Below are 144,179 nucleotides of genomic sequence, written 5' to 3'. Positions count from 1 at the left end.
ATCTTCTTTTCTTTTACATTATTGTCTCTTTTCTTCTCATTTTTTTGTGTGGGACATGCGTTACGCGTAGGTGTGACATCGCATATGAATGCCAGTTGGAGATTCCCATCTAATTATATGTATTGATCTCGATTTAAGATTTTTACAAAATCTTTCTCATTAATTCTATTTCCGTTTTTCTAATACTTATACTAATCTCCATTAAAAAAAAAAATCGTCTACTTCCTCTCAAGACAACATTTTATAAAGGATTCATTAATGCAAGGCTATCTCGCGAGTCATCTCTTAATTTCAATTACTTCTTGCTTTCCTCATCTCTCAGTTTATCTTGCTTTAATATTTCTCATTACTTCCTTCCAATTGAGCTCCAACTTGATTTCTCCACATCTCCATATATTCTAGTTTATGCACTATATCTATTCTTTAACTACAGGTAGATGCAAATATTACTTAAAATCCATTATATAAATCACACTCAGGATACAGCCAATGGACGAGAATTGTTTCAATCTATACTTAACACGTATCATTAATAAATGGTTTTACAATGGCTATGGTGATGAGACGTCAAGGTAATATTTTGATGTGTTTGTTAAAATGTATTACCACGGTGCACCTTCTTGGTTATTTTTTTTTAATGTACTGTACATGTATTAACGTAAGTTCATGCCTTTACATACCACAGTAGAAATCAAATATTTTATATTTGATGCAGTATAGTATTAATATTTGAAGATTAGAAATACAAACAGATTCCATAACCATTCAAGTGTTTCAAGAAAAGGTTAAGCAAACTTTGTCCTCGATGTAAATTCACACTAGCGTATAGCACTAGCGAGCTCTATCCAGTGTAGACTATTCGCAAGCGGTTTCATATTCAAAGATTCATGCATGCTAAAGCAGACTATGACATAATGCTTGATAGCAATGACAATTCGGAGTACAATTATTCAGTGGCAAAGAGGGTTTTGACATGAATTCCCGGTCATCAAAACAAGTTCAGTCAACCACAATAAAACAGATGGACCAAAAACAACTGAATGCCATACAGATAATTATTGATAAAGAGTGAGGACTTCGTTCTTGACAATCCCAGTAATCAAGATCAAAGGTTAATAAAAATTTGTCTACAGCCCCCAGGCCAGTGGAGGGTAAGCTATACATTCCTGCATGATACAAAATGGAACTGCATGACCCCCGAAAGGTATATAATCATGACAATTTGGGATTAGTGACAATCGTACAATTTTTCAAGATTCAAATGCTTTACGCATTTGGACAATTGAATTTTCCATTACGATTTGGCATATTTTTTATTTTTATTATTATTATTTTTTTTTTTAAATGCAGTTTTGAAAAGAAAGTTGGGCCAGTCAAACAATGGACCCATCGTACCCATGCGTCGAGTATTTCTGAGATAGAGCACCACTGCAGACCAATATGAAGGTCGGTCAGCCGTGGTGCAGAGAAGCCACGCCCAAACGTTAGACACAATCATGTGAACGATAAGCCCATGTATTTGTTACAGCTTAAAGATAAACCTGAGTTCTGGTAAAAAAGAAAAGAAAATGAATTGTCACAGAATCTAACGAAACTTACACTGAATGTTCAAGATTACAAATAAATGTCATGTGCCAAACAATTTGGGAAGAAAATGTATACTGGCTGAGTAATGAGCATAGAAAGATAAGGAAATCAGGGTAGTAGCCCCGACACCATGTGTGTTGTCCCATATACATCTTTCTGTGTAAGTGATTGTTACTATACCAAGACTCTGCCAAATTTATGATGATTTTGATGACTCCAGAACCTTGCATTATACGCCATTACTTATATGATCAACTTTTCTGATCCATTCCACACCTTTTCTTTCACAATGCAATTGCATTACCACAACTCAAGTTTATCTTTAATAAGCCCATCATATACGAACGGTTTTGTAAAACAAAGAGATTCGTTGTGCAGGTGAGAAAGATTCATGCATGCTTAAGCAGACTATGACATAATGCTTGATAGCAATGATAATTCGGAGTACAATAGTGGCAAAGAGGGTTTCCCGGTCATCAAAACAAGTTCAGTCAACTACAATAAAACAGATTGACTCAAAACAAGTGAATGCTATACAGATAAGTGAATGCTATATAAAAGAGTGAGGAGTTCGGTCTTGGGGTTCCAGTTATCAAGTTAAAAGGTTAAATAAAAAATTGTCTCCAGCCCCAGGCCAGTGGAGGGTAAGCTAAACATTCATGCATGACCCCTGAGAGGTATACAGTCATCTGTCATGATAATTTAGCGTTAGGGACTGGCAACCGTACAATTCTTTCGAGATTCAAATGATTTACGCATTTGGACAATCGAATTCCCATTATAATTTGTCACAAAAAACAAAACAAAACAAAAACAGTTTTGAAAAGAAAGTTAGGCTGCTCAGAGTATTTCTGAGATAGAGCACCACCGCGGACCTATTAGGGACTTTTAGAATTGCACGTTGACAGCCTTGACTGCAACGTGTGACGTCATTTTAAGGCACTGCGCATGCGTCACGTCGTCTCAGTCGGCGATCGAGAATACGTCAACCTTGATTTTCCTAAATCTAGTACGGTACTAGTATATGCCACGTGCGCATAAAATATACAGTTCCTCAGGTAGACAAAGGAACATCCCTTCCCTGCTATTATGTAAAAATGTGTAAAACAGGTGTCACATGCATGTTCACCTGTTCTACACATTTTTACATTATAGCAGTGAAGGGATGTTCTACCACGTAGCATTAGGCCATTTTCGTAATGTAACCAAATTTAATGCACAGGCCTTTGTGAAGTGCCTCAATACAAACTATTTCATTCACCTGATAGGAATAATAGTATTTCAATAGACAGAATCCTAACTGCATACATTATAGTTGTTGTCAGCTAGGTTGGACAAACATTATGGCTTGACTTACCTAGCAACACTTAATATATGCAGTTGCATTCTGACTATTGAAATACTATTATTCCTATCAGGTGAATTAAATAATTTGTATTGAGGCACTTCACAAAGACCTATGCATTAAATTTGGTTACATTACGAAAATGGCCTATTGTTGAGAGTAGAATGAGGAACTGTACATTTTGTCCTCTTTCTTTGTCTGTCATGTTCATATAGTGTTACTTCCTACATGCATGTATATCGTTGAGTGCAATCTAAAAGATTTCTAATTGTAGTCAACATGGGCAGTTGAGTACGTTGACACGCATGGTCAGTTGGCGTCGTGTTCTCGTGACGTCCACTCATTCTAAAAGTCCCTAATATGTAGATCGGTCAGCTGTGGCGCGGAGAAGCCACGCCCTGTTCCTCCTTCAGACACACGTAAACGATTAGTCCATGTATTTGTTACAGTAAGTTTAATAAGCCTATCATACACAAATGGTGTGACTGACACAGGTATTTTGCAAAACAAAGAGATTTGTTGTGCATACGAGAAAGATTCATGCATGCTAAAGCAGACTACGACATAATGCTTGATAGCAATGACAATTCGGAGTACAATTATTCAGTGGCAAAGAGGATTTTGACATGAATTCCCGGTCATCAAAACAAATTCAGTTAACTACAATAAGACAGATGGACCCAAAACAATTGAATGCTATACAGATAATAATTTATTGACCAAGAGTTAGAAGTTCGTTCTTGACAATCCCAGTAATCAAGATCAAAGGTTGATAAAAACTTGTCTCCAGCTTCCAGCCCAGTGGAGGGTATGCAATAAATTCCTGTATGATAACAAAAAATGTTACTGCATGACCCCGTGAGAAAAAAGGCGGGCGGGGCAAAAAATATACAGGCATTTTAAGAAGTCCAGAGCTACATGAACATTCTTGGTTATAAATATATCCTGCTGTGGACTGCGAATTGAATGATGTTTATAATCCTGTTTTACCTTTGGAAATTGCAGTAATAATAGAATGTAATACCTCCAACATTTGGTAAAGAGTTTGGAGTTGGTATTTCGTATGATTATTCAGCGAATTTTAGAAAACAAGAGCAGTTCAAAAATATTTATCCATCTAGAAGCCACACAAGACCGGTCACATGATTCAACCCAGCCAAACTCAGAAAAGCTGCCCGCACATAAGTGTACTGTACGTGTCACGTTTTTAAATAATCTTGAATATTCAAACTATTGTTATATTATTCGTGTGCAATAATGAGGACGAGCATGCAAGCGCTACTCGAGTGCAAACCCAACCACCTCTAGTCTCTACTTAAGGTGTTTAAATCTTTATCTCAAAGTATGACAGAAAAGACGTCATAATCATATTTGTATCACCTCCCCCTCTCCCCCTTGGGGTGGGGAAGGCGAAATTTGAGAAAACAATAGAAATTAAACATTAATAATGTATGTATTAATAATGTTTATGCTCCATTTCATGCATTTCGTGTGAAACAACGAGTTAAAAATATGCATGCAGTAAATCCTTTCGTCTCCACTCTGGGTCAATCGTCAGGGGCAGATCCAGGATTCATTTGAAATGAAATCGAGGAGGGAGGGGGGGGGGGGAGATTTCCACTGATGCCTGGTGTGTAGCACTATGGCAATTTGACTGGGGGTAAGTGTCTCTAATACGCCCTATAGGCAAATATTGACAGGTCTACGTAATTTAGTATGGAAAAATAACCATTTTATCATACAGGTTGATCATCAATATATCATTATGCAGTGAACACCATGAATATTTCGAAATGGAGGGATAGTTGCATTTCTGGCGGAGATATCCGGGTCGGGAATCATCTACTTTTATTCCCCCTCCCCATTTTTTTCTTCTTCTCCTTGTTCTTCTTCTTTTTCGTTTCTTAATCATGGTATTAATCATTTGCAAATCAATTACATGCCTTTATATATATATAATAATCATGGTGCTACATGATTTTGAAATACTTTATGGAAACCTTTCGTTTTACCAGACCTTGACACAAAGTTGACAGTGTTACCTTTATCATTCACTTCCGTACTGTTTCAGCACATGAGCAACACTTTGTTTTTTGAGGGCAAACGTTTTGGGGGAGGGGAGGGCATCCCACGGCGCTTTAAAAACAAAAAGGATTTTTGCTTCCCTTCCATATCCCGTATAATTTATCCGACACGAGCCTAGTCATCACCATTCCTGATAGAAGCGTGTGCAAAACTAGAAAGGCCCACCTAGATCGAGCTCCTCAGGCAACGCTAACAGGTTGCCTAGCTCGTGCCTAAACGTGGTGTGTTTACCTATTTGTTTGCACACGGATATTGTAATGAAAACATATAAAACCCCGAATTTCACCAGTTTTTGTCACAAGCTGAAGCGTTTGAGTGTGATTTACATTACCTTCTGAAGAAACGTACAACTCGAGTTCAATTTCATCACCATGCCTGATGTCAAGTGTGTCTGCTGCAAGGGTAAGCAAAAAATCGGAATCAATGTTCTCATTAAAATACCCAGTTACAGAATACCGTGTACGTACGGTGTAGCGTTTCTAGAAACAAACCGCTCGATGTTACGTGCATACGATACGGCCATGGCCATGACCATGAGAGGCCCCCGATCACGACACACGCAGCTAGCTAGACCGAATTTTCCGTCTCTTTCGTTCGTTAAGCCTCTTATTTGGGTAGGGTCGGCTCTCTCTTTAGAGACGGAAGCCGACTAGACCTAGGGCGCGTTCATGCTTGATTTTGAAGGCAGAATGAGCGATTTGTAACGCTCATCGTAAACGCTCATCGTAATCGCAGTTCCACGGTGCACTGTTCATGCTAACTTCTCCAGGCAATTCTCCTTGGGTGGCCTTCAGCTGGATTCGCAAACCTGTGTGCGCATGCTACGTAGACCCACTATAGGTCAGTGCGTTGACCCCATTTAAACGCGTTTACAAATTGTAAACGCATCTTTTTGTGAGTTTACGATCGGCGATCATGATCGCCGTTTTTCGGTGATTCTACAAAAGTGAGCATGAACGCAATCGTGTTTTATACTAAACGCGTAACAGATGCCTGATTCTGGCCGTCAAAATCAAGCATGAACGCGCCCCTATACGCATTCCCTTGCTAACACCAAGGTGCATGTATTTTTATGCCCCGAAAATCCCCCCAAATGTCATTTTACCTCGTGCATGTTATATTGTAAATTAGGCCTAGGCTATAATAAATCGGTTCCACTTACCAACTTGACTGAAATAATTTAATGGTCCCTTTTTAGGAAATTATGGGTCGAAATCGAAATCCATGTTGAAAATCTTGCAAAACGTATTTTAACTCTCGCTGCGCAAGACGTAATCTAAATCTCATCCCTTCTAGTCTACGCCGAAGGCAAAATGATTATGAAGGAAAAACTGTGCGCGAGCTACACGTTCGTTATCACAGTTTTTCTTCATAATCATTTTCATGTTTTCTTGCCCGTTTCTTCATACTTGTTACATCAATAGTTATGTCAATAACTAAGTTTTTTTTACCAACAAGCACTGCTGGATTTGTGGTTTCAAATTCAAGATTGTTATTATTTTTTTTAAATTTTATATCATTATATATATATATATATTTTTTTTTAAATTCTGAACACAGAGGGCAAGGAGTGTGCCTGCTTTGGACAAGATTGCTGTAAAACTGGTGAATGCTGCAAGGATGGAACCTGCTGTGGAATATGCACAAGTGAGTCTTTCATCATTTTCAGTGAACCCTTAAAATTAAAGTGCCTCCTAATAATTAAGGCTTTTTTTATACTAAACTGTTTACACAAGGCTTTTAAAGGTATTTATATTCATAGAAACAAATTGTTCCAATTGCTCATGCATTTTTTTAATTTCTTTTTACTCTCACCTTTAAATGGGTGCAGGCTTAAATGTCAGACAAACTGGCAATGATTATTTGTGCTCAATATCAATATTCTGGTGTATCCATGGTTTTGTTATGGTCGGGGGGGGGGGGGGGCATCTGACAAAAAATATTGACAGCCAAGAATATAGGTCTATATGATTTGTCAGGGAGATATGAATTTCACATCTCCTAGGTTTTATTGTTGTTGTCACCAATCAAATCATTTTAAAAATCACTGACAAGCTTGGAAAAGGATTTTGAAAATAATTTAAAACATGTTTAAAACTCATTTTCCTGGTGAATTTTGGGTCTGCCACGGGAATTGGGCACAAAATTCGTCCCTATTTTCACGAAGTGACGGTAGTGAGGAAAATAGTAACGCAAAGTGAATGCAATTTTTTTTTCACTACCGTCACTTCGTGAAAACAGCGACGAAATGTGTGCACATATATATATATTTATATATCTTTTAATTTTTTTTGGAGGGGGGGGGTTGCTTTTTCCATGTATGCCTAAATGAGGGGCGCAGACCAATTGTGCCCATTATATATCCTGCTGTGTAGTCTGCATGAAAGAGAAAATGCAGTTATACCAACAATAGAATAGAGACATTTTAATTTGATGTTATTACTTGGTTTATTTTATTTGTCCTCAGACGCTGCATGCAAGTGTACTAATGACTGCAAGTGTGGAGGCGGCTGCTCATGCACTGAGGGGAACTGTGCATGCTAGACGAGCTAGGCCCTTTGCTTTAGGGATGGCAGGTGAGATTTTATCAATTTTTATGGCTACATAGTAAAAATTGTTTCCAGGCAAAAACGTTAGCTAGTCATAAGGGATATGACAGGGTCTGAAATGTAAGACTGTAGATTTGCACTGCATAGAGCTGTGCCATCATTTTTTTTTTAAATAGAATTTCTCAATTTGAACTTCATTTTCCGAGAGAGCATCAAAATTAATGTCCAAATGTCGAAAGCCAACTGAATATGTTAAATATTGGCTGAGATGTGACCATCTGAATAAATAGGTTCCCTATAGGAACTCAGTGTTATATTGCTGTGGTTCATAACATCACAAACCAGAGCAAAATAACACTGAGTTCCTTTACAAAATCTTTTTATTACATTACTGCATTGCGATATATAAAACAGGTCAATTTGAAAATCTTTGCAAGTTATGGCAATATGTATAGACCTTCCTGTCTTTCATGACTTTTGTATATTTTTTTCAACAACCGGAACAAATTCATTTCCCATTTCTGTGTTTTCATATTTTTTTGTAAAAATATTTTCAAGCATTTTGTTTTTCTCTCCGTGTCTGTTTCTCTTCTACAGATTGAGCATACAGCTGATGAAGTCACTCAGCGCATCTGCCAACATGCCCCAAGCAGACCTGACTTTGTATATACTTTCGACCCGATGTATTATATTTTTTGTTGTAAGATAGATGTATATTAAGTTAATTTAATCTTTATTTTTTCTGAAAATATGAGACTAATTGGCATTAATAGGACTACTTAAACAACAATTATTTATTAAGGCTGACTGTAATGCCTGATAGAATTTCACTTCATTTTTTGCTGCCCTGTTTTGTAAATTCTTCAGTCTGTTTCTAACTTCTATCAAGTTGTCAAATTTGGAATGAAAATAATAATAATAATACATGTGGAGAGTATTTGTAGTGCGCAAACTCCACATGACTAATGTGTTTAAGACTCGCTCATGATTAAATTGAAATAATGCTACAAAGTATATTCAGTATGCGTTGCTTATTTTTTCTCATGATTTATTTGGCATGGTATATAATGAGGAAATATGTAGATTATTGAGGTACTTTGAAGAAAAGAGAGATTTGTAATTCAGAGAATTGAGTGCTGAAGAGGAAATGTGAGGAGAAGGAGATTACAAAAAAAAATATCAAAGGGTGAAAGAACAACTTTGATAACAGTGCAGGCAAACGGCCTCAGAATTCCCTGGTAATTACAAACTAGCAAGAGAAGGAGTGAGGAGGCCAGAGAAAGATGGGGTGCAGGCCAGAGTTACACATGTACTCCGGGTTAGAGAGAGAGAAAGAAAAAGAGACGTGGACGAGAGAGTGAGAAAAGGGAGGGAAAGAGATAAAAGAAAACAAAAAGACGTGGACGAGAGAGAGAGAGAGTGAGTATGACCAGATGGGAGTGAAAAAAAGGAAAGAAAGAAAAGGGAAAAATGACGTAGAGAGAGAGTATGACCAGATAGGAGTGAGAAAAAGAAGAGAGAGAGAGAGTGTATGGCCAGATAGAAGTGAGAAAAGAGAGAGAGAGAAAGAAAACAAAAAGACATGGACGAGATATAATGACCAGATATGAAAAAATAGTGGCAAATGTAAAACTGATAAGTGCCCCCTTTTCCTCTCTCAATAACAAGTGCCCCTATTTACAGCAACTAAAAGTGACCTTTTCTTTAATTCCCACCCCAACTCGCTCGCTTGCATTTATAGTTGATATAATTATGTTTCTTTCATGATTATATTGTGCTAAACATCCCATCAGGACTATTTTTTCTTCTTTATTGTAATTTTTCGCACAGCGACTTCACAAATCGCATATTTTTTGGGTCGCTCGCTTCGCTCCCTCGCAAATTATATTTTAAAGCATCACACACAGCAGCAAAGTATGATGGTTAATCAGTTTCTTGGACCATAATTTAAAAAAAAAGAGAGGAACAAATCAGAAATTATCACCCTCCCCCCCCCCCCCCCCCTCCGTAATGTAGGGGTGTATACTAATGTCCATATAAAAGTATATTTTCGCTATGATGTTTCCCTTTGTATAGGTCTCCCTTTTTCTCAGAACTTGAAGTGCCTTCTTTTTGTTGATGCCCCCCCCCCCCCACACTTTTGAAGACACTCCGTCGCCCTATATAGGGGACATCCTCTCCCAGACCTTCCCCTCGAAAGGGTCAATCTCAATTTACCTCATAATTTCTGAACCCCCTTCCCCAACTACAATCTGCCTAGTCAAGAGCCTGATTACGAGCTTTTAAGAAATGTTTTAATTCATCCTGGGTCAACCCGTCAAACACATTTGTACCATTACGCTACTGCCCCATTTCACAAAACTTGTCATCAGTGACAAATGACAGTTTTTGTTATAAGCTATACTGAAATCCTTGCGTCTGATTGATTATCAGCAGATTTGTCACTGATTTGTTGCATTTGTCATTGAAAAAGGCTTTGTGAAATGGGGCCCAGGTCTTGCATACACTTTAGCATTCATAAACATTTACAAGTGAAATCTCCTATATCAAACTTTTACAATATTATATTATTATTTTTTCACATCAATTTAAGGAATGTTTTGAGGACAAATGACATTTTATTGCACTTGGTATATAGGCCTGTGTGGCATACGCAGGATTTTTTCAAGGGGGGGGGGGGGGGGGGGTAAGAGGACACTTTTTTTGGGGGGGTCTTGAAATTTGAAAATTTGAAATTTTCCTTCGTTGGGGGGGGGGAGGGGGTAAGAATTTTTTTTTTTTTTTTAAATATAATTAAAACCTCCCCCCCCCCCCCCAAAAAAAAAAAAACCAAGGGGGGGGGGGTTTAGGGGGGTTTTCTTAAAAATACACACATAAAAAATATCATAGGGGGGGGGGGTTTACCCCCTAAACAACCCCCTCCTGCGTACGCGCCTGATGGAAGTAAATGTAGAAAGACAGTAAAGCAGAATATGAAAACTGTGTTTTTAGAATATCTTATTTTATCACCTTGTAGAGTACATTTTGGCAAACAAAGGATGGGGGTGATGGCGGTATAATTAAAATAATTAGTGCCTAAAACCCCCTTAACATACACAGATTTTTCTTACGAGTCCTTACGGATCACACATATTTACGGATCTTTCTCGGATCCTTACGATTTGGCCACTTTTACGACCGGTTTAAGAGTTATTACAAGCTTTTTGCAGTTTATTACGAATTATTACGACTTATTACGATGTATTTACGGCAACAGTCCACGATTTGTTACGAGTTGTCACGGATAACTACGAGCAACTAACGTGTTAGTTACGACCTGTTTTACATGTTGTTACGAATAGTTACGAGTAAGTTACGAGTATTTATGAGTCATTAAGATTTTTAGCCAAAAAAACAACTGAAAAAGAAGTGTTTGCATTTGCAGCTTTTACACCTTCCCCATTTCGTAAACAATTCGTAAGCATACGTAAAGTATACGTATCTATTCGTGAATTACTCGTTACTATACCTAAAATGCTCGTCTTAACCTGTATCAATCCGTAAAGCCATCGTAAAATGACCCGAATAAAATCGGAAACAACACGTAAAGTACACATAACCATCCGTAAACTATTCGCAATAATCCGTAAGTAATCCGTAAACAAAAAGTAAACTAACCGTAACGAATCGTTACAAAAATCTGTTACGAGCCATTTACGGATTCTTGCGAGCAGTTTATACCCCCTTCACATACACGGATTTTTCTTACGAGTCCTTACGGATCGCCAACTCGTATCGTAGTCAATCGCAAGCATCCGTAAATAACTCGCTGGTATCCGTAAATAACTCGTCACAACACGCAAACAACTCGTAGACACTCTTAAGCATCCGTGAAAGGAGAGGCAATTTTTTTTGACATGTCAAAAATCTTCTTACGATTATCCACGGATTGATTTGTCCGTAAATAGCTCATAAATAGCTCGTAACAATCCGTAATCATCCGTAAACCGCTCGCAACAACACGTGACCCTCCGTAAACTGCTCGCAAGAATCCGTAAATGACTAGTAACAGATTTTTGTAACGATTCGTTACGGTTGGTTTACAATTTGTTTACGGATTATTTACGGATTATTGTGAGTAGTTTATGGATGGTTACGTGTGCTTACGTGTTGTTTACGATTTTATTCGTGTCATTTTACGATGGCTTTAAGGATTGATACGGGTCATTACGATCATTTTAGGTGTAGTTAAGATTACTTTACGAATAGATACGTATACTTTCCGTATGCTTACGAACTGTTTACGAATTGGGGGAAGGTATAAAAGCTGCAAATTCGAACACTTAATTTTCAGTTGTTATTTTTTGGCTAAAATCGTAAGGACTCATAAATACTCGTAACTTACCCGTAAACAGGTCGTAACTAACACGTTAGTTACTCGTACTTATCCGTGACAACTCGTAACAAATCGTGGGCTGTTGCCATAAATACATCGTAATAACTCGTAATATAACGTAATAAACCGCAAAAAGCTCGTAACAACTCTTAAATCGGTCGTAAAAGTGGCCAAATCGTAAAGATCCGTGATAGATTCGTGAATTTGTGCGATCCGTAAGGACTCGTAAGAAAAATCCGTGTATGTGAAGGGGGTACTACCGATGGTCACATGTTCTTGCGAGCGGTTTACGGATTGTTACGAGCTTTTTACGGACAAATCAATCCGTTGAAAATCGTAAGAAGATTTTTGACATGTCAAAAAAATTGCCTCTCCTTTCACGGATCCCTAAGAGTGTCTACGAGTTGTTGCGAGTTGTGACAAGTTATTACGGATACCAGCGAGTTATATTCGGATGCTTGCGATTGACTACGAGTTGGCGATCCATAAGGCCTCGTAAGAAAAATCTGTGTATGTGAAGGTGGTATATAAAACGCATGACTTTTCTTTCTAATAAAAATATATTAACGTTGCTTGAATTCGGCCAAGTGTTATTACACAAGGAAATACAATTCATTGCTTGCTTTGATTTGTGCATGTTCAGGAAGTTTTCTTCTTGTATAAGCTTGTTTTCTAATGAAAGATGACCACATATTCATGTAAGATTTTTTTCATGTGAAAGGTTTAGTTGTGATTATCTTTATCATAACAAAGAATTCTTATGTATAATTTGGACTGTTTTTCTAATCCACGTTGTTTATCTCTCTCATGTGTCAGTTTTCTTTCTAAATAAAAGTACACATCACTCCACGAGCAGCTCCTGACATTTCGTGTGTCACAAAGTACCCTCAACATGTGTTATATCGTATACCTCTCTAACACAAGACATCATAAACCTGATTGTATGATTGCTAACTTTATTACATCTCTCTCAAATGGCATCAGAGATTTGTATAATCACATAGCACACATGATCTTTAATATATACTCATTCGATTTGTTACATATATACAAGTCTAGTATAAAGACAAAACCTTTTGTATTTTGACAACAAACATGGCACACACATACACATCCACACCCACACACATAAGTTATATTGCACTACGATTCAAGCATCTGTCCTGGGAAAAAATACAGATTAAACATAGCATTATGATTCTGATGAGATGACTGAAAACTTATTTCTCTTCTTGAGTTCTTACTTCCATCTTTATAGAATAAAACAACAACAATGAAAAAACAAACATACCTTTCTTCTGTAGAGAGTCAGGAGGGACCCATTCCATTTGAGCATTCATATGAAAATAAACATTTATATATCTGCAATGCTTGATTGGAAACATCACCTAATCTCGAATGTCCGTCCAGTGCGATATAGTGAGTCAACACCTATTAGCCCATTCTCTTTTCGAAATTTAATGTTTTGACTGAAAATGAAAAGAAAGGAGTTGTACAAGATCAACAAATTGTATAAGTATTTGAATTTATAATCTCAAATTAAATCCTGTTTCTCAGAAAATGATTTTTGGCTTTGAGCTACAAGAAAATGAAAGATCAGGAACAAATGAAGAGAAATAATAAAAAAAGATATATGCTTCTTTAAATGGTTGAGTTGTTCAAAAACATGTTTAAAAAAATACAGGTTGTGTTAAAATCTGTATTATTTTCAGCTATCATCTCTCCATATGACGAGTATAGAGGCTATTTTCATCCTTACTTCTATACAGTTTACACTAATCCTTGGTTGTAAACTGGGCCATAAGGTCTTAACTACAAAGAGTTGTTGAATCTTGCAGTTGTTTGTTTGAAGCCAGAAGGGCATTAACCTCATATACTGTAACACAGAGTTAATGCCCTTCTGGATATGAACAGACAAGTCTTGACAATGAACGAAACAAATAAAAATTAAAAAACAGAATGACTATGTCGTTTTTACTCTACCCTGCAGAAGTTTTTTTATATTTTATAATTCCAATCAAATAAAAAATTCAAAAATAAATAAAATTGAACAATGATAACAAAAGAAGAAGCACGGACTGCCATCTCCCCGATGAATAGTATAACAAATCTGTCAATGTACATTAAAAATAATCCAAAATATATACACGTCATCTCTTTCTATATAAATATCCTGAACAACTTAAATGTAAGTACTCTGTGGTAATAAATACAAGTCCAAATATTGTGTATGATTTGTACATGGCTTTGTTTCAAGGAGTAATGGACAATTTGTTATTTACAGTTTAATCTTCCAAATCAGTATAAGAAGCATTTTGTTGCTGATTATTTTCTTTTATTTGATTATTTACACATTTTTTCAACATTACTTGTTATATACATACATATATGTACACCGTTTACACCATATATATTGTATTTACATGCACCTATGAACGAGATTCAAAATAATCTTTCAAAAAACACAGTACATAGTTTATACATATCTTAATATCTACATTACACAGGCACAAAACAGGGTGTTTATAAACACAACTAGCAAAGTATTTGACATGATTTTGCTTAGCAATTCACAGGAATAATGAAAAACCATCCATTCACGATAAACATGATTTTTTTGCTCCTGCTTTCACCCAAATTATGTAAACAATAATAATGCAACACGATCACAAAAACTTGGGAGAAATGATTAAGAGGGCAATTTCAACAAACCTACAGGTCAGTATTGTAAATCCCATAAAGTACCGAAGTGTGATGTCATACTGGCCAAGTTGTTAAAGTCGCTGTTTTAAAACAGTTTTTTGTTCAACAATTGTGTGGTGATCACACCACCCCAAAACATCTAATTCGCTCTGCTCCAACTCAGTGTCTGAATGATTTTGCGGTGAACCTCATGCCCAGGCTCTGTTATTTAGACAAGCAAATATGACGAGAGCAGTTCGGTACTCTCTACAAATCAAGTTGGGATTGCGTAATGCATCACTTAATTGTTTGCACATTTCAATAGATGGACAAGGCTACAGAAATTGCCCTAGAATAATATTTCAAAAGTCTTTGTATTCCCACAATTGCATATGCGTATGTTGAGAGCCAAAAAGGCTTTAACTCTGTGTCACAGTACGTGAGTTAACGCCCTATTAGCTCCAAACAACAGGAAAAAAGCAACAAAAAATGAAGAATAAAAAAAAATCGCACAAAAATAAAATTCCCCTGAATAACTTGATAAATATGTTTTGCACTCTAATGAAATAGCTACATTAAGCACACTTTCTTGCATAATGGTATCATATTTACTACAAAAATAGATACAATATACTACTTCTCAAAAGCCCAGAAGTTGGTTGGAGACTTTCATTACAAATCATTTCAAATGAGATTTTTGTACATGATTCGGATTCAAAATTGCTGTTAAAAAAATTGCTTTGTTTCCACGTTCTGGCACGTAGTACCGTACATTATTTATTTATCTCTCACTTATAATGACAACCAGTCAGGTCCGCTGGCAGGCTGTTCCTGTATTAGATTGAAGTACGATGGATTAGGCAAACGGGTTAATTTATTAACTGATCTGTATTTTTAAGTGGGTAAGTTTTGGCGGGGCACAATTATATTGTTTGTTTCCGGGGGCCTTAGTCTATAGACATGCTTCGAGATATGATGATTATTATGAAATCAAAATTGATTTGAAATATGTTAAAAGCTTTCTGCTTTTCCCTCATCCAACGTGGGACTGTCTGTCTGTCGAACCGAAGGTCATAGGTTCGAATCCAAGCCAGGCAGATGACTGACGCCCCCGCTGTATGTTAATGTGACCCCATACCCCACCCCGCCCCCAACTCAACTTCCATTTTTAGACGTAGGATAAGTTACAATGAAAAATTATGCGTCCCTAGAATAGGACGTTAAATGGACTCATTTTGAATTGGAGGGCTATGTCACCTATGCATACTTTGAATAGACCTTGGTGATGGATTGGTAACTCTACACGAGTCATCTAAATCAGTTATACCGGGTGACTACCAGTCACCAGACTGTCAATACTGCATCAAGTTACAATTACTGTATATATTACTGAAATCACCGCATTTGATTGGCTGTCAGCAGTTCGTGACAGAACTTCGGCACTTGTTATGAAACGTGGCCCTGGGCGTGCTGTATTTAATGTATACCTGCGGAAACGAACTAATATTTCCCCCAGGTGGACAGGTGATTATTCGCTGAACCGATATTAATAATTAACACAAAATGTCACCGTCATCGCGGAAAGGTTATCAGCTCAATATTGAATTTTGTTCCGTAGTATTTCATTATCATAAATGTCAATATTAGCAAATAAGGCACATGATCGCGAACAAATAAAGAGGCTACTTTGAATTAGAATATTAACCTCTGATATAAGATTGTATGATATACGTGCTTTATTTCACGAACTCAATTTTCAATTACTCGGAACGGCATATGCGTCTCTGTACTGACAACATTGCAGCTTGTTTTCCTTGATGTTTCTCATGATCAAGAACAAAATATATACTTTGAACTAAAAACTAGCCTCTAACAAATGATTTCATGGTAGGCTTTGTTTTAGGAAATCAATTTGCATTTCAATAACTCGGAACGGTTTATGCCTCTATCTACTGACGTACGTGGCAGCTGGTTTTCTTTGACGTTTCTCATTCTATATTTCCTCAACGTTTAGCCTCTGGCTCCATCTCTTAAAGACTGTGAGTATTACTGACTATAACAATTGTCATTATGCTACACTGCCTGGTGGATTTCATCCTATCTTGAGGTGTTAGGACATAGAATGGTGTGTTAGAACACGTGGATGTTGTAATCAATACAACAATGCAAAAACTTGTTAAACAATAAAATACAAGTTTTTTAAAGCTTTTGTCTAACATCTGATGGCCTCAGCAAAAATAACGCACTCATCTCCTTAATTACACAAAAAAAGAATCAACTTTGGGGGGGGGGGGGTTGGGGGCGCGCTAATTGCCACGTAACTTTTAAACAGTTTGAATCTGTGGCGTATCACGACCTTGGCATCTGTGGGAAAGGAGGAGAGCTTACGGCCATCTATATACTTTAGCATGGAGGGATGGGGGAGAGTCCCTCAAATTAAAACCAAAGCTGAATATCACTGTTGTATACTCTCTCGCAGTAATTTTTGAGAGTGTGTCTCATACAGAATATAGCGCGTTTCATCGCACCAATAATAACTAAAATGATTCCGTACGTTGTTAAATCTGACTTTTTTAATTCTCTGTCAAAAATCATTAAAAAGGGGCAATTGCCCCCTTGCTCTCCTTCAAATACGCTTGTGGATCCAATACCACTGTAAGAGCAACTGTCACTTAAAATTTAGAAAGCTACCACCTCATATTCAGGCAGCGAGGTGGTCTATTTGACTGTAATCAATTATAATTATGTCTTTGTAGTATGTTTCCTGTCGTATATTTACATGACAAAATTATATTTTCATTGTTAAAAAGTATTAAATACTTCTGCTTACCTGTGGAATATAGCAACAAGAAGTTGGTACTGCTTCGTGACAGTCACTTTACTGTTAACAAAAATGTTGCGAAGTAGAACCTTTAATGCTTCAAAACCCTTTTCCACATTAAGAACCCCTAGACGATGTTCCAGTGGAACCTTAGTTATAATGTTCTTAAGGGAATTCATCACCGCCTTCACTCAATGCCGGGACAGATTAACCAAAATAATTTACATTCATATTCGCTTTACTTTGAGAGAATCAATTAGAAACAACGGACTAAATTACGAATGAAGAGTATTTTACCCCATACCAGGGTATACAAAAATATTCTTCCATTATTTATTTGCACATGTTTATCAATTCCATTTTACGTAATAGGTAAAAAAAAAAAAAAAACTTTTCTCCATTATAACAGAGGCTCTTAAAAGAATCAGTGTGCAACTAAATAATGTTTGTATGCTTTAAAGTGAACCGGTAACACTGTTGAAGGTTGATGAAAAAACTGCGTAATTTGTGTATGAAATGTTACTTATTATATTCCTTCTACTGTGCTAACCCTCTAACATGCAAACAATCCTGAACAAATTCTCAAACCACAAAGATATTTATGGTTTTCTTAAAGACGTCAATGTTTAACCCCCTCTGACAGTAAATTCTCCAAACCAATTTTTTTAAATTTTCCCAACCTCCTTCCAAGAAAATTTGACATTAAACAGGCTTTTAAAAATCTTTCAGCAATTGAATGTTTCAGAATGCTATATAGAGCCAATATATTGCTTTTTGATGATTTACAATTTTACATTCAACTAAAATTTCATCAAATTATAATAATATATTTGTGAGAACTTAGGAATCGATTAGATCAGTTTTCGTATCATTAACAATGGTCTGTTTTCACTCAAACTTTCAGATTATCTTTAATTGTACATTTAGCATTGAATTCATCATTATGCTACAGTCACACGGCCATGTTACGGACCTGCGGATGCCTGCGTATATTTGGATAACGTATTTTACGTATGGATAACGTATATTCTGCGGATGCTTACGTATATTTCATCCGCAGCAAAATTTTGAGATTTTCAAAATTCCGCTGCGGATCTGCGTATGTCTGCAGATCCTGCGGATTGAATTACGGATGGATACGGATGCTTACGGATGATACGGATCCTTGCGGATGCTTACGGACTTTTATCCGTAAGCATCCGCAGCTACCGTAAGTGGCCGTGTGACTGTGCACCGTTATTTCTAATCTGAACAATGTTACCAAGTCCTTTTAATGAACTTTTCTTGATATATACTTACAGAACCTTAAGATGTTCCTAGAACGGGTATGGTTCTTTTTAGAACCACTATGAAATGTCAAAACCCATTTAGAAACATTTACCGTAAAAGTGTTGCAAAATTGTGGCCATTCATTTATAGGCCTAGGTAGACGCTGCATGTATTTTCGTAAGCATGGCATGTTATGTTATGTGTAACAGGTAACTGCGTGCTTAAATTCTTCATGTGTTGCGACGTAATAAAAGGAATTATTAAAGGTATACACCAGTTCTGGTCTTGCGATTGCATTGTGAAAGAAACGTTGTGGAATCGATCAGAAAAGGTTGATCATCTAGCCAGGCGCGTACACAAAGGGGGGGGGGGGGGGGGGGGGGGAGGGGGCGGTTTGGGGGAGGGGGGTTAAACCCCCCCTTTGGTAATTTTATGTGTGTAAACCCCCTCAAAACCCCCCTAAACCCCCCCCCTTTGGATTTTTTTTTTTAATTATTAAAAAAAAAAAAAAAAAAAAAAATATTCCCATGGCTGACCTAAAACTGGTGACCTTACATCCCCCCCCCCAACGGAGCAAAATGTCAAATTTTCAAATTTCGAGACCAAAAAAAAAGAAAAAAGTGTCCTCTTACCCCCCCCCCCCCCCCCCCCCCCCCCCCCCCCCCCCGCTTATTCAGCGGCTGGCTGAGTCGTTGCGAAATTTTCGGCCCGATTTATAAATGTTAACCCCCCCCCCCCCCCCCCCCCCTTGAAAAAAATCCTGCGTACGCGCCTGCATCAAGCATATAAGTATTGGTGTGTACTGCAAGGTTCTGGAATCATCAAAATGATAAGAAATTTGGTCCAGTCTTGGTAAAGTTACAAGCACTGAACACAGAAAGATGTATTATGGGACTATTTTCGACTACGCGATATCTTTACAGTCAGGATCGATATAATAATGTACCAAATATATCAATTAGTAGGCGGCAAAATTTGTATCATCACGTACAGTGTATTATTAGTCAAAACATATTCTTTCACATGATTGGTAATACTAATAAGAGCTTCCATTTCATTTTTTGAGAGGGGGGGGGGGGGGCGTTTCCAAATCTGGGGGGTGTTTCACAAAGATCCTAAGTCGAACTTATCTCTAAGTAGGACTTACAAATTATGGAGAGCCATTAGCATCATTGAAAATATTTTGTAAAAATTATTTTAAAAGGCATAAAATGTTGATTCAAATAATTCATATTTTCTATTATTTTGGGAGATTTCATGTTCTTGATGTGGAATTTATGAAAAGTCTAAAATACTTGAAATTTTGATTTTTAATATATTTCAAAATAAGGCTACAATCGGCTCTCCATAATATTTAAGTCCAACTTAGAGTTAAGTTCGACTTAGAATCTTTGTGAAACACCCCCCTGGTCTATAGGCCTACAATGCGGGCATCTTTACAATGAATGGTGTATGATTAATTATTATTGACTTTAGGGCCAATAACGTTTCTAAATCTTCCTTCAAGTCATGCAAATAAGATTGTTATCATACCTCGTTTTTATGAAATAAAAAAAGGATAATAAATAACACCCTCTTTCAAAGTTCAAGATTTTGTATTCTATTTGTATAGTGATTAAGATTCGATATGGAATACTTCTGATAAGTAAGTCAAAGTGTGTGCATTATTTATTGGGGTTTTACAGACGTGTATCAATCAGATTTGATTATTTACGTCTGGGGACCGATCTTTAACTTCACCATACGTGCGATACATGCATGTATCCCCCTTTTTTGTTTTTCTTTCTTTCTTTCTTCTTCTTTCTTCTCCTCGTTATATTTCCTCTACTTCTTCTTGTCCTTCTAATTTTTTTAAAGTAAACAAGTTTTCTTGGTTGAATTCTATCTACAGGTCAATACTCTGATCAGCATGGCTTCTGAATTCAGCTCTGCAGAGGGCGCCTGTGAGGGAGACGACTGTACGGCAAATACAGATCTGACTTTCTATGTGAAGGAGAAGAAGAAGCTCTGCCATGACTGCGCCTCTAAAAAGGAATGCATCGGAAAAGCAAGAAAGGGTGGGCCTAATCTGTATTGTGAGAAACATGGTAAAGATATTGATTTGTACTGCAAAACACATGGCGTAGCTTTATGTGTTTCTTCCGCTATGGTAGATCATCATGAAAAGCCTTGCGTGCGACAGCATATAGAGGATGCAATCATGGAAAATAAATCGAAGCTCAACATTCTGAAGGATAAGGCGACGGAGAAGTTAGAGTTATATCGAGTCCATGGAAAGCACATTATTCAATGTAGACAAGCCGCCGACGAACATCTGCAAAGTATCAAAGATGCGATTGATTCCATAATCGAAAAGGCGATTGCAAGAGACAAAGTCAGAGAACAGGAGGATGCTGCTAACATCGACCAGGAGATTGACGTGAAAAACCGAAAACTTCAAGAGGAGATTCAAAACATCCAGGTTGAAATTCGGAAGAACAATGAGGAGAGAGAGAAGCGACGTAAAGAAAACAAAGCAAATGCAGAGAAAAGACAAGAACCAATAAATAATAAACAATGCAATCTTCATGCTGACATTCAGAACATCGCTGAAGAGATCAAAAGAAAGATTAGCGAGTTGGAAAAATCATGGCAAGATGACACAAAAACTACAGAGAAAGCGAAAGAGACACTTGACTCGGTACTCGAAGACGATCAAAATATTGTCAAAAACGGGCATCGTGTAAACACATCAGTTAGTGATAAACTAAAAAAAACACTGAATGAGGGTGAGGTGAAAGAAATGAATCGTGTTGTATCAGGTGTGAGGTTTGTGAAGGGTACTGGGAGGGAGATGATGTATGATGGGAGGATTGATGGGTATGATGGGGAGTGGAAGCTCATTGATACAATTATTGTTAAAGATAAAATCACATACCCGTACATTGTAGGATGCATAGATGAATGCAATGTCACCATCACAGATAGACTAGAAGGTAGTTTGCATACATACATGTTAAATATAAACACTAAACATACTCAGAGAGTGGTAAAATGTAGTGATACCTCATTGATTCAATCCTGTGCAGTGCTGAATGATGACATGGTAGTATGCGGTAAAGTGAACAAAGGTAGTACAGAAGACAGTTTAACAGGATGTATCAGTGTGTATGACAGACAGTGGAAGCTCATCAATGACGTCACAATACCAAGAAACACGGCTTATGATGTCACACAGGTGAATGTTGCAGCTGACCAGGATGGGATGATCATCGCTGCTGAGGCAGGTCAGTCTAAGATATACGTCATCAACCCAGCTGATGGTAAGATTATCAATACCATCACGTGTAAAGAGAAGATAAGGATGTGTGATATGCTTTCATCAGGTCACATCATCGCTCGACCCGTTCCAGTAGATCGCAGAGCGCTCATCATTGACAGAGAGGGTGCTCAAAGGGAAATCCCCCACAATGGTGTCATCCTGAATGTCTGCGTTGATCCTAATACAGACGACCTCTACGTCGTGACATCAGATGATGAGTACAAGACGTGTGTGATTGATCTGGTAAAGATTGAGGGTGATATGAAGAAGAGAAGAGTAGCATCATTCGCTCTATCAACAAGACTGGTGAAGGCTAATAGCAGGAGGAGTTTCCTTATTCAGTCTAGAGTGATGATGACGTCATCAGGGAAGATGATTGCTTGCGATGGAAACAATATTCTCGTATTCAAAAAGCTATTCAGCCTCTAAACTAATCATAAAACAATCTTTACATATGATTTTGATCACTTCGTTGGTGGAAAAATACTACATGTATTTTATCATTAACCTGACCTTATACAATCCCAATAAAGTGAAGAAAAATGTTTGAAGAAAATGTTGATTCGTAAAAATAGACAATAATAATTATTCAATGTGTAAATTGCGTTGTAGATAAAAAAAAAAAAAAAAGGAGTTTTATAAGTTGGAGTAAATATCTCGTAGACGAATATGTTAAATATATATAACATTCTCGTTTTTTGAAGTTTTTTTTTACCTGACTACTCGGTAATTAATTGCTTAGTTGATTGGTTAATATAAGCAGATTAATTGACAAAGATCCATTCATGATCAAGGAGACGGCCTGAAACAACCACCCGTTCCAAATGAACGTTTTGTTATGGTGTGTCATAATATGTTCAGCCCAAACTACTATATGATGTAGAGTCTAACGCTGTCTCTAAAATCGATAATAATACATAAGGTAATGAAATACTCATTTGTTATCATTGAATGTTTGAATTTCAATGTAGATATAGGAATGACAATTTTACAAGTTGGAGTAAAATCGCGTGTATGAATGAGTATGGTTGTTTTCTTCATTTTGGTTAATTTGGTCCGATATGCCGTAGTAGTGTATCAATTGGGTATAAAATCATTATCAGAAATATTCGAATCTTATACTCCTTGTGGTAAAGTATGAATTCAATCTAGACTCTATGTTTTTTTATTTCGAGATTTTTGATTTTTTTTTTAATGCATACAAATACATATCCGTGTATTGTAAAATAGTTATCACTATATCGCTTTGAAGTGTAAGGTATTTGGTCTTTTGTAGCGTATCCGTAATAATTGCTTAGATTTGGGAAATATGTCTCATAACGCTTTTCCTCAAATGAGTTCACATGTTCTTCAATATTTTTTGTTTTATATATACACGTCATTGTATCAAAGATATTGTAGTGTTATCATTCAATATGTAAGCTGCATTGTAGATGAAAATGTACTTGTATAAGTTGGAGTAAAATCACGTAGATGAATATGTTTTATTTACATTGTTGGTTTGTTTGTTTTTGTTTAATACCCTGCCTCCTCGCTAATTCGTCACTTAGATGCTTGGTTAATATAGGCAGATTAATTGACAAATATCCACTCCATCATCAAATAAACAGCCTTAAACAACCACCTTTTCCAAATGAAGGTTTTGTTGTGGTATGTCAGATGTTCAGCCCAAACAATTATTTGTTGTAGAGTAAAATGTCTCTAAAATAAAGACAACATTATACAGCTATAAATGTAATGTACTTACTGCTACATGAAATATGTTAATACCCGTTTGATAGTTATAGCATAGCCTGTTCTTAGAAAGGGATTCGCGTATATTAGTATTTGATTTCAATTGTTTGATCTGATAATATAGAAAATGAATACAATAAAATGTATAAATGAAGAAACGAAAACACCTTACATTTCGACATTGTAAGATTAATGAAACTGTCCTGAAATGAGGACTTACATGAGCCATAATTATGTCAGGAGGCTAAGGACCGATTTTTTTCCTTTCTTTTCTTGTTTTTGCCTTCGGAGAAAATAAATCGGAATAAGTCTTCCTCAGAAAAGAAAATAGACAGGTGTGAATGTTTGTTCTACATAATGTATGCCAGTTCGAAATACCTGGAGACGAGTACATAAGAAGTGAATATTAATGCTGTGTATACACTGAATCGGTTTGTGCGGTTTTTTGTTCGTTTCCTGTTATAAATATGAACGAGATTTCGAGTACCTATGACTTGTGAGGCGGTAAACTTCAATCGAATCTTATAGGACGACTCAGCATTTAATGTCAAACAGACAAGCACCCACGGCACTGGAGAAAAGAATAATACATTGTCCTTATTTGAGAATACTATACAAAATGACTGTCAAGAATTTGAATTCTCTGGATTTTTATTTTTTTCATTTAAAAGTAAATACTGAATTGCTTGTTTGTCAGTGCTGAAAGAAATGACTTTATTCATTTAATGTATTGAATTGGTTCTTTCGTTAAAAAAAAAGCGATGTGTATCGATACAGCACTATTCTTTTTGTTAAGTGATAATATATATATATTTTGGAAAGATATGAGATCATATAAATTGATTTCTCTTTATGCTGTGAAGCACCAGTAATACTATAAAATTTCGAATAAGGTAGCAAGTATTGCAAATCTGAATGTGAGTGTTTAAATTTGATATATCTTTGACTTTCTAATGTAATCAATCAGGTTAAAGTAAAACAATCAGCAACTTCTGTGACATAGATCAAGATCATAAAAGAGTACCCATCATTTGCTCGTGTTATATATATAATATACAACTTATGTGTTTAGGACTTATTGGTGTTCCTATTGGATGGATGCCTAAAAACTGATGTTGAGTACTAGTATATGTCTATTACATAATCTGCTAAAGATTTACATGTAATAAGAATAGATATAAGAGCATTTGTAATGATCTTTTTCCTTGTTATTATGGATGCATATAAGAAAAATGACAAATCTTCTTGAACGAAGCTGAATGTTCTGTTCTCTTGTACCTCCGGAAAAAGGTACGAAGAGAAATTGATTCTTATTAAAAAAAAAAAATGCTGTCTCTTTCAAAGAGAAAACGTTATTTAATCAATAGTTTTAATCATATGAAAGGAACGTGTTCTACACAGATTAATTCTTTTTTGAAGATATCACAATATTGATGTGAGACTTATGAAAGGCAAGATAGCATACAGTTTTCTTGTTCTTTAATTCTCGGAAGCAGTTCCACTGTATAATTTTAAATACGTTGATAATCATTATAAATCCGAATATGGAGGTTAATATTTTAATTATCTTTGTTTTTATATCTTGTTATCCAAAGCCATGTTAAAGAAATATCATATAGCAATGTATATACATGTATGATACGAATTAAGACTATGATCAAGGGCTAGTCGTTTCCGCAAAAGTACTACGGTCAAGCTATCGATCGTTGTATTATATTTGACCTCTTCTGTGAAAGGGGAGTTTGTGTTTAGGTTAACCGTGTGAATCATAGGAGGTCGCACATTTGTAAATATGTAAAATAATTAAGTGTATACATTTCCCGGACATAACAAAAGTTATCATACAATAAGCAGGATTGTGTGTGATTATTTTAAGCCGGTGTGCCTTCTTTTCAAGGGAGAAACGTTTGATACATTTTCCCTCTTAGTTGGATTGGTGGGGTTTCGGGGATCCACAGCAAATATGTGGTCACCTGTGGCTTTCTTGGTATTGCGTCTTGTCTCGCTATCAGAGACATATGTGTTTTTGTTTTGTAGTTTCGTTTGTGCTAGACATCGCTGTAATTGTTATAGGTGTTGCAGTGTAAGCTGTTTCGGTGGACTAGTGCTTAGTGCTGTCAGTGTTATTTGTTTGATGTTACAAAAGAAAAACTCCACAGGATTTGATTTTCATAGTACCGAGGTAAAGTTAATATTCAATGGCTAGTTTCAATATAATTTCTTTGAACTGTCGAGGTTTGGGAAATAGCGAAAAAAGAAATGATGTTTTAGAATTTGTTAAGTTTAAAAAAGTTCCAAATATGTTGCTTGCAAGATACACATTTTGTAGCTGAGGAAGAATAATTGTTTTTTCAGCCATAAAGCGTCAAATGCCAGAGGTGTTGCTATTTTGTTTGGGGAAGGGGTGCAATTTAATGTAAATAAGATTGAGCGATCAAAAGAAGGGAATTTTGTTGCGTTAGACCTACAGATATATAGCTATGACATAACATTAATATCCTTGTATGGTCCTAATCACGATAGTGTTAGTTTTTATGCAGATATTGAAAGACTTGCTTTGGATTTTGATAATCCATTAACAATTTTATGCGGAGATTGGAACTTGGTTCAAGATTTTGATAAAGATACATATAATTATATTCGCCTTAATAATCCTAATGCCAAGAAAAAAGTCGATCAAATGAAGAATGATCTAGATTTGATAGACCCATGGAGAGAATTACATGTCCTGGAAAAAATGTTTACATGGCGGCAACCTACTCCCTTTAAGGCGGCTAGATTGGATTATTTTTTGGTCTCCACTGAACTACTGTCACTCGTTAATAAAATAGAAATTTTACCTGGGTACAGATCCGATCATTCCCTGGTCAAGCTATCTTTGAATTTAAATCATTGTATGGTAGGCCGAGGTTACTGGAAATTCAATAATTCGTTGTTAAGGGATGATAGTTATGTGGAAAAAATTAAAGATGTCATTCAACAAACGATTGAGACCTATTCTGTCCCATATAATAACAATGTAAATAGATTTGAGGTAGAAGGACAAGATACACAATATGAATTTACTGTAAATGATCAGTTATTTTTTGATACGTTGTTGACCATAATTAGAGGTGAAACAATTTTATACTCAGCCAGAAAGAAAAAAAGATTGGTAAATTTAGAATATGATTTAGAGAAAGAAATTATAGCTTTGGAGAAGGCATTGATATCAAAAACAGACAAAAATAGAGCTTTAGTCATATTAAATGAAAAGAAAGTTCAGTTAGAATCACTAAGAAAAGAAAAAATGGAAGGAATAAAGATGAGGTCTAAAATTAAATGGATGGAATATGGCGAGAAACCATCAAAATATTTTTTTGAATTTAGAAAAAAGGAATGCTGTGAATAAACGTATATGCAAATTGGTCACTACTGAAAACAAGGAGATAACATCGCATGATGATATTATATCAGAAGTTGTATTATTCTACTCTAAATAGTATAAAAATAATCCTGTTGTTGATGTAGACTTAAATAAAATATTAAATGATCCAGATATAAGTAAATTAACCGCGTCAATGTCACAGAAGCTCGAAGGAGAACTCTCTATTGATGAAGTTCATCAAGCACTTATAAATATGAAAAATAATAAATCACCTGGTCTAGATGGATACACCGTCGAATTTTTCAAACATTTTTGGAAAGAATTACACATATTTTTAGTGAGATATTTGAACTCTGCATATTCATCCGGAATGTCCTATACACAGAAGTTAGGAGTCATCACTTTAATTCCCAAAGGAAAAAAAGATAGACATTATTTGAAAAATTGGAGACCCATATCTTTATTGAACGTGGTGTATAAATTGGGTTCCTCTTGTATAGCAAACAGATTAAAGAACGTACTTCCTTTTCTTATACATGAAAACCAGAAAGGCTTTATGTCAGGGCGCTTCATTGGAGAGAATATCCGTTTGTTATATGATTTATTATTGTATACTGATATCAATGACATTCCTGGTTTATTGCTGCTTATAGATTTTGAAAAAGCATTTGATTCTATTTCTCATGATTTCATTAGAAAAGTATTGCACTTTTTAAAGTTTGGTCCCTCTATTGTAAAATGGGTTAATGTATTCTATGAAAATGCTCAATCCTGTGTATTAATCAATGGACACCTGTCTCCAAGATTTTCAATAGAGCGAGGTTGTCTTCAAGGAGATCCCATGTCAGCTCTTATCTTTCTATTATGCCCGGAATACTAGGTCTCTTGTTTAGAAATTCCGATTCCATTGTTGGTTTGAGCTTACCTGGTAGACAACTTAAAGGTGAAATTCAAAGAAAAATCACAAATATGTCAACTAATGTATCACTAGAAGTTGGTAAGCTAACAAATGGCCATCGTACAAGTTTTAGGTCAACTACATATAGGGTGATTTATAAAAATACAAATACAACCACCTCTATAGCAGATGGCATATACGAGAGATTCGCTGGAAAAATGTTAATGTTTTAATGACGTCACTATATGGACCACTACTGCCCAAGCAGACGACATCCCATAAAGAATGAACATAATTGCGAAGCTATTATTTGTCAAATTATAATGAGTTTAGGGTATATAAATGTAATGGAATGTCAAACCATTCAAAAGGGGATATGACCCGATTCCGATAACTAAAATCTTTTGCTTGTGAATACACAGTATAGGGGTTAACTAACAATCAAAGAAACCAGAGTTTCAAATTGAAAAAACCCCGGAATGATATTAAAGACGGTATTTGTTCCCTCTTGAAACGCCGAACATACCCCGGTGTGTGCAGCTGAATATTCAATGGCGTCTTATTTTGGTTACAAGCGACAGATTCCTTTATTTTTGTATCGCTGCATTTGTCATCAAAATAAAACCATGCGCGGGGTTTAGAGTGAGGCAATAGATTATACATTTAGCCTGACGGTAGTGAAGTAAGAGAAAGAACTCAAGAGAAGATGAAAACACAGGCACTGAAAATGTGTGAGATGTCATGGGACATCGTCTGCTTGTGCAAATCGTGTCCATACTGTGATCTCACACGTCTCAGCAGCGTTCGGAGAGCTCTTCAGGTGCTATGCCGGGGCTGTATTTAAGCGATTTATAATTTATAATAATCATTACTTCGAATATTTCCAAGCATTGAATTTTGATAACCTTGTCGAATAAAAGTTTCAACTTTGCAATAATGAAATTAAGTTAGTTTTTTAAAATCAATGAATATCTACTTTAAAATAATTCAATATGCAGATGATACTCTTCTAACATTGAACGGGTCAGTAATGGAATTAAACAGTGCATTAAACATTTTAGATAAATATAATGCAATGTCTGGTTTAAAAGTTAATATACAGAAGACACATGCGATTTGGATTGGAGGATTTAAAAACAAGAAAGATGGTGTTCTTTTGAATAGAAATCTAAATTGGGTGTTTGATGATTATTTCAGATATTTAGGTATAGACTTTTGTACGGATTTGCCCAAATTGATAATTCACAATTATAATGAAAAATTTAAAGAAATAAAAAGTCAAATGACATCGTGGTTGAGACGATACTTAACTGTTCTTGGAAGAATCACTGTCGTCAAGTCATTGTTGGTATCCAAATTAAACTACCTTTTTTTGTCCCTCCCTAATCCTGGTGAAAATCTTTTGAAAGATATAAATGCTCACTTTTATAGATTTATATGGGGGGAGAAACCTGATAAAATAAGTAGAAATCAAATGTCACAAAGTTACTCAGACGGAGGGGTTAAAATGATAGATATATACACACATTGCCAATCATTAAAAATTTCCTGGATTAAGAGATTAGTAATTGGCTCAATAGATAGCAATATCCTCTGTCTTTTGCAATCTTTCTTGCCTGAACGGCAAAATTTAAAATTATATATGGGAAACAATTATTTTCGGGAACTGGCAGGTAAAACAAAGAACCTTTTTTGGAAAGAAATGTTCATGGCTTATAGTACGCTCTTGTCCATGCATCATGATACAATTTCTTGCCAACCCTTATGGAATAATGATTACATTAAAATAGGCAATAGCTCAATATATAATAAAAAAATTGTGTCAAAAGGGAGTTCGTTTTGTTAACGATATTTTAGACACAAATGGTGATTTTTTCTCTCTGGAACATTTTCAAGAAAAGTATAATATTCAAATAAATTTTCTTTTTTATCGTGGATTATGCGATGCAATTAGACAAGGGTTTAACAATTGTACTATTTTTAACAAGGTGCCACAACCTCTTTTCCCAGATACAATGACATTTATTATGAAACGTATTAAAGGATGTTCACATATCTATGCAATATTATTAAAGAGAAGAAAAGTACTATGTAAAAGTTTTCTTAAATGGAAATGCATTTTTGACCTGAATGATAAGAGTTGGGAAACATATTGTTCTATTGGATTTAATTGTACTATTGATGTGGGCTTACGATGGTTTCAGTTTAAAGTCTTGCAACGCATATTATATACGAACGATCTACTGTTTAAAATGAATTTAGTCCCAAGAAAAGAATGTACCTTTTGTAATGAACAGATTGAAACAGTTATACATTTGCTATGTGATTGTACGCATGTTAAAATATTAGGGGTAGGTTAGAACACTGGATTAATACTGGAACCGGAAATAAATTAACATTTTCATTACAAGATAAATTATTTGGTTTAAAAGGTTCAAATAATTATGCATTGAATTGTATACTGATTGTTGTGCGACAGATGGTGTATACTTGCAAAATAAAGAAACAATTGCCCGACTTTGATAGTATTAGAGTTTCGATTATAAATTACTTCAAAAACGAAAAATATATTGCAAATTCGAATTGTAGAAATAATAAATTCACAAGAAAATGGTTTCAATTCAGGAATTTGTTTACTTAAAATGATATTTTTTCTGTATTTGTTTTTCTTTCCATGAGTGTTAGAAATGAATTATTGATTTGTTAGTTTTCTGTTAACTCAACAGCTCAACAATACTTGTATCTTGAAAAGCCAATTTTATTTTATTCATGTTATTATGTAAATTACCTTGAATATATATTTTTGTATGTGTTTCAAATGAAAATCAATAAAATCCCTGTGGAGGGAAAAATATGGAAAAAAAAAAATAAAAAAATGTATAAATGCATAATGAAGATTAAGTACATACATAACAGCATGTACGTGCTGCAATAAGCGTTATATAAATTTGACTATTATTATTATTGTTATTATTATTATTATTAAGATTATTATCGTTATCATTACAATCATTATCATTATTATTATTATTGATAATTATAACTCAGCATTTCCTTTCATTATATTATTATATTTATATATTATTGTTTGATCTAATATGATAATATTTCTGATACATGTATATACAAGATGTAAACGTGAAGTACTTTTATTTACGGGACTGGTTGAGGGTACAGTTATATTTTAGTTTGTCTTGTAACAAAGTAATGATATATCTATTCAGATTTCAAGGTGGTGTGTCCCTCTTGAGGCTGAAAATATAAAGTTAATTGTGAGAATTCTATGGTAAACAAGAGACAATACCAACAAAAAAACCCCTAAAAAGATTAGAACTGGTAATTGCCTTTATGTGGAATTATACCAACCGTTTATAGCGGGAACTCGTTTCGAAAATTTTGCGTAGAACATTCTAGAAAGTGAATGGGTTTCCTTGCATAATTTTAATACTTGGACACTGCAAACGTTTTAATTTCACAGATAGAACATACCTGATATACCGGTATTCATTATTCCCGCTCAAATTCTACAAAATTCGATGTTGGCTGCAAAAGGGATACACTACCTTTAACATCTAATGGAAGTACATGTAGAAAGACAGTACAACTTTGTAAGCAGAATATGAAAACTGTATTTGTAGAATATCTTATCTTATCAGCTGGTAGAGTTTAATTTGGAAAACAAAGAATAGGAGTGATGGTGGTATAAATAATTAGTGCCTGAACGCATGACTTTCTTTTCTGCTTAAAAACTATCAACGTTGCTTGAATTTGTTTAAGACACAAGGAAATAGTTATAATTCATTGCTTGCTTAAATTTATTAATTTTCGGGAATTGTTCTTCTTTTGTATGCTTGCTTTCTAATGAAAAATGACCACATATTCATGTAACAGTTTTGTTCATGCGAAAGGTTTAGATGTGATTATTATTTTCTTATCAAAACAAAGAATTCTTGTTTATGATTTGTACTGTTTCTCTAGTCCACGGTGTTTATCTCTCTTATGTGTCAGTTTTCGTTCTTAATAAAAGTACCCATCACTCCACGAGCAGCTCCTGACAGACTTGTTATTTCGTGTGTCACAATATTTCCTCAAATATTATAACGTTTACCTTTCCTTGTATGTAGAGTCTTACATGTCTGTCAATACACCTTTTCTAAAAATTGTACTTCATCTCTCCGTCTCTCTCTCTCTCTCTTTCTCTGTCTCTCTCTTTCTCCGTCTCTCTCTTTCTCTGTCTCTCTCTTTCTCCGTCTCTCTCTTTCTCCTTCTCTCTCTCCGTCTTTCTTTTTTTCTTCTCTCTCTCTCTCTCTCCTTCTCTCTCCCTCCATCCCTCCCTCCATCGTCACGTCATCGTCGTCACGGAAATGTTATCAGCCTATTAATAAACATTGGATTTTCTTGCTATATTTACATAATCGTGTATGTCAATATTAGCAAATAAGGCACATGACCGCGAACAAATAAATACTTTGAAATTGAATACACTATGAACATGACGGACAAAGAAAGGTGTCACATGCATATTCACCTGTTCTACACATTTTTACATAATAGCAGTGAAGGGATGTTTCTTTGTCTACCACAGCAATTGTTGAGGGTAGAATGAGGAACTGTATATTTTGTCCTTTTTCTTTGTCCGTGATTTTTAAAGAACACAACTGATTTACCGGTCATGTAATGAAATACTCAAAATTGTATTTTACAAGTACTTCTATAGTATAATCTACACAAATTTGGAAGGATATTGCATCTCCTGGTATTTTATTGCTTATTTATTTAAATAATTGCATTTTTCCTAATATTACTTTTTTAATAATTCGGTGGTATTGCGACTAAGGCTATGGCTATTTTTTACTCGCCGATAGTATCGATTTCACAATACTACCTAGTAAGCCCTTCGTGAAACAGTTTAGGAAGATCAGAGACATCTCCGTATTAAGTGGCGGATAAAGTTATGACTGTCATGTCGTTGGTTTCTAGGAACGGGCCCCAGCTTCCGACAGACTCGTTATTTCGTGTGTCACAAAAAACCTTCAACATTTTATAACGTATACTTCTCTCTTTTGATTTTTATTCCAATATACCAGTATGCCAGTACACATTTTCTAGAAATACTCTTTCTCGCCCTCTATATGTCCCTCTGACCCTCTCCCTCTTTCCCCCTACATTTGTACTCTCCTCTATATCTTGTTTCCTCCCCTTCTCTCTCTCCTCTATATCTGTTTCCTCCCCTTCTCTCTCTCCTCTATATCTTGTTTCCTCCCCTTCTCTCTCTCCTCTATATTTTGTTTCCTCCCCTTCTCTCTCTCCTCTATATCTTGTTTCCTCCCCTTCTCTCTCTCCTCTATATTTTGTTTCCTCCCCTTCTCTCTCTCCTCTATATCATGTTTCCTCCCCTTCTCTCTCTCCTCTATATTTTGTTTCCTCCCCTTCTCTCTCTCCTCTATATCTTGTTTCCTCCCCTTCTCTCTCTCCTCTATATCTTGTTTCCTCCCCTTCTCTCTCTCCTCTATATCTTGTTTCCTCCCCTTCTCTATATCTTGTTTCCCCCTTTCTCTCTCTCCTCTATATCTTGTTTCCTCCCCTTCTCTATATCTTGTTTCCCCCTTTCTCTCTCTCCTCTATATCTTGTTTCCTCCCCTTCTCTCTCTCTCCTCTATATCTGTTTCCTCCCCTTCTCTCTCTCCTCTATATCTGTTTCCTCCCCTTCTCTCTCTCCTCTATATCTGTTTCCTCCCCTTCTCTCTCTCCTCTATATCTGTTTCCTCCCCTTCTCTCTCTCCTCTATATCTTGTTTCCTCCCCTTCTCTCTCTCCTCTATATCTGTTTCCTCCCCCTTCTCTCTCTCCTCTATATCTGTTTCCTCCCCTTCTCTCTCTCCTCTATATCTGTTTCCTCCCCTTCTCTCTCTCCTCTATATCTGTTTCCTCCCCTTCTCTCTCCTCTATATCTGTTTCCTCCCCTTCTCTCTCTCCTCTATATCTGTTTCCTCCCCTTCTCTCTCTCCTCTATATCTTGTTTCCTCCCCTTCTCTCTCTCCTCTATATCTGTTTCCTCCCCTTCTCTCTCTCCTCTATATCTTGTTTCCTCCCCTTCTCTCTCTCCTCTATATCTTGTTTCCTCCCCTTCTCTCTCTCCTCTATATCTGTTTCCTCCCCTTCTCTCTCTCCTCTATATCTGTTTCCTCCCCTTCTCTCTCTCCTCTATATCTGTTTCCTCCCCTTCTCTCTCTCCTCTATATCTTGTTTCCTCCCCTTCTCTCTCTCCTCTATATCTTGTTTCCTCCCCTTCTCTCTCTCCTCTATATCTGTTTCCTCCCCTTCTCTCTCTCCTCTATATCTTGTTTCCTCCCCTTCTCTCTCTCCTCTATATCTTGTTTCCTCCCCTTCTCTCTCTCCTCTATATCTTGTTTCCTCCCCTTCTCTCTCTCTCCTCTATATCTGTTTCCTCCCCTTCTCTCTCTCCTCTATATCTGTTTCCTCCCCTTCTCTCTCTCCTCTATATCTTGTTTCCTCCCCTTCTCTCTCTCCTCTATATCTTGTTTCCTCCCCTTCTCTCTCTCCTCTATATCTGTTTCCCCCCCCCCCTTCTCTCTCTCTCCTCTATATCTGTTTCCTCCCCTTCTCTCTCTCCTCTATATCTGTTTCCTCCCCTTCTCTCTCTCCTCTTTATCTGTTTCCTCCCCTTCTCTTTCTCCTCTATATCTGTTTCCTCCCCTTCTCTCTCTCCTCTATATCTGTTTCCTCCGCTTCTCTCTCTCTCCTCTATATCTGTTTCCCCCCCCCCTTCTCTCTCTCTCCTCTATATCTGTTTCCTCCCCTTCTCTCTCTCCTCTATATCTGTTTCCCCCCCCCCTTCTCTCTCTCTCCTCTATATCTGTTTCCTCCCCTTCTCTCTCTCCTCTATATCTGTTTCCTCCCCTTCTCTCTCTCCTCTTTATCTGTTTCCTCCCCTTCTCTTTCTCCTCTATATCTGTTTCCTCCCCTTCTCTCTCTCCTCTATATCTGTTTCCTCCCCTTCTCTCTCTCCTCTATATCTGTTTCCTCCCTTTCTCTTTCTCCTCTATATCCGTTTCCTCCCCTTCTCTCTCTCCTCTATATCTGTTTCCTCCCCTTTTCTTTCTCCTCTATATCCGTTTCCTCCCCTTCTCTCTTTCTCCTCTATATCTGTTTCCTCCCCTTCTCTCTCTCCTCTATATCTGTTTCCTCCCCTTTTCTTTCTCCTTTATATCTGTTTCCTCCCCTTCTCTCTCTCTCTCTCTCTCTGCCTAATACCTTGAACTCTCTTTCCCTCTCTCTCTCCCTGTTATCTTGTTCTCTACCCCCCCCCCCCTCTCTTTCCATCTTTCTTAATTTCATGCTACCCATCCGCCTCTTTTAGGGTATGCACTGGCCTTAATTACCTTTAAATCAAATACACAAATCACATAGTTATGGTGTTCATCATAATTATCTAAATCAAACTTTATTACATACATGTATAATAATGATCAAAATAATGTCTCAAAAAAGTTATCATAGCACATCATGACGTTGATATTTACAAAATATGACCAAGACAGATAAATTAAGGTCTTTAGTACTATGATTATAACTGCACATGAGCTGACTATGCTTCTAAAAAAACAAGAAATAAAATGGGCTGGTGTAAAAAAAAAAGTCATATGGGCAAAAGAAAACTTCAATTTCATGAAGCTGCATTGGTCAACTGCCTCATAAAACTACTGCGGCAAAATAAAATAAAATATAAAAATAACACATTAGAGTTGTGCCCTTCACAACTCTGTATCTAACGACACACAGAAATATGTGTACACTTCAAGGTCATTCTTTCTTAATCCCCACTTGAATTTCATTTACATGTGATCAAGGGTTTATATTTTGAGGTGACAATTTGTAGAGGCAGTTTACCACATCATACCAGGATGACAACAAATACTTTGTGAGCTTTTACAGTCCTTTCATGTTTGTTTAGAAGAATATCATAGAAAAAGTGTTCCTGGAAAGGATGAGTCTTCAAGGGCCCCTATATTAACAAAAAATACAAGAAATAGCTGAAGTGTTCGGACATTTTTTTTCTCTAAATTTTTTTACTTAAAGGCTGTCTGTACTTATTCCGCCAGAAGGGATTAGACCATCCAGCAAGGTCACTGACAGGTGGCTTTCTCATCAACTCAGCTCTAAATTAACATAAAAACAAGGATCATGGGGGACCAACAGGCACCGATTGGGGAAGTTTTCTATATAGAGGGAGAAAGTAGCTACAAGTAGTACAGTGGGACTTTAACATCCTTTAAATTTCAGATGATTAAAAATGTGTGTCACCAAAGCAGTGGCTTGGACCATAAGCTAATAATATAGCCACAGAAAACAGAAATGATTCATCATAGAAGGTTACAGTGGTAGTAGATTGCTGTACAATAAGAAACATTTTGTATTTTTTCATATGCTTATCATGACTAAAATAAATATAAAAGTGTTTTTATTGCATTTTCATCAACATACACATCCTTAGAGCTATTTTGACATTAAATAATATTCAAAAGTAAGTGAGGATCTAAGCCCAAAGTCAATTAGCCATAATAAAAATGAAATCAGAGGTACAAATATTGGCCATTATGAATAGGCCAGTTTCGTAATGTAATCAAATTGAATGCATAAGTCTACAATAGTTGTTGTTAGGTAGGAAAAACATTATTGCTCTAAAATCCTCTGTAGAAACAAGTACTAAACATAACTCCTACAGCATAGAATGTATGTCACCTGTCTTCTCAAGAATGCCAATAATATACCTGCCAACATTTGATAATAAGAATTAGGAATTTTCAGCACGGTATGCCTTCAAAAATAAAAAGGAAAAAAAAGAAAAAAAAAAGGAAAAGAAAAAAGAAAAATTTGAACTTTTGAAAAAATTGGAATATTCTAAATTTTCAGGTCCTAAAAATACAGAAATCTAAATATTCCAGATTTTTCGGAAGGGTTGGCAGGTATGCAATAAGCCGCTAGAATTTGTGGTTGATCGTGCCACTGCTAGTTGTATGGCTTGGCTATTGGTGTTGCTGAGCCGTGTCAGTTTCACTTGTAGGAGCTGGCTTTGTGCTTCGCTAGGAATTGGAAGTCATCGGGTACAGGGCCAAGAAACATTTCACTGAAACAAAAAGCAGATTACATCCTTACTAAACTAAATAATAATACAAATTATACATGAGAACATTTACAATTACCGGTAGGCTTTAAAAAGCCAAGATCAGTACTACTAATATATGTTTCAAGTTTCAAGTTTTTATTGTTCCACATTTTACAAAAAATATAGATGTACTTACAAAATAGAAATTATACAATACATGTAGTATAAATGAGCATGTCTCAATGATTCTCAATTCATACAATAGATAAAGTAGAATGTGAGGAACCTATCAAAAAGCAGTGCTGGTATATTATAGGTTCCTGGAAAAATAAGTATTGTAGATGAAAAAAAACGTAGCAGTAGAGAAAGACGTTTGGCATGTAAAGCTCCTACAATCACTCTGTTGAAGTACTTTACAAGCACTCTGTTGAAGTATTTTACATTTCTTTTCTTCACAAACTGTTAACATTTCTCAAGTTATCATGAAAATTGTTTCTTTGACATACATGTAACAAAGCATGTCACTTATATATTAGGGGCTGGCATGACACAAATGTTTTTAATGATTAAGCTTTTCCTACAACATGTGCCTGCCAACCTACATGTACATTGGATAGGCACATAACCCTGATAACCCTGAGTTACATGTCCGCTGATTCTAACCCAGTTGGTAATGGCTATCAGGATCTCCAGATTGTCCTGGGGGGTGTTTCACAAAGATTCTAGGTCTAACTTAACTCTAAGTTGGACTTAAAGATTATGGAAAGCCATTAGCATCTATGAAAATATTTTGTAAAAGTTATTTTAAAAAGCATAAAATCATTCATATTTTCAATTATCAAGGACATTTCATGTTCTTGATGTGGAAATTATAAAAAGTCTAAAATACTTGAATTTAGAGTGTCGGGCTAACTCGGACCAAGGACAACTCGGCCCAGCTGCCAAAACGGACAGATTTTGTCATTTTACCCTTACCCTAACTCTAACCCTAACCCTAACCCTCAACCTAACCTTAACCCTAAACCTAGTTGTCTTTGGTCCGAGTTAGCCTGACTCTGTAATAACTGATCTTACCTAATTTTGACCCAGTCAGCACAATTGGCACTAGCCATCAGTGTTTCCAGATCGTCCCGACCCACATAGTATGGAGGCCTTTCGTTGATCTTCTGAGGCAGTGTCTCCAGGAGTCCAACCGGGATGTAACGATGGAGGAAAGACAGCCACTCCAGAAGGAATCTTCTGGTCTTCCGTACTCCCTGCATAACAAAAAACAACATTAAAAATCATTATAAGATGATGACGTGGAACCTAATCAAATGATTGGTTGAGAGCGTACACGTGACCAGGCATTTATTTTGCCTAACACGTAATTTTGATAATGACCGAGCATTATCAAATGCTAATGACCAGTCATTAGTAAAATCATTTTATAAAACAAATGAAATATAATCTTATAAAACAAATAATGCACATCATTTTGTTCCGGCATTAGTAAAATTACCCACACTTGTTACCTTCAAAACAGTCCAAACATCCTCAGCTATCGCCTTGGGCGTGTTAGACTGTTCCAAAGGTACCTTGTGTGGGTATTTCTTATTAATGCCCTCACTGCTGTGTATTATGTGTATATTTATATTAATCTACATTAGCCACTCCATTCCCCAGGGAGGGAAATGAGGACCTGGTAGGATTACAAAAACCTTTGTGACAGAAATTGCCATATGCCCTCATGGTGACCATAATGGTGGAAATAACTCCAAGAAACGGTGCATACTGTGTGCGTGAATGAATCACGGATTTGACTAGCATTTACAACAGAAGGGTAAATCAAGGGCAAGTATTGTAGACATTGTACTATTGTATCACTTTCTTCCATTTCCTAGGCAAGCAATCACATTGAACTTATCATGCTTATCTGATACATACTATTTCCATGTTCCCTATTTAGGTTTGAATTGCGAGGTGCCTGGATGTTGGACGTGGCTCGTATTGTTGGATGATATGACAGGACTTAGACACGACCTCACGTTTAAGTTGTGTCTAACTAAACAGTTGTTTAACTGTTGCCATTGATGAGATGTTGTTATTATGTTTTATAATTTGTATAATTGTGTACATTGTTAGTGAGTAGTGAATTTTCCATATGTATGGACAATAAATCAATTCAATTCAGAATGCCGTATTAAACACTATGTAAATCTAGATGTATTATTATCATGAAGAGACATACCTCACTGTCCGAGCCCCAATGCAATAGTCCTAAGTTGATGTAATCCTGCAGAATATCAAAACGCTCACTAGAAGAGATGTCCCAATGTCTGTAAGAGAGGCACACAATAATGAGAGAGAAGGAAAAAAAGTAGAAATAAATTAAGAGAATGTTAAAGAGATATCATTAAAATCTAAAAGCATATGTGAATGTCACTCATTTGCCAATTTCAAGCAAGATTGATTTTGTAATCATTTTTATGAATCTAAAACCCTTTGACACATATTTGTTCCTATTAACTGCGTTTCCAAACATTTCCAAGATCGTCGGGACAGTTTCTGTTATTATGCAATGAGATGATCAGCATTTAAACCAAGGCTGTGCACAACAGTGTAATGAGGTACCCGAGTACACTCCCAGGCTTACAAGCGAATACTCAAATATTTGGACGCCATGTTTTTTTATAATTTTTTTGATTTTTTTTTGTTGTTGTTGATTTTTTTAATTTTTAATTTTTAATTTTTGAATTTTTTATTTTTTATTTTTTGCCACCACCATACCACTGGAGCAGTATCCCAAGTCCATCGCAGAAAATGCATGCAATTTTACTTCGAGTTGCACTTGAAGGCGCCGATTTAATAATAATAATAACAGTAAACAATGCTGTTTTAAAAACCAAAGATGGGAGAATAATCCATTTTCCTTTGAGTCCAAACAGAAATCCGGACATTTGGTCTCAGTTTCTGAGTGGTGAGTTTGACAGTGCTTGAGTTGGGAAACATTTTTACCGACAGTACCATGCCAGCGGCCGCCGCTCTCCCTGGCACGGGTAAGCGTCGGCCTGGACAGTGATTTTTTTGTTGTTGTTATTTGCGGCCGAATATTCGAGTACGAAAAATCGTACTCGAGTAGTTGTCAACCGTGCGGGTACTCCAACATTCGATTACACGTCGCAGCCCTAATTTGAACATTATCTTTTATGCTAACCCAGCATTAGAAGCCCATGCTCTAGAAGAACATAAGCTTTTACTACTTTAGTGCATTGGTTGATGTTTTTTTTTTAACTGACTACTATGAAGGCATTAGGCATGTGTATGCTTGTAGGTAAGCAACCAGGTGACCAATGGCTTTAAGTCTTCTCCCATGGACTTGGTAATGAGGATTAATGCCTTAACCAAAGGGCTCTAGCACACTGACTAAATTTTGAACCTAGGACCTCCTGAGTAGAGACCACTCACCTACCACTGAGCCGTCACGCCTCATAGTCTTAGTTATATTTCCTTTCAGCTAGACTGAGCTTACTTTTGTCATTGCTTTTTGTCTTGTTTTGTCCTGTCATGTCTTGTTTTGTCTTTGTCTTGTCACAAATGAATAAGCAATGCTTTTCACCAGAATCTTCTTTGTAAAAACGACTTTTACAAATCTCAGCCATGCTATTCTGCCACTGTGCTGTAAAATCACTTTCAGATTAAGACAAGTGTATTCTTTAATGAGTATGTTAAATTGAATGGAACGTCAACTCAGTAAGCATGGCTGAGATTTGTAAAAAGTTGTTTTTACAAAGAAGATTCTGGTGAATAGCAGTGCTTATTCAAACAGATACTTGCATCAATTTAAATCACAATCATTATTCGTCGCTTAATCCCTAATCGCCTTAGAGCCTTAGGTGGAATCCAGGGACAGATCCCCCGGAAGCTCAGGGGTTTGAGGCATTTAATCACGGTGCGATGAACAAATTTCAATACTCACTATTTTGTGACACTGGCAGGTCACTATTTGTTCTTTTATTCTTTCTTTCATTCTATTTCTCTTTAAAATACTTTTTCGAAAAAGTGAGGGGGCTCGAGGCCCTTGAGCCCCGCAGTTCCGCGGGTATAGATGTTGCGCTATATGTTGCACTCAATTTTGCTCTCTCTTCGACAGGAAATTCATATTGACATATTTTATATGAATGTTTCTGCTTTATATCAGTTTGTTGCTACATTACTCAGGAATCTTCTAGACAAATTTGGAGTTGGAAATGTTCAAGATGAAGCAGCTAGTATGTAGGACAGTTTGTCATGAAAATACAGGCTTGGTCAACTTCTTGAACCTCCATTTTACAACATGCATGCATGAATGACCAGTCACCTATTGTTGGACAGATTAGAAACTTCCTTTGTTTTGGTCTTAAGCCTATTCAGAGTGCTAAACATGACCGCATCTACTCAATGGTAGAATACATGATTTTGGACACACCCCTGGTAGGCCTTGAGTAATACTCTATAGCACTGCCCATGTAGTAATATGGCGAACTTTGGACTGCATCTTTCATCTGTGATACTTTTGATTGTGATAGCCATGATTATACAAGAGCCTAGATCCTACAGTTCTTCTAACCTAAAGGACATAGGTACTCGGGTCAGGAAAGTGAGGCTTCAACGTGATATCTATCGTGCAGTGCAGGATCTTGGAATATGCCCTGTCAAACCAACGCGACGAGGGCGAAGATCTTTCTGCAAGTCCCGGAAGGCCATCCCTGTTTTAATCAGTGAGAGGTATGAAGGGAGATCCATGCAGCAATTTGGAGGTAGAGCTCCAATTACTTTGAGAAGGGTTTCATTAGCTGGACCCTGCAAAATTCCACTATCAACGAGAATCGGGGTTTGGAATGCACAATCGATGATGAACAAACCAACAGAAGTCTGTGACTTCGTTTTATCTGAAAAACTTGATATCCTTGCTATCACGGAAGCTTGGTTACGAGGCGATCATCGAGACGGTCCAACCATCGCAACAATTCAGAACACCCTTCAGGACTATCGCCTATTCAAATTACCGCGAAAAGGAAAGAAGGGAGGCGGAATATGTGTTCTCATGCGGGATATGTACACCTGCAAATCCAGACCGCATCTCTTTGAAACATTTGAGTGTTTGGAGATAACAGTCAAATCCACTGGCCAGGAAACCCTGTCAATGTTTATCATTTACAGGCCACCAGGCACACAGAAATGCCTTCCTCCAATAAGCTTTACATCAGAATTTTCAAAACTTCTGGAAACGGTAAACTTGTTGACAAGCCATGTTGTCATCTGTGGTGATTTTAACATCCATGTGGATGACCCTACAAAGACGGACACCAAGACTTTCCTCGACCTTCTTGACTCCGGTGGACTGAAACAGTTGATTTCTCAGCCTACCCACTCCCGAGGCCACACCCTTGATCTTGTGATAGTACAAGATGATGATGACTTCATTGGAGATGTTACCATCTGTGCATCAATGCCCTCTGATCACGCAGCTGTTATCTTCTCTGCAGCCCTATCCAAACCCTCTAAAAAGAAGAAAGCAGTGAAACTTCGCAAGCTCCGCAACATCAATCATGATCACTTTCGGAACGACATCCAGACCAGTTTTGCATCAGAGAGAAACCTGGAGAACCTGGCTGTCAATGACAAAGTAGACTTGTACAACAATACTCTTGGTGAAACTCTCAATCAGCACGCACCAGTCCTTCAGAAAGTTGTACAATTGCGCCCTCATGCTCCATGGTATGATCAGGCCCTGAAGGCTAAAAAGCAAAAGGTCCGCTCTAAGGAGAGAAAGTGGAAAAAGGGAAGTCCTAGATCAATTCTAGACAAGGAGGAAATGCAGAGAGCGGTAGCAGAGTATAACACATGTGTGAAAAATGCGAAAAAAGCATTTCATCAGAATTTGATCTCCAAAGCTAGCAGCAAGGAACTCTTTCAGATAGTTAACAAGTTGACAATTGAAAAACCAGGTCAACATTTGCCCTCCCATAGCACAAGTTTGGAGCTTGCACAAAGATTTTCGAACTTCTTTGTTGATAAAGTATGTCAACTAGAGATGGATACTGACTCTTCATCATCATCACTTCACTACAATGACTTGAGGAAGACATCTAAACCAAGCTGCTCTTTGGAAAAGTTTCTCCCAGTGACTCAGTCCGACGTCGCTCGCATCATAAAGTCATCCAAGATCAAAGCTTGTCCCCTTGACCCTCTACCGGCAATGGTATTCAAGAACTGTGTCGAGGTTCTGCTCCCGGCTATCACTGATATCATAAATCAGTCCTTGCAGACGGGCATCTTTCCAGCTTCCCTCAAGTCCTCGCTCGTCATTCCCACACTGAAAAAACCCAGTTTAGAACCAGAGAGCCTCAATCACTACCGCCCCATATCTAATCTACCATTTCTTGGAAAAGTGATTGAACGTGTCGTCTGTAAGCAACTAATGTCATACCTTGATGGAAACTCTCTTCTGGCGTCTAGGCAGTCTGCCTACAGGCAGTATCACAGTGTGGAAACAGCCCTAGTAAGAGTCCAAAATGATCTTCTCCAAACTTTGGATAGCAGAAATGAAGCAATCCTTGTCTTATTGGACCTTACCTCCGCATTTGATACGGTCGACCATCATATTCTTCTAACTGGGCTGAAAGAAAGATTTGGTATCACAGGCATTGCTGCTGACTGGTTAGCGTCATATCTTTCCAATCGGCAACAGCGAGTGTTGGTTGATCAAGCAACATCTGATCCAATTAGTCTTCGATGGGGCGTCCCCCAAGGATCAGTAATTGGCCCGTTGCTATTTGTATGCTATACAACTCCAGTTCAACAGATAATTCATGCACATGGCCTGTCCTGCATGATGTATGCAGATGACACACAGCTGTACATCTCTATGAACTCCGATGACAGAAATCGAGCAATCAGAAAGCTTGATGTGTGTCTTAAGGAGGTTCGAACGTGGATGGGAGGTAACCATCTCTTCTTAAATGACAACAAGACGGAAGTATTACATGTATCATCTCACATGAAGAGCAACCAGGAACTGCCACCTTTCTGCTTTGGAGAAATCAAGCCCGCTGAAGCTGTCCGGGACCTAGGGGTAGTCATCGACAAACATCTATCTCTTCGTCGCCACATAAATTTGGTGTGTCGCAGAGCTTCGTTCGCCTTAAGAAGAATTGGTGGTATTCGCCACCTCCTTAACCAGAAGACAACAGAAATACTGATCCATGCGTTTGTCACATCACTGCTGGACAACTGTAACAGTCTTCTCTTCGGCGTTCCGGACAAAGACATTTCCAAACTCCAACGAATTCAGAACTCTGCCGCCCGTCTTGTATCTATGTCAAGTAAATACAATCACATCACTCCCATCTTAAAGGAGCTCCATTGGTTACCTATTCCCGCACGCATCCACTACAAAGTTATCCTGCTCACATTTAAAACAATCCATGGCCTTGCTCCTACTTACCTATCCGAGTTGATAGCCCAATATCTACCAACCAGATCACTCAGATCTGCCTCGCAAAATCTGCTAGTAATAAATAGAAGCCGAACCAAAACTTTCGGTGACAGGTCATTTGAATGTGCTGCACCAACCCTTTGGAACTCTCTTCCTAGCACTCTACGTGCTCAATCAGACAAAGACATGTTTCAGAAAGAGCTCAAGACATATTTGTTTAACATTTCCTTTTAATTTTGTACTGGTTCCAAAGGGTTGGTGCAGCACATACCATCTTTGTAATCATATTTATATTGTTGTATAATTATAATCATTTTCAAATATTACATGTATCACCTTTAATAGAAGCTATTTTCGATTTGTCTAATGTATAACGTATGCCTACTTGTAAGTTTTGATTATAATTATATGTAATTATTGCGATATATGTCTTTATTTCTATTGTCTTCTACATTTGTAAAGCGCATTGGTATTACCTTCGGTAATTAAATGCGCTATATAAGAGCTAACTATTATTATTATTATTATTATCATGTCCTGTCTTATCTCATTATCTCTGTTTCCTGTCCTTTGTGTCTCGTTTTGTAATTCTGTTCTTTTTGTATATTTCAATTATTCAGACACTATGACCCTAATAAGGCCAAGGGGGGGGCATCATGGCCTCCCCCCCCCCTCCAGGATTTTTCTGATTGTTCGGGAACGCATATGGATGGCGCCCCGCCGCTCGCTGAATTTTTTCTATAGAGTCTTGCGCAACTTTTAACAGAATTTTTTTGAAAATCGGACCTACAGTTACAAGGTCACGGGCCATACTAAGACCTTAAATAGCCTGGCCTTTTTAGGGTTAAAAGGGTTTATGAAAATAATATTCATGTTATACTTATTCTTGGGAAACTACAAAAAAAAGCTATGCTTTCAAGTAGGTTCCTGTTTCATTTCATATTTTTGAACTTACTTTGTCAACTATGTTCTTTATTGTGCAAACAATTTATATATGAAATGGAATAAATTCGAATCAATCAATCAAGGTATAAAGACTTAATAAATCAGCAAACACTTTACAAACTTTAGAAATGCTAGTATGGTACCTTTGTTCTTTGATTTCAGTGAAGATCCAAGGTTTGATGAGGGCGCCCCGGGCAATCATCTGACCGGTCGCTCCACTCTGCTCACGGAAGAAGTTTGAATCCTCAAATGAAAGAATGTCTCCATTGCCTGCGTAAAACAGATATAGGACATCATTCAAAAATGTTTTTAATCATATACAACACAATTAATTATAAACCAGAGCTGCCAACCTTGTGCGACCAAAAAAAAGGAATCATGATGGCAAAAAAAAAGGAATTTAAAGCAAAAAAAAAGGAATTCAATAAAGCGAAACTTACAACCACACGCGACACACTTCCAATGCAGAAATGTCCATTCCTCATGCTGTTTTTTCCATGTTAGGACCTAAAATTTATTTAGAAGTTATTTTTTATCAAGTGCGTGCAAGCTTTAGGTTAAAGACAGGTTTTTGTGTATCTCTACATGGTTACAAACCTTACAACACAGTATTACTACATGTACATATACATCATAATAACATTATAAGAACATGTCATTACGCAATTTTACTCTAGGTACTCTAATGGGGTATTTCAAGAAAGTTGAAAATCTCCAAAATCAATCGTAAATCGTGCGATTAATTGAAAATTTGCAATTGATGCAACTCAACTTTCTTGCAACGCCCCATTAGTAAGAGAGAGAGAGATAGAGAGAGGGGGGGGATTAAAGCTAGATCTTGGTACCGGTAACTTAATTTTATTTAAAACTAGATGGAACTTCGGCTGCGCGCAGTCGAAAATGATGCCTCCTTCATAGAGCAATTTTAGAAACCAAAACAGAAGAAATTTTTTAAATTCCAGTTCAATTGTAATCCATTAACAGGTTCTCAGAATATCGTGATTACAAGCAATTTCTCATATACATATATGACCCTTTGATCTTTGACCTCATGACCCTAAAATCTACTCATTTCATTGGCTCTGCAAGATGTCCTGAGTTAAATAGTAATCCATCTGTCAGTACTAATGAGAATGCTTTCACAAGCTATTTTTGCATACATAATGAGCCAAAGACCTTTGACCTTTGACCTTATAAACCAAGAATCTACTCAGTTTATTGGCTCTGCAAGATACATAAATGAAGTTTGGCAGGAATCCATCAATCTGTTCTAATGATTGTACGATCACAAGCTATTTTTTGCATACATAATGTGCCCCGTGACCTTTGACCTTTGACCTCGTGACCCCAAAATCTAATCAGTTCATCGGCTCTGCAAGTAACATACATGACCTAAGTTTGGCAGGAATCCATCAATCGGTTCTTGAGATAACGTGATCACGAGCTGTTTTTGCACACATAATGAGCCCTGTGACCTTTGGCCTTTGACCTCGTGACCCCAAAATCTAATCAGTTCATTGGCTCTGCAAGATACATACATGACCAAAGTTTGGCAGGAATTCATCAATCGGTTCTTCAGATAACGCGATCACGAGCTGTTTTTGCATACATAATGAGCCCTATGACCTTTGACCTTTGACCTTGTGACCCCAAAATCTAATCAGTTCATTGGCTCTGCAAGATTCATACATGACCAAAGTTTGGCAGGAATCCATCAATCGGTTCTTCAGATAACGCGATCACAAGAACGGGACGTACGTACGTACGTACGGACGGACGGACAACCCGAAAACATAATGCCTCCGGCTACTTCGTAACGGAGGCATAAAAACTTGAATCCTAACAAAATCCTAGGAAATTTAGGAGACTAGTGGGGCATGGCAAGAAAGTTGAGTTGCAATCAACTGCAAATATCAGCTGCAAATTTTGCAAATTGCAATCAATCGCAACTTTCTTCCAATGCCCCATAAGACTGCACCATAGTTGACCTTTGACCTTAGGACTCACCAATGAATGGATGCGGATCTGCAGCCTGAACACAGTCTTTCAGATAATCCCAATCGGCTAGCTTGGAATACCGCTGCTCTCTGGTACGACCATGAACCTAGAAGGGGAAGAAACATTAAAAATCCTTGATTTTTCATGTCACGTGTATGTGTAGTCCCATTTACACATTTCTGTGTGTTTATTGCATGTAATTTTCAGTAAGATTGAGTCAGTTTCTATGATAGTGATGAGTAAAAAAACATCATAGTGCAAACCATTAGTAATGAATTTCATGAAACTTGTTTGTTTGATGTTTGATGTTGCTCGTTGCTAGGTCGGACAAACCTTGAGCTTGCTCGACCTGGCAACGGCAGACTGTTGTACGCTGAATGGGCCTTGGCGGGGGAGACCCGGGGATCTGGCGCGGGCGGGTGGGTTCGCGCGTCTCTGGTCTCTCTGGGAGCAGACATGTGCAGAATTTGATGCACGTTGTTGATGGTCCATTATTTAATTTATACTGGGAATCTCGCTCAACAAGCCTAGCTTTTCTGAGATTCCCTTTTTTCCCCTCTCAGTTAAATCAAGCAATTTAAAATATGTTGTCTAATTCTCAAACATAAATGTACTTTGTAGACTTATTTGATTACGAAGATACTTGTCAGTATTTCGTTACTTGTATAATTAATTTGTTCTATTATGTATTGTATTACTGAATGGTTTATTAATTTGTGGATATTTGAGTGGAAAATAAATCAAATCAAATCAAATCAATAACAAATGTTAAATTTCCATGACAAATTTGATCTCAGCCAATCAAATGCCATGATTTCAGTATTTTATAACAGTTCTTGTTACTTGTTATTGATGACAAGTTTTAAGAAACAGGGCCCAGAACTCAACTATTTCTTGAAAGCACATTTAACAGTAGTAATATATTCCTGAGGAGTGTTTTACAAAGACTAAAATTGACTTTAAGTTGGACTTAAATATGGCAGACCATTCATGCAACTGTTTTCTCTCATCATTATGATCTTTAGATACAAATTTTTCCTTCAATAATGAACTATCAAAAAGAGTTAATTTGGTAGATTTGTGGCCATGATTAATACGTCCCTTGGGAGACCAATGCCAGTAAATGGTGAGAGAAAACAGTGGCATGAACGGCGGCCCATAGTTAAGTCCAACTTAAAGTCAATTTTAATCTTTGTGAAACACTCCTCAGCTACAGTAATACGAAGTGCGATATTTACCGTGACAACAGATGCTCCCCAGTCGTAGATACGACGGACGATCTTATGTGCGACGGGATTGTCGTTATGGACACCGGTTCTCATCTTCACTGTCAGCGGAATATCAAGAACCTGAATGGAAAACAAATCAACAAAAATTCCTCATCAATGTAACCCCTTCTCTCCTGCTCAAATTATGAATGTTCTACATTTTGGTTAAAAAAATAACTGTTTTGTTTTACAGAAGAAACAGGGACATAAAAGTATGAAGGTTGGGAGCATTGGCATACTGTTGAAAACTCTTGACTCTCAAATGGGAAATACATAGTTTGGTCTATGCTCCGTGCTTACATCCTTGGACAAAGTCTTTTACCACAATCATATTATCATATTATTATATTATCCCCAATGATGGGGGTAATATAATAATTGAAGGGCCTGCAGGGAGAGCAGTATGATTTATCAACCAACTTCTACAAAGATTTAAGACCCCAAATACTGTTGAAAGCTCATTTAGGATGACTGTTTGCAATCCTCATGATAAAGAAGGGGTTTAAAAGGCCTATCCCTACACAAGGTATTAAAAAACTTAAAATTAATCAACACCTCCAAATTTAATTGAGATATTAGTACATTGTGCAAAAAATGTCTGTATCTGATAAACATACAGCAGTGAATATGCACTTGGGGCTTTGTTGCTTGCAGCTATGTTTTGCATACAAAAAATGATACCAATAATTAATCTTTATGAGAAAAAATGCATCTTGCTGTTAACATACACAAATTGTCATAGCATATGAGAGAAATATGTACAATCTAACAGTATGGCAAATGATGCATCTGAGAAACTAATATTCCCATCTGCATGTTAGATGTATGTGATACAAAAATGGGTGTGCATGTAAATGACTTACCGAGCTCATTCCTCTCACAATCTCCTGAAACTTTCCCATTCTATTCATCAAACCAGATCCAGCTCCCTGTAATAGTCAAAACAAGTTATGAACTACATGAAATTCATTACGTATCAAATTAAGGAAAAAAATCCTGTAAACTGTAAGATATTTTACATTTAACATATTTTAACATTTATGTCAATAATCAAACAATCATTAAGCTTTTGAATAGTTTTTGTGTTTGTGTCTGTAATTATCACTGTTAGGAGTTTTGTGTTCATCACAGTGCAGAAGAGTATAATTATATACTACTGTAGCTGCGCTATACAAATTGATCTTACTATAATTATTATTTACGAAAGTGCGATAAAACAAATACTGTCATTAGCAACGGATCAGATTTCTGGGATTCCATTGCTTTTACAGCACACTGTAATGTCCTCATTCGTTCTACATAGTCATCAAGACTTAAATATAGCAGGTTTCCCCCATGATATACATGTATATATTTTCTGAAGGAGGAAAAAAATAAAAAGGAAATATAATAAAATAATCTGGAAATATAATAAAAGGCAGCAAAGTTCTTCCACACACCAAACAACCATAACAATCAATGAACTATAAAGAGGTTTAGTACGCACCTTGTGATAAACCAGGTCAATTGGGCAGCCGACATTGATATCAATAAAATCAATATCTAATCTATCATTGAGCAGCTCTGCACACCTAGTCATCGTGTCTGGAAAACCACCACAGAGCTAGAGGAAAGAATTCATTAAAAGGGGAAAAAAAGTTTTTAAATCCTTAAAGTGGCAACACATTGAGGTGTTTAAAATCATTGTTGTTGGATTTCCCTTTTTTTCCCCAAACTTTTAGACAAAGCTTTTACTCACATGTACAGCATTTTCAAAGAAGTAAAATTTTATTAGAACAATGTAGAACAGAACAAATATAAAGGTTGCCAATTTGAAGAACATTTGATGACTCCACCCTTAAGAAAAAAACCTTGTCCTGAAGGGAAGTGAGAAGATAATTTACCTGGACACCGAAGACGTCTTCTGAAGGATGTCTCCTCAGCAGGGCCCATTCAGACGACTGTCCTTGGAGTAGATTAGTACACATGGCCATCTCACCGCATGTGATGTCCGCACCTAGCTTCTTACACACGGCACGGAACGGAAGATTACCAACCTGTAACAACAAGCACAGACGTACAACAGATTAAAAATCATCTTTGTGTTCAGGCAAGCACCTTTCAGAATTAAAAAAAACATTCTGATATGTAACTCTGGAATCCACCCCTCCCTGTCAGAGAGAAGACCACAATAACACAGCCTTTAAAGCTTATCTGCCGTAGTTTACAGGAGGGATTAGACTGCCCTGCAAGGTCACTGGACAGGTGGTTATCTCAGCAACTCAGCTCTCAGTTAACATAAGAAAAAGAGGATCATGGGGGACCAATGGTCACCGATTAGGCATTGTTTGTTACATAGAGGGCGCAAGTAGCTACAAGTAGTGCAGTGGGCCTTTAAAGGATATAAGATATAATTAATGCAAACATATAACATTTAAGTTTAGTCTCCAAAGTACATATTAAAAAGTTATCCAAGACTTCAATGTTACCAAGTTTTTCTAGATTTCCACTGCCATACATTGTAGGTTGTTCAAGTCACTTAAAGGTATTACAAAGTTTTGGTATGGGGTCATGAATTTGGTTCAAATTAACATATTGGAAGCGTATGCGTCCCTACAATATTCATTGATCGTTGTCGCGGTTGAAATTGAGTTTAAAGTTATGAAATTGTAAATAATAAACTTCTTATGTTGTATAGCTCCCTCTCAAGGTCAAGATATTAATTAAGCTATGAAACAATATTTCTTGACTAAAATCAACCGATTAGCTATTCCCATTTGGAAATTATATATCACAACTACGTATTCTGAGATTTTCATGGTCGCAGCTACCATTGTACGGCCATAGGCGCTATTTGAAATTTATCAAAATTTACCGGGAGCACCGGTAAATTTTTATATTCAATTTTTCTCGAAAACAGAAGTGTTTTAGGGGCTATTTTTTTTAGTGCTTATAATACATCCACAGGGGCATCCAAATATATCAAAATTGTAAAGATTCACTATCCACCCAATTTTCAAAAATTCCCAAAACTTGTATTACCTTTAAAGTTTGATAAAGTATTTACTGCTTCGGACAAATAAATGCTTACTGTTCTGTTTGTAATTCACAATGAGTTGATGAATTGTAATGTTAGACATGAAGGACCTGTAACTCACTAACAGTAGCACTGCCAAACTGACTCCAAAAGGCCTTGTTTTGGGCCATTAGGGGTACATTTATGTTGTTAGGTCTGCTGGAGGTCTGGTGTCAGTCTCATTCGTGTGCCTGAGGAATTAGTTAGAATCACCGTATCAAGATGAGAACAGTGCTATAAAAATACTGTCTCACAAGAACTAAATTCATGAGAACTACTTGTAAACTCGTAAGCGCTAATGATTCAGCAGCACTTACAGTTGTCAGTGGTGCAAGCAGGAGTTTGTCCTTCACATCAAGCTTCTTCTTCTCCTCTGGCCGTAGCTTGATAACATCAGCATCCGTCACAGTCCCTGCATGGTTGTGAGCATCACCACTAGTCGGCATGACAACAGTAGGACTTTCATTATGGTCTTTGCAACCTGGTCCTTCGGGTCTCTTAGAGTTAGACTCCTTTTTCCTAGTATCCAAAGTCCTCATGTACTGATCGGACTTCTTAAAATGGACGTTCCGTTTCCTCAACTGAATCTGCAAGTCTTTGCTCAGGAGATTCCTGACGACGCATTTGCCTCCCGTTTCCTTGACCTTCTCCTCATCGACGATGTTCTTCAGGTTATCGTCTATGTGGGCACCTCCAAAGCGGCAGAGCATGCCATAAGGACAGCTGCCAAATTTGTCAAAATTGATACATCGCGGATTGATATCTGGGGCTTTACCCGCCATCAGCTTTTGGATATCGTGGCTGAACTTGCACTTGTCACCGAATCTGCAACCGGCGCCCCTCAAGAAGTCCAAACAAGGACGCTCTTCAGACGGAACTGTTTTTTCCCTGTAACGTTTCTTATTCTGGCCTTTCCCTTTCTGCTTCTTTGTTTCATGCTGCTGGCCCTCGGGTTCGTTGCGCTGCTCCTGGCTCGCTTTGGTGGTGCTATCCTGGTAATTTCTTTTGCTGTGTCGTGTGAGGTCAATGTACCTACAGTAGGTACAAAATAACAGCAATACCAAAAAGAAGTGAGTTGTTTTAGGGCTTGTTGGAGCAAAGAGCAAAACAAGTAAATGTATATCAAAGTCAGGGCCTAGTAATCTAATATATTTTTTGTCTACCATCATATTTGTGTGTTGAAAATCAACACGGGTTGAATGGTCACATTGGGGAAATGAATGAGCCTTTGCCAAGTTATTTAGAATGAATTGTGATTTGACAAAGTGCAGGGTACTACCAATACACGCTTGCATTACTGACAAAAACCCTGTGGCTCATTTTCATTTACGGGAGCTCTCTAATGGGTTCAGCAAGCAAATTGTCCTCAGCTGCTCCCATCCCTTAACAGAAATGGGGGATGTTTCACAAAGATTCTAAGATGAACTTAACTCAAGTTGGACTTATAAATTATGGAGAGCCATTTGTAGCATTAAAATAAAATATATTTGAAAGCAAAAATTCCCCAAGTATTTTAGACTTTTCATAAATTCCACATCAAGAATATGAAATCTCCAATGATAATAGAAAATATGATTGATTTGATTCAACATTTTATGCCTTTTAAAATAAATTTTACAAAATATTTTCAAAGATGCCAGCGGCTTTCCATAATTGTTAAGTCAAACTAATAGAGATAAGTTCAACTTAGAATCTTTGTGAAACACCCCCCAGTTGTGTTTCTTACCTTGCTTTCACCAGTGCTGTTCCAGGTTGAGCTCTGACATGGGCTAGTAACTCCTCTTGAGAGGGCACCTGGACCTGATCTTGGACCTGGTTTTCAGTTTCAACAGTTGGCTCCACAGCTGGAACTCCACCTTCTGCTTGGGCATCAGCCATGCTAGTTCTATGAATAACAATGGTTAAACAATAATTTTGAAAATCTTTGCAAGGAATATTTTGAAATATCTAGATATTAAAAAAATTTAAAAGGTAGCGAGTTGGCTCAGTCCATAAAGTGTCTGCCTGTCGAACCGAAAGTCTCAGGTTTGAATCCCACACAGGCGGATGACCTAAGCCTGCGTTGTGACTTGTGTGTTAACGTGCCCCTCTCTTTATTTCATAGAAGTAGGATATGTTAAGTGGAAAACACTCCGTCCCTCGGAAAGGGTGTTAAATGGAGGCCCCGTTTAGAGGAGAGTCACCACCTTTGCACGATAATAACCCACTGCACTGTTCATATAAGAGTAGGGGGAAACCCCAGGGTAGTGGTCCATCTGCACAGTATTCAGTCACTTAGGGGAAATCGCTAATATTTTGAATTCTTACCTCTTTTATTTGGCAATCTACCCATCAAAAGAAAAGAAAGTTATTCCTCTAACAGGATTTTATAGTCACTTAAAATATAGAATGATGATAAGCAAAATACTTCCGAAAGAAGACGGAGCATTTTTCTGCCCAGAATTTGGTCGTGCCGAATAGAATTCGGTCACGCGATTTGTGGGTGGTATCTCCGTTGCCAAGGAGCGAAGCGTATTTCACACAATTTCACACACTATTTCACACAATTGCGCGATAAAGCACTGAATGTCAATACGTTGACTGAATACTGGACGAGCGATACCGCATGGCAAGGATATCGTATAAATACCTCTTGCACATCGGTAAGTGCGTCATTTGCAAATTCGCTGCCATGGAGCGAACACGGAAGACCTCCTCTTCACACACATACTAAATTCATTGCGACAGCACATGTAGTTGTTTCGCAATAGGCTTCTACATATGGCTATGCATGTGAGCGCATGTGCTAACTGCTAACAGAACGCAGAAGCGCAGAAAGTTGTGCGATCTTTCCGGGGCCCTAAATCTGATTTAATTTTGAGAGTTAAGAAAAGTTGTTCAGCTGCCTGATTTGTGCAAGTTTTGTGGCTCATAAATAACTTTTTAAATTGTAACAGCTGTTGAAACGGATGTCTGACCAAATACTGGGCGCGCTACCATCGACCATGGTGTCAAATTTGCCGATCAGCCACTTCGGTTCTATTGTGTGCAGTCTATGCAATAGTGTGTGGTGTGTGTATTTGTGTATTAATTACACCTGCCTCTCAGCAAGTATGCAGTGCTAGAGGTCAATACGCATTAGCATTGACTCTATGGCTTTGATTTAGCGAGGCCAAGGCTCTATTCTTCTCAAAAGTAACTTAGTAGTGTAGTTTCATCTTCTTCTTCTTCTTCTTCTTCTTCTTCCTCCGCTCTATCGGAGATCAGCAGCTACCAGGGTACTGCAGTTTGTCATAGCAGGCAGGATTGTCAAGTCAGGTAGAAAATGTATTAGCGATTGCATTAGCACGAGCAGAGTGGATATTGTATAAAAATGACAGTGATGCATTAATAAGAAGGTTCTTTTGGTTAGGGCAGACAGTTAGAACATTCGGAAGTAGGACTGCCCGCGTGAAGGTCTCAGGGTCATCTGGACTGAATAGAGCAAGTGTCGACTGCTGTACGCCTCTGTGGTGGAGATTGTCGACCAACTTCTGGCGATGATTCCTAAGTGGTTTACACTTGGCTATGAAGTGTGTGATGTCCTCCTCTTCCCCTTTGCACACTTGGCAGAATCGGATCGTACCCTTCTTGATTTTACACAGCCGGGATTGAGTTAGGTACGTCTGAGAGAGAAGTTGTGAGCGTACAATGATGGCTTGACGTAGAAAACTTGAGGAGATGGACTTCGGGTAAAGGTCATGGGGGGAGCTAGTGTTATTCTTGAAGAAGGCGAGAGATGATTTTGCATTGATGGCCTCACGGACTTTCTTCTGCATAGCCGAGTCAATTGCAGACCTAGTGACTGACTTCCATGTAATGTAGGGAACGGGCTTGGAGAGGAGGGAGTGAAGGTTGGGGAGCTCATAACTTCTCAAAGTTCTTTCCCAGGTCCTCACCAAGGGAGTGAAGTTGGTGATAGCATGATGTAGTGTGCGTACCTCATATCTTGAGTGTGGCAGATTGATAAGTTGACCTATGACGAGGAGAATTTCTTGGTCAACTCGCATGCTCAGAGGAAAGAGGCCTGTGAGAAGATAGACAGCATCATCGGCAGCACTGTTGGGGAGCCCGAGGATCTTCTTGAAGAGCTGGTATTGGGATCTGTCCAGTTTATTTAGCCTTGTCTGGTTGAGCTTCATGATGGCCACTCCATACAGCATACGTGGGATGCAGTATGTTTTCCAGAGTCGTGCACAGTGGTGTGGTAGAAGACCTCCTGTGTATGCACCCGCTCCAGTGAGGGCATAGAAGGTTTTTGTGCCTCTGGAGATCATAAGGTCTGTTGGATCATGTTTGGAGGAGGACTTTATGATTCCCAGATGCGGGTGTTGGGTCACTGATTCGATTGGCATCTGTCCAAGGATCCACATGGGTTGGGCCGTTGACTTGTGAGCTTTGTTATTGAAGGTAACAATCTTGCTTTTCTGCGGGTTGATGCGATATCTCCAAGTTTCTGCATATTTACATGTAACATTCAGCATCTCTTGAAGCTCTGTTGGAGATGAGCTGACTAGCGCTACATCATCGGCCAGGACGATCACACCAGCATGCTGGCTCAGCAACTGGCAACCTAGCCTCTTGTCTCTCAGCTCCTTGATAAGACCGTCAACAAAAACAGTGTACAGCAGGGGGGAGAGTACCCCACCTTGCCTGACACCCTGGAGTATCGGTATCGCTCCACTTGTATTGTCAGACCACAGAACTCGGCTTTCCATGTTTTCATACAGAGATCTGAGGAGGGCTGTGTATGCAGGGTCAATGTTGGTTTGATCCACTTTGTAGAAGAGGCCGTCATGCCAGACCTTGTCGAATGCCTTCTCTGCATCAAGGAGAGCAACATAGGTAGGCCGTTTCTGGCAGGTATTGATCTCTATTATGAATTCCATAGTGCATGAAGTCAGCATGCAGGAGTGGTTTTTCTGGAACCCGAATTGTAGCTCATCTGGTATACCATTGCCTTGAAGGGTCTTCTCTAGCCTTGGTTTGAGGATAAGCTCAAGGAGCTTGGAGAAGGATGAAGACAAGGTAATCCCTCGATAGTTCCTAGGATCGCGGGGGTCCTTTCCTTTGCCCTTGTGGAAGGGAAGAATCAATCCATCTTTCATCTTCTGCGAAGTATGAGCGGTTGAGAGGTAGTAGTTGTAGATGAGCAGAATCAAGTGCATGGTGGCTTTTCCTATGTATATGAGGTGCTCTGGGCTGATGTTGTCTGGACCACTGGCTTTGCCCTTCTTCAGTTTAGTAGTAGCTACCTTGATGTCATGAGATGTTATGGTGAGAGCATACATTGGTGCTGAGAACGTGGGCTTTTCAGGGATGTCGAAGGCATAGCTGCTAGAGGCATCTCCTGTATGGTCTGGTAGGGAGAGGTCAGTAAAATATAGCTCCCAGCCCTCAATGACTTCGCCGTCCCCTTGAAATGTTCTACCATCGTACTCTAGTGACTCTGTACCATACCCTGAGCTGTCTTTGGAGCACTGGTTCTTGACAAGTTTGTGGAAGAGCTGCTGGTTCGTCTCGCAGGCGTTCTCGATACAGTTCAGGAGTTTTCTGTTGTTGTGAGCTCGAGATTGGCGGAGCTGACTTCGAAACTTCTTTCTGCATAGGAGGTAGTCTGTGAAGAGTGTACCACTGCGAGGCTTAGCAGCTGTTTTCCATCTCTTCCAGACTTCAAGGGCGGCGTTGTATGAGTCTTTGACTTTCGCGGTCCATTCTGGTTTGCCGTGTTTACCTGTGGAAGGATAGCTGTGTGGGAGGCTGAGTGAGGTCTCAATCATGGCCGTGGTAAGCTTATGAAGCAAGTCGTCCACAGATGTGTTGTCCAGCACTCTCTTGTGGAATGTAGTAAACAACTGCCTTGCTGTAATTTCAAGGGGATCAGTATATTGAGCCGCTATCTGATCTTTGGATGCTTCTGTCCATTTGATTTTCAATCTTTGCAGTTTCTGGGCTGGCTGAGTGGTTGTTGCATGCTTTGGACGATCTGTATGTCCTGGTAGCACTATAGACCATTTGATCCTTACCAGCAGGTGATCCGAAGTGTTCAGAGGTGTGTCAGGGCCAATGGTGAGATCAACAAACTGGTGGAGTGATGAACTAAGCGTGAGGAAGCCATCGATAAACGATGTCTTTGCACCATCATCCGATCTATAGGTGAAATTTCCTTGGCTTCCAAGTTCTTCTGTTATGCTGATTAGGCCAGCATCTTCCAGAAAGGCTCGAAGGTATCCTAGGGATCTTTTGTTATTAGGGTTGACTGTGTCAACATTGAAGTCACCTGAAATGACAATGGCGTCGTCAGTGTGGGTGGATAGGATGTTGGATATGATGGCAAGGCTCTCCTGGTATTCTACAAGATCAGTTTGATTGACGCCAGACGGTAGGTAGCAGTTTATGGCCAGGATGCACTGTTTTGACTGTTGAAGGTGTATTCGAACTACGTTGATCCTGGTAGAGTGGCAGGGGATTTCGCTGTAGCTGGCAACCAGCGTTTTACGAAGTAGTGTTGCTACCCCTCCTTTTCCTCGTCCTGCTCGTATGGCATTAGTATAGCTGATGCAATCTGCTGCTTTAGCTGCTACAAAGTGTTGGCTACTAATGTCATTTAGCAAATGTAGTCTGTTTGTATAAAGCCAGTGTTCTTGAATAAAGAGGATATCAGTCTTGCTGGCAACTTGATGGGCATATCTCAGATTGGACTGTATTCCACGTACATTCAGTGTTCCTAATGAAATATTTGTTGTTTTTATGCGGTTGTTAGAAGGACAAGGCTTGATTGAACAAGGTCTATGATGTGGTGGTGGTTGGTCATTACCATTCTGTTTTTGTTGAGATTGCTTTTCGCATCTGGTGCTGAGAGGATCTGGAGTGTGTACATCAGTGAGTGGTATGCTGCATCGAGAAGGGCTATGTGAGCAGTTGTTGAGGCTCGGCCTGCATGAAAAACCGGCACGGGAGACTGAGGATTGGCGGTGTGCTGAGCTCCTTTTGCTGGAGTACATGTATCCCCTGCGAGTGAGGTATCGTGCAGTCTTGTTGGTGAATGGCTTGGTAGTGGATTGAGTGGCTGCAACTTTTTCTGTTGGTTTATGACTGGGGTCTCGTTTGTGATGATCTGATGCTGGGGAAGCATGGGTGGCGAGATGTGAGTCCTTTTGTCATCTGGGCCCCGAGGAGATTTATTGTGATCTTGCTGTGTTGGCGATTGGTGTCCCCTGTATCTTGGCAGATTTGTTCTGGTGTGAGAGGGCGGCTGCTTCTGTGGTTGAGTCCAGCCCATCTCCCCTGCACTTTGACTTTGTCTGGTAAATGTGGAAGTAGAGATTCTAGTAGGGTTCTCTACTCTGTCTTTGGGTTTGTTATTGTGATCTTGCTGTGTTGGCGATTGGGGTCCCCTGTATCTTGGCAGATTTGTTCTGATGTGAGAGGGCGGCTGCTTCTGTGGTTGGGTCCAGCCCATCTCCCCTGCACTTTGGCCTTGTCTGGTAAAAGTGGAAGTAGAGATTCTAGTAGGGTTCTCTACTCTGTCTTTGGGTTTGTTTTCGTGCACATTGTGAGAAATTTTGTTAGGCCTCCTTTTTGGCGAATGCGCGTTCGTGACTTGGTGGTGATGCTTGATTGGAGTAGGATAACTGCGAACGGGTGTCTTTTTGCTCTGTCCTGATGGGCGGTTACCTCGTGGAGGGCTGCATTTTGTTGTCGAGTTCCACCACGTGTGTGAGGGGAGATTTTCGCCGCCAGGTGGAGCATCATTGGTCTCCGAGAGCACAGAAAACCGGTTTTGTGTTGGTATGCTGTAGTGTTGGGATGTTTCACTGTTTTGACTGCTCTGACGGTGCGCTTCCCTTGGTTTGTTACAATCCTTGCTGGTATAGCGTTTTGGGAGATTGGTTACCGGCTCTGATTGGCTGATATTGATCCCATGCTTTAGGCAGACTCCGTACAGAAAGTCATTGTGGGCTACTATACAGTTGAAGTCCAGCTCATGTTGAGTCTTCAAGAAGTTTGCATGTGCTAGGTCATTCTGCTTTTGTTCCAGAATGTTCCTTGTCTTTTGGTTTTGTTCCTCAGCTAGCTGAGTCTCTCTTCTAGCTTGGTTGAGTTCCAGTGCTAGTTTTTCATTTTCTATTAGAAGAGTGGCTACAGAAGCAGACTTAGAGTTTATTTCGTCTTTCAGTTTACTTATTTGTTTCACACGATCTTTACATGTCTTGCAGTTAGCTTTGGAGATCTGCGTAGTTGAGGGTTGGCTGACATTTTCCTCAATATTTACTTGTACACCTCCAGCTGTTGTGAGGTCAAGTAGTGTGCAGGAGGAGCAGATGTAGGTGTCTTTTTGGAGCGATGAGAATTCCGATGTGGTAATGCCAGCACATAACATATGATACCAGTTTTCGCAGGCAAGACATTCGACTGAGTCGCTTGTGGCTTCAGTACGACAGATTGGACAGATGGAGCAGTCCTCTTCTGAGCAAGTTATTATTTTGTCATCAGAGATAGGAGACGAAGTATCCCTTTGTGGAATAACTGGGCTATTGGTGATGTTTTTGCATGTAGTGCAGAGGAATTCTGCAGTTGAGTTTTTCAATAGTGTTTCCAGTTCGATATCTGACAGTCCAGTGCAAGCGAAATGGAACCACTTGCAGCATACAGAGCATCTAGTCGTATCTAGACAGGCATGATTTGAGCATCTTGGACACATAGTGGTTTTGTCTTGTTCTTCACAACCGCAGTCTTGTTTAGGGTCTTTGATGTGAGGGTCTACATCATATGTTGGTGAGGCCTTATGTTTGCCATCTGGTGGCGGGGCGCTGTGTACTGCCGTGACATGTGCTGTTGTTTCCGTTGGTTCCGTGACCCTGTGTGGTTGCGATATTTCACTCTTGTCCATATGCTGTTGTATTTGTCTGCTCAGCGACGTGCAAGGTGGGCAGGTGTAAGCAAGGGAGATGTTGTTTACATACTTGTGGATGTCTTCCTTTTTGAGGTTCACACATGTGTAGTGATACCAGTTATTACATTGATCGCATTCAATGGTTTCCATACATGAGTGAGTGTTACACTGTGGGCAGAGGAGTTTCTTGTCGCTGACTGTGCATTCACATATAACTGTAGCTGTAGATGGCTCAGCTGCAGTGTTCATTCCTGTAATGCACCTCTTGAGCGCTGTGGTTGCCGATCCCTTTATCAGGAGTGATAGCTTTTCGGCTATTTTCTTATTTTCCTCCGCAATGGCGACTAGCCCACTTCTCCCGGTCATTGAGAGAACCTCAGGAAGATGATCTTTAATTAGCAGGTTCAGGCACGTGCCATTTGCCAGGATTCGATTGTTTGTATTATACATATTTAAAACAAACTTTGTTCGCAGACCAGGATTTCCAGTATATTTAAGCCTATTGGCAACCCTTATCACATGTTCTACAATGTGACCATCTGCATCCGCTACATTGCGTAATTCAATTGCCATGGAATTCATTTTCTCATTGATCCCCTTGAAGTATTGGATGATGTTTCTTCTGAGAGACTCATAGTACGCTGTACTGCAGGAGATCACCATCTGTCGACCATTATCCTTCATTTCTATTTCTGTGTTTGCTTGGCATTTCACAAGTTTCTTCTGTAATGCTTTCGTTCTATTTAGGGAATACAGTCTTTGCGTGTGTATGGTTGTTGGGTCCTCCAAATCGACTGTGTTGATTGAAGTGAGAGCCTTAGTATCTGTGCTGGTCGTTTGACTCTTCTCATCAATATTTACTGCCGCCATGCTTTTTTTTTCTTTGAATGGCAAGGGTGGGCGGGGTGCCAGGAAGGGAGACTCACAGATAACACCAGTAAAGCTACGTAGAGAAAGCCAGGCGCAGCGAAGAGGCAGAGCGAGAGTCGAATATTATGAAATTCACGAAGCAAAGTAACCAAGATTTTAGAAGGAAGCGAGGGGCGTACCTCTAGCAGAGTCTTGTGCTTGTAGAGCTCAAATTACGTAGACTCTAGTAAAATATTGTTCTAGCGAGAGAGCACCAGCGAGAGAGCACTAGCGGTGAGGAGTTAGAGTACACAGCAATACACGGCCAATAGCAGGTGTATGTCAGATGGTCGACTAATACTATCAAGCAGTAGCATTACAGTAGGAACAGATCATGCAAATGCACATGCGATATGAGTTATGAATGGCACAAGTATTACACAAGGAACGTCAAACGTTTTTAGCAGAAATAATGAAGCAAGCGTTGTTAAATAATATGTGAGCAAACACAGTTCAGTTCCATGCACAGATCAAGGAGAGCCTGCAATATAACATGCAAGATTTGCAGCATCGGAGTCTTGTACTTGTCAAGTTTAAATTAAATGTAGACTCTGGTATGATAAAGCACTAGCGAAAGGGTACTAGTGGTGAACTCTAGCGCAGAAGAGTTAGAGTAAACAGCCATACACGGCCATTAGCAGGCGTACAGGTGTATGTCAGATGGCCGACTAATACTATCAAGCAGTAGCGGTACTGTAGGAACAGATCATGCAGATGTACATGCGACAAGTTGTGAATGGCACAAGGATTGAACATCAAATGTTTTAGCAGAAATAATGAAGCAAGCGTTGTTGAATAATAAATGTACAGTATGTGAGCAAACACAGTTCAGATCCTTGCACAGATCAAGGAGAGCTTGCAATATAACATGCAAAATTTGCAGCATCAAAGACTTGTACTTGTCCAGTTCAAATTATGTAGACTCTAGTATAATAAAGCACTAGCGAAAGGGCACTAGCGGTGAGCACTAGCGGTGAGCTCTAGCGGAGAAGAGTTAGAGTAAACAGCCATACACGGCCAATAGCAGGTGTACAGGTGTATGTCAGATGGTCGACTAATACTATCATGCAGATGCACATGCGATATGAGTTATGAATGGCACAAGTATTACACAAGGAACGTCAAATGTTTTAGCAATGAAGCAAGCGTTGTTGAATAATATGTGAGCAAACACAGTTCAGTTCCATGCACAGATCAAGGAGAGCTTGCAATATAACATGAAAGATTTGCAGCATCAGACGACACACACATACATACAGTCAGGCAGACATGCAATGGACTTACCATGAGATCCGTCCAGTTATACAAAGTTTCCTTAATATTCAAGTATTCTTAAATACTTAACAGAAAATTATGCTTTTCAAGTAACTAATAGGTGGCTGCTGCTCCATCAATCAATAATAGCATGATATGACAGGCATTAATCCAGGCTTGCTTGGTAGCTGTTGCCTGCAGGTAGACATTTGCCCAATGTGGCAATGATGTGAGCTTTCCCGCCAGCCAAAGTTTAGCTTTTTGTTGTTGACAGCCACACCTGAATGAGGATATGGGACTGTACAAAGCTGCTGATCCACTTCAGTGAGATATTGTTGGGTTATCTCTTGGTTGGTTTTCTTCAGTTTTCTTTGATAAATTGCTCAAAATGTGGCCGAATGGTGACTGATACAGTCAATGAATCTAATTTTGCTGTGGTTTTTACAAATTCAGCCAGAAAATGACAAATATAACAAATAAATAGGAGAAAAGTTGACAAGATCCACTCTGCGCGCGCTCATGCTCATGCTCAAAAAACAAGTGTTTTCACTGCAAACACATGAAACAACTCACAGGAATTCTTCAAAATCGGAAGTTTAAATGACACCTAGTCAAGACTAGATATATAAGTACAACACAATCTAAGTCTACAGTACACTCACTGATGTTGGAAAAATACTTGGAAATCAAAAACATCTACCATCATTCATCTCGACGTAATTTATACACGCGGTGTACATCGGCCGCGGCCACTCAATTTTCAACGCGTGGGACTACAATAACGACTTGGCTTTACAATTTTCCCAATCTACCCGTGTTTTTTCATAATTGTAGGAAATTATCGAGGGTATTAAACTGTAAACAGTGCATTTGAAACATGAGTAAAACCTTATTGTTTTTTTTTAAATGAAAGAAAGATAAATCTGCTGCAGTGGACTAAACAGTAAAAACGAATAACACTCACGTGTAGTGGGAGCTGCTTAAACAGATTTATGTAATATTCATGATGCACTCGAGTCTTGATCCAAGACTAACTTTAGAGCAACAAAATTCTCATTGCAAGGTCAACGCACTCTCAACATTACAATATTCGATTGTTGCGTCACAATAGGCCAGTTTCGTAATGTAACCAAATTTAATGCATAAGTCTTTGTGAAGTGCCTCAATACAAATTATTTCATTCACCTGATAAGAATAATAGTATTTCAATAGTTAGAATGCAGCTAAATATATTAAGTGTTGCTAGGTAGGTCAAGCCATAATGTTTGTCCAACCTGGCAACAACTAATGTATGCAGTTCAGATTCTGTCTATTGAAATACTATTATTCTTATCAGGTGAATGAAATAATTTGTATTGAGGCACTTCACAAAGACTTATGCATTAAATTTGGTTACATTACGAAAATGGCCTATTGATGCTTTATTAATGCGCGCTTGCATCCATGCGACAATACTGTTTGTTTACAATATTGCACTCAGCTTAATAACACGAATAAAGTATGATGTATTGATGATGCCCCTTGAAAATCTGCACAGAATAAGAACTTGAAAATTAAATAATTTATGGGAGATGGAACTTCTTTCAACAGCTCCTCTCAATTAATCACAACTATATAATCAGCCTAAATGTAAAGTAACCAGAACTGAGGTGAGTTTATTTTTTGTTCATTTAGAAAATCCTTTCTTGTTGTTCTTCATTTTGATTTAATGGCGATTGGGATCGTAACCAGAACTGAGGTGAGTTTATTTTTTGTTCATTTAAAAAATCTTTTCTTGTTGATCTTCATTTTGATTTAATGGCGATTGGGATCGCATCCCTTGTATCCATAGAGTTGCAAGTCATATTATATATTATTTGCATGACATGATGGTTGTATAGATCAGAAATCACAATGCTATATCGAAAACATCATGAACAAAGTTTGTATTTTTATATTCACCTGAGAAAAAAAACTATATGTAGGGGCGAACCCGTATTTCAATAGGTGTGTGTTCTTCTTTTTCTCGAGAACTCTTGAAATACATGTAAACAAAGTTAAGACAAATTAAAACATAGATACATGTATAGATTCTAGACATAATATAAGCCGTAGATTATATATCATATTCGTACCAAAAAAAAGTTGAGTCATGATGAGAAGGAAAACAAATCAAACTCTTATAAAAAGACAACATGACACTTCAAAAAACGCGTTTAAAACCCTCCAATAAAAGAAATCTTTTTTTATCTTGACAATGCATCAGAGCTAATCCACTGTTCACGGGGAGACCAGAAATAAAGTGAACACCTGAAACAATGGACCAATCACATACAAGCAACAACGTCATATGTTCTGTGGCCGAAGCACCGCGAGAAGCGAAAAACGACGGACTGCTTGGTGACAGTAGCGAACTTTCAGCCAATCAGAGCGCGGCTGACGAGTCGTGCTTGTTGAGCGGAGGAGGAAAAAACCGCAGCACGTTCGATCGTGCCGAGATCGAGGATAATAAGCAGCATGGCGTGTGGTGTCGGCTGAAGGCGTTCTCCCTAACGAGGTCCGCTGGCCGAGAGCGAGGGGTAGAGTTAGAGGATCAGGTAGTTCATTTGTATTTTCACTATATGGAGTGCAAATAAAATGAAGGAATGAGAATAAGGAACAAACATAACACAAAAAGTTTTGTTAAAAATAAAAACTACAACTTTTGATTTGTTACTAAGATGTGCTTTGGGTGTAGTCTGCAAGCACAGACCCTAATTTGACACTTTATATAATTGTGTCTTGAGAGAAGCCTAGCCCAGCTACCTACTGGTTGTGCCCTGTGTCAGGAGCAGCTATAGCACATGGCCTATGATAGTCTTGTAGTGCAGACTCTCTTTTACGACTGACCAGGGTTTGTGCTTGCAGACTACTTTGGGTAGGTGATTTCTGGTTGGGGGGGGGGGGGGGGGTCATTTCAAACATAATTGTTCAGTAATTTCAGGGGCACCAATTATAAGTAAAAATAAAAAATAAAAAAACATTATTACTGACACTGAATAGTTAAGGCCAACGGAAAAATTATAATTTTTTCAACCTTAATTGACTAATTTAAATATGTTTATTTTCTTTAGGATGAAAAGGAAGGTACAGGAGTAATCGTGAGACCAGACAGGTGAGTACATCAATGTTAATACTCAAAAGTGGGGCAGTTACAAAATAATTGTTATTGTAGCTAGATGCAAGTCAGTAGCTTCACGGTGACCAACAAAAACAATCATTCATCCAAAAGAAGCAAAGACTCACTTACTCATTCATACAAACAAACACACAAGTTATCCTCTAGATAATTTAACTGTTTCGTAGGATCTAGAGGACGGGGATGGGGTGCGACATTCTCACAACTTTCTATCGAATAATTTAGGCATATTTCTGTAACTCTTGTCGACAAACTACAAATCTGAAAACACAAATTCTTTTGCGGGCGTGTTTGACAATTTTCGGTAATTCTACGGTACAACTGGTTTAGCGCACTCCTGCTGTATACCTGGCATATCTGAAAATAGTTATTGTTCATTTTTTTTCTCAGGAGCACATTTCAGATCATGAAAGCTGAGCGGGAGTTTAGGAGAAAGATCAGTCATTTAGAGCTTCAAATCGACCGTCTGAACACGATCGACGAGCAACTGCTGGCAGATGCCATAGTACAAGAGACATATATTAAGGAACTGCAGAGGAAACTACGTAAGTGTGCTTCTCATTAGATGCTGTACAAATTCTGGCGTAGGTTTAATATCCCTTGCATTTTATATCGGCGAGTTTGGGCAAAGGGGACCTCCAGTAATTTAAAAGTGGAGGAGATAGCGGTTGGTCGTATACCTTTCCGCCTCTCGTTACCCCGCCCTTTTTTTCTCTCTCTCTCTCTCTCTCTTTCCATGCTCTGTCTCCTCATTTTCTTCTTTTGGGGATCCATTCAGTCAGGGGGTGGAGGGGGTGTTTTAATTTCAAATAGGTCAACACAATTCATCGATTTAAAAAAAAAAAATATTTAAAAACAATATTTATTGATATTGCCCATAATTCACATAAAGTCACAGAGGACGATGCTCAATTGGAATTAATGAAATATAAAATATTCAGATTTCAGTCAAGCCAGAATAAGGATTATACATAAACAACAAAGGGCCTATTTTTAGCAGCAGAAAATTATTTCATGGTATATAAAATCATTTGACAGATGTATGTTTTTCCTCATTGACAATAAGAAAAAAACGAATATTGTCATTATTGCAATGTATTCGTAGGCATGGCGGAGAGACAACTGGTTTCAAACCAGCGCCAGACGACCAAGCTAAATGGAATCTTGGAATTAGCGAAACTTCAGGGAAACGCCCAACAACAAGTACTTGATGTGAAACAGCACGACGTCATCAAAATGGCCGTAAAACAAGCGGAGCTCTATGACCAAATTCGGAAGTTGAAACTGACGATTGAAACCTTAAAAAACAAGGTGAGATTATGAATTGAAACTATTTATAGGTAAATATCATCATAATATGCCAGAACAAAAAATATACATTTTCAAGATTGAAGAAAACGTTCGAGATCTGTTACGATTAAAGCGTCTCCCTTAACAATCGTAAAAGTTGCGCCCTTTTCTTTTTAGATTATCCATCTGCTGACAATATGTGTTATGTAGGCTACGATCAAACTTAATGCTGAAATTAAAGAGATTTTATGATTAAAAAGTTAAATGCGACACCAATTCCTCTTGTCTGGAGACATTATTAGATGATTATCCGTATGTGCCGTCAAAAAAAGAAAATCATCATCGTAATGTTTCGAAGGCTTATTTTATACTCAAGTGAGCATGCTTGCTCAGTTCATAATATTGAAATGTATAAACCGTAACAAATCACATGAATTTCTATAATATAATCCAGCTTGAAGATTGTGAAGCCGAGAAAAGTAGAAGCGAATACCAGCCCCAGGACAAAGGGGCGGAACATCCTTCAAATATACCTTTGCCGGTCACTGTAACTCTAACAATGAATCGAATGCAGGCCGCAGTCGACGCCCGCCGGTTGGTGGGAAGACGCGAGCATAACAACGTGGGGATGCCTGTAAGTTGCCATCATTTGTGCCCATCTCGTGCTTTGTATACTCCAATGAGTACCTAGAGCGCCTCTCCAGGTGGAAAAAAATGGATTTACAAAATGTGTCAGATCGTATTGATTATGCAACCATCATGAGCATGGACAGGAAATTCATGTCAAGATGATGATGTTCATATGGCAGTTGTAGTAGTAACTTTTCTTTTGCCTGCTTTAGCCAAGAACAGAGACTCGAGTTTTTGAAGCATATCATATTTACATATGTATTAAAAAGAATTATTAAATACTCCTTAAAGTCAGAGAACGTCTCAGAAAGCCCAAATCAGAACATTGTCAGGAAATTCATATTATTGCTTGGATTATTTTTTGGGCGGAATCTTTTTCTGAAGGCAAACCTACCGACAAACACTGCTCGACATCCAAAAGACATTTAACAGAAGATTGAAAAAATCTTTGTCTTTATTCTCGCTTCAGGAGGAAGTATTGGATCATCCGGGTGAGACACGACAAAGCCCGCAAATGACTTACAAGTTACTACTTGCCAAGCGAACTATCGCCCGAGCCAATCGCCGCGTCAAACGCCAAGGAACGGTTATTGCTGCTTTACGAGCGAACGTCAAAAACAAGGATAAAAGGTGAAACTATATTAACTGTGGGATAGATTGGCTTCAGGCATGTGACGCAATATGTTAGATTCATGTTGGGGAGGTCTTGCCCCTTGTCCACGAGGCGTTATTACCTGATCTAATGAAATCCGAATATGCAGTTGGCTAATGACCCAATAAACGGAAGCAATGTTTGCTTTTGTTTATTTTGCATTCACTCCCACACGGTGCGTCAAAGACCTCTCCAGTCACTGGAGCAGACCTACCTTAGACAAAATAACGCCTCGTGTGCTATAGACATCAGAAGAAGCTAAAAAACCATCAACGAATGAAATACACAAACAAAGGTCGGGAAGTAGAGACAAATACAACAGACCAGGCAAAACAGATGCGACAAACGTTTTGCTAAACGGCCGGGATGTTCATGGACAGATGGACAAAGGGATAACTTGAATAATGTTACCTTCTTGAATTAATTGCAGAATTCATGAGATCATCCACGAAAGAGACCGCACTCATCAAGCCCTGGAACGTGTGAGACAGCTGGCTAAGGTCAAGATTGAGGTCATTTACAAGAACCTTCTGTCTCTACCGAACGATCTAGCGCTGGCCACTTCACCTTTAAATGTCAGAGAGACGATAAGGATGTATCTGCAGGAAGTGGATAGTTCGGCATCGGTGGAGGAAGTTGAGAGGATTGTCTCGAGGTTGAAGGAATTTGGGAGGTTTCTGGGCAGCGACGAATCGTTCGAAGAATTCATGAAGGTAAGTTGAAGTTGCATTTCAAATTATGTTAGTAAGAACGTATTGGTCTATTAATCAGAATCACAAGAAGAAATATGTGACTATGTTTGGTAAGTCTTTGTGGTAGTTGCATACACTTATATGCAATGCTAATAACGAATCTATTTCATCATGTTCGTCGTGTTCAAGCGCTGAGAGGAACCTGGCAGAGGCCAATGATGTGACTCTTATTATTATTCCTAGATATTTGGAACCAGTAATGTGATCAATATAAATAAAGATGCCTTAGTTAAAGGTTCTCTTTGGGATATCTTGAAAGCACATTCACCACCTGGTATCTCGTGTTTTTTGTCATTATAATTTCTTTTAGAACCGAAAAACACAACATTCTAATTCTCTCACACCTACCCTCGAGACGGCAAAATGTACTACAAAAAACCTAGTGCCACAGCTTAACAATGTCCCGCGTCGTCGAGTTCTGAGGCGACAGAAGGTGAGCAAAGCTTTTCTGGAGACAAGACCACGTTCTGCGAGAAGGATGTCTAGTAGAACGGATCTCGGAAGGAAGGACTGTAGGAACCTGGGGAGGGGTGGGAAGCACTGCAGATCTTGTTGCTATGATGCAAAGATGCAGAAGATGGCCTCTTTGCAAGAAGAGCATTGTGTCGAGAAGAAGATGTCCTTAGTTTCGGAAGAGAATAATGGGTCGAAACCAACTAAGGAATCGGAGACCAACCAGGTTAACGAGAAAGAGATGATTGATGGTGCCTGTCAAGTCCTACCGGATGACATTGATTCTAAAGCCGAAGTAGGTGGCATCGTCGGACCTGGTGTGAGGCAGCATCCGGAGCTTTCAGGGGGCCAACAGAATGTCCAAGGTGAACTTCTCAAAGAAATATCTCCTGCAGAAGGGAATATCCGACCTAGACAGAATGAACCTCTAATTAAAAACAGTGCTTCTGCATTGAATGCCAACGGTGTCAGCGTGACCCAAGTTCTGTGCCCCGAAGAGAATCTTGAGAAGCAAAATGACCTTATCAAAACGGTATCCAATCTACTGGTAGACAAATGGTGCTTGGAAGGTCAAGTGAAGGTGAGAATGAACTCGTAAAGAGTTCTGGAGATGTATGGCACTGCCCTTTGCTATTCCAGTCGTTGTTTAAGATCACACTTTTCTGCGTGAAAGATGAAACCAAAATCACAAACAGTCAGCTTCCAATCACAAAAAAAAAAACGATTTACGATTTACGTTCTTAGTTGTACATACCAAATGGAACATGACTTAAAGTAGAGCTGTTTATTTGTGTCTAGTAGATAAGTCCCCTGTGAACCACAAGGTATGGGGTTCGAAACGCTGCCACAACATTTACGTCGTAGTATTATGATATCTGAACCTTTGGAAGTGCACAGGACTTTATACATTCATGTAACTTCATTGGCATTGCTTATTTTTTTCAATCAAATAAGAACAATATTATTTGACCACGCCCATACTGACAGGCCCTTGAGGATAATGAGCGGGAGTTGACTGAAGCCAAGAGCGAGATCTCGTTACAGCTGGACGCTGCCCATCGCCAGCTTTCGGGATCGTGCAGTGATACAGGACGCCCTCATCACCCAATTCATAATGTATTGGCTCTCGATGACAAGTTGGGCTCGCTGCAGAGGCAGCTGAAGGAGATGGAAGACAGGAGAGACGATGACGAGGCAGTGAAGTCTCAATTAAAGGTTCGGCAATCATTCTGCCTCTTGTGTATTAATCCAATACGACGGCCAACTGTTCTACATTTGCGAGGGGAATGTGGATAAATTCACCCTCTTTGTGAGTCTTTTTGTTGTAAAGACTGCGAAAAGAACAAATTGATACCGCTACTCAGAAAGAATAGTCAGGCCATCATCATCTGATCATCTTCCGGTACAAAACATGTAATTTATTTACAAATAAATTATGCAGAAGTAACAAGTTATTGTTACATTGTTTAATGACATACTGTAGATTAGGGTTTATAAGTTTCTTTTATCTTTTTATATTTAAGGCCATGAGATGTTCAAGAAGGGATTATTTGGAAAGAAAAGCCTTATATACCTCAATATGTGAACAGAAAAGAAAAAAAGTACCCTATATAGTACCCTATAAGTAAAAAAGCTAATCAATAAGAATTTCAATTCAAAGGTAGATGATGAGTTGCAGAAATATCTTTGAAAAACTTGTTTTAATGCTCTTCAGTCGAAGATAGAGGTAGTATTACTACGTTCAACAATCTGACAATGTACAATTAAACCGTCCGATCCGAGGCATTATTATATGAATAACAGACTTTGGAGTCTCACAGTTACTATACAATCATCATCTGATCATTAAATCAATCTTATGTTTCCCTACTAGTCCGAGCTTGATAACTGGAAGAAGAAGGTGGTTGACCTTGAGTCAGTGAAGAAGAGGTTGGAAGGTGAGGTGGAAGGATGGATGGAGACTGTGATGGAGGTGAGAAGAGGACGAATTACTCTTCTTAACCACATGGAAAACATCACAGACAAGGTATATACTTCAAAGTACATTGATTATTTTTCATCCTTTCTTCTCATTTTATGTCATCAACTGTTCAGCTTAGGGGTAGACTAACACTTCAAGATACGTAAGGACTACAATGAATGCGATACGTTAAAAAAGACATCATTATCATTAAGAGTATGTCATTATTGTTATTATTATTATCTTTTTTGTTGTTGTTATCACTATTTTATTATTATTATTATTATTATTATTACTATTATTATTATTATCATTATTATTATTATTATTATTATTATTGTAATTTATATACTGCGCTTTTCCCAAAGCGGCCCAAAGCGCTTAGCGTTGTTATCATAATCAATATCATTATCATTATCATTGTCAATATTATTATCATTATCATTATCATTATTGTTGTTGTTAATATATGCTTCATACTTTTTGGACACCTCGAGTTTTCCCTGTAATGGATACTTAGCATTTGAATGTAAACTTTTAGTACCATGATTATTTTATTAAAAAATATATTCCTCTATGTTTATATAGGTCGGGAAGTTGAATAGTAATTCTTTTAAAGGCAACAAAGGAGATACCTCTCAATTGGTAAGACATGTTCACGCACCCTCTCAAGTTTTAGTCAGTTTGCATATATTTTGTATTTGCTCATATTCAACATGATTATCAAATTATTCAAACGATTAATTTGTCAGCTAACCTTTTCTCTCAACACAACGTCGTTACCATAATTCAAAATTAGCTTTGGAAAACTATGTTAAACGTTATTTTTATCATCGTCAATTTTTGCTACTCTTCTTCTAATGTATTCGAATAGTTTGTATCACGTGACCTTGTTATCTGTATAAATGTTTTGCTAATGTTCATCCACATCGTTCCTTGATTGAAATTGGTGGACCGGTTGTTCTGTTAGTATTATTTGCCATCATATAGATTCATTTATCATCTGTTGATAGTCCAGTCTAACCTTTCTACTGAGGCCACCCAAGGGAAACAGAGAAAGCGGCTGCTGTAGACAGGTTGACTTTCTAGACATGTTCTACAACATTTCTTTCTCGATAGGAAGGGGGGGGGGTAAATACACTGCCGCTGTATAGATAGGTGGCCTTTATAGAGAAGTGGCCACAATGGCAGGTTTGGCTGAATATGAGTAAATGTCCTTGGTCTCCTGGCTATCACTCTCTCTGTATTCATTTTTGACATTTAATTGTCTCTTCAGGATCGCCGTGGTCATCATTCTTCCGTAGAGCAAACATGTGGGTGCCGGGACCGCGATCAGATTAGGGTCAACGAATTGCAGGCCGACATCGAGACCTTATCAGAACAGAGAAAAATACAGGACGGTCAGATTGAACAACTTTCTGATCTGGTAGGCAATGTTACATTTTATCATCATGATGATTATGATTCTAGAAAAATAATGATAACAAAAATGAAAATATTTAGGCATGAACTATATATCCACCATTCCACTACCACCACCACAACCACTACTACAATAATTCTACTTCTACTACTACTACTTTAACTGCTACCATACTTACTACTATTACTACCACTACTTTTACCATAAGAAAAAAAAAGAAAAATAAATAGGCCTAATAATAATGATTATAGTAATGATAATGATGAAAATAATAATACTAATAACTATGAAAACAATATAATAGTTCTATTTTTAATGATAAAATGTTGCTTCTTTCTAAACACTCATTTGTTAAAAGTAAGATTAAGGAAGGATATAGAAATTGTACGAGAAATGCTATTGCATCGTAAATATTCCAAACCAGATCTCTTTAGTCTTTACCAGTCTGCTTTGTTTCTTTCCTTTCTTATCCTTGATCAATTTTTGTCTTCACAGCTTCAAAAAGCGAACGACCAAAAGCAAGAACTGATGAACCACCTCACCGAAGTCCAGCAAGAGAGGCGTAATCTCCAAGTTGATTTTGATTCGTTTCTTGCTTGCGAATAATTCTAACTTTATGATTAGATACATTGAACCAAAGCCAATATAATGATGTGCAAATATAATAGGATGTACTTCCTCAGGTTTAGCATTATGGTTACGATCGTAGATCTTATATATTTATCCTTGTCATTGTCCATTGAGAATATTTTTGATCCTCTTCCATAATGGTTGAATACAATAGACAGTGATGTACGAATTTCACAACTCCTACGATCTGCTAGCGAGTTAGATGTTTAGCAACAGAAACAAGAAAACAACAGTTTGAAGATCAGGTATTTTGAGCTTAATTAATAGCATTTTCGGGCATACAGACAATTTTATGGGAATGGAATGCAACTAAACTTGTATTTTCGAAATAGAGGAAACAGAAGGTTTCAAAAGGAATACCTTTCACAACGCATCGCATTATATATTGTTAGATCTATTGTTCTTTGTAGGAATTTCTTCTATTCGTAAATATTGTCTCGATGATGTTTAGTATTGGAGTGTTTGGTGTGCTCCTTCGCAATTACCGCAAATGGTGAAAGGGGAGATATTTCAAAAAATAGCTGTCGAAAGAGCAACACATCTTAAATAAAATGCAAAAGAAATGCATTGGATACTCTAAATACGTTGGGACTTCAACTTTAATTTCACAAATCAAAATGAACATTTGAAATCTATTTCACGTATAAAGAAAAATATTCTCTGTCCTTTGTGATTTAGTACGGAGGATTACATTAAAGAAATGTAAGAAAAACTCAGCTCTCTGAAATTCATTTGTATTACAATTATACTTTTCTCATAATTCAATTAATGTGTATGTGTGTGTGTGTGTTTGTGTTTGTGTGTGTGACTGTTTATGTGCACTTGAGGTATGCTGCATTTTTATTGGGGGAGGGGGGGGGGCAGGTGCACCCTGTTCCATGTCGGCAAAACTTCAAATTGCAAGGTTGAAAGTTCACTGCTTATTTTATCTTCCACAAAATCTTCTCTTTTTCAAGTACCTAACAGAATTATTCACAGGTAAACAACGGAATGATAGAAAATTCGATCTGACAAATATTTTACAACAGATTCAAGTTTATGACAGATTTGAGAAAAGAAGAAACAGATCATGATTGACAGATTGAGAACTCAAACAAAAAGAAATCGGAAATGTATACTGAAGACTCCTGAACAAAGTCTTAAAGTCATAATAGAAACCTGTTTGTAGACTCATTTGTGGCTACTAAGCTATCATATTACCATTCATAGTCACATGACCTATACGGTACCCCATGTGATCATTATATTGTTATCTCTCAAGAGCATTTAAACAGCTCGTGGTTATATGTCATCGTCCTCATGCGGAGCCGCCTTTTCTTACAAGCGTCTCTGATTTCCGAGATCAAAGATCGAAGATCACCTGATTCGAAGACGAATTCTTTTACTTTTTCCGTTTGTTTGTTTGTTTTTCATTTTTACGTGTATATTTAATCAAGAAGGCGGAATGGGCGGTATCTTTTACAAGAATTTACAAAAAACATATCTATATCATTAACAAATATTTATTCTAAATTTAAAAACATAAAATATCAATAATCTACCACCAATATGAAAGCTATCATATCGACTACATAAAATTAATAGCGTTAGGTAAATCTTATATTTAACACGGGTCCAGTATTCTCTTTCCACAAGGGGGTACAAGTCCGAAAATTCCGTGACAAGAAAACAAAAACAACAAAACAAACAAACATACGAACACAAAAACGCACACACAAAAACTAAAACATTAAAATGTCATTAACCTACTATTATCCTTTTATTTTTGTTTCTTTAACAAAAAACATATCTATATCATTAACAAATATTTATTCTAAATTTAAAAACATAAAATATAAATAATCTACCTCCAATATGAAAGCTATCATATCGACTACATAAAATTAAAAGCGTTAGGTAAATCTTATATTTAACACGGGTCCAGTATTCTCTTTCCACAAGGGGGTAAAAGTCCGAAAATTCCGTGACAAGAAAACAAAAACAACAAAACAAACAAACATACGAACACAAAAACGCACACACACAAAAACTAAAACATTAAAATGTCATTAACCTACTATTATCCTTTTATTTTTGTTTCTTTAACAAAAAACATATCTATATCATTAACAAATATTTATTCTAAATTTAAAAACATAAAATATAAATAATCTACCTCCAATATGAAAGCTATCATATCGACTACATAAAATTAAAAGCGTTAGGTAAATCTTATATTTAACACGGGTCCAGTATTCTCTTTCCACAAGGGGGGTACAAGTCCGAAAATTCCGTGACAAGAAAACAAAAACAACAAAACAAACAAACATACGAACACAAAAATGCACACACACACAAAAACTAAAACATTAAAATGTCATTAACCTACTATTATCCTTTTATTTTTTAAAAAATTTTTCCCCCCTGGCTCTGCCACTGTGACAGATTTTTAAAATAAAAGTAAGTAGATGACTTACAACAGCTACAAACTTATTCAAATATTGATATAATCATTAACAACAACAACAACAACAACAACAACAATGTTTTAATGAGAGGTCAACATAATCATGAATCTAATTCTAATTTAACAGGGCTATACATTCGGTAGTGTTGTATCGTAGTCGTTCCGTAGCTATATCTTATCAAAAAATCAACATCACACAGCCTTAGTAATTTGAATCGTTCAAAGTCCGTTTAAGACTTTAAGGAACTGTGCTCAAAATGGCGTTCCCAAGATTTCAGGCCTGCATAGTGCTGTTTGTATGCATCTTTCTTATGGGCTGCGAATCGCAGGGTGAGTGTATAAAGACGGGAACTTGCACATGTACGTTTAACGATCAGTATGGAACTAAAATCGACTTTGGTACAATCGGAAACCGAGATGGAACACCTAAGTAAGTATAATCATAATGATAATGATAATTATAATAACAATACTCTATTCTTGTATAGCACATATTACATTATGATAGTAGTGTCTATATGCGTTTCCAAAGGGCATGTTATTACCCCCACGTTATATAGCTCCGGCAACTGTAGCGTTCAGTGCATTCAAGGAATAAATCCTACTTGGTCCTTAATTATACCTGGGTCAAAATTTGTGGGGAATATAGATTCATGTGTTGCCAAAGGACGTTAGTGCTGTGGCAAGGATTTGAACCCCATATATCTTGTGGGTAACAGTTCGGAGATTTATCTCGTTCAATACAATTCGATTCAATTCAATTCAAAGTAATACATATGTTTTCTTTCAATTCTCTTTCCATATCAACAACAAAATACTCAAGCAATTTATTCATACATACATCATGATATAAGCAATTCAATTCAATTCTGGTTTATTGTAATTAAAAACATGCTAATTAAAAATTCCGGAGACTCGTACAATTCAGTTTACAAATTATAAAAACATACAAGAATATAAGAAATCAATACTTTTAGCAATTTTCATACTGATTTAAATTAACTAAACAACTAATATCAAGATATAAATACATACAAGAATATAACAAAATCAATACTTTTAGCAATTTTCATACTAATTACTGATTCTAATTAACTAAACAACTAATATCAAATAATCGTAAAATAATACATGTTGTAATTATTCAGTTATAACATTAAAGCAATTTAACGGAGCAACAGCTTTAACAAAGGGGGAGATGGCGTACTTCCTAGAAACATGTTAGATTGTGTCGGTTATACCTTATAACAATATATTACAAATACATAATAACAACAAGAAGCATATACGACGAAAGGAAAAGAATGCTGTTAATATCATCTTCATTTGTAATGCAACATCTTTCAAATGTTTGCATAAGTTTAAACGGTGATTTTATTATTATTTTAATTCTAATTTAATGCAATGTCTTTGTGAAGTGCCTCAATACAAATTATTTCATTCACCTGATAAGAATAACAGTATTTCAATAGTCAGAATGCAAACTGCGTATATTAAGTGTTGCTAGGTAGGTCAATTCATAATGTTTGTCCTACCTGGTAACAACTTAAGTATGCAGTTCGAATTATTTCTATTGAAATACTATTATTCTTATCAGGCGAATGAAGTAATTTGTATTGAGGCACTTCACAAAGACGTGTGCATTAAATTTGGTTACATTACGAAAATGGCCGGTTGCTCCAGGCTCTATTCTGTTATTCATGCACTCTACTGTTAGATTAAGGTTGTATTGGGTACATGGGAATGTTCAGGTATATGGGTTAGATGTTTAGAGGTTCGAGTCCCGCCGCAACACTATTGTCCTTTGGCAAGACATTGATCTACATTTGCCACTCTCCACATAGGTGTTAAATCGGTACCGGTAGGAAGGAATTCCTTTAAATGCCGTGAGCGTCGAAATCGGCAGCCTAGCATAGCCGGGTAATGTTGGAGCGCCTTGAGGACCTTGCAAGGTCGATACGTGCGCTATAGAATCCAATATTATTATTATTATTATTACACTTATTAAGTGTAGGATCGGGTTTAGGGATATGGTAAGGTACAGTGTTTGGTTCAGGGCTGAAGATAATAATTATTGTAGTCAGGGTGTAGCTATCCCTGATTACAGAGCATTTGAAGCCAGGCCCCGTTGCATACAATTTACCATTAGGAACTTTTAGATTTGCGTGGACTGATACGTGTGATGTCCATTCAAAGCAGTGCATTAAAAGGACGTCGATCGTAGCAATCCACGTTGTCATTGTGCAAATCTAAAAGTCCCTATTGATGGTAACTTTGCCACCAATGGCAACTACTATGGTAACAGGGCTCAACAGCCAATCAAAATGAAAGTTTCCATGGGAGTTACCATTGATGGTAAAGTTATCATCAATGGTAGGTTTTATGCAACGGAGCCCAAGGCATGTGTCGTCAAACCATATTTTAGGAATATTTTCTCCATATACAACAGTGTGCAAAGGTGTTTTGAAATGGTGCAGAGAACGGCTTTACCGAGTTACAGTGGAGCCCTCGAGTTTTGCATCGCGTCAATATGATAAGTTTGAGAGTGATCTTCGAGAATTTATGATGACTCCTGCGAGAGATTTAACAAATTATCACCATAAACAGTCTACCTATGTTAAAGTGTTTTTCCTAAAAATGCATACTTCGCTATATTTCAAGTCTATAGGCCTTCATGTAGTTAGAAAATCCTTCTGAATGTGGAGTAGTCGAAATTCCACTTTTAGAAAAGCATTATACACATTTTGAGTTGAATCCACGCTCACATTCGTCGATTCCATTCTCCGAAGAGTTATTCAACTGCCCCTTTGAACTAGCTGGATTACACTATAATTTTGAATGGATTCAACTCCAAAAGAAGTAATGATTATATAATAAAGAATATGGATTCCATTTGCATTAAAGCCATAGAAAGCACTAGCGCAAAATCCCCTCTATATAGTACCATCTAAGGTTAGCTGTACCAGTACGGTCCCGTAACTCGCTGCTGCAACAGCTGCGCTGTAGGTTCTGACATCGAGTCCCCTATCCGTCTGCGAAGTGGGAATTAAAGCCCCACTGTCCTACTGTCTTGTAGCTACTTGCTCCCTCTATATAGAAAACTTCCCCAATCGGTGCCTGTTGGTCCCCCATGATCCTCTTTTTCTTCGGTTAGATGAGAGCTGAATTAATGAGATAGCCACCTGTCAGTGACCTCACTGTGTGGTATAATCCCTTTTGGCCCTGTAGTATTGACGGTCTTTAAGTACTGGGTTACCCACCGATGGCAAGTTGACCATGATAATGACGCTGTGCAGAAGTTCATCAGTTCATGAGCGCTTTAAGAGAGGGGGGGGGGTCATCTTTTCTATTATTCATAAGTCCTCTGTATCCGTGTTCATATCGCCCTTTTTAGTTCAAAACATGCTTCATTATGTTTATTTCATCTTTTCTATTATTCATAAGTCCTGTGTATCCGTGTTAATTATGTGATATCGCCCTTTTTAATTCAAAACCTACTTTATTATGTTTGTTCCAGGTTTGACTTTGGCAACTATGGACTAGAAGGAACGTTCACCTACGCGTTTAATCCTTGCTTCGCCTTCTCCGCTGGAAGCTGCAAAGATGTAGTCGTAAGTCATTGCCCTCTACTCATCAAAAGATATTAACAGGAACATGAACGCAGTTGAAAGTATGTTATTTTATGATATATAATATTGACAAAGTCATGTTACTCATTGACATGATGACGAGGTAAATTATCATACCGGCGCATCCGATGGGGTGGTTTGAGGGGGAGGGGGGTGGGGGCATACATGAAGGGCATGAGTCTACCCCTAACTCTTCCGGCAAAAGGGCATGAACGAGGCTGGTACACTTTATGCTTTCCAAAAAGAGCGTAATTCATGATAATAATGATGATAATAGTATTGAAAAAAAATACTAATGATAATGATAATATTAAAAAATAACAATAACTACAATATTATTGATGATAATAATAATAATGAAAACAACAATAATACTAATAATTATGATAATAATTCTACTGATAAAAAGAACAATAACAAGGAGAATACTTGTTTATATTTTTGATCGTGCTCGTATCAACCACTCAAGGAATCGCTCATTTGAGCGATTCCTTGAGTGGTTGATACGAGCTTAGCTACTAATCTTGCTCTCATGCAGCAGGTCAAACAGGTCGGAAAGTGATATATGTAAACTATTTAATGTCACCGTATGTTTCTTTATAGGGTTGTCAAAAAGATACGAATGCAGAGGCTTCATATTTTGACATTGGTAACCCCGAACCAGTATCCTGGACAACTGATAGTGATGGAACGATTTTAGTTTCATACAGTGCTACGCAAGGAAGCGAAGAAAGGTATTAAAGTTTATTTGTCTGACTGTTATCAACGTTATCATCATTGTCATCATCTGTATCATCTTCATCATCGTCGCCAATCTTTGATCATCATCATTGCCAACCTTTGATCATCGACATCATCATCATCATCGTCATCACCATCCTCATCATCACCATCATCATCATCATCGTCATCACCATCATCATCATCACCATCATCGTCATCATTCATGTTATTTCAAGCAAGCATCATTATCATGATAGACATCCTCACCATCACCATCATCATCTCCACTCCCATCTTTTTGACACCGGTAACCCCGAACCAGTATCCTGGATGACTCTATCCGGAGGAACACTTCCATTTTCATATCCTTTAAATTTTACTTATGTCACTTCCCACAAATGCATCATCATAATCATAATTATCATCATCATCATGATAACTACAATCAGTATCCTCATGACCATCATCATCAACATCATTCTCAAATATTTTATCCTTCTCACTATCATTCTCATATATTTTAAGAATCAATTTTAACGTCTATGTTTTACTATAGGCCTACATTGTAATGTTAACGTCTTCATATCTCTATAAAAGAATATATACTAAGGATTCAAATCTAAAATGTTTCGAATCAGTTTCTAATAATTTTTGCATACATGTACATTGCATTTTTGTCATCTTATGGACTCCCGTCGCCGCACTAATGTCCTTTGGCAAGACATTGATCTACATTTGCCACACTCCACCCAGGTGAAGTAAATGGGTACCTGGTAGGAATTTATTCCTTGAAATGCTAGAGCGCCGTATGGCAGCCGTGCTAAAGCCAGGGTAATAATCGGGAGCGCCAGGAGGGTCAAATCTGACTGACATGAGCGCTATACAAGAACCCACTATTATTATTTTATTATATTGTTTACCATTATCTGCTTATCAAGCTTTCATTATTCATAATATACGTTGTTTGCTCTTAAAGCATATTAACAATTGTTTGGCCAGGACGGATTAGACCTCAGTGCGTGTTCACTGGCAGGTTGTTTTCTCATTAAATCAGTTGTCAATTAACATAAGAAAAAGGGGACAATGGGGGAACAACTAGTACCGCTTAGGCATTGTTGGCTATATAGAGGGCGCAAGTAGCTACAAGTAGTGCAGTCCCGCTTAAATAACCAATACCTGGAGTCCAGTTTTAAAAAGATGAATTATCTACTCTTAAAATCCATTTATCCTGTATTCATGATAATGTTTGATTCTAAAAGACTCTCTACTTGGTTGTTTTCTTGAAGAACATCTGCGGTTCAATACACATGTGAAAAAACTGCTCTGAAAGAACCAACACTTGAAATACAATCAGAAGCCCCAACGAGGACCTATGTAAGTTTGTTCGACCTAAGGAGGAATATTTTTCGACTGATTAACAAAAAATATATTTTCCGATTACAGCATGTGTTTAGGGTGATTAGACTTAAAATTGCAACATCTTGTTATCTTTGTGCATGTATGTAGGGCACGTGAGGCATGTAACTGGGGTATGATTTAATAAAAAACTTAACGATTTAATTGATAATATGATGTAATCTCACCCTTCCTTGTTTGAATTTGTTTAACTTCTCAATAAGTCAGCTGTGCTCAGGCGCGTACACAGGGGGTGGGGGGGGGGTGTTTGGGGGGGTTAAACCCCCCTTTGGTATTTTTTTGTGTGTAAACCCCCCCCCCTTTTTGGATTTTTTTTTTTCCAAAAAAAAAGAAAAAAAAGTGTCCTCTTACCCCCCCCCCCCCCCGCTTATTCAGCGGTCAGCTGAGTCGTTACGATTTTTTTTGGGACAAAAACAAAAAGTGACCTCTTATTACCCCCCCCCCCCCTCGCTTATTCAGCGGCTGGCTGAGTCGTTGCGAGATTTTCGGCCCGATTTATAAATGTTAAACCCCCCCCCCCTTGAAAAAATCCTGCGTACGCGTCTGGCTGTGCTTTAATGGCTTAGCTGATTTGAGATATTATTTGATGCTGTTTCTGTATCAGTAAATAAAAAGATACACGAATAAATAATTAGATGAATAAATGAATAAAGCACTAAATAAATACATAAATAAACAAATGAACAAACAGTTAGTTTCAAAATGATTTCACTCAAAAGTTATTTTTCGGCAGATTGTGGGCGTTCGTTGTCCGAACGGTATGTTAGTAATTGTTCAGATGCTATTTGTCCGCCTGGGTCCGGGTACGGTGTAGCCTCTTGTCGATGGCCCTCGCGTTGTTGGAGTCCGTAAATTCTGGCGAGCGAAGCGAGTCAGAGAAACCGAGCGCAGCGCTCAGAGCCGAGCGCAGCGCTCGGTTTCTCTGACTCGCTTCGCTCGCCAGAATTTACGGACTCCAACAACGCGAGGGCCATCGACAAGAGGCTAGGTACGGTGCACCTTAGAGATCTAGAAACAGTGATAGGTTTCTTTTTCCTTTATTGCTCATCTCTCCGCAGAACATGATAGTAAAAACATGCGCTGCTTGTAGCCCTGCTGTTTCAGGATGCCATACCACTGTACCTTCATCTTCAGGCGGGCTCACGGGAGGAGGTATCGTGTGTATTATGTAAGTGAAGACAAGGGAAGTCCCTAAAAATGAGGAGGGGGAGGAGGAGGATTACGATGACGAAGATGAAGATGATGGTGATACTGATTGTGATAATGATGCTTTTGATGGTGGTGAAAATGATGACTATGAATATGTTGATGATGATGGTGGTGATTATGATCTTGATGATTACGGTGGTGATGCTGATGATGACGATGATAGCGATAATGTTTGCGATGATGCTGGTGACGATAAAGATATGCTGAGGATGATGTTCTTGATGATGGCGTTGATGATTACGTCGATGATTCTGATTCTGATGACGAGAATAATAATCATCATCATCACTATCATCCAACCTGTTCAAATACATTTGAATAACGATTAATGTTATTTCTGTTACTTAAAGACCTATCAATTATCGTAACGTCTTACTGCATACATGTCTTAAATGAAACGGGCCCTCCTTGCAATAAACCCTCATTAGAAAGATCCTACTCACATAATGCACTTTTTTCTCTCCCTAGATTCACTGTTGTTGTGTTCGTGTACATTGTTGGTGGGATTCTGTTCCAGGTATTTGTGAGGGGAGCAACAGGAACGGAGGTCTTCCCTAATCACAACTTTTGGTGGAAATTCCCTGGTCTTGTGAAGGTACGAATCATTTTTAGGTGGAAATTATCATGTCTATTTAATATGTCCCTTCAGATGCGGATCATGGGCGAATAGGTATTATGAGGCGATGGAAAGTAGAAAGTGAAACTGGATAGTTAGTATTGGGCAACATGAAGAAACGCCAGTCTACCCCGTCCCTCGGCGAGAGTGAAGAGGGGGGGGGGGGGGGGGTAGGGTGAGGAGGGGGCGAAATGTTTCACAACCACGAAACATGCATCGAATAGCGTCTATTTTTAAGGAGGGAGGGGCGATCGAATTTTACCTGACAGGACCTGCTCATTCCCTAAAAGAAATGAAGACATTGGTTCATTTGCTCATGGTAATTATCAGTGTTGCCAACTATGATTATTGGGAAAATATGAAATGTGATTGTGTGTTTTTCCCCGTTTTTTGTTGTTTTAGAGGCGGGTCGTGTACTGCGGTTGTTTGCAGGGTTGGAGGATGTTGTTTGAAATGAGACATAAATTATTATGAAAGCTTAGAAAGAAGAATTTAGTACTACTATGTCTTTCATGTTTTGTTTGATACACAGGATGGGTTTCTCTTCATGCTAACACCGTGTAGACGAGGAGGATATTCTGAAATGGCGGAATAAAGTAAGTCCTCAAAAAAAAGAAGGTTGAGTTAGGATGGCAAATAATCTTTGAGCTTTCTTATTCTTTTGATGGTTTGGAATACCATAAGAGAAAACAATCCTGAGGTATCCTCTTCAAAGTCCTCATATTCGACATATGAGGAGTAGAGAAGTAGCTAATTTTACATTTGACACTAATGGCGCTTTACATATTAGAAGTAGCTAAAAAAAATTAGGACCAACCATTCAATCATGAAAACATGTTTCACGCCTCTTTTCCCCTTACTTGAAAATTTACTCCAATTTTGTTCATATGTACGGTTCTAAATAATTTCCCTTTAATTCCATATTTCTTGCAGGCAAGATCTTGTTAACGATGTTCGATATAATGCCTCTCTTCATGTGATTTGTATGCTACTAGTCCGGCAGCCAAATCCAGATTATTGGCCTAACCTTGTTTTAGGGTCTATAGTTTTTTTTTCAATGGATTATGATTGCCTAAACCTTCTGTTTGAAGAATCCGATTGCTGACACTCTGTCAGCCTTGAGCAATTTAAGATATGTGACGTCATACAAAATGGCCGCCAAAGTACATGATTTTTCACTAAAAATGTATAATAAATATATAATAGGGCCTTTTCTACAATTTTGGACAGCCAAATGTCTGTATCTCTCTACGACCATCACTAAAAATTGTTTCGTGATGTTGAACGGCCATAGATGACAAGCTAATTTGCATATTTTGAAATAGCGCCCTCTATAAATATATTAATTTTGCATAAAAAATAGGTGTGCCAATTTCTTTTTTCTCAATGGATTATGATTGCCTAAACCTTCTATTTGAAGAATCCGATTGCTGACACTCAGTCAGCCTTGAGCAATTTAAGATATGTGACGTCATACAAAATGGCCGCCAAAGTACATGATTTTTCTCTAAAAATGTTTAATAAATATAAAACAAGGATTTTTCTACAATTTTGGGCTGCCAAATGTCTGTATCTCTTTAGGACCATCACTAAAAATTGTTTCGTGATGATGCACGGCCATAGATGACAAGCTAATTTGCATATTTTGAAATAGCGCCCTCTATAAATATATTAATTTTGCATAAAAATAGGTGTGCCAGCCAAATGCCAATGTCTTAGATCTACGTCACGTTAAACACATATTATATGCTTCGTATGCATGAAATAATTACGATTGTGCAGCTTTAACCTTACATATTTTTTGGTCTAAATTAAGATACATGTAAAGAAACCAAGATCTACAAGAGAATCAGTGAGAAGTGATTTTACGGTACATTATTGTTCCATTCATAGGCTTTATTTAGATCAGCATTGATCCAGCGTTACTGAATGATGATAAAGCATTTGGCATCGGTACCAGACAGATGCTTGAGTTTTAACAGAAGTTACCTGGTGGATTCTATGACACAATTTCCAAGAAAGTCTACAACGGGTACCTGACAAAAATTGTCAGCCCAGACACCAACTGTAAACCAAAGTGTTTGTGGAGTTTCATAAACGGCAAGCGATGCGATGCTTCAGGGTTGGCTCCATTGAAATAATCTAATGGAATGACTTACTCAGATAGCCTCTCAAAGGCGAACATTCTAAGTAATCAGTTTTCACCCATCTTCAACTGCAATGAAGATATGACTAGTCTGAGAGACAAAGGACGAAGCCCCTGCCCAACCATGGATCAAATTAATATCTCGCCACCAGGGGTTCTGAAGATCCTGTCTGAGCTTGATGTTCATAAAGCCACTGGTCCTGACCAAATCCCAGCCAGACTTCTGACCACCAAACTGACACCTGTGTTCCCTCTATTCTTCCAAGCCTCCCTTAACCAGAGCGTGCATACCTGATAAATGGAAGATGGCTATATATATTGATCCCATCTTCAAGAAAGCTGACCGTAGCAAGCCAGAGAACTACAAAGCTCTCTCTCGGACGTCAGTAACCTGTGAAGTACTGGATCACATCGTTCTTAGCAGCAACAAGAACCACCTTGAAAGCCACAAGATCTTGTCTGATGCACAACATGGCTTTCGAAAGAAGCGATCCTGCGTCTCACAGCTTGTCCTTGCTGTCCTGGACCTTGCCAAAGGCATCGATGCCAGAGACCAATTGGACATGACACTCCTTGGTTTCTCCAAAGCATTTGACAAGGTTCCCCATGGAAGGCTATAGCTGTTACACAAGCCCCAATTCTATGGAATCCGGGAACCCACACATGCTTGGTTTTTTTGGCTTCCTGAGTTACAGGACCCAGCAGGTGTTACTGGAAGGACCCATCTCCAACACCAGCCAAGTAACATCTGGCATCCCGCAAGGCAGCGTTATCGGCCAGATGCTGTTTCTCCTCTTCCTCAATGATCTGCCACCGTACCTCTCCCCAAAACCAACAGTCAGGCTCTTTGCTGACGACGGCATGCTATACAGCAACACCAAGACATAGGAAGACGCCTAACGTTTCCAAGAGGATCTTGACTCACTGCAACGCTGGGAGCGTGATTGGCTGATGGAATTCATCCCACATAAATGTCAGGTTCTACATGTCATCAATAAACGCAAATCCATCATCAAATTCACGGACAGACCCTAGATAACAAAAATATAGCAAAGTATCGAGGTGTTAAGTCGCAGAAAAACCTCAGCTGGAACCCACATATCAACATTATCAGCAAATACTCCAACTCCACCCGTGCCTTCCTTCAAAGAAATATCCAACCATGTCCTAGAAAAGTTAAATAATTGTGCTACGATACTCGCCTTCAACCAATCATGGAGTATGCCATCATCATAATTATATGGGACCCTAACACTCAAACAATTAGCAATCATCAAGAAGCTTGAAATGGGTCAACGGCGTTATGTCCGCTCCTACTGCAATGACCACTTCAGGACAAGCAAAGTAGCTAGAAGCCATCCTGAACCAGCTCAAGTGGCCAACATTACAAGAACGCAGGGTACAGGCTCAGGTGGTGATGTTCTTTCGTATCAACAACCCGCTGAAAGACTTTCCACATACTTTCCTCACTCCATCAACATCCGTGCACAGAGGGCATTCCAAGAAGATAATTGTTCATTTTGCCTGAATGCTTGTCTAAAAGAGGAGCTTCTTCCCGGAAACAATAAGACTCTGGAACTCCCTCCCTTTGAACACCGTCAATTGTACATCTGTTTAACAGCTTCAAGCAAGAGTTTCTTGCTGTGCAGCTCCTGCTATGACTAAACAGTCAAATCCTAGAGAGGCAGGTCCTGTTGCAGTTGCTGCAGACAAATTTCATGTGTGGCTGTGCTGTTGAAGCCGTGGCTAGCTGCCGTCTTTGTTGTATTTTCTCCTCCCACTGTTCTACTCTCTTCTGATCACTCCTCTGTATACATGTCTTCACAGCGCATCTCCATTTGGGGCAGTCTGAAGCATAGGCTTCCCATTTTGTAGGGTTGATTTCACTGGCCTCCATATCCCTCTTGCACACATCCATGAAGCGAAGGCCAGGTCTTCTAACAGTCCTGGTTCTGGTCGCTAACTTTCCGTACAAGATGTCTTTTGAAATGCGGCCTTCTTCCATTCGACTGACATGACCGAGCCATCTCAGCCGTCGTTGTGATAGAAGAGCGTAGATGGTCATCATCCCTCCTTTTTGAGGACATCCTTGTTTGGAATGTGGTCCTGCCATTTGATGCCTAGGATTCGCCTCAAGTAGCGGAAATGGAAAACATTCAAACGGCGCTCCTGACTTGCATACAGGGTTCACGACTCACTGTCATACAGGAGAGTGCTGAGCATATAGGCCTGGTAGATCTTCATTTTCGTGTTGGTGGTTTATAGTAAAGTGTTCTTCCAGGCCTGCTTTGAGTGTCTAGCCATCTTGGTTGCTGCCTTGCCAATGTGAACGTTGATCTCGAGAACAAGGGAGAGGTGCTTAATACATGGAGCCGAGGTAGGTGAAGTTTTCAACCACTTGGAGGGTGTAGTTTAATTAACATTGGAGGATTCGAAAGTCTATGACACCAAGTTGATCTACTCTAGAGTAATAGGACTGCAGGCAAGTTGAAGATATGTCAATATCAAGAATATTTTGTCATGGAAGCTTTCACCAGGTCAAAGGCGAACTTGAAGAATTTGACAAAGGTTGATGTGTCACTTGAACAACCTTGTACAGCCCGTTTGATGGTTGTGCTCTACTCTGGATTAAAATTTGATGATCTTTGGTTGGTGTGCCACCAGGGTTTCTAGAAGTCATGACGAATCGAGAGTCATCCAAAAGAGTTTTCCCACCTCACTGCTTCCCTCCCAGAAACTACTGACAATAAACTACAGTTGATCGACATCATATACCGGTATGCGTGATTCTGCAGAATGATGAGGTGTTCAGAAATAGGCAAGAGCACAAGCTGGTCATTACCGGTCAAGATGATGTATCTGTTGAAGTTATACCAGGCAGCGATGTCATGCCAAGGGAAGATCTTTCCATAACACATGAAGAAGCAGACAACATCATAGTACAGCAAGCGATTCAAATTGCTGCTAATGAAAAAAGGTATGTTAGGGTCCTGGCTGTTAGGGTTAGGGTCCATCATTATCTACATGAATAACTTAGAACGCAAATGATCATGGATTCATCAAAGAGCGAACTGTTATTGACATTCCTGCCACTGTACACAAGTTAGGAGATATCATTCCATCGATGTTGGCAGGACATGCGTTGAGGGGATGCGACACTATTGGGGCATACTTTGGGATTGAAAAGGGTACATGCATTGCTGAAAGTGATGAAGCAGAAGATTGGACTCTCTTTGGACTCAGTTGGCAAGAGAGCTCATCTGCAAACATGTGTGTGGAAGCACGCCTTGCAGTCACGACCCACATCATTGGATCCTACAAAGTATGGCTATGCAAAAGAAGAGGAAACCAAAACCCTGATCCCTGTCACGTACTTACAAATGTACAACTCGCACCTGACAACATATAAGGTTAATACGGTGCACTTGTGCGAGTGGAAGCCTATGTAAATCATCACGGTGCCAATGCAACAAAGCAAAACTAGCATGCACAATTTTCTGTGGTTTTCGCGCCCCTGTCGAGTGTTATAACGATCAAACTAAAGCAGCAAATGATAGCCATTGGAAGGTAACCATGTTTGGTCATTTTGGGTGGATATAAATTCCGTTGTAAGAGAGGAACCTTTTTATGATAGGTTCATATAAAAGAATGTATTACCTCAAAATACAAATAAAATTTCGGAATGCTGTCACTGAAAACGGGCATTTATAAATATATGGCACCTCATATCTATGGGACAGAGAGCATGAAATTCTAGCTTGTTTTCTTCAAGTATTAAAGATAAAGACCAGTAATGGTCATGCGATTGCATTGTGAAAGAAACGTTGTGGAATCGATCAGAAAAAGGTTGATCATCTAGCTTATAAGTATTGGTGTGTACTGCAAGGTTCTGGAATCATCAAAACGATTAGAAATTTGGCCCAGTCTTTGTAAAGTTACAAGCAATGTACACAGAAGGATGTATATGGGACTACGCGACACGTGCGCGATATCTACCAGGTCTAAATAGATATAATAATTTACCAAATATATCAATTAGTAGGCGGTTTCTCGGCAAAATGTGTATTATCACGTATTATTAAAAACATATTCTTTCACATGATTGGTGATAAGAGCTTCCATATCATTTTTTGAGAGGGGGGCGTTTCCAAAACTGATCTTTACCTTTAAAGTACAAAATAACAAAAAAATCACACCAAAATGTGGTGCACAATTTTTTCTAATTGTATTCAGTGCGTCTGACTTATAAAAAATGTTAATTTCATGTTAGAAATTGGCATTTGGTCATCATTTAAAATTTGCAAGTTAACGTGTCTATAGAGGGCGCCAATCTGAATTATGCAAATTTACATGCCATTTGTTATCATACAACATCGTCAATTTTTACTTAGTGATGATCCTAGAAAAAATTAAGATATTTGACTGACATTTAATGTAGAAAAATACTGTAAACAATTTTGTTATCATTAATTTTGGTAAAAAAGGGTATTTTGGCGGCCATTTTGTGTGACGTCACATATCTCAAATTGCTCAAGGCTGACAGAGTGTCAGCAATCGGATTCTTCAAATTGATGGTCTAAGGAACTATAATCCAAAAAAAACAAACTATAGACCCTAAAACAAGGTATATCGAGATGGCTGCCGGACTATACGGCTTTGAACCAAACATAATAATAATTATTGCTCTCTTCCTTTGATTGACCATGGAAATGTTGATTGGTTCCTTTTTCTTTTTCTTTTTCAGAGCATGCAAATTGGGTGTGCATATCGGAGCCTGATTGCGAGGATTCTTTAGATATTCTGTATAATAATGATGATAATAATACAGATAGTAATAATAAAGATAATAATAATTGGTTATTGTATGGCGCTCATGATAGATTTGACACTAATGGCGCTTGACAACTATTACCCCGATATTAACAAAACTGCCATTTATATGGCGCTTTAGCATTTCAAGGAGTAAATTCTTGCCAGGTGCCCATTTACCTCACCTGGGTCGAGAGTGGCAAATGAAGATTAATTTCTTGCCAACGGACATAAGTGCTACGGTTGGAGTCGAACCATGTGATTGACAGTCCGATGACGTGTCCACTAGACCAAGACACCTCCATAATATGTTTCTTTAATCATCCTAAACTGTTTATAACATAAAATTAATGTACTAATGATTTGCAGACCTCCGTATGATAAACGAGAGATTATTAAATAGATAAATAAGTTGATATACAATGTCATGTGTATAGAGAGATAGAGAGAGAGAGAGAGAGAGAGAGAGAGAACATGATCAGAAAGAAATAGAAATATAGATAAATATTATAAATAGATAGGTAGATAGAGATATTAAATACATAAATAAATAAATATATCGAGAGAGATAGACAGGAAGAGAGAGAGAGAGAGAGAGGGGGGAATCGGAAAGGTATACAAATTATTATTTCAAGATGAAGATTGAGCTTCATATATCATAAGTTATACATTTTAAATTGTAGTTATATCATACAAGATATCATATTGTCAAACAACTCTTATCTTCTGTTCGATGGATATTACCAGAAGAGTTTACGTAAGGGGTTTTTGAAAAAAAGGAGACAGAATAATTTTCGGAGTTAGATTATATCTCTCGAGCATGTATTACTTGTTTACTTCAACAACCCGAACTTTTAATTGCTAACGTTAAAATCTGACATAATGTCATCCAAATATGTTCATGAAACATAAATTAGCTGACAAACAGTATATTGTGACGTCGAAATGATGTGCTTTGACGTTCTATTGTTATTTGAAAACTATATACTTACATGTATACAATACGGACGTGTTTTTATATCATCAATGTATGTGTGTTTATCTCCTTTCTACATCTACAGTTATAATCTTGACTTTGTGTAAGTGTGACGAAATAGTTGCTTGTATGTATATTTTGTGTTTTTTAAACAAAGGCGCTACAACGGTTCAGCTATACTGAATGAGCACTTTTACCATAGAAGGGGGGAGGGTGAGGGACCAAACTTGCTGTAGACGGGTGAAACATAGAAAGTAATGCCTTCGAGTGGAAAGATTGTGGCTGAGGGTGTGGGAGAGGGTCGTTCCATCCGTCTTAAAAGTTGCTTGCCCCCTTTCTTCACTATCTTTCAATCTTTCGAAGGATGGGGCTTCTAGTCTCGTATAACCCCCGTAGCTGCGCCACCGTATCTGAATTTAGAATGATCGAATGCAATTGGCCAAGTCGTCAAAAGTGCATGTGCGTGTCGATTTATTTAAATTGAAAGCTGTTTCACAATTACTGCCCTCTGTTTAAAATCTTTAAAATGTCAAAGAGACAGTTAAGTTCGGGGTCCCGTCTGATAAAGAGTTGCTTTTAATCGCAACCTATGTGCGATCGATTGATATCAATTTCAACTATGTAGATACGAGATTAGAGACTCCAAACTTGCAATTGATCGGAGGACTTGCGATATATTTGGATCAATGGCAACTCTTTATATGACGGGACACTGGTAAGAGTGAATATAACAGTTCATAGGTTTTGAAATATTATTTCTTTTTTGTAAGTTTGGAAGGATGTCGTAGGAGAAATAATGTGCTCTGACTGTCTGATAAAAGATGGCTCTTCAAATACCTCCGACATTCGAATTACGACAAGAAAGAGCTGAAAAGTTTGGACCAAACCGTCATGCCATGCGCATGTGAAATCACTTCTGTGTGTAGTACATGTGACCTTCCGCAAGGCTGGGTCAATTTATTATGATTGTGATGATGATTCACAGCACAGTGTACAATAATTTTTATATGCTAAATCAACTTATCCCATTGCTTCAAGATAGTTACTTTCACAACACGATAATATGTTTAGTACTCAACTTTATCTTTAAGTGCTTGGATCATTCTCATAAGTTTAATATTTAAACAATGCTACTTTGAGCATTATGTTAACGAGGTTAAAGAACAGTACTAATTATTGGCTACTTTGTGAGCATTATGATTGATATCTTCATTAAAAGCTATAGTTTCATCGAAAAATGTATATTCAGTTCTTTGTTATTGTCCTACGATCTAAATGCAAAATAGTGGAAATTATCTCCTTTTACTAGTATAGATTAGGGATCAATTCGCTTTGGAGTTAAAACCCTCGACCAGATGGTGGAATCCTTTCTCAAAAGAGTAATTCAAACCACTTATTTGGAGTGTATTCCAGTATTAATTATAGCTGCTTCAACCCCAAACAGAGCGACCGCTATACACGACTCCAAAAAGAAGGGGTTTACCAGGGAGGTGGGTTTACCACTCCTCTACATCAAGAGAGCGCGTGTATGCTCGAAACCGTAGTACTTATATTTCTCATTGGACAGAGGTAAAACATAATTATGCTTGTACAGCCATTTGGTGATAAATAAAGGAATGCATATGGACACAGACTGTGGGTCAATTCTAAAAATGGTGATACAAACGGTGTGATGCTTACGAAAACAATCAGACAATTGGGACGCAGGGGCTCGCTTTCATTTGTGTAAAATAAGGTCTTGACCTTTTGTAATGTGTGGGCGATCTAAGAGGGTGTAAATTTGTGAGTGTGTGTGTGTGTGTGTGTGTGTGTGGTGGTTTCGGATGTGCTTTCATTGATTGCAGGCTATTATATTCTTATGGTACTGATACTACCTGTCAGGTCTTATCAATATAGTGGTGAAGTGTGACGTCTTCAAAAATATATTTTTAGAATTTCTCAATTTTTTCTTCATTTTCCGAAAGAGCATAAAAAATAATGTCCAAATGTCGAAAACCAATGGCTGAGATATGACCATCCGAATAAAAAGCTTGCCTATGGGAACTCAGTGTTATATGCTCTGGCTCCCAATGGTTAGGAGCCAGAGCATATAACACTGGGTTCCTATCGGAAATATATTCATTCCGATGATCATATCTCAGCCAATACTTCACATATTCAATTGGTTTTCGACATTTGGACATTATTGTTTGTGCTCTTTCGGAAAATGAAGACAAAATTGAGAAATTCTAAAAATAGATTTTTATGATGTCGCAGCTTCTGTACTCTATAGCTTTTCCACTAAAACCAACCGAAGCACTCACAGATTACCCATTCACTGGAGTCAATTACTATTCCGCACGTTATAGTGTACATTCTCCTCTCCCTAGGGAACATTCCAGCTAGGCGCCATTTGACGAGCGCGCAGATGATAATCCAACCACTATGATGTTCGTATCCTACCGGTAGCTCATTGAACACATGCATGTGTGGAAAGGAGCAATGTGGATAAAATGCCTAGTTGTTCAAGGGGGGGGGGGGGGTGTTTCACAAAGACTAAGATCGACTTAACTACGGCAGGTCGTTCATACCATTGTTTGCTCTCACCATTGGTCTCTCAATTATGATCTTTAGATAATATTTTTTCCTTCAATAATAAACTATATCACAAAAAGGTAAATTCTGTAGATTTGCGACCACGATTTGTGCGTCCCTTGAAAAACCAATGCCAGGAATTGTTAGTCTTTGTAAATCACTCCCACGGACACATAGGTGCCGTGCCGGGAGCTCGAACTAATGCATTTCTAGTCAAGTGATTATACCAACCGACTACGGCACATCTGCGCCAAAAGGAAAAGATGTAAGAAGAAATTTTGCTTTTTCATCCCGCACTACCGACATTTGCTGACATTTTTTGTAATGTGGGCATGACCCTTATAGTGTCAGCAGAAGTATACCGACATTATAAGAAAATACACTTAAAGAGGCTTTAGTGCCTTTTAACATGACCAAAGTATTTGACTTTTCTCTCCTTAACTAATCCTACCATTGTAATTTGTTTACGCCATGCCACGTGCAATATCTCTTTATTGGTTTTCATTCGGGAACTGCCATATACGGTATGTGTACACTGTAGATGCACAACAACAGAGGTTGAAAAAAAAAACAGACAGTTTCTCGGTTTTCTTATATTTTAATCTATGCGGCAAGTCCGGAAAATATCGACACTCATAGAAGTGGGAATGAGAGCCTGAAATTCCTTCAATGACCCTGCTCTGACATATTTACTACTCACTTTTTGTTTAACCTCTAACATTCTCACCTCGAGCATTTTTACTTCTGACATTTGCATTTCTGACATTATTACCACTGGCATTCTCACCTCGAGCATTTTTACCTCTGACAATTTCACCTCGAGCAAATTTACCTCTGACATTTGTATTTCTGACATTATTACCACTGGCATTTTTACCTCGGGCATTTTTACCTGTGACAATTTCACCTCGAGCAAATTTACCTCTGACATTTGTATTTCTGACATTATTACCACTGGCATTTTCACCTCGAGCATTTTTACCTCTGAAAATTTCACCTTGAGCAAATTTACCTCTCATATTTGTATATCTGACATTGTTACCACTGGCATTTTACCTCGGGCATTATTACCTGTGACATTTTTACCTCGGGTATTTTTACCTCTGACAATTCACCTCTGGCAATTTTACCTCTGAAATTTCTATTTCTGACATTGTTGCCCGGCATTTTTATCACTTGCATTTTTACTTGTGACATTTTTTACCGCGGGTACTTTTTTTTACTTCTGACATTGTTACCACTGGCATACCTCGGTAGCTGTTTTTCGGCTATTGTATCTGGTGAAGCCGAATCCGACTTGCTATATGCGCAATCTTATACATGTAAATCGCGGGTAAGATGAAATTAAAGAAAACTTTGAAAACATTGCAGTCTTTAAATAAAAATGTAGAATTGGTGTTGGTAGAATTGATCAAGTAAGATAGTCTTAAATAATAATCATTAAAGATAAAGGTGAGTTCTGGTCATCCGATTGCATTGTAAAAGAAAGGTGTGGAATGGATCAGAAAAAGTTGATCATACAGCATGTAAGTATTTAAGTGTGTCAAGGTCTGGAGTCATTAAAATCATAATAAATTTGGCACAGGCTTGGTAAAGTAACAAGCACTGTACACATAAAGATGTGTATGGGACTGCATAAGTGGTGTCGGGGCTACTATGATTTCCTAATCTTTCTATGCTCATTACTCAGCCAGTATACATTTTCTACCAAAATTGTTTGGCAAATGACATTTATTTGTAATCTTGAACATTCAATGTAAGTTTCGTTTGATTCTGTGAGAATTCATTTTCTTTTTTAAACCAGAACTCACCTTTATCTAAAAGTAAAGATATTCGAAGGTCACATTGTTGTTATAGTTATGGCAGACAAAAGTGTATCATTATAAAACGCATCATCTAACCCTGTGTTTATAAATATAAAGAAATGTACGCAGAAAATACACAATTTTAAAGAAGATTAGTTGAAGTACCATAGTAGTGTTAATTGCTCATGAAATGTTTATCCACGGCTCTCAAATAATTCCCACAGTTCAGTGACGCTATTTGTTACCATCTTATTTCGATCATTGACGTACTCAATCTGTTGCACGGTATGTCGATTCTTTGTCATATATTATATAACATTGTATACTCCTCTAGACCTTATTTGTCAGCCGCTTTTTGAATAAGATGTATGTTACCTATTTTAAAGTACAATCTTTATTAGATTTAGATGATGGTGTCATTGCAAATGAGAATCACAATCTAAGTTACTTATATGAATTATTAAGGCCAGGAAGGAGAATGCGCTCATTGAAATGTAGGACAAATTACAACAATATACATGATACACAATTATAATAACAAATTCCTAATAGCAATCATACAATAATAATAGTAAATATTTACATAACGCTTTATAGTTTAACAAACAAAATATGATTACATTACATTACATGTTGAACAGATAAGTCTTAAGTTTACTCTTAAATGTTTCTAAGGTTGGGGACTCGCGTATTTCATGGGGAAGATTGTTCCAAAGTTGGGGGGCACAGACAGAAAAGGCACGATTTCCAAAGCGGGTGTGGGTGAGAGGGCCTGGGGCCAGATGAGTAATACTAGAATATTAGATTTTTAAAATTTTGTCTACCTCTTATTTTGATGGTTCTTCTATGATTATAAACACAGCGATATAGTTTCTCATACACCATATATATATTACGTATTTTTACAATGTGTGACCAAAACAAATTTCCATGTATTCTTGTGAATTTGGATGAATATAATGAATTGAATTGAATTGAATTAAATCTTAAACATCTCATACTATAGTATCCTCGAATCAATATACATAATTTACTTATTAACATGTCGTTCAAATGAACTTACCCTCCCATGCCTAACTCCATTCTCATTTTGTCTCCATCTACTGTGTCTATAATCGATTTCTTATTAGATGCAAGAATCGTATCAATATAATATTGTTCTTTAATACAAGTCAAGAACTTGTTTTTATAAGTGGTATTGGGCATACCCAGCACGAGCCTTGCTTTCCTGATTTTCGGTTCCTTCTACTTTTTGAATTATTTATTGCACTGATCATTATGTTTACCACATTGTACAAATAATGCGAAGTAAATAAATGTGAATTCCTACTTCAAAATGTCAAGGAAATTTAAAACATCGCGTCATTCTTCAAATACCGTTTTGGTATGCAAGTTACTCCCAAGCCAACGGGTTTACACTTCTCGGAGTGTTGAGTTTGATTTTCTATTTCATCCATTAATAATCATGTAGAAATCCATGGCTATTCCGTTGTCCTAAACACTATTCACGAATGACATTTATTCTGTGGTATAAAGATTATACTTGCTTCTTCGAACACAGACGAACGCGTAACCTTGACAACAGTCTTTATAGTATCACTATAATATTACTTTTATTGCTACAGATGCGACGGACATGTCATATTCCATCGAAATCAACGAGTTTGATTTGATTCCGTGCTGTTCTTTGGTTCGAGCGCCCTCTTTTCAGCGCCAAAAAGAGCTTGTTTTTAAATTTCGAATCAAAAGACTCTAGATAGGTTGTAGTTCTTATGTATGCCTTCAGGTCAGGATCGAGAGAGTCTTGGCTGATATCTCCAAGAGTGATGATGAGCAACGTGTTACGGCGATCGTGCAACGCTTGAAAGTGAGCCATGCGGAACTCGTACATGCACCAGTCACTCTGCAGGAAGTTGTCTGACAAGACGAGAATGACACGACGGCTCTGCGCCACGGCGCTCACGATGTTGTTCGCGATGGTGTCGCCTGGGACAAAGTGACGATGATGGAGACAGATGGTGTAAGAAGGCTCATCTTCAGTTTCCAAAAGTGGCACCAAGTAACGGAGCACGAATTCGTCGTCAAGTTGGCAATAGGAGATAAAGACATCGAAGGGTTTGTTCGCGTCATCTTCGGACAGGTCTTGAGGAAAGTAACGCAGTAACATGAGCTGGAAGAGCGTTTTGTTCTTTTTGTATAGAAAAACGCAAATGAACACAACCACGAGAACACCAGTGATGGCACCAAGCGATGCAAGTGGTGCGAGTAATGGACTTGTCCCATGTTTCCTGCAGTAAGAGGAATCGAGGTTAGCTAATGATACGGTGGTACCGTCGCGCTTCCGACATGTTACATTGCCCTTAACCTCTAATGTGTACCTGACCAACCCCTGTAATGAGATCAAGTTACAGCTACAAGTTAGTGGGTTTTCTTGGAGGCTCACTATTTCGAGACTTTGAGGGAAGTGCTGGATAGCAGGGAGGACGGTGAGAAAGTTTCCGTGTAGATAGAGATAGGTTAAACTTGGGGTGTCCAGAAAGACCCCATCAGCAATAGTTCTGATGGAACTGTGGTTTAAATACATCGTGTTAAGTCGAGTCAATCCCTGGAACGTCCCTTTCGTTATATTGCGAAAATTATTTCCGTCGAGTTTCAATTGCAGGACTGAGTTTAAGAGTCTAAACGCTCCGCTTTCTATCCTCACGATACTACACCTAGTAAGCGTCAAGTCGCTTAAGAATGGCATTCGAGTATCAAGCATACTTTTTCTAAGAGTGTTCCAGATATTCCCGGTTAGGTCCAACGATGAAGTATTGCTTGGTATGCCTCGCGGAATACGTGTTAGATTTTCAGATTCACATTCGACATTGATCACACGGCGAGGTGTTTGAAGCCCTAGATCCTTCATAACCTCGTAGCATTGACAATGTTCAGGGCACAGAGAATCGGACAAGGGGCACTCAAAATGCTCAGGCCTTATTGAGAATAATGGTATTCCATTCAGGTTGGGTGGTGAAAAGCATTCGATGTCATCGCGATCACTTATCCAAACATCCTGCCCGTCATAAATACGAAACCAAGTAAGACGGCAGTCGCAAGTGAAAGGGTTACCACCTAGCCTAACCACCAACTGATTTCCAGCTAGTCTCTGTTCCCCGAGAGGGTTCGACTGGATATCGAAGAGTCCATCGTGGAGAGTCTCTAAAGAGTTATAACTAAAGTCGATGAATGTGAGTCTTCTTGCCCATCGTAAGACATTCGTTGGTAACGATTCGAGACGGTTGTTACGGAGAACGACGTACGAAAGCGAAGAAAGTAACTCATCTGTTTGAAAAACACTTTCGGAAATGGACGATATTAAGTTATGTGACAAATCTAACGAGGTTGTATATCCCCGGACTCCTGGCACAGTGTCCTCTGTGAATGAAGTCAATGAATTGTAGGAGAGTAAAAGCTTCTCAGTACCTAAGAAACTCAGACTGAACTTCTCATCAAGGTTATTTCGTGACAAATCCACTTCTTCGAGGGACCTCATCGACCGGAACGCATCAGCGTGTATGGATGAAATGTTATTGTCATCTAGGTATAATGTGTTCAAGAATTCGAGGGGTTTCAGAAGGTCACGGGAGATGTGCGTAATGCTATTGCTCCGGAGGGACAGTACCTGCAAGTCTTGAAGATCATTGAAGATGCCATCGGGAAGTTCTCGAATGTCATTATCCCACAAACTTAGTTGCCGAAGGTGGGTCAAACCTCTGAAAACCTCCGGATGCAGAGACTTTAAATCAAGTTGAACCAATGACAGTACCTCAAGGTTTTTGAGTGGAGAAAAGGCATCGGGTTTGATGGAAACATCATCCTCTAAAGCGAAGTTTAATTTCTGCAGACCAGGTAGACCCATATACGTATCGGCGGTGATGTTGAAGGGCGTAAAGCAATTGACATCGCCAACGGTATCAACTTCCTCGGCGATGTCGCCACATTTTTTTACCGCGCTCATCAAAAAGCCGGAATAACTAAGAGAATTGTTCCATGAGCAATCAATGTACACTCTCCTGGATCGCGGGAAATAAAATGGATCCGGATTCGTAGCACTGATTAATTCAGGAGTCAATTTGCAGGAGACATACTGAAATGCAGCAAGGGAGTCAGTGTCTGTGACTGTGATGTTTGGAGGGTCACATTGGCAACTGCTATTACCTGTCGGTAGCGGTACAACTGGACACTCGATAACGTATGGAGTGAAAATTGCGGAGTTCACATGTTCTTCACAGACGCAAACTGATATCAAATTCAACAGGATTGTCAATAAGAACTGTCCTTTAATGAAGATTCCCATTGTGGCAAGTTTTGTTGAAATACTCAATAAAACAAATGTTAATCAAATCTCATTCAATCAAATCATATCTAATCCAATGCAAATCCAATCTATAATGTCTTTCGTAGTGCGACTTTCCCTTGTAGGGCTGCACAAATTGCTCAAGCTGTTTTGGTCATGTAAACAATAATATATCTCTTAGCAATAAACCAGTTGTGCCAATCCAATTCATGTTATCTGACAAACGAGACGTCAGAAGTTACTGAACTGATCCACAAGGCTAACCGTCTTCACGATGACTGGTACTTCACTGACCTCACCTCACCTCTTCCTTCCTCCAGCTGATGTTTAAGTCCGTTAATTTAAGACGTAAATATTAATTCCATCACTATGCGCTATACACGATACCTTTCCTTTTCCGTTCAAATAAAGTATTTTTTGAAAGAGAATGAGAACATGACGTCATATCGTCGTCGTCACGGTCATGCAGAATAAACATCCGCGATATTGGTGCGTAAGAATCACAAAGCGCTTTCACCTTTACCAGTAAATTATTGTACGATCGCACGTTCTTTGTAACTCACTTTTATTGTTCACGTACACGTGCGTAAATGCCTGTAAATATTTATCATGTTTGTATTCACGAAACTACCACGAAAATTGAGATAGATTCAAACGGATAGGATGGCAGAACATTGAGCTTTCGGTGATTCCCCGTCAGTTTGAATAATGAGTTATATTGTGTTGAGAGTATAGGGGATCCAAACCTGCCGGAATCTATTTCAACCAATTCCTTATATGGTTGTTTTGGAGGGAGGTGTGTTAATATCAGGAACTTGTTAGACTTTCGACAGGAAACTAACTTTTTGTTCCTAAAGATAGTACACACCAGTGGCGGATCCAGTCGGCGGCAATAGGGGGGGGGGGGGGGGACTAATTCCTGAGAAAATATTGAGTGGCGAATCAGCCAGCCGATGAATAAGCGGGGGTTGGGGGGGGGGGGTTGGGAGGGGGAGGTAAGGACACGTTCTTTAGAGCAATTTTTTGTTTTGGTCCAATTTTTCAGGAAATATTAAGTGGCGAAACGGCCATTCGGTGAATAAGCGATTTAAAAAAAAAATTAAAAATTTAATTGATTTAAAAAAAAAAAATTGCCAGGGGGTGGGCGTGGATTCGCGCCTGCTCTTGTACACGTCATGTGATTCCTGACTTAACTAAAGGTTTATAATAATGATTGCAGCATGAGCTACCTGAAGTCTAGCATTTTGTGTGTGCCAATATCTTAAAAAGAGAGTGTATTCCCGAAATTTATTCTAATGGTATGTTTATTCATTTTGTAAGAGCTATGGTACTTTTGTTTTTAGCGCTCCTAAATAAGCGATAATATGAGTAATCGTAATAATAGCGTTTCAAAGTTTCAAATTTCAATAAAAATTGTCTAGGTAAGTGCAAATCCCCAAATACTTCTTTGTTATTCAAATTTTGTTCAATGATTATTCTTAATGATTCTTAATGATTAATTTGATGTAATAGATCATTGAGTTTTAAATGGGGCCAAACCTGACTAGTTATATAACAATGTGAAATGAAAGGACTCTTGGAAGTAAAATGGCTCTTTCATTTCATTTTAGAAATAAACTCGGGTTACGAGCACTCTTTTTTCTTCTTCACAATTCGTGAGAAAATTCGTTTTTTTTTTGAATACTTTAAAAAAATACTTTTTAATAACTTTTTTTGGTCAGAGGGGGGGGGGGGGGGGGCGTCGACTCCCCCCCCCCCCCCGTAGATCCGCACATGGTACACACACTGGTACTAACAGGAAATTGTGTAATATCTGATTTCTTCTCCTATTTCCTATTCACGTGTAATATCTATCAGTGGTTTTTGTCTTTCCTTGGTTATATTATGGCAGAGTAAATCCTAGCGTCGAATCCGCTCTAACTTCATGTGAGAGATCACACTGAATTGACCTCGAAGAATCGTGTAAGATAACCAAGAATCAATATACACTGTAAAGAGATGTAAGGTACAAATTCGTCCACATGGGTGTCATTTTGTTCTCCCAACTTTTAGGCAATTCCAGGCCTTTCTTTTTAAATGTTGGCATTTTTTTTCCTTAATATATCCTGAATATTGGTTAACGATGAATGCGATTGGGCAAAACATTAACTAAGCAGTTGACAAATACTTCACTTCCTCCGCTGAAAAATGTTTTACTCAGCATTCTTTTTCTTCTTTAATGGGACAGTTGAACTCTTTTTTCAGACCGCAAATGCCTTCAAAGTGCATGCTTATTGCACTTATTCTTATCTATGACATTTCTAATGCCCATTTGGGACCTAAAATTGCTATGAAGGTAATTTTAGACCCCAAAATGTGTAAAATTTAGCCAATACGATTATACCGATTCAGCTCCACTTTAAAAAAATACGGTGATCGTTAATTAATCAATTCATGAATAATAACAATACATGGGCCGGTGTGACCGCGTAGAATGTAACCCGCACCGATCGTCCGACTATTAGAGATCGATCGAGAGCAGACGATCGGTGCGGATTTTATCCGCGCAGAATGTCCGTGTCGGACATTCCGTGCGCGCCTCAAATGTCTGACGGACAATCCGTGCGGAAGAGGTCTCGCACCAATAGTCCGCCTGCCGCACCGAATGTCCGTACTCTAGTCCACACATATACATAGTCAATATAGTGGAGGCTATTAGGGCTAAATAGGGGTTGTTTGGTGCAGATTTTTCTAAAAGCACCAGATTTGGCCCAGAGGTAGATTATACCATACTTTTACGATTTCTTCCGGCCGCCAAGAGGGCACCCTCTGGGTATGCCATATTGGGCAAATCCAAAATGGCCGCCATCTGAGTTAAAGGTCAAGCGTAGTTCCAAAAGGAAAAGCGGTTGTATGATAATAGTTTATATATTTATGGGGTTTTGGGGGTCAGAGAATCTGATTTTGATGTTCTTTCATCGATTTGAGGTCTCCTAGGGTCTGCCATACTGGTCATATTGGTAAAATCCAAAATGGCCGCCTTCTGATAGTTACAGGTCCAGTGTAGTTACGAAAGAAAATGGGCTAGTATGATAAAAGTTTATATATTTATGGGTTTTCGGGGTCAGAGAATCTGATTATGATATTCTTTCATCGATTTGAGATCTCCTCGGGTCATACTGGTAATATTGGTCAAATCCAAAATGGCCACCATTTGATAGTTACTGATCAATAGTAGTTCCAAAGGAAAAGAGCTAAAATGATAAAAAAAAAAAAAAATTATATAGAAAGGGGGTTTTCTGGGTCAGAGAATCTGATTATGATGTTGCTTGTATCAATTACAGGTCTCCTTGGGGCTGTCATGCTGGCCATATTGGCCAAATAAAAAATGGCCGCCATCCGAGTTAAAGGTCAAGCATAGTTTCAAAAGGAAAAGGACCAGTATGATAAAAGTTGATGAATTCATGGGGTTTCCGGGGTCGGAGAATCTGATTATGATGTTCTTTTATCAATTTTATTTCACCATCCTGTCCTAAGGCTACAATGAAGTCCATTTCCTGATTAAAGAAGATGAGGGAAGATGCGCCAAATTCACACTTACGTGGGTTTAAATCTTGGCCTGCGCCCATATGTTTCATCAATATGCAAACTTTCCTCTGTGAAATGCATAATAAATTCGTTTTCGAGGATTGGCAAGGAAAATAGATAAACAGTAGAAATAGACCATGAATAAAGAAATAAACAGCTGGTTCGATTTGTTTTGAAGCATTATATTGAAAGACCCGGACAGCTTTATCTTTATTATCCATATAAATAACGTCTATAATCACTGTCAGACGGGAGATAATACCAATACGAAATGCATTAAGCAACGTCTAGACGTAAAGGTCGAATCTCAACTTTAGTTTTCTCATTCTTCTTTACATTTCAAAGCGTTGCATGGGATCTTAATCCTGTTTTTTCTACATACATTAATGCCCCCATTTAAGCATACTTTGAATCTGGTCACGCTTCGAAAAGTTCGTGGCCTAGCATTTTGCTTCTGTTGATGATCAAATAGAGAAAGCACTCTTTATAGATCAGGGAGAGTGTGAACAAAGCACGAAGTAGGAGCAGTGCAATTTAAATATCAAGGGATGGATTAGAGTTTATTTCTAAAATAAAATGAAAGGGCCAATTTATTTTCATGAGTCCTTTCACTTCATTGAAGAAATAACCTCTCTTTATACCTTAGAGACACTTTTTCTTGAAAGTCAAATAAACTCGAGAGCATCCTGGGGCTCCACCCTGGAACCCTTGGTAGGGGCTCTTCCAGGCCCCTAAAGCTGTGCCATATTTTACGGATCCATTAGAAAGCAAGATAAGCCCAATAAATAATTTGTATATATATATATATATATATATATATAAATATATAGAGTTCTCCTATGCAAACTTCCTCTGTGAAATGCATAATAAATTCGTTTTCGAGGGTTGGCAATGAAAATAGATAAACAGTAGAAACAGACCATGAATAAAGAAATAAACAGCTTGTTCGATTTGTTTTGACGCATTATCTTTAAAAACCCGGACAGCTTTATCTTTATTATCCATATAAATAACGTCTATAATCCCTGTCAGACGGGAGATAATACCAATACGAAATGCATTAAGCAACGTCTAGACGTAAAGGTCGAATCTCAACTTTAGTTTTCTCATTCTTCTTTACATTTCGAAGCGTTGCATGGGATCTTAATCCTTTTTTTCTACATACATCAATGCCCCCATTTAAGCATACTTTGAATCTGGTCACGCTTCGAAAAGTTCGTGGCCTAGCATTTTGCTTCTGTTGATGATCAAATAAAGAAAGCACCCCTTATAGATCAGGGAGAGTGTGAAAAAAGCACACAGTAGGAGCAGTGCAGTTTAAATATCAAAGGATGGATTAGAGTTTATTTCTAAAATGAAATGAAACTGAAAGGGCTATTTTATTTTCAAGAGTCCTTTCACTTCATTTAAGAAATAACCTCTCCTCATAATCTTAGAGACACTCTCTCTTGAAAGTCAAATAAACTCGAGAGCATCCTGGGGCTCCACCCTGGAACCCTTGGTAGGGGCTCTTCCAGGCCCCTAAAGCTGTGCCATATTGTACGGATCCATTAGAAAGCCAAATAAGCCCACCAAATTATTTGTATATATATATTTTTAGTTCTCCTATGCAAACTTCGTCTGTGAAATGCATAATAAATTCGTTTTCGAGGGTTGGCAATGAAAATAGATAAACAGTAGAAACAGATCATGAATAAAGAAATAAACAGCTTGTTCGATTTGTTTTGACGCATTATCTTTAAAAACCCGGACAGCTTTATCTTTATTGTCCTTAAAAAATAACCTCTATAATCACTCTCAGATGGAAGATAATACCAAAACGAATTGCATTATGCAACGTCTAGACATAAAGGTCGAGTCCCTGGGGACTTGGATCACGATAATCCCGATAATACTTTACCGATGACCAGATTTCAAGTAAAGTTTACTATAAAGAACCAATTCCGACATTCAGAAATGATTTTCGGTGACTGATGTGATTCACAAAGGAAAGGCCAGCACACACAAAAAAAAATACAGTTCCTCTCTCAGCTCTCTTTATGTTCATGTGACCTTTGTAAAAGTTCGTTCCCGATTTTGGCGCATGCGGAATGTGCAATTACGAACTCGCTTATGGATAAAAGAACATCATAATCAGATTATCCAACCCCGGAAACCCAATGAATTCATCAACTTTTATCATACTAGCCCATTTCCTTTCATAACTATACAAGACCTCAAATCAATGAAAGAACATCAAACTCAGATTCTCTGACCCCCAAAACCCTATAAATATATAAACTATAATCAAACAAGCGCTTTTCCTTTTGGAACTACGCTTAACCTTTAACTCAGATGGCGGCCATTTTGGATTTGCCCAATATGGCAGTCCCAGGGAGCGCCCTTCTTGGCGTCCGGCAGAAATCGTAATAGTATGGTAATAATGTACCTCTTGGGCAAATTTGGTGCTTTTAGAAGAATCTGCACCAAAATATCCCTAACAGCCCCCACTAATACAAGTATAATTATACTTAATGAATGAAACGACTGGATAACCCATATTCAGCTTTGCCAGCTAGCTAGGGACCACACTACAGGTCTTCCCGCCGCGGTCAATGGGGGAGGGGGGGGGGGCGGGGCGAGAGGGTCTTGACCCCAAAACGCCAACAAAAAATGAAGAGAGAGATAGAGAGAGAGTCAGAGAGAGAGAGAAGGTAAAGCGGAGAGTAAGGGAAAGGAAGAAGAGGAAGAAGAAAAGAAAAGGGGGAAAAGAAGGAGATCGGGGGCGAAAGGCCTTCGCCACCCCTCCCCCCCCCCCCCTCCCCTCAGCAAAAGAGAGATAGAGAGAGAGAGAGAGAAAGAGAAGGAAGGAAGGAAAAATAAGGGAAAGGGGAAGAAGAGACAAAGGAAAAGGAAGAAGAAAAGAAAAGGGGAAAGAAGGAGATTGGGGGCCGCCGAAAGGGCTTTGCCTCCCAGGCTGTTGCGCCTCCCCCCCCCCCCCCCCAAGCAAAAAGAAAGAGAGAAGGAAGAGAAGGTAAAGAAAAAAGGGAAAGAAAGAAAAGAAGGGGGGATATCAGTTGCAGTTTTCCCGCCAACAAGTTGGGGATCGGGGGGGGGGGGGCAAATGGCCCTTGTCCCCCCCCCCCTTCTACAGCAAACTTAAAAGAGAGAGAAAGGAAGAGAAGGGAAAGGAAAAGAAGAGAAAGGTACGGGAGATCAATTGTGATTTTTCCCACCAACGCGGTGTGGATCGGGGGCGAAAGGCCTTCGCCTGCCCTCCCCTGGCAAACAAAAAGAGAGAGAGAGAGAGAAGGAAGGAAAAGAAGGGAAAGGGAAAGAAGAGAGAAGAGGAAAGGAAGAAGAAAAGAAAAAGGGGAAAAGAAGAAGATCGGGAGCCGGAAGGGCCTTGCCGCCCATGCTGTTGCCTCACCCCCCCCCCCCGCAAAAGAAGAGAGAAGGAAGAAAAGGGTAAGAAACAAAAGAAGAAAAGAAAAGAAGGGATATCAGTTGCAGTTTTTCTGCAAACAAGATGTGGATCGCGGAGAAAGGCCTTTGTCTCTGTCCCCCTCCCCGACCACCCCACCACCTCCCCGCCAAAAAAAGAGAGAAAGAAGGGAAAGGGAAAGAGGAGAGCTAAAATGGAACACAAAAGAGAAAGAAGAAAATAAAAGGGTAAAAGAAGCAGAGATCAGTTGCGATTAATCCCACCAAAATCGTGTGGATCGGGGGGAGGGGGCGAAAGGCCCCTGCCTCCCTCAGCAAACTTAAATGTGTGAGAGAGAGAGAGAGAGAGAAGTAAGGAAGGGAAAGGGGGAAAAAAGAGGAAGAAGAAAGGTAGGGGAGATCAGTTGCAATTTGTCCCGATTTATACCCCTCCCCCCCCCCCCCCCTTAGCAAAGAGAGAGAGAAGGAAGGAAAAGAAGGGAAAAGGGAAAGAAGAGAAAAAGAAGAAGAAAAGAAAAAAGGCGAAAAGAAGGAGATTGGGGGGCGGAAGAGCCTTGCCGCCCATACTGTTGCCCCCCCCCCCCCCCGTGCAAAACAAGAGAGAAGGAAGGAAAGGGAAAGAAACAAAAGAGGAAAAGAAAAGAAGGAATATCAGTTGCAATTTTTCTGCAAACAAGATGTGGATCGCGGAGAAAGGCCTTTGCCTCTGCCCCCTCCCCGACCTCCCCACCCCTCCCCGCCAAAGAAAAAAGAAAGAAGGAAGGGAAAAGGAAAGAGGAGAGCTAAAATGGAACACAAAAGAGGAAGAAGAAAAGAAAAGGGTGAAAAGAAGCAGAGATCAGTCGCGTGGATCGGGGGAGGGGGCGAAGGGCCCCTGCCACCCTCAGCAAACTTAAATGAGAGAGAGAGAGAGAGAGAAGTAAGGGAAGTGAAAGGGAAAGAGGAGAGAAAGGGACAGAAAACAAAGAGGAAGAAAAGAAAAGGAATTAGGGAAGATCAGTTGCGATTTTCATTGGTTCTTCTATCATCATTTTACAATTATCATTGTACAAATGTATTTATATATTCATTTATTTATTCCTGTTTGATAACAAAAATATGAATATAAACTCATAAACTCATAACAGCAACAAAATTAAATGTAGGAGGAAACTATCTTTCTGGGAGCAAGAAGCGCAAAAATGATCATGCATTTGCATGTACATGTAAGTGTATCATTAATATAATTCATATTGTTTAATTACATCTTGTGAAATAGTATGCATTCAAGCTTTGGGGATTTTTTGTTGGTGTATTTGTATGAAAGAAAGCGATTGGAGCTTATAATGCACATGTTGCAATTTCAGGTGCAACTTAGTGTTCAAATATGGAACACGCACGGCCAGGCACTAGTGTAGGAAATCTTCAAATGTTAATCAGGTATATGACTAAATTACTTGTCTGTTGCCTTACGAAAAAGTTTATATTTAGTCAGGCCTGAATTGAGTCGCAAAACAATTATTATGTTAAAAGGAAAAAAACATATTTGATGACATTCGTAATTCCCCAATAACCAATACGATTGGAGAGCCAGTACTCGTTTTTGTTTTTCTTCAAAACTTACTCAACTATAAATAGCTGGCCCGGATACTTGAGCCTCTCACAAAACGCAAGTATAGGCCTGATGTGTCGTCAGTGGCGTCGCTAGTCCTTTTTCAGTGTGGGGGGGGGGGGTATAGAGGCCAACGATTCCCGACAAAACAAGCCACCAATTAATTACCGACAAAATTAAATGTTCCAATATCTACAAATTTAAACCTATAAATCCGGGGCCAAAGGCTAAATTGTTATGCGCAAATGATCATTTTCGTCGACGACATAAATATACAAATTATTTCGTCAACTTAGTAAGCATGATAGCTATATATTTTAATGCAGGCGCGTAGCTAGGATCTTATTTTAGGGAGGGGCGGTATTGAGCAAGCGAATCACTTAAAGCGCTCCCTAGGTGGGGGAGGGGACGTTTCATTAAATTATTAGAAAAAGAAGACGATTCATGGAACCGACTCTAAATCATTGTCTAAATTTTCAAAAATGTTTCTTTGTCCGATAAAAAGTCACAGTTCTAAGGGTAAAAAGTTGCTGGCCGACCGACATAAAAAATACCACCGACTTCAACCCCACACCCCCCCCCCCCCCCCCTTTAGCGACGCCCCTTAATGTAGAGTGGCCTGAGCGGGTAGGCACAGGGCGTGGTTTTAAACTTACAGAGACACTTCCATGAAGACACCCTTATTTAATGATTGCGTGTGTTGAACTGCCATGGGCTTTACAACTTTAAACCTCCAGGGTTTATTTTGCATATATAGGGATTTACATGATCATTTATATAATAAAAGGAAATAATGAATATTCAAATATCATAGGTAGCAAATAAAGGATGACTAACAGAGGAATGAAAACAAACAGATAGGAGAGGACGATCAAGCATAATGATGTGCACCAATCTATAAATGTGAATTACTAAGTAGCCCGTTCACACTACAGCTTTACAATAACAAAGAATTTGTAGCCTTACTTTTAAGCAGTTGAAGAAATTAATAAAAGTAGGTCTACTTGAGGAAATCGTTGAATTATAAGATATTCAGTTCATTTTATTAAGTATGACAAAACACACATTTAACACCTTTGGAAAAAATAATACCCCAGGAACGTGAAAAACAAAACTTTTATTGTCACACATGCCTATAATCGGACATATTTAAAAACTGAAATGTGGCACCACCCAAAAATACAATTCTGAGATCCTTCTTTAATTTGCATCCGAAAATAAATTCTTTGTTCCTCGTCTATGTCATCGCGGCGAAAAATTTCAGACTTTTCTTCTTTTCATGCATCCTCAGACAAATGTGCCAAAGAAGTTTTGTCTTCTTGTGTTCCTGGAAACAAAGTTTGGGCAACAGTTTTTAAGTTCAGATTATCTTTACGAGATTTATATATGTGTAATATTAAGCTTTGGTTGAGCTTTCTTTGGGTCATTGTACTTATCAGAGAAGTTTTGATCCGTTTCAAGACAGAGAATGTTCTCTCGCAATTTGCCGTTGTAACCGGGATTGTAAGGTAAATGAGAAGAAGGATGTGCACTTCTGAGAATGATCTCTTATAGACTGTTATGGACTGTTGTTGAAAATCTCACAGATTGTTTTAATGTATATTTGATAGGTTTACTCTCATCGTCACACACGTCTTGGAGGCTTGTTAGCTGCCGAGTTAATGCTACAAAGTCAATATCTCCGGCATACACTTCCCTCAACTCATCAGCACGAACAAAATATTGGGGAGGGGGCTCATGATAACCGAGCCCGGCCGAATTTTTTTTTTTTTTTTTTTTTTTTGGGGGGGGGGTGGCTCAATGATATCCGTGCCCCTCAAAAATATCGGGGGGCTCCGTGATGTTATCTGAGCCCCACACAAATATCGGGGAGCTCCGTGATGTTATCCGAGCCCCACCAAAAACACTTGAGGGGGGGGGGGGGCTGATGATATCTGAGCCCCACCAACATATGGGGGGGGGGGCTCAATGATATCAGAGTCCCTCCAAAATATTTGGGGGTTTAAATGATATCCGAGATCCACCAAATATATTTTTTGGGTCAATGATATGCGAGATCCGATGCCCCCCTCCCTCCTCCCTAAGTAAATATTTATAAAATATTTATATTTGAATGGTTCGTCTGTAGATTATAGGTATACATGAGTTTCATGCCTAGAATATAATCATTGGGGAGGAGGGCGGCTCAATGATATCTGAGCCCACTTAAAATATTGGGGGCTCAATGGTATCTTAGCCCCTAAGGACTCAATGATATCTAAGCCCCACCAAAAGATTGAGGGGCTCAATTAATGATATCTATAAGCCCCGCCAAAAATATTGGGGGGGGGGCTCAATGATCTCTGAGCCCCCCCCCCCCCCCCCCCAATATACATATTTTTTTGGGGGGAGGGGGGGGGGGGCTGTGTCCCCCAATCCCCCTTTCCCCGGTTCCTAAGCCTAATTACAATTCAATGAAGTCAAGGGATTGGGTAACTTTGCCTTAGGTTCTGAAACAAAAAATCCTGGAATGATAGTTAGGGCTAGTTCTGATCGGAAAACGACCCAAATATCGGAGTATGGCTAGCTGCCCCAGGGCCTTGTCCTATATACGGATCAGAGAAAAAATACTTTAAACATTTCGGGGGTTACTTTTATGACTTTCGGGGGCTCTTTTTGGCATTTCGGGGGCTAATTTACCCCGAGCCCCCGTGTATTTTTCCTCCTGATACGGATAAGTGTGTGCCCTGGTGGGTCTCCTTCTAACTCGTGTTTTTAGCCCTTCTTTCTTTACTTTTTCCTTTCCTTTCTTTTTTCTTTCCTTTCCTTTCTTATTTTTTCAAAGAGGGGGGGGGGGGGGCGGGTCCATCGCCCGCCTTATATCCGCGCCTGAGTGACACCCACACAAACTAACCTTATTTACATTACAAAAAAATGAAGAAAGAGCCCCTCGACACCATAGATGTAAGTATTCAGCCAGTTCCTACCCCCCCCCCCCCCACCAATATAAACTTTAAAAGTTTTTTTTTTTTAATTCGATACCAGTGATATACAGATCTTGCTGAAATGGCCTAATTTTCCGGGATTTTTCCTCGCTTTTTAGTAAATTATACTTTTTATGCGTTTGTTGGAGAATGACATATATCACAATTTACAGTCATGCAAGAAATGTGCTTATTTACTATTTAGAGGCCGACATGTCAGGTCCCGCGGAACGGCGGGCTTGGTGGCTCAAGCCCCCCTCCCACCCCCACACTTTTGAAAAAGTATATCAAAGAGAATTAATAGAAAGAAATAGAAAATAAAGTATGCTCATGTAACCGTAATTAAATGCCCATACCCCTGAGCTAATTCCGGGGGCTCTGCCCCCCTGGACCCAATCTTTGGCCCCAAGGCTGGCTCATGGATGCTAATCTGACCTTAATTGTAATGCCTAAAACCCATGCGCTTCCGGGGGCTCCGCCCCTTGAAGCATACGCCAATTAGTGACCTGCCAGTGTCATGATATGCTCATCTGACCGTAAGTACGAAGCCACGTACAATCGATTACAACAGTAATTGTGGGGCCGATATCACGAGTATGCCTTCATAGAATAAAGGTTTTAAAGAAAATATTCACTTCTACTTTCAAAAGAACTGGCCCATTTGCTTTAAAAAATTGTAGAGAGTTATTATTATGTAATTTCTAGAAAAAATGCCAACCACATGATTTACAATGAGTCTAACTACATTGATTTGCCGAGTTTCTTCCTTTTATCAAATATACACGTAAAACAATGGGTGGACAGACTGCGCGGATAGCAATCCGTGCGAGCAGAAAACCCGCATATTATGTCCGACGGACAAACGAAACTGGTAGGACAAACGGCGCGGTCACACCGGCTAGTTGTGCGTAATTAAAACCAACATGACAAAGCCAACAAAAAACTAACATCGGCATTGGCTTTAACACAACGTAAAAGGCGCTCGTTTTTTCAACGGCTTTTTCAAATTATCGAATATTTGTGGTGGTACACAAATATTAGAACTCGTTATATTTATGGATATTTCAGCCGTTTCTGAACCGATTTTGATCAAAAAAAGAAGATTTTGTCATTTAAAATGCAAATTTGACTCTCAGTTTTTCACTATCTCACCCAAAAAAAAATTATTTTGTGTGGCGACAGAACTCAACTGTCTCTTTAAGTGTATTTTCTTACAATAGAGGTAAACTTCTGCTTACACTAAGGCCAAAAAAAAAATCATTTGGTTGTCCACGACCTCCCGCTTGTCATTTTCGGGCCGCTCCTATTTTTTATATATTTTTTTAAATATATATTTTTTTAATTCAATATTTTTTAATTCAATTTTTTTTTTTTTTTTAATCTAATTTTTTTCGGGGGGGAGCAATCTTAAATGCCAAACATACCATTTTATGCATTTGCAAGGATCAAAATGCGTCCCGTTGCCAGTTTGGTCTTTTCTGTACGCAATTCTGTATTTATTAAACTTGCCATTTTTATTTTTCTATGTCAAAATGCCGTCCATTCAAATCAGGTTCTGAGCATTCGTAAACTCATTTTAAAGCCCATCTGTACTAGTTTACAGGGATTAGACTACCCTGCAAGGTCACTGGACAGGTGGTTATCTCATAAAATCAGCTCTCAGTTAACATAAGATAAAGAGGATCATGGGGGAGCAATGGTCACCGATTAGAGGGCGCAAGTAGCTATTAGTAGTACAATGGAGATTTAAAAGGTGCTGTATGTCAAAGCCAAAAATACTTTCTGTGCTTTCTTGATATTCATTGTACATTAAACTAGTCTTTTACCATATTAAAGTGTTTTATAGACTTTGTTTGTTTAAATGCTTGACATCCCAACGATTTCTTTTTCCATGGAAAACAAATTATTTAAAATTTTAAAAAATGGGGATTTTTTTTTTTTTTTTTTTAAATAAAAAAAACAAAAACAAAAAAAAAACGCCTGCCCGCCCCTACTCCAGAACAGCAATCGAGGACAACCAACATATTTTTTTGTTAGGCCTAAGGTCATGCCCACAGTACAAAAAAATGTCAGCGAATGTGGGAAGTGCGGGATGAAATGGCAGAATTCCTTCTTACATATTTTCCTTTTATCGTACATGTGTCGTAGTCAGTTGGTTTGATCACTGGAATGGAAATGCAATTAAAGGTCTTAGTTCGAGATCCCGGCACGGCACCTATGTGTCCTTGGGAGTGTTTCACAAAGACTAAGATCGACTTCAAGTTGGACTTAACTATGCCATGCCGTTCATGCCACTAGTTCCTCTAACCATTCCTGGCATTGGTTTTTTCAAGGGACGCACAAATTATGGTCGCAAATCTACAGAATTTACCTGTTTTTATAGTTCATTATTGAAAGACCAATGGTAAGAGCAAACAGTGGTATAAATGGCCTGCCGTAGTTAAGTCCAACTTAAAGCCCCACTGTCCTACTTGTAGCTACTTGCTCCCTGCATATAACACTTCCCAAATCGGTGCCCGTTGGTCCCCCATGATCCTCTTTTTCTTTAAGTTGAGAGCTGAGTTAATGAGATAGCCACCTGTCAGTGACCTCGCTGTGTGGTCTAATCCATTCTGGCCTAGTAGTGTTGACGGTCTTTAAAGTCGATCTTAGTCTTTGTTAAACACCCCCTTGAGCAACTAGGCCTTTTATCCACTTTCCACACATGCACTGTATGTGCTCAATGGGCTATCGGTAGGATACGAATATCATAGTGGTTGGATTATCATCTGCACGCCCGTCAAATGGCGCCTAGCTGGAATGTTCCCTAGGGAGAGGAGCATGTACACTGTAATGTGCGGAATAGTAATTGACTCCAGTGACAGGGTAATACTGTGAGTGCTTTGGTCGGTTATTGGAAAAGCTCTTGATAAGACCTGACAGGAATTATGAGTACCATAATAACATAATAGCCTGCAATCAATGAAAACACATCACATCCGAAACCTCCACACACACACCCTCACACATTTACATCCTCTTAGATCGCCCACACATTACCAAAGGTCAAGACCTAATTTTACACAAATGAAAGCAAGCCCCTGCGTCCCAATTGTCTGATTGTTTTCGTAAGCATCACACCGTTTGTATCACCATTTTTAGATTTGACCCACATTCTGTGTCCATATGCATTCCTTTATTTATCACCAAATGGCTGTACAAGCATAATTATGTTTTACCTCTGTCCAATGAGAAATATTAGTACTACGGTTTCGAGCATAATTATAAGAGAAAAAACTCAAGAGAAGATGATCGGAAAAAAACAGGCACTGAAAATGTGTAAGTTGTCATGGGACATCGTCTGCTTGTGAAAATCATGTCCATTGTCACACATCTCAGCAGCGTTCGGAGAGCTCTTCAGGTGCTATGTCGGGGCTGTATTTAAGCGTTTTGTAATTTATAATAATTATTACTTCGCATGTTTCCAAGCATTGAAATTTGATAACCTTGTCGAATCAAAGTTTCAACTTTGCAATAATGAAAATAAAGTTTTTTGTTTTTTTAATCAATGAATATCTACTTTAAATTAATATTTTATGTTACTTAAGCTATGGTCACAACTCAGAGCGTAGCCTTTTGACAAGGCCTCGTTGACTCTGGCGAAGCGGCTGAGATGAGTCTAGATACCCGGAGTGAACGCGCGACCGAATGACGAATGTCACAGGTCTGGACAATTCGCACTGGCGTTCATTCAGGTTTTCGCGATTAGTCTCTTTTTAGTCGCTCGGCGTCTATCAGGCATGTGGCCTTGTTTAAAGGCTACTCAGAGCGGCGAACGACCGATTTGTAGCCTGCTCGGTTGCTGCTGGAGTTTAGGCATCGCCCAAAGATTTTTGGAGAAGTCGAGCAGGCTGTAGAGCCCGAGCGATGCATGCGCGACGCCCTGTCGCTTTTCCGTGGGTCGCCGGTTTTTGGTCCAATATTGTTAAAATAATCGTTAAAAACACTGGATATCAATTGCGGATCATTCAGTGTTCTTCCTCCGTGTATAAAGTGTTGTGGTAAGATGGGTTTTCGTTTTTTAAATATATTATTAATCAATCGCCATGTTTTCTTGAGGTCAGTTCTACAATCATTTAACCTTTGATAAAAATACATTTTTTCGCCTTTCTCAATTTAGATGATACTTTGTTCCTAATCTTCTTATATTTGTCTTCATTTTCATATTTAGGATTACAACAAAACCTTTTATAAACTTCGTTCTTCAATCTTATTTTTGTCAACAAGTTTAATGATACCCATAACTTTTTGTTTTTATTTGTCTTAATACTCCTAATATTGTCTATAAGTGATGCAAAAGTTTTTGTAAGTCTGGTTGGTTTGTTGATCATAGGTGTTAAACCATTAGCATATACGTTGTTCAAAAAAAAGTATTAATCCTTGTATCACTAGAGGACTTCACGAGGTCTAAATTGAAGTCACCCATTATATACATGCTTATTCTCTTTAGTTAAACATTGTAAAATATCATCAAAATAGGTATTAAAGTCAACTACACTTGAGCTCGATGGCCTATATATAACCAATATTTTAATATATTTTTTCATGTGGCATGTAACATCATCAAAATCGAGACGGATTTTTATGTCACATGTTCGTGTAGTCTTTCTGTATACAGTGCTTGCAGGCGCGGATCCAGGATTTCTTGGGGGGGGGGGCCAAATTTGAATCTTGCAATTGAGTGCGCTGAAATTTGAAAATCGAGCCGACCGATATTCCGCTCAGTGGGGGGGGGGGGGGGGGGGGGGGGGTAGTGAGCATTAATTTAAATTTTTCTTTTTTGCCCCCGGAAATCGCGCCGGCCGATATTTGGATTAACAACGCCCCCCCCCCCCCTCCCCCCCCCCCCCCCCCCCCCCCCCCCCCTCTTGAGCAAAAAAAATAAAAAATTCTGGACACGATTCTTTTTTCTGGGAGTCAGGGGGGGGGGGGGCAAGGCTCGCTCGGGACACAATATAGTAAAGAAATTGTGACATGATATTTTTAGAATTTCTCAATTTGAACTTCGTTTTCCGAAAGAGCATTAACAATAATGTCAAAATGTTTTTAAAAAAATTGAATATGTTAAGTATAATGGCTGAGATATGACCATCCGAATGAGTAGATTTCAATAGGAAATCACTGTCGCTTTGCTCTGGTTCCTAATGTTGAGAACCAGAGCAAAATAACAGTGAATTCCTATTGAAATTCAGTCAGTGTGATCTCTCACACGAACTTAGAGCGAATTCGAGGTTAGCGTACAGGATCTACTCTGACATAACATAACCAAGGAAAGACAAAAACCACTGATAGATATTACACGCGAACAGGAGAATAAATCAGATATTACACAATTTCCTTTTAGTAAAAGTGTGTGTACTATCTTTAGGGACACAGACTATAATAGTTTCCTGCCGAATGTCTAAAAATCTTCCTCCCGACAAAACAACCATATAAGGAATTGTTTGAATAGATTCCGGCAGGTTTGGATCCCCTATACACTCAACACAACATAAATGAATCAGTATTCAAAGGATGGAGAATCACCGAAATCTCAATGTTCTGCCATCCTATCCGCTTGAATCTTTCTCAATTATCGTGGTAATTTCGTAAATACAAACATGATAAATATGTACAGGCATTTACGCACGTAAACGTGAACGATAAAAGTGAGTTACAAAGAACGTGTGATCGTACAATAATCTACTGATAAAGGTGAAAGCACTTTGTGATTCTTCCGCACCAATATCGCGGATGTTTATTTTGCATAACCGTGATGACGACGATAGGACGTCACGTTCTCATTCTCTTTCAACAAATACTATTATCCAGGTTATACAAATATTTGAACGGATGAGAAAGGTATCGTGTATAGTGCATCAGCGGGAGGAAGGAAGAGGTGAGGACAGGTCAGTGAAGTACCAGTCATCGCAAAGAAGGTTAGACTTGTGGACCAGTTCAGTAAACTTCTGACGTCTCGTTTGTCAGATAACATGAATTGGATTGGCACAACTGGTGATTGCTAAGAGATATATTATTGATTACATGACCCAAACAGCTTGAGCAATTTGTGCAGCCCTATTCATCTACAAGGAAAAGTTGCACTACGAAAGACATTATAGATTGGATTAGCATTGGATTAGATTTGATTTGATTGAATGAGATTTGATTAACACTTGTCTTATTGAATATTTCAACGAAACTTGCCACAATGGGAATCTTCATTAAAGGACAGTTCTTATTGACAATCCTGTGCAATTTGATATCAATATGCGTCTGTGAAGAACGGGTGAACTCAACATTTTTCACTCCATACGTTATCGAGTGTCCAGTTGTACCGCTACCGACAGGTAATAGCCCTTGCCAATGTAGCCCTCCAAACATCACAGTCACGGATGCCGACTCCCTTGCTGCATTTCAGTATGTCTCCTGCCAATTGAATCCTTATTCGATCAGTGATACTAACCCAGATCCATTTTATTTCCCGCGATCCAGGAAAGTTTATATTAATTGCTCATGGAACAATTCTCTCAGTTATTCCGACTTTTTGAAGAGCGCGGTAAAAGAATGTGGCGAATTCGCCGAGGAAGTTGTTTCCATTGGCAATGACAAATGCTTTACACCCTTTAACATCACCGCCGATTCGTATATCGGTCTACCTGGTCTGCAGAAATTCTACCTCGCATTAGAGGATGATGTTTCCATCAAACCCAATGCCTTTTCTCCCCTCAAAAACCTTGAGGTACTGGCACTGGTTAAACTTGATTTAAAGTCTCTGCATCCGGAGGTTTTCAGAGGTTTGACCCACCTTCGGGAACTAAGTTTGTGGGATAATGACATTCGAGAACTCCCCGATGGCATCTTCAATGATCTTCAAGACTTGCAGGTACTGTCCCTCAGTAGCAATAGCATTACGCACATCTCCCGTGACCTATTGAAACCTCTCGAATTCTTGAACACATTATACCTAGATGACAATTACATTTCATCCATACATGCTGATGCGTTCCGTTCGATGAGGTCCCTCGAAGAAGTGTATTTGTCACGAAATAACCTTGATAAGAAGTTCAGTCTGAGTTTTTTAGGTACTGAGAAGCTTTTACTCTCCTACAATTCATTGACTTCATTCACAGAGGACACTGTGCCAGGAGTCCGGGGATATACAACCTCGTTAGATTTGTCGCATAACTTAATATCGTCCATTACCGAAAGGGTTTTTCAAACGGATGAGTACTCGTCTTCGCTTTCGTACGTCGATCTCCGTAATAACCGTCTCGAATCGTTGCCAACGAATGTCTTACGATGGGCAAGAAGGCTCACATTCATCGACTTTAGTTATAACTCTTTAGAGACTCTCCACGATGGACTCTTCGATATCCAGTCGAACCCTCTCGGGGAACAGAGACTAGCTGGAAATCAGTTGGTGGTTAGGCTAGGCGGTAACCCGTTCACTTGCGACTGCCGTCTTACTTGGTTTCGTCTTTATGACGGGCAGGCTGTTTTGATAAGTGATCGCGATGACATCGAATGCTTTTCACCACCCAACCTGAACGGAATACCATTATTCTCAATAAGCCCTGAGCATTTTGAGTGCCCCGTTGTCCGATTCTCTGTGCCCGGAACATTGTCAATACTAGGAGATTATGAAGGATCTGGGGCTTCAAACAGCTCGCCGTGTGATCAATGTTGAATGTGAATATGAAAATCTAACACGTATTCCGCGAGGCATACCAAGCAATACTTCATCGTTGGACCTAACCGGGAATACCTGGAAAAATCTTAGAAAAAGTATGCTTGATACTCGAATGCCATTATTAAGCGACTTGACGCTTATTAGGTGTAGTATTGTGAGGAAAGAAAGCGGAGCGTTTAGACTCTTAAACTCAGTCCTGCAATTGAAACTCGACGGAAATAATTTTCGCAATATAACAAAAGGAACGTTCCAGGGATTGACTCGACTTAACACGCTGTATTTAAACCACAGTTCCATCAGAACTATTGCTGATGGGGTCTTTCTGGACACCCCAAGTTTAACCTTTCTCTATCTACACGGAAACTTTCTCACCGTCCTCCCTGCTATCCAGCACTTCCCTCAAAGTCTCGAAATAGTGAGCCTTCAAGAAAACCCACTAACTTGTAGCTGTAACTTGATCTCATTACAGGGGTTGGTCAGGTACACATTAGAGGTTAAGGGTAACGTTATATGTCGGCAGAGGGACAGCACCACCGTATCATTAGCTAACCTCGAATCCTCTTACTGCAGGAAACATGGGACAAGTCCAATAATCACATCACTTGCATCGCTTGGTGCCATCACTGGTGTTCTCGTGGTTGTGCTCATTTGCGTTTTTCTATACAAAAAGAACAAACGCTCATGTTACTGCACTAATTTCCTCAAGACCCGTCTGAAGATGACGCGAACAAACCCTTCGATGTCTTTATCTCGTATTGCCAACTTGACGACGAGTTCGTGCTCCGTTACTTGGTGCCACTTTTGGAAACCGAGGATGTGCCTTCTTACTCCATCTGTCTCCATCATCGTCATTTTATCCCAGGCGATACCATCGTGAGCGCCGTGGCGCATATCCGTCGTGTCATTCTCGTCTTGTCGGACAACTTTCTGCAGAGTGACTGGTGCATGTACGAGTTCCGTATGGCTCGCCTTCGAGCGTTGCATGATCGTTGTAACACGTTGCTCATCATCACTCTTGGGCATATCAGCCAAGACTCTCTCGACCCTGACCTGAAGGCATACATAAGAACTACAACCTATCTCGAGTCTTTTGATTCGAAATTCAAAAATAAACTCTTTTTGGCGCTAAAAAGAGGGCGCTCGAAACGAAGAACATCATGGAATCAAATCAAACTCGTTGATTTTGATGGAATATGATTTGTCCGTCGCATCTGTAGCAATAAAAGTAATATTATAGTGATGCTATTAAGACTGTTGTAAGGGTTACGTGTTTGTCTGTGTTCGATGAAGCAAGTGGGATCTTTCTAACACAGTATAAATGTCATGTAATAACGAGATGACGCCCCTTTGGAAATATGGAGATAAATCTGCTCTTTCATATGACACCTCATTTTTGAGTAATCACCTTCAGGATCACAGGCACTAAAGGTTGGAATCTCCATTTGTAAATATTATGTTTTTAAACCAATTTTGCATGATCGCGTAATGCACGTAGGCTGCGTAAGGATATATGCGTGCAATCTCAATGGGAAGGATTTTAGCCCACAACATGCGCCTATGTAGAGACCTGCAGGTTATCAACACAGACCTCGATATAGCGTAAAAAAACTAGATTATCATGATTGCATATTCTATGATCCTTTTTTCGGTATATAAAAGAGATAATGACTGCTTTAATATTCGGGGAATAGTTGTTTTATAGTCTCTCGGGGATGTTGCATCCTGATATCACCCCTCGGCACGCCTTTGGGCGATGTCAGGATGCAACATCCCCTTGAGCCCATAAAACAACTATTCCCCTCATAGCAGTCATTCTCTATTATACTGACCTAAGTATACGATGTGTATTTGCAATGAGAAATCAAACAGCAAAAAATCAAAAGTGATGTTATAAACATCTATTGTGTAGCTCAAATGTGATAAAAGGCATCAAACCACTTTTATTTCAACTTTAAATTGAAACGATTATAATGATTTTTTGAATATGCATTTCTCATAGTTTCATTTTCTACTGTTTGCTGGGATTCCGCCCCTCTTCTCCCTCCCTCTTGTCTTCCTATAACTCTCTCTTATACCCTCTTTCCCTAAAGGGATCCCGTAAGTTTGTCTTAGATCCTTGATTAAGCTCATGCTGCAATGACAATTATAAACCTTTAGGTCAGTCAGGAACCCCATGACTTTTACAAGCCGATCGCCTGTCTGATTATCAAGATATTTATGATTGAAAATCGAAATCGAATTTTGTGTTTGCCAAACGGTTTTCATAATACTTGGCTTTTTCGTGAGACAAAATAAAGATTTTCGTGGGTTAAAATTATTAAATGAGGAGGTAAAGATTAGTCAATATGCAGATGACACGGTTATTTTTCTTGAACCTGATGAATCGAATATTCGTAGATGCGTTAAAGTCTTCAAAATTAATTTTGAAAAATGTAATATGATTAGACTGGGAAATTGTAAAGTAACTATGCCTATGTGTCAGGACATTCCTTTTATTTGGCCTTCAGATCATTTTACATACTTAGGTATCAAAATTCCTTTGAATGGTAATTTGAGTTTTCATGATCTTAATTTTAAATCAAAATTTGAGGAAATTAAGACAATGTTGAATATATGGAATCGTAGGTATTGACAGGCGCGGATCCAGGGGGGGGGGGGGCCGAGCGGGCCTTGGCCCCCCCCCCCCCCCCCCCGCAAAAAAAAAAAAAAAAAAAAAAAAAGAGAGAAGAAGGAAAAGAAGGGAGAAAGGGAAAAAGGAGAAAAAGGGAAAGAAAGAAGAGGAAGAAGAAAAGTAAAGGGGGAAGATGGAGATCGGGGGGGGGGGGGCCGAAAGGGCCTTGCCTCCCAGGCTGTTAACCCCCCCCCCCCCCCCCATCAAAAAAAAATAAGAGAGAAGGAAGGAAAGGGAAAGAAAAAAAAGGAAAAGAGGAGATACTGGCGTACTGATAGAGGGGGGGGGGGGGCTTGGGGGAAATCAAATTCAAACGTGGTTTATTTCTGATTCCACAACGGTGTATTACAAATAATGCTGAAATGACATAATTTCCGAAATTTTTCCTCACTTTTTAGTAAATTATACGTTTGTATGTGTTTGTTGGAAAATAAAAAAATTCCTAAATTTACAACCAGGCAAAAAATATGATTCTTGAGATTCCTACATGTCAGGGCGTACGGCGGGGATCGAGAGCCTCGAGGCATCAAAATATGCTCATCTGACCGTGATTAAATGCCTAAAACCCCTGATTTTTTGGGGCTCCGCCCCCTGAACCCCACGCCAAATAGTGACTTGCCAGTGTCACAAAATAATAAGGTATACACAAAAATATGCTCATCTGACCTTAATTAAACGCCTAAAACCCCTGAGCTTCCGGGGCCGGCTCCGCCGCCTCGACCCCACCTCTTTGAAATTCAGACAAGGATTAAAGATATAGAGAACGGTACAACGCATCGATTTTCTTTCTTTAATAATAAAACGTCAAAGCCTCACGCAGGAGGGGAGGAGGGGGGGGGGACTGAATTGAGACGAGGATTCAGAGGCGAGAACGGTAATACGAATCGTTAATTATTTGATGAAACGTAAAAGCTTATGCGCTTTGCGCGGGATGGAGGGGGAACTAAATCCCGATGAGGATTATTTTCGAGAACGGTACAATGAATCGTCTTCTTCTCTAATGATTAAATTAAACGTAAAAGCTTCCGCGCTTCGCACGGGAGGGGGGGGAACTGAATTCAGACGAGGATTAAGAGTCAAGAACTGTACAACAAATCGTCTTCTTTCTCTAATGATTTAATGAAAGGTAGAAGCTTCCGCGCTTCGCGCAGGAGGGGGAGGGGGAGGAACTGAATTTAGACAAGGATTAAGAGTCGAGAACGGTACAACGAATCGTCTTCTTTCTTTAATAGTTTAATAAAACGTCAAAGCTTCCGCGCTTCGCGCAGGAGGGGGAGGGGAAGGAACTGAATTTAGACAAGGATTAAGAGTCGAGAACTGTACAATGAATCGTCTTCTTCTCTAATGATTAAATGAAACGTAAAAGCTTCCGCGCTTCGCACGGGAGGGGGGGGGGAACTGAATTCAGACGAGGATTTAGAGTCGAGAACTGTACAACAAATCGTCTTCTTTCTCTAATGATTTAATGAAACGTAGAAGCTTCCGCGCTTCGCGCAGGAGGGGGAGGGGGAGGAACTGAATTTAGACAAGGATTAAGAGTCGAGAACTGTACAACGAATCGTCTTCTTCTCTAATGATTAAATGAAGATTAAAAGCTTCCGCGCTTCGGGCGGGAGGGGGGGGGAACTTAAATCAGACGAGGATAAAGGGTCGAGAACGGTACAACTAATCGTCTTCTTTCTCTAATGATTTAATGAAACGTAGAAGCTTCCGCGCTTCGCGCAGGAGGGGGAGGGGGAGGAACTGAATTTAGACAAGGATTAAGAGTCGAGAACTGTACAACGAATCGTCTTCTTCTCTAATGATTAAATGAAGATTAAAAGCTTCCGCGCTTCGCGCGGGAGGGGGGGGGGAACTGAAATCAGACGAGGATAAAGGGTCGAGAACGGTACAACGAATCGTCTTCTTTCTTTAATAGTTTAATAAAACGTCAAAGCTTCCGCGCTTCGCGCAGGAGGGGAGGGGGGGGGCTGAATTTAGACAAGGATTAGGAGTCGAGAACAGTACAACAAATCGTCTTCTTTATCTAATGATTTAATGAAACGTAAAAGCTTCCGCGCTTCGCACGGGAAGGGGGGAACTGAAATCAGACGAGGATAAAGGGTCGAGAACGGTACAACGAAGCGTCTTCTTTCTTTAATAGTTTAATAAAACGTCAAAGCTTCCGCGCTTCGCGCCGGAGGGGGAGGGGGGGGGACTGAATTTAGACAAGGATTAAGAGTCGAGAACTGTACAACGAATATCGTCTTCTTTCTCTAATAATTTAATAAATCGTAAAATTTTACGCGCTTCGCGCGGGAGGGAAAAACTAAATTCAAACGAGAATTATTTTCGAGAACGGTACAACGAATCGTCTTCTTTCTTTAATAATTTAATAAAACGTCAAAGCTTCCGCGCTTCGCGCAGGAGGGGGAGGGGGGCTGAATTTAGACAAGGATTAAGAGTCGAGAACTGTACAACGAATCGTCTTCTTTCTCTAATAATTTAATAAATCGTAAAATTTTCCGCGCTTCGCGCGGGAGGAGAAAAACTAAATTCAGACGAGAATTATTTTCGAGAACGGTACAACGAATCGTCTTCTTTCTCTAATAATATAATGAAACGTCAAAGCCTGGGAGGGGGAAACTCGCCCCCCCCCGCATTACGTCACTGTTGGTCACCATAACGTACCAATATTTGGCTCGCATAATTTCAAATTTGGGCCCCCCCCCCCTAAGAAATCCTGGATCCGCGCCTGGGTATTGAACCTTGCCCCATTTATTATCTTTTAACCGTGCAATGAAAGTTAGTTGGATAAAGAGAAACTTTGATGAAGAAAACAAAAGTAAATGGAAAAGGTTTTTTGCAAATTCTCTGAGACGTATGGGAGGTGATATTTTTTTTAGCGGCAATCTCCGCTCTGATCATTTAATGTTCAATAAATACGCAGATCCTTTGTGGAATAATATATTAATTGCACTACAAGTACTACAATCCAGTTAAATTCAAAGAAATTATTTCCCTACCCCTTTGCCTGAAATCTCATATACTGGTAGGCGGAAAACCTCTCAATATTAATATACGTTTTAATTCTGATATGATATATGTTAAGGATATGTTGTGCATTGATGGTTCATTTATGAATCAAATGAGTTTTCCGTCTGGCTCATTTATGTTATATTATTCAGTTCTTTCCGCATTACCTAGTAGTTGGAAACGTATTCTAAAACAGGGAAATTTCGAAATAGAAAGTTCTATTTTAAGTTGTGTTGATACTTTATTGAACGAATATCGTAAACCTAAAAAGATATCAAAACTTACGTACAATATTTTCTTAAACAAATTTTCAGCAAATAAATATAACAGGATAAATGGCAAAGGGATATACAAATAATTTAAACGATTTACTAATTTGGAAATCCCGTTTTACATTACTTTATAGGTCATCCATAGATAATAAAATGAGAAATTTCCAATTTAAACTTATTCATAGAAAAATTGCAACACAAAGCTTTCTTTATAAGATAGATATATTACTTCTTCAATGTATTCACTTGTAAAATGCAAAACTTTATTTCACTATTTCCTTCTTTTCAACGAGCTCTCAAACTTAAGAAAATATGGAACGTATAATTGCTTTAAAACAAAACCGTCTCGATCTTCATAAAAAGAAATGACAGATATTTTGTTAACTTTTTTTATTGCTGATGAGTTAACTATTACAATATATTTTTTATTTTACATATTCTATGTCTATACGAACATGTTATGTTACTATTATTATTATCATGTACTATTATTATTATGAATGAGATTTGTTTTCAATAAATATTTTGAAGAAAAAAAAAGAAAAACAAGTAATGAACATAATCGCGTGTACTATTATATACTATTATGATTAATTTGAAGGCTAGGTTTATTTGACAAAAACATGTGAAGGTCGACATGGTGTTATTTAACATCCGTCCTTTTTTCAATAGGAAATTACTGTTAATTTGCTCTGGTTCCTAATGTTAAGAACCAAAGCAAAATAACAGTGATTTCCTATTGTTACAAACCAGAGAATTCCTATTGAAATTCATTAATTATGATCTCTCACATGAACTGAGAGCGGATTCAACGTTAGCGAACATAATCTACTCTGCCATAACATAATCAAGGAAAGACAAAAACCACTGATAGTTATTACACGTGCATAGGAAGTAGGAGAAGAAATCAGATATTACACAATTTCCTTTTAGTAACAATGTGTGTACGTCTATCTTTAGGAACAAAGACTTCAATAGTTTCCTGTCGGGATAATGTCTAAAAAGTTCCTGATATTAACACATCTCCCTCCAAAACAACCATATAAGGAATTGCTTGAAATAGATTCCGGCAGGTTTAGATCCCCTGTACTCTCAACACAATATAAATAAATCAATATTCAAACTGACGGGGAATCACTGAAGAAAGCTCAATGCTCTGCCATCCTATCCGCATGAATCTTTCTCAATTATCGTGGTAATTTCGTTAATACAAACATAATAAATATTTACAGGCATTTCCGCACGTGTACGTGAACAATACAAGTGACTGACAAAGATTGTGTGATCGTACAATAATTTACTGGTAAAGGTGAAAGCACTCTGTGATTCTTCCGCACCAATATCGCGGATGTTTATTTTGCATAACCGTGACGACGATATGACGTCACGTTCTCATTCTCTTTCAAAAAATACTATTATCCAGGTTATACAAATATTTGAACGGATGAGGAAAGGTATCGTGTATAGCGCATCAGCGGGAGGAAGGAAGAGGTGAGGTGAGGTCAGTGAAGTACCAGTCATCGCAAAGAAGGTTAGACTTGTGGACCAGTTCAGTAAACTTCTGACGTCTCGTTTGTCAGATAACATGAATTGTATTGGCACAACTGGTTATTGCTAAGAGATATATTATTGTTTACATGACCCAAACAGCTTGAGCAATTTGTGCAGCCCTATTCATCTACAAGGAAAAGTTACACTACGAAAGACATTATAGATTGGATTAGCATTGGATTAGATTTGATTTGATTGAATGAGATTTGATTAACACGTGTCTTATTGAATATTTCAACGAAACTTGCCACAATGGGAATCTTCATTAAAGGACAGTTCTTATTGACAATCCTGTGCAATTTGATATCAATATGCGTCTGTGAAGAACGGGTGAACTCAACATTTTTCACTCCATACGTTATCGAGTGTCCAGTTGTACCGCTACCGACAGGTAATAGCACTTGCCAATGTGACCCTCCAAACATCACAGTCACATACGCCGACTCCCTTGCTGCATTTCAGCATGTCTCATGCAAATTGACCCCTGATTTAATCAGTGCTACGAATCCGGATCCATTTTATTTCCCGCGATCCAGGAAAGTGTACATTGATTGCTCATGGAACAATTCTCTTAGTTATTCCGGCTTTTTGATGAGCGCGGTAAAAAAATGTGGCGACATCGCCGAGGAAGTTGATACCGTTGGCGATGTCAATTGCTTTACGCCCTTCAACATCACCGCCGATACGTATATGGGTCTACCTGGTCTGCAGAAATTAAACTTCGCTTTAGAGGATGATGTTTCCATCAAACCCGATGCCTTTTCTCCCCTCAAAAACCTTGAGGTACTGTCATTGGTTAAACTTGATTTAAAGTCTCTTCATCCGGAGATTTTCAGAGGTTTAACCCACCTTCGGGAACTAAGTTTGTGGGATAATGACATTCGAGAACTCCCCGATGGCATCTTCAATGATCTTCAAGACTTGCAGGTACTGTCCCTCCGGAGCAATAGCATTACGCAAATCTCCCGTGACCTATTGAAACCCCTCGAATTCTTGAACACATTATACCTAGATGACAATAATATTTCATCCATACATGCTGATGCGTTCCGGTCGATGAGGTCCCTCGAAGAAGTGGATTTGTCACGAAATAACCTTGATGAGAAGTTCAGCCTGAGCGTCTTAGGGATTGAGAGGCTTTTACTCTCCTACAATTCATTGACTTCATTCACAGAGGACACTGTGCCAGGAGTCCGGGGATATACAAACTCGTTAGATTTGTCACATAACTTAATATCGTCCATTACCGAAAGGGTTTTTCAAACAGATGAGTACTCGTCTTCGCTTTCGTACGTCGATCTCCGTAATAACCGTCTCAAATCGTTGCCAACGAATGTCTTACGATGGGCAAGAAGGCTCACATTCATCGACTTTAGTTATAACTCTTTAGAGACTCTCCACGATGGACTCTTCGATATTCAGTCGAACCCTCTCGGGGAACAGAGACTAGCTGGAAATCAGTTGGTGGTTAGGCTAGGTGGTAACCCTTTTACTTGTGACTGCCGTCTTACTTGGTTTCGTATTTATGATGGCCCGGCTGTTTGGATAAGTGATCGTGATGACATCGAATGCTTTTCACCACCCAACCTGAATGGAATACCATTATTCTCAATAAGGCCTGAGCATTTTGAGTCCCCCTTGTCCGATTCTCTGTGCCCTGAACATTGTCAATGCTACGAGATTATGAAGGATCTGGGGCTTCAAACAGCTCTCCGTGTGATCAATGTCGAATGTGAATCTGAAAATCTAACACGTATTCCGCGAGGCATACCAAGCAATACTTCATCGTTGGACCTAACCGGGAATACCTGGAACACTCTTAGAAAAAGTATGCTTGATACTCGAATGCCATTCTTAAGCGACTTGACGCTTACTAGGTGTAGTATTGTGAGGATAGAAAGTGGAGCGTTTAGCCTCTTAAACTCAGTCCTGCATTTGAAACTCGACGGAAATAATGTTCACAATCTAACGAAAGGGACGTTCCAGGGATTGACTCGACTTAACACACTGTATTTAAACCACAGTTCCGTCAAAACTATTGCTGATGGGGTCTTTCTGGACACCCCAAGTTTAACCTATCTCTATCTACACGGAAACTTTCTCACCGTCCTTCCTGCTATCCAGTACTTCCCTCAAAGTCTTGAAATAGTGAGCCTCCAAGAAAACCCACTAACTTGTAGCTGTAACTTGATCTCATTACAGGGGTTGGTCAGGTACACATTAGAGGTTAAGGGTAACGTAACATGTCGGCAGAGGGACAGCACCGCCGTTTCATTAGCTAACCTCGATTCCTCTTACTGCAGGAAACATGGGACTAGTCCAATAATCACATCACTTGCATCGCTTAGTGCCATCACTGGTGTTCTCGTGGTTGTGTTCATTTGCGTTTTTCTATACAAAAAGAACAAAACGCTCATCCAGCTCATGTTACTGCGTTAATTTCCTCAAGACCCGTCTTAAGATGACGCGAACAAACCCTTTTATGTCTTCATTTCCTATTGTCAACTTTACGACGAATTCGTGCTCCGTTACTTGGTGCCACTTTTGGAAACCGAGGATGTGCCTTCTTACTCCATCTGTCTCCATCATCGTCATTTTATCCCAGGCGACACCATCGTGAGCGCCGTGGCGCAGAGCCGTCGTGTCATTCTCGTCTTGTCAGGCAACTTCCTGCAAAGTGACTGGTGCATGTACGAGTTCCGCATGGCTCACCTTCAAGCGTTGCATGATCGCCGTAACACGTTGCTCATCATCACTCTTGGAGATATCAACCAAGACTCCCTCGATCCTGACCTGAAGGCATACGTAAGAACTACAACCTATCTCGAGTCTTTTGATTCGAAATTCAAAAACAAGCTCTTTTTAGCGCTGAAAAGAGGGCGCTCGAACCGAACAACAGCACGGAATCAAATCAAACTCGTTGATTTTGATGGAATATGATTTGTCCGTCGCATCTGTAGCAATAAAAGTAATTGCAATGACGACCTTCGTCATTGCCTTGTTTTCGTTCACATTCTGCCCCATTAATATACTTATCCTCCTCCTTATCGTCCGGAATCCCATTCGTTATGTACGTAGTGTTTGTTATTCCTAGTTAGGTACTTTCCTCATGTCCTTTTCCTTTCAAATTTCGTAGGCATCATCTCTAGCATCTCATCAAGGTCACCTACTTTTTCGATTTTCGAAATCACTCATGCATAACCGTCCAGGCGCCATTTTGTCCGTTTCTGGTCCATTTTAAGGCCTTTCTATCTTCCTTCCTATCTCCACTATCCTAGATCCTACAAACTTCTAACAAATTCCTCTAGATAGTCTAAGAGATGTTCTTTAATCTGCGACATATAACCTGTCCTTCAAAATGCCATCTTCATACTCAAAATTCAAATCTGAAACCGACTCCGTCAACAATCTCTCAAATTCTTGAAAAATTGACCCCTAAATAATCTAAAACTGCCATAACTTTCTCATATAATGTCCTTTTTGTATTTAAATCTCACAGTATCTTTATCTCATAATTGCACAGAGCCATGCCAAATTTCAAGCTCCAATGGCTTTGCACAACATAAATAGCGCCCTCTAAAGTTCTGGGAATTGGCTTTCTTTCTGTGGCCGTATCTCCATTTTGGCTTGGCAAACCCGTACCCTTTTTTGGATTTAGATACTTGAAGATATGCCCTTTCCAGCCATATACAAAATTATATACCCTAACACTGACCGACTTTCAGAAAAATGCCCTCCAAATTCACCATTTTCAAGAGAATTCCAAAATAACTTCAACTTGCTCTAAAACGGCGATCTTTATACCTATATCAATGAAACTTGGCAGACATATGTATCCATATACGTGACAACTGTCTGCTAAGTTTGGTAAAATTCGAATATGTCAGCGCAAAGTTATCGCCAAAAATGATGAATTTACTATGGATTACGTAATAGCGCGTTCAATGCGTGCAATACATTGCGCGCAGTTAACAATGGTGTCAAACTAACCGCAATGAAGTGCCTTTTCGAATGATACCAAGTATAATATATGTTCACACAGAAAATTGTGAGTAAATCGCATTTGAACAAAGATCACTACACGAATTCCGCCGAGTTTCCGCCCGAATCTAACACGTTTCGGCTATGACGTCATTTTTTCAGACTGCTTTTCGCCCCTTAAACGTCCTTTTTTTTCCTTGAAAATTTGCAGTGACATGCCGAGTTCCAATACGCAGGGCACCTCTTGGCCGGATTTTTGAAATTGGTCAAGGGGGCCATTTAAGACGCCATTTTGTCCTATAAATCTATTTTACATCACGTGTTTCGATAGGATTATCATAGAAAAAAAAGAGAGTGGTTTACAATAACAACCATGAAATTCTCTTTCTAATGATACCAAATACGGCCCATAAAGAGACGTAAAGAGAGAGAGAAAAAACAATTTAACTCCGGTCATAATACAGATCCTGCACGTTTTCCGCCCATTCATTACACGCATTGTCTATGGGGCATATCGGGTTCACGCTTTTGGCCCCCAGAACGATCTTGATTGCAATGTCAAACATGCACCAAATCCCATTGGTTTTTGCACGCAGTGCTTGCAAGCCCTTTCTAGGTTCTTTCCCCTATCCCAATTTCTTTCAAACTTCGTAGGCATAGTACCATCCCATCAAGGTCACTGTTGATGCCTTTCTTTCGCCCTACCTATCTCCAATATCACAGAAGCTACAGATTTCGTGCAAATTGCTCTGGATAGTCCGAGAGAAGCTCTTTCGGTTGACACGTAGAAACATGGCGTCATTGCACGCACATCGTTCTGACACGATTGCATTTCTAGTATTTATAATGATACTATTAAGACTGTTGTAAAGGTTACGCGTTAGTCTGTGTTCGGTGAAGCAAGTAGAATCTTTATAACACAGTATAAATGTCATTCGAGAACAGTGTTTCGGACAACGGAATAGCCATGGATTTCTAAATGATTATTAATGGATGAAATTGAAAATCAAACTCGAAACTCCGAGAAGTGTAAACCCGTTGGCTTGGGAGTAACTTGCATACCAAAACGCTGTTTGAAGAATGACGCGATGTTTTAAACTGGTGCCAAGGTGACGCGTTTGTATTATGTTCGATGAACCATCTAGAATTGTTATACACGCAACACAGAATTATGTAATTCGTGAATAGTGTTTAGGACAACGGAGTAACCATGGATTTCTACATAATATGGTGAAATTAGAAATTAAACTGAACACTCCGATCTATAAATCTATTTATTCCTGTTATTTTCTGCAAAATGCATAAGTATCTGTGGATCGGGAGCTAGCGGATAAGGGGGGGGGGGGGGGGAGCTGACGGGAAATATTGTATATAAGGAGACATTTTAATGAAATATCATATTATGAGACATTCTAAATTATGACGCATGTTATTCATACGTTTGTGCTGGTAAACTGTTAACTTGATTTTTTCAATCGTTAAGAGTTCATTCTACTGTAGAAGTATTGTCGTAATTATATCTCGCATTTATAATCATGAAATATGATTGTAAATGTATTTATTCCTGTTATTTTCTGCAAATCCAAAACCATCTGTGGATCGGGAGTTAGCGGATGGGGGTGGGAGGGGGAACTGACGAGAAATACTACATTACATTATGAGAAATTTTAATTTATGACGTATGTTAAATGTAGGCAATAAGAAATTAAGGGGCACATGCACACTATAAATAATTATCCATGTTTATGTACATAGTTTTCTATTATTAAATGTTATATTGTATTTTCTATCATTTGTATTTTCACTGTAAAAAAAAGCCATTGGAAGCAAAATTTCTATGTAATGTTTGCATGCATGGACCAATAAAATAATCTTGAATCTTGAATCTTGAATCTTGAAGTGTATACTTCTTATTTCGAGATAGCGAGTAGATTGCATGCCAAAATGTTATTTGAAGAATAAAGCAATATTTGAAATTTCCATGAATTATAAAATAGGAATTCACATTTATTTCCTTTATTTAGTTGTTAACTGTATATTATGTATATATATTTAATGTTAACTTCCTTTATATACCTCACTTTAGAAATCCAGCCATCTGATTGGTCGAAATCAGAGTCGTCATTGTTAGCCATTCCCGTTAAGAAACGTAAAATGCCAGAACCGGTTAATAGTCAAAGAGTGAGATCCCTCAAAATTCCGGTTACCGTGAAAATAGTAAATGCTGCTGTGATACCCATTGGTTTACATGTTAAAATGTTCTTTGTGGAATGCGTAGCGCGGCTACCATACAGTTTATGTGCAATTAATTTGGTTGCTACATTTGCACACAGTGCAGACGACCGCCGATCTCAATTGTAGGCCTACATGTAAGAACGAGATGACGCCCCTTTGGAAATATGGAGATAAATCTGCTCTTTCATATGACACCTCATTTTTTAGTAATCACCTTCAAGATTACAGGCACTAAAGGTTTGAATCTCCATTTGAAAATATGTTTTTAAACCAATTTTGTAGATCGCGTAATGCACGTAGACTGCATAGGAATATATGCGTGCAATCTCAATGGGAAGGATTTTAGCACACAAAATGCGCCTAGAGACCTGCAAGTAATCAACACAGACCTCGATATAGCGTAAACAAACTAGATTATCATGATTGCATATTCTATGGTCCCTTTTTCGGTATATAAAAGAGATAATGACTGCTTTAATATTCGGGGAATAGTTGTTTTAAAGTCTCTCGGGGATGTTGCATCCTGATATCACCCCTCGGCACGCCTCGGGCGATGTCAGGATGCAACATCCCCTTGTGCCCATAGAACAACTATTCCCCTCATAGCATTCATTCTCTATTATACTGACCTAAGTATATGATGTGTATTTGGAATGAGAAATCATACAGCAAAATATCAAAAGTGATGTTATAAACATCTATTGTGTAGCTCAAATGTGATAAAAGGCATCAAACCACTTTTATTTCAATATTAAATTGAAACGATTGCGTTCTTATCAGTACTTTTCCTTTTAAATTGGAAATTTCGACATGTTAATGAAAAATAAAAGGACATATGTTTATTCGAAACAATTATAATGATTTTTTTGAATATGCATTTCTCATAGTTTCATTTTCTACTGTTTGCTTGGATTTCGCCCCCTCTTCTCCCTCCCTCTTGTCTTCTTATAACTCTCTCTTATACCCTCTTTCCCTAAAGGGATCCCGTAAGTTTGTCTTAGATCCTTGATTAAGCTCATGCTGCGATGATAATTATAAACCTTTAGGTCAGTCAGGAACCCCATGACTTTTACAAGCCGATCGCCTGTCTGATTATCAAGATATTTATGATTGAAAATCGAAATCGAATTTTGCGTTTGCCCCAACGGTTTTCATAACACTACAGACTATTGGTAAAACCAGTCACTCAAAGGTTTTTACTTTTTTGAGGCACTTGTTGATCATTTTGAAGCGCAATTTTTTTAGGGCTTCAATATAACACCGTATAACAGGCACTGACAACACGTAGGGCCATGCATCTCATATTTAACATTGTTAAACGATCCCTTCAACATACAGAGAAGATGCATTGTAATGCAGGGCCCTGGGAACGATTTTTCACCGGGGGGTGCTGAGATATAATTATATACACGTATACACGGGGGCGGATCTAGCTTTTTGCCAAGGGGAGAGTTTGACCCAATGACAATGCATAGCATCGTCCTCGAGCCGCAAAGCAGCGAGGCGATTTTTGGTGCTATTTTGAACCCCTGTATTGTATCTACTAACTTGCGGAGCATCATCCACGAGCCGCGTAGCGACGAGGCTGTTTTTTTTTGTTGCTATTTAGAACCCCGGTAAAAGATGTTTTCTTGGCATTTACTATCATGCGGAGCATCGTCCACGAGCCGCAAAGCGGCGAGGCGATTTTTTTTTTTTTTTGGGGGGGGGGGGGCTACTTTGAACCCCCCCCCCCGTAAGTGATGTTTTCCTGGCATCTACTTTGCTATTTTAAAGTTTGAACCCCCGTATTTAATGGTTTTCGGGCATCTACTAACATGCGGAGCATCGTCCACGGGCCGCGAAGCGGCGAGGTGATTTTTTTTTTGCTATTTTGAACTCCCGTAAGTGGTGTTTTCCTCGTATCTACTAACTTGCGGACATGCATCATCCACGAGCCGCGTAGCGGCGAGGCTTTTTCGTTGCAATTCATAACCCTCCGTAAGTGGTGTTTTCCTCGTATCTACTAACTTGCGGACATGCATCATCCACGAGCCGCGTAGCGGCGAGGCTTTTTCGTTGCAATTCATAACCCCCCGTAAAAGATGTTTTCCTGGCATGAACTATTATGCGAAGCATCCGACTCTTTTTTTTGGGGGGGGGGGGCTACTTTAAACCCCCGTAAGTGATGTTTTTCTGGCATCTACTTTGCTATTTTGAAGTTTTAACCCCCCGTAAGTGATGTTTTCCTGGTTTCTACTAACATGCGGAGCATCGTCCACGAGCCGCGAAGCGGCGAGGCGATTTTTTTTTGGGGGGGGGGCTACTTTGAACCCCCCCCCCGTAAGTGATGTTTTCCTGGCATCTACTTTGCTATTTTAAAGTTTGAACCCCCGTATTTAATGGTTTTCGGGCATCTACTAACATGCGAAGCATCGTCCACGGGCCGTGAAGCGGCGAGGCGATTTTTTTTTTGCTATTTTGAACTCCCGTAAGTGGTGTTTTCCTCGTATCTACTAACTTGCGGACATGCATCATCCACGAGCCGCGTAGCGGCGAGGCTTTTTCGTTGCAATTCATAACCCATCGTAAAAGATTTTTTCCTGGCATGAACCATTATGCGAAGCATCGTCCACGAGCCGCGAAGCGGCGAGTCGACTTCTTTTTTTCTTTTTTTTTTTTTTTTGGGGGGGGGGCTACTTTGAACCCCCGTAAGTGATGTTTTTCTGGCATCTACTTTGCTATTTTGAAGTTTTAACCCCCCGTAAGTGATGTTTTCCTGGTTTCTACTAACATGCGGAGCATCGTTCACGATCCCCAAAGCGGCGAGGCGATTTTTGGTGGGGCTACTTTGAACCCCCGTAAATGAATTTTTTTCTGGCATCTACTTTGCTATTTTGAAGTTTTAACCCCCCGTAAGTGATGTTTTCTTAGCATCTACTAACATGCGATTTTTTTGCTATTTTGAACCCCCGTAAATTATGTTTTCCTGGTATCTACTAACATGCGGAGCATCGTCCACGCTCCGCAAAGCGGCGAGGCGATTTTTTTTTTGCTATTTTGAACTCCCATAATTTTTCCAGAAGTTGTAGCAAGCTGACCTTCCCGCCCAATATCGTCTAACCATTATTGGCATATATCCCATTTATCCATGGTTTCCTTGGCAATTTAAGAAATTTAATTGTTCTACATCTATTAGCTTAATGTGTTCACCACTTCACAATCACTAATAGACAGGGACACAATGTATATCAAACTTATCTGACCTTTATGAAATGTACCAGCTTTAACATAGCTTGAACTTTATTACAGCACGTTCCTCAATTGTTCAGAAAGATACATTTTGCTTCAGCGATGTTTCGTGTGTAGGTGTTTATCTTTCCATTCAAACAACAGTGCATGATTTGTTTATAATTCAACAAAATGTTTAAGATGTTACGTCATAGATTGATGAACAATATTTTGATTATTCAAACTCAAGTACTCATGGCATGAATCACAGAGAGTTAACAGTTTGCGAGAGAGTAAGAAAGTGAATGCATCTCTCCCATATCTTACTTCTGATTTGATTTATTGGTTTTTTTATTATCTTGTATTCTTGTAGGCATTTAATCATCTTCGAGCATTCATTTACAGACCAGCAATGATATGAAATGTGGTTTAGTTCTGGAGAAGAAATATTCATCTAGATGTAAGTAAGTTCATAATATCAACTTTTGGTCCCACTGCTTGGAATAATTTTCCACTGTACATTCCTTCATGCCCTTCAGTCGGATCTTAAAAGACAAAATCAAAGACGTACGTATTACCCCGCCCCCCCCCCACTCAGTGTTATTTAGGGTACGCATATGCTCGTTTCTTTTTTTTGAAAGCACCCCCTATCTGAGGACTGCCAACATTTCCGAACCCCCCTTTCGCGGGCTTTTCGTGGGCTTTTCCTGCCCTGGAGACCCCCTAAATCAGGAAAAATGCTCAATATACCCCCCTAAATTCGGAATAAGTCCAAAGAGATGAGAGAAAAAAAGAAAAAACACCCCCTTTTTAAAGAAATCTCCGGGTGAAAAGTCGAATACACTCCTTTTTTTACAATTCTCGGCCGGACTTTGTCGCACGAAAAGTACCCCTTTACCGGACATTTTGGCAACACGCATGCGGTCATTTCGAAACCTGAGTGGGGGGGGGGGGGGGCGGGCGTATTACACTCTGTGTATTAATTTAAAACATGGTACAAGCAAGGTTTTTCTCAAAAAGCAAGTATGTGTATTTGGCATCATGTTATACGTGAATGATTACTATTGATGTTGCTCCTTGAATTTAAATCATATTAATTTGATTTTGTAAACGAAGAGTTCTGTCTCGTTTTGTGTGACGAGGCGAAATTCTGTTTATGCCACTCGTTGCATTCATCGAAGAAATCTTCCTGAAGGTTTCAACAGTGAAAATTATGTCCTGAAAAGTTAATGTTATTTGTGAGGAAGTATCAGTTAACATAATATTTATGACTTAGTAGCACCTGACATGTACAAACAAATACTAAAACACGCTTCTTTTATGTCATTATATTCCTTACAATTAACTTTTTTTTTGGTAACAATACTGTTTGATTGCATGTGTGAAACCTTCAAAGAGATTTATACGATGAATACAAAAATGTAATAAACAATTCTCTTCGAGGGATACATCTGATATGATTTTGCGAAAGAAAGTTTTAAAAAAGAAGAAAAAGGCGTCATTTGTGGCTGTCGGCTGTGTGACAATTTCGTACACGAAGCATAATGATATACATTAAATATATCAGACAAAAAAAATTGCAGCACCCCCAGCACCCCCGCTTCCCAGGGCCATGTGTAATGTAATGAACATAATCTGGAATACTTTCTGATATCCCAGAGTTTAATTCAGTCAGATAAAAAAAAAGTGAAATAACTTTTATTTATTTATTTATTTATTTATTCATGTTTTCTTTATAAAAAGCAGGGTGGTCCCATTCAAACCTCAAGGCCTGCTTTACAAGGGAGCCCTGCTGTACACAAACAAATTACATTTCAAATATCTTACAATACACATACAAATATACAAAATATACAATAATTAAAAACAACATAATATAAACAAACTATAAAACATTTTATACAAATAGGAGATTAGATGAAAATGGAAGAGGAGAGAGAGTAAACGAAAGAGAGAGAGAGAGATAGGGGGGGAGAGAGAGAGAGAGAGAGAGAGAGGTTATAAGACTGACCATTTATTTGTATCCCTTCATTTGACAAAATCTGTTATAAAGAGAGGTCCAGGATTTTGGAAACTCAACACTGCACTATTGGCAGACGCAGATGTTGTTGACTCAATAAGAGAAGAAATTAAAATAGTTTTTACTGAAAATGCAGGTTCGAGCTTTAGCAAAATATGGGAATTTATGAAATTTAGAGTTCATTGTAAGTCTATAGACATTTCCAAAAAGAAGAAAAAAGGAACGCAGAATGCGATTAGAAGAGTTAGAGAAAGAGATAAATAGGTTAACCAACAATGAAGAATGTTGTAATAATGAAACTTTACGTAGTGATTTATGTGACAAGAAAAAGGAATATGAACATTTGCATGAAGAGATTGTTCGTGGTATTATCGTTAGAACTAAAGCTAAATGGGTTTCACAAGGTGAACGTAATGCCAAACATTTTTTTTAATTTAGAAAAAAGGAATTTTCAGCAAAAATGTATTTCCAGGTTTCAAACGGCAAGTGGACCTATTACAGATTTTAAAGATATTCTCGAGGAAGAAAGGTTCTTTTATCTTAACCTATATGCATCTAGTGTTAAACAAAAGTTTTCTTGTGAATTCATTAAAAAAGTTGTTTTACCTATTAGGTAAAACAACTTTTAGTAATCTGGATATCAAAGACGACGATTTTTTTTAGGTGATCTCATTTCAGAGAAAGAGTGCTATTAAACTATTACAACTTTTAAAAAGGACAAGTCACCAGGATCAAATGGGCATCCCATAGAGTTTTATAACATTTTCTGGTATGATATCAAAGACTTGTTATGTTCCGTTTTAATTCCTCTTTGCTTGATAACATTCTTCCTTTATCTATGCGAACAAGTATTATTACTTTGTTGCCAAAAAAGGAAGAGATTTATTACTTCTCTTAAATTGGCGACCAATATTACTTCTTAACAGTGACTATAAAATTTAATCAAAAATTCTCTCATTACAAATGAAAAAGGTTTCGGGGCTTTTGATAAGTAATGACCAAATGGTTTTATTAAAGGACGTTTTATTGGAGAGAACATACGATTATTTATTGATATACAAAGCAAAAAAAGAAAATATTGACGATTTAGCTTTGAGTATTGACTTTGAAAAAGGTTTTGATATGATAAACTGGAATTGTATGTACGACGCTCTTTATGTATTTGGATTTGATCAGTATTTTATTAATTGTGTGAAATTACCGTGTACAGATATACAAGGACGAGTTATTGATAATGGGTTCGCGTCAGATTCTTTTGAGATAAAGCGTGGTGTGAGACAGGGATGTCCTTTGTTTACATATCTTTTTATTATTGCAGTTGAAGTACTTGGCTGTTTCGTGAGACAAAATAAAGATATTCGTGGGTTAAAAGTATTAAATGAGGAGGTGAAGATTAGTCAATATGCAGATGACACGGTTATTTTGTTTTAACCTTAATATTCGTAGATGCGTTAAAGTCTTGAATGATTTCAAAGAAGCTTCTGGTTTGAAAATTAATTTTGAAAAATGGAATATGATTAGACTGGAAAATCGTAAAGTTATTATGCCTGTGTGTCAGGACATTCCATTTATTTAGCCTTCAGATCATTTTACATAATTAGGTATCAACATTCCTTTGAATGGTAATTTGAGTTTTCATGATCTTAATTTTAAATCAAAATTTGAGGAAATTAAGACAACGTTGAATATATGGAATCGTAGGTCTTTAACCTTGTATGGAAAAATGACCATTATTAAATCTCTAGTTATACCAAAATTGATTTATTTACTTTGTATTCTTCCTGATCCCCCTTTATCATTCTTTGAGAACTTCAGAGAGTACTCTTTAAATTTGTATGGATCTAGTAATAAGAAGGACAAAATTAGACGCCCTTTGCTTTACAATGAATATAAAGTAAGAGGCCTTAAAATGCCTCATTTATTATCTTTTAACCGTGCAATGAAAGTTACTTGGATAAAGAGATACTTTGATGAAGAAAACAAAAAGTAAATGGAAAATGTTTTTTGCACATTCTCTGAGACGTATGGGAGGTGATATTTTTTTAGCGGCAATCTCCGCTCTGATCATTTAATGTTCAATAAATACGCAGATCCTTTTTGGAAAGATATATTGATAGCACTACAAGTGCTACAACCCAGTTAAATTCAAAGAAATTATTTCCCAACCCCTTTGCCTGAATTTCCATATACTGGTAGGCGGAAAATCTCTCAATATTAATATTATACGTTTTAATTCTGATATGATATATGTTAACGATATTTTGCGCATCGATGATTCATTTATGTCTCTTGATCAAATCCAACGCCAAATGGATTTTCTGTCTGGTTCATTTATGTTATATTATTCAGTTTTTTTCCGCATTACCTAGTAGTTGGAAACGTATTCTTAAACAGGAAAACTTTAAAATAGAAAGTTCTTTTCTAAATTATGTTGATACTTTAATGAACGAATTTCGTAAACCTAAAAAGATATCAAAACTTACTTACAATATTTTCTTAAACAAATTTTCAGCAAATAAATAAAACAGGATGAATGGCGAAGGGATCTAAAAAATAATTTAAACGATTCATTAATTTGGAAATCCCGATTTACATTACTTTATAGGTCATCCATAGATAATAAAATGAGAAATTTCCAATTTAAACTTATTCATAGAAAAATTGCAACGCAAAGTTTCCTTTATAAGATAGGTATAAGTACTTCTTCAATGTGTACTTTCTGTGAAAATCATGAACAGACGTTGTCTCATTTATTTGTAAATTGTGAAAAAGTACGATCTTTCTGGAATGTTATGTTTGCATGGTTAAAAGAAAAGAACATACGAAATGTTTTGTGCACAGATGAAGAATATTTTTTTGGTACTCTTATAATCAATACTTTTTATTTTGTCAATACAGTTATTATTTTTGCAAAATATTTTATATTCACTTGTAAAATGGAAAATGTTATTCAACTATTTCCTTCTTTTCAACAAGCTCTCAAACATTTAGAAAATATGGAACGTATAATTGCTTTAAAAAAAAACCGTCTCGATCTTCATAAAAAGAAATGACAGATATTTTTTTTTTTTTGTATTGCTGATGAGTTAACTATTACACTATATTTTTTATTATACACATTCTATGTCTATACGAACATGTTATATTACTATTAATATTATCATGTATTATTATAATTATGAATGAGATTTGTTTGCAATAAATATTTTGAAGAAAAAAAAAGAAAGTAATGAACATAATCGCGTGTAAGGAAACGAACCGTGATGAGATATACTATTATGATTAATTTGAAGGCTAGGTTTAATTAACAAAAACATGTAAAGATCGACATGGTGTTATTTAACATCCGTCCTTTTTTCAATAGGAAATTACTGTTAATTTGCTCTGGTTCCTAATGTTAAGAACCAGAGCAAAATAACAGTGATTTCCTATTGTTACGAACCAGAGAAAAATAACAGTGAATTCCTATTGAAATTCATTAATTGTGATCTCTCACATGAACTTAGAGCGAATAATCAATAATTTTTATTTCGTCAATACAGTTATTATTTTTGCAAAATATTTTGTATTCACTTGTAAAATGCAAAAACGTTATTTCACTATTTCCTTGTTTTCAACGAGCTCTCAAACATTCAGAAAATATGAAACGTATAATTGCTTTAAAAAAAACGTCTCGATCTTCATAATAAGAAATGGCAGATATTTTGTTAACTTTTTTTTTTATTGCTGATGAGTTAACTATAATATAGTGTAATAATTACACTATATTTTTTATTATAGATATTCTATGTCTATACGAACATGATATATTTATTATTATCATGTATTTTTATTATTATGAATGAGATTTGTTTTCAATAAATATTTTGAATTAAAAAAAAAAGAAAAGAAGTAATGAACATAATCGCGTGTAAGGAAACGAACCGTGATGAAATATACTATTATGATTAATTTGAAGGCTAGGTTTATTTGACAAAAACATGTAAAGGTCGACATGTTGTTATTTAATATCCGTCCTTTTTTCAATAGGAAATCACTGTTAATTTGCTCTGGTTCTTAATGACCAGAGCAAAATAAGAGTGATTTCCTATTGAAATTGGAATGTGTGATTGTACAACAGTATACTGATTAAGGTGGACACGCCTTGTTATTGTGACCTTCATTATTCCGCACCAATACCGCGGATAGTCATTCTGCATTAACGTGACGACGACGATATGATAATAAACTAGGGAATTTCAGATTGGCACGTAGACTGCTACGTGTGACGTCCTTTTAAAAAGTCGCTATTTTTCAGGATATACACATATTTGAACAGATGAAGAATGGTACCATATACAGCGCATAGCCATGGAACTGATATTTATGGATTGATATTTATGTATTGACGGAGTTATAGCATCAGCGGGAGAAAGGAAGAGGTGAAGTCAGTAAAGTACCAGTCACCGCAAAGAAGGTTAGACTTGTGGACCAGTTCAGTAACTTCTGACGTCTCGTTTGTCAGATAACATGAATTGTATTGGTACAACTGGTGATTGCTAAGAGATATATTATTGTTTACGTGACCAAAACAGCTTGAGCAATTTGTGCTGCCCTATTCATCTACAAGGAAAGTTGCACTACGAAAGACATTTCAGATTGGATTAGGATTGGATCAGATTTTATTTTATTGAATGAGACTTGATTCACACCTGTCTTATTAAATCTTCCCAACGAAACCTACCACAATGGAAGTCTTCATTAAGGGACGGTTCTTAATGTTCGTATTTACAATCCTGTTGAATTTGATATTACTTTGCGTCTGTGAAGAACATGTGAACTCAACACTTTTCACTCCATATGTTATCAAGTGTCCGGTTGTACCGCTACCGACAGGTAATAGCAGTTGCCAATGTAGCCCTCCAAACATCACAGTCACAGACGCTGACTCCCTTGCTGCATTTCAGTATGTCTCCTGCAAATTGAATCCTTATTTGATCAGTGAAACTAACCCAGATCCATTTTATTTCCCGCGATCCAGGAAAGTTTATATTAATTGCTCATGGAACGATTCTCTCAGTTATTCCGACTTTTTGAAGAGCGCGGTAAAAAAATGTGGCGACATCGCCGAGGAAGTTGTTTCCATTGGCAATGATTGCTTTACACCCTTTAACATCACCGCCGATACGTATATGGATCTACCTGGTCTGCAGAAATTCCACCTCGCTTTAGAGGATGATGTATCCATTAAACCCAATGCCTTTTCTCCCCTCAAAAACCTTGAGGTACTGTCACTGGTTAAACTTGATTTAAAGTCTCTGCATCCAGAGATTTTCAGAGGGTTGACCCACCTTCGGGAACTAAGTTTGTGGGATAATGACATTCGAGAACTCCCCGATGGTATATTCAATGAT

The 144,179-nt window shown here is 38.4% G+C and overlaps 6 protein-coding genes across 6 annotated transcripts; 4 read left to right on the top strand and 2 right to left on the bottom strand.

Moving 5' to 3' along the window:
* Nucleotides 1–5,286: 5,286 nt before the first annotated feature.
* LOC115926004 (metallothionein-A-like) lies at nt 5,287–8,580 on the top strand. Its single transcript, XM_030990196.1, has 4 exons — nt 5,287–5,419; nt 6,578–6,664; nt 7,485–7,593; nt 8,164–8,580. Exons 1-3 carry the CDS (start codon nt 5,389–5,391, stop codon nt 7,559–7,561), a joined length of 195 nt encoding a protein of 64 aa, XP_030846056.1. The 5' UTR covers nt 5,287–5,388; the 3' UTR covers nt 7,562–7,593; nt 8,164–8,580.
* A 28,486-nt stretch (nt 8,581–37,066) lies between these two features.
* Nucleotides 37,067–64,044, bottom strand: LOC115926003 (tRNA-dihydrouridine(47) synthase [NAD(P)(+)]-like). The gene is made up of 12 exons (XM_030990195.1): nt 63,906–64,044; nt 53,591–53,749; nt 52,182–52,896; nt 50,693–50,845; nt 50,296–50,412; nt 49,673–49,738; nt 48,780–48,890; nt 47,551–47,647; nt 45,687–45,813; nt 39,370–39,457; nt 38,214–38,395; nt 37,067–37,160 (listed from the first exon to the last, which is right to left on the bottom strand). The coding sequence occupies exons 2-12, from the start codon at nt 53,740–53,742 to the stop codon at nt 37,088–37,090; spliced, it is 1,881 nt and encodes a 626-aa protein (XP_030846055.1). The 5' UTR covers nt 53,743–53,749; nt 63,906–64,044; the 3' UTR covers nt 37,067–37,087.
* A 12,529-nt stretch (nt 64,045–76,573) lies between these two features.
* LOC100894011 (cation-dependent mannose-6-phosphate receptor) lies at nt 76,574–91,349 on the top strand. The gene is made up of 8 exons (XM_030990194.1): nt 76,574–76,764; nt 79,852–79,945; nt 80,567–80,697; nt 81,973–82,060; nt 83,161–83,270; nt 83,780–83,906; nt 84,460–84,523; nt 90,818–91,349. The coding sequence occupies exons 1-7, from the start codon at nt 76,592–76,594 to the stop codon at nt 84,520–84,522; spliced, it is 786 nt and encodes a 261-aa protein (XP_030846054.1). The 5' UTR covers nt 76,574–76,591; the 3' UTR covers nt 84,523; nt 90,818–91,349.
* A 6,520-nt stretch (nt 91,350–97,869) lies between these two features.
* On the bottom strand, nt 97,870–100,685 carry LOC115926002 (toll-like receptor Tollo). Its single transcript, XM_030990193.1, has one exon. The coding sequence runs from the start codon at nt 100,574–100,576 to the stop codon at nt 97,877–97,879; it is 2,700 nt and encodes an 899-aa protein (XP_030846053.1). The 5' UTR covers nt 100,577–100,685; the 3' UTR covers nt 97,870–97,876.
* A 17,370-nt stretch (nt 100,686–118,055) lies between these two features.
* On the top strand, nt 118,056–120,167 carry LOC105438944 (chondroadherin-like). The gene has a single exon (XM_011667354.2). It carries the CDS (start codon nt 118,350–118,352, stop codon nt 119,826–119,828), a length of 1,479 nt encoding a protein of 492 aa, XP_011665656.2. The 5' UTR covers nt 118,056–118,349; the 3' UTR covers nt 119,829–120,167.
* A 7,346-nt stretch (nt 120,168–127,513) lies between these two features.
* On the top strand, nt 127,514–134,565 carry LOC115926210 (toll-like receptor 13). The gene is made up of 3 exons (XM_030990856.1): nt 127,514–129,072; nt 129,946–130,145; nt 134,536–134,565. Exons 1-3 carry the CDS (start codon nt 127,593–127,595, stop codon nt 134,563–134,565), a joined length of 1,710 nt encoding a protein of 569 aa, XP_030846716.1. The 5' UTR covers nt 127,514–127,592.
* The last annotated feature ends 9,614 nt before the right edge of the window (nt 134,566–144,179 follow it).

Source organism: Strongylocentrotus purpuratus, unplaced genomic scaffold (assembly GCF_000002235.5).
Source record: "Strongylocentrotus purpuratus isolate Spur 01 unplaced genomic scaffold, Spur_5.0 spur5_scaffold_19, whole genome shotgun sequence".
In the NCBI taxonomy this organism is placed as follows: Eukaryota; Metazoa; Echinodermata; class Echinoidea; order Camarodonta; family Strongylocentrotidae; genus Strongylocentrotus; species Strongylocentrotus purpuratus.
This window is presented reverse-complemented; position numbering and strand designations above follow the sequence as displayed.

Bases quoted from the DNA above. Each gene is read 5' to 3' on its own strand.
- LOC115926003 (XM_030990195.1), bottom strand. From the start codon at position 53,742: ATGGCTGATGCCCAAGCAGAAGGTGGAGTTCCAGCTGTGGAGCCAACT. The intron at 45,814-47,550 runs GTGAGTCCTAAG...TGTTTTACGCAG, and splicing joins AGATCCGCATCCATTCATTG to GCAATGGAGACATTCTTTCA. The intron at 38,396-39,369 runs GTATGTCTCTTC...TTTGTTATGCAG, and splicing joins ATTGGGGCTCGGACAGTGAG to GGAGTACGGAAGACCAGAAG.
- LOC115926210 (XM_030990856.1), top strand. From the start codon at position 127,593: ATGGGAATCTTCATTAAAGGACAGTTCTTATTGACAATCCTGTGCAAT. The intron at 129,073-129,945 runs GTGAATCTGAAA...ATTTTATCCCAG, and splicing joins CCGTGTGATCAATGTCGAAT to GCGACACCATCGTGAGCGCC. The intron at 130,146-134,535 runs GTAAGAACTACA...CTTTCCCTAAAG, and splicing joins ATCCTGACCTGAAGGCATAC to GGATCCCGTAAGTTTGTCTT.
- LOC105438944 (XM_011667354.2), top strand. From the start codon at position 118,350: ATGGGAATCTTCATTAAAGGACAGTTCTTATTGACAATCCTGTGCAAT.
- LOC115926004 (XM_030990196.1), top strand. From the start codon at position 5,389: ATGCCTGATGTCAAGTGTGTCTGCTGCAAGG. The intron at 5,420-6,577 runs GTAAGCAAAAAA...TTCTGAACACAG, and splicing joins CAAGTGTGTCTGCTGCAAGG to AGGGCAAGGAGTGTGCCTGC. The intron at 6,665-7,484 runs GTGAGTCTTTCA...ATTTGTCCTCAG, and splicing joins CTGCTGTGGAATATGCACAA to ACGCTGCATGCAAGTGTACT.
- LOC100894011 (XM_030990194.1), top strand. From the start codon at position 76,592: ATGGCGTTCCCAAGATTTCAGGCCTGCATAGTGCTGTTTGTATGCATC. The intron at 76,765-79,851 runs GTAAGTATAATC...TGTTTGTTCCAG, and splicing joins AACCGAGATGGAACACCTAA to GTTTGACTTTGGCAACTATG. The intron at 83,271-83,779 runs GTAAGTGAAGAC...TTCTCTCCCTAG, and splicing joins GGAGGTATCGTGTGTATTAT to ATTCACTGTTGTTGTGTTCG.
- LOC115926002 (XM_030990193.1), bottom strand. From the start codon at position 100,576: ATGGGAATCTTCATTAAAGGACAGTTCTTATTGACAATCCTGTTGAAT.